Raw genomic sequence first — 144,179 nt, forward strand, 5'->3', positions numbered from 1 at the left:
GAGCCAGTCAATCTTTACGCTTTATGTCGAGTCTTGTGTTCTGAGTAGACCGTTTCACAGTGTCAGTTTGGCAGCTACACCAGTGGTAGAAAAAGAGCATGGCTGCCATCTTTTGAAAGTCATCGAATGGATATCCAGACAAGATGGTCACTCACACTTGAGTGAAATGATTGTTTAACCATAGGCTGCGGTTGGCGGGTTGCTTTGCATATCAGATACGTGTGGGTTTTTAAAAAAAAAATATTCAGTCTTACTGGCCAACATATCGCCTTTCTTACCGTCATACGGTGCACTATTTCATGGGGTTCATTGTTAACTTTCATCTGCCTCGTCACTCATCTTTGCGTGTGTGTCTTTTTGTGCATTTTTTGTTCTTGTCTATACCGGATGAGGACACAAGAACTGAAATATCTGTTTGTTTGTTCGCGTTTAGGATTAACGATCTTCACCATGAAATGGAGACTGCAGCGTTGACTTTAGATTTTGTTTGTTTGTTTGTTTGTTTGTTTGCTTAACGCCCAGCCGACCACGAAGGGCCATATCAGGGCGGTGCTGCTTTGACATATAACGTGCGCCACACACAAGACAGAAGTCGCAGCACAGGCTTCATGTCTCACCCAGTCACATTATTCTGACACCGGACCAACCAGTCCTAGCACTAACCCCATAATGCCAGACGCCAGGCGGAGCAGCCGCTAGATAGATTGCCAATTTTAAAGTCTTAGGTATGACCCGGCCGGGGTTCGAACCCACGACCTCCCGATCACGGGGCGGACGCCTTACCACTAGGCCAACCGTGCCGGTCTGACTTTAGATTGCTTTCTTTTGTTTTTCATATTGACATATACACTTGATTATTTTGGACACATCTCATCTTTGCCTTTGCTTCTTTTGTTCCCATACAAAGAAAACGCAGTACATTTTTTTTTCATTTTTACAGGCAATTTTGGGTGCGAATGGTGGCCTTCAACGTGTCGTTCTGAACACTATTACTGACTCCACATTCCGAAGTGTGGGTAAAGCGTATGAAAACTTGTCCTGTACACGCGAAAAACCCCAAGAAGTGACACTGATAGAATGACAATTGGCAGTCACTTTATTTTATAAATTAAAGCACCTTGCTGACCATTAGTTGAATACTGTTACGAATACTGGTCTGTACGAATCGCTTTTTGAAGGCACAGTCGGAGAAAAATAAATATAATTTGGTTTCAGCAAAGTAAATGAAGGAAGACAGTATGGTCTTTGGTTTGACAGTTTACACAATAGTCTTTATTTAGTCACACAAATATGTCGACCAAAAACGGAAATGACGATACCGTTGCTCATTGTACGAGTAGCTATTTTATAGCAGAAGCCGTTAATCTTCAACTTAAACTGGTTTCTTTGCAGAATTTCAATATTCAACAATAGCTGACAACATTTCAAAGTCTGCTGAGACAAGCAGTGTTAAGAAAACAACTGACCGGAACTGACCATCGCACGTTTCATGCGTGTCTCATTCACAATAGTTCTCACATCAAGTTTTGAGCTTGGCAGCATAAGGCTAGTTCATGTACACATTTATTCACTCCGGGAGAGGAAAATCTTAACAACTCTCTCTCTCTCTCTCTCTCTCTCTCTCTCTCTCTCTCTCTCTCTCTCTCTCTCTCTCTACCGCCCCCCCCCCCTCTCTCTCTCTCTCTCTCTCGTTCCTCAATAAAACTCTGTCCTACTATCATCATGACCGCGAAGAGAGGCCGATCCCAACCGCCGAGGCGACAGGTACAAACCATCAAGCGGAAAAAGCCAGTTTTGTCCCCTGACAAGAGCCAAAGAGCCAAACGACGAATAAATTCACCTAGCCATTGTATCGATCCCCGCCAAAGCGAGGAAGCGAGCGCTCGGGGAGTAATAGCCCAAGAAACGGCAAACGGATGTGCAAGAAGAGAGCAAGGGGGAGCATCAACCACTATTGTTGCAGGGGAGGTAACTGGAGCAGGGCCTTGGGCATTTGATAGCAGGGGTAGGCAACGTTATGAGAGATCGCCGAGCCAATCGCCGCCCACTGTTGTCGAGAGTTGTCATGTCGCTTGGCTGGAATGGAATCAAGTGGGCATCTGTATGTCTTGCTCGTTGTCACCTGTCTGAGGGGGCACTGAATTATTAAGGCGAATATACCGTCATCAACCTTGTTGCCTGTCTCTTTGCCAGTCGTTATGATTCTTGTTGCCAATCGTCAAGATGGTTGTTGCCTGTATTTTGGCAAAGCTGTCGCGATTATTTTTGCCTTTTGCTGAGGCTGGTGTTGTCTCTGACGTCAAGATAGTTGTTCCGAGTAGTCAGATACGGTAACTGCGTATGACTTCGTCAATCGTCGTGATTGCTTGCGGCTTGTCTCTCCGCTAGTCGTCTTGTACATCTCTCCGCTAGCTAGTCATTATCATTGTTGTTGCCTGTCTCTCTGTAAAGTCGTTATCAATGTTGTTGCAGGTCTTTCTGTTAGTCATTCTCATTGTCTCTCAGTTAGTCGTTGTACGTGAAGTTGTCTGAATCTTTGGGAGACATCTTGATGTTGCTGTCTGACTCTTTGGTTGTCATCCAAAATTGTTGCTGACCGTCTGTTTGGTAGTCATGCTCATTGTTTTTGCCCGTCTCTTTGGTTGTAATCCTGATTGTTGCTGGCTGTATATCCGCCAGTCTTTCTCATTGTGTGAGCCTCTTTCCTTGTCAGTAAACTTGGTTATTGCTGCTTGTATCTTTGCTTGTCATTCTTATCATTGTTGACTGTCTCCTTTGCAGTCATCTTGATTGCTCTTGTCTATCTCTCTTCCAGTCAACCTGATTGGCATGACTACCTCTCTTCCAGTCATCCTGATTGTTCTTGACTATCTCTCTTCCAGTCATCCTAATTGTTCTTGACTATCTCTCTTCCAGTCATCCTAATTGTTCTTGACTATCTCTCTTCCAGTCAACCTGATTGTTCTTGACTATCTCTCTTCCAGTCAACCTGATTGTTCTTGACTATCTCTCTTCTAGTCAACCTGATTGTTCTTGACTATCTCTCTACCAGTCAACCTGATTGTTCTTTACTATCTCTCTACCAGTCAACCTGATTGTTTTTGTCTATCTCTCTTCCAGTCAACCTGATTGTTCTTGGCTATGTCTCTTCTTGTCAACCTGATTGTTCTTAACTATCTCTCTACCAGTCAACCTGATTGTTCCTAACTATCTCTCTAACAGTCAACCTGATTGTTCTTGACTATCTCTCTACCAGTCAACCTGATTGTTCCTGACTATCTCTCTACCTGTCAACCTGATTGTTCTTTGCCATCTCTGTTTCAGTCAACCTGATTGTTCCTGACTATCTCTCTACCAGTCATCCTGATTGTTCCTGACTATCTTTCTACCAGTCATCCTGATTGTTCTTGACTATCTCTCTACCAGTCATCCTGATTGTTCTTTGCTATCTCTCTTCCCGTCAATCTGATTGTTCTTGACTATCTCTCTACCTGTCAACATGATTGTTCCTGACTATCTCTCTACCTGTCAACCTGATTCATCCTATCTCTCTTCCAGTCAACCTGATTGTTCTTGTCTATCTCTCTTCCAGTCAACCTGATTGTTCTTGTCTATCTCTCTTCCAGTCAACCGTATTGTTCTTGTCTATCTCTCTTCCAGTCAACCTTATTGTTCTTGTCTATCTCTCTTCTAGTCAACCTGATTGTTCTTGTCTATCTCTCTTCCAGTCAACCTGATTGTTCTTGTCTATCTCTCTTCCAGTCAACCTGATTGTTCTTGTCTATCTCTCTTCCAGTCAACCTGATTGTTCTTGTCTATCTCTCTTCTAGTCAACCTGATTGTTCTTGTCTATCTCTCTTCCAGTCAACCTGATTGTTCTTGTCTATCTCTCTTCCAGTCAACCTGATTGTTCTTGTCTATCTCTCTTCTAGTCAACCTGATTGTTCTTGTCTATCTCTCTTCTAGTCAACCTGACTGTTTTTCTCTTCACCCAACCTGACTGTTTTTACCTCGGTATTTTTTCTCGTCTTTTGTACACGTTTAGCTGATATTTCTTGCCCACCATTCGCCAGAGAGACCTTAACGGTCCTACCAGTAACCCTGATCTTCACACAAGCTCTGTCAGAGCACGGCTGTTCCTAGCTTGTGTTTTAGTGTGTTAAAAATAGCCTAGCAGAGAGAATAGTTTGGCTACCAACAGCTGCAGCCAGTGCATAGCAATGAAAGAGCTACTAGCAGGGTTCGTACAGGTCGTAGAAAACCTAGAAAGTCATGGAATTTGATTTTTAATTTTCCAGGCCTGGAAAGTCGTGGAATTTCAATTCAAGTCATGGAAAGTCATGGAATTTAACAAAAATAAGAAAGAAATAAAAAATTAACCTTCAGCACGCCAGCGGTGATTTTCGTTGCCCAGCCATCTCCCCCCCCCCCCCCCCCCCCCTTGCCAGCCAGCAGCGATTTGCGTCGCCAGCACAAGGCTAGTTCGTATGACCAACTTCTCGTTCGTATTTGCATACGAGAATAACGGTATTTTTAACGGCACTTGAGCCAAAGCGAGGCTCACTTCCTTCCGTTATCTCGTCGTGTCGTCTGCGCTGCATTTGAGTCGGTTTCGTCGAAGTTTTCTGCTTTTGTGTTTGCATCGATGAAGTACTTTAGTGCTTCGACAAGCAAGATGGAGGATGATGAGTTTGAAACTTTCTTTCGAGTTGTTTCTTGACAACAAAAAGTATGCTGAATTGGAACGAATTACCGAGGAAGATCTTCGCAATGAACTGTGTATCGCGGTGAAAAAAATGACAGTTCAAGTCACAGTGACGGTTACGAAACGGAATTTACGAAAGTGCAGATGGATACAAACAGTGGCTGGTCCAGTTTAGTGAAATGACAGGACCAGCAAACATTACCGATAATCTGACTGCGTTGCAAATGCCGGCTTGGCTTGCTTGTCGAAGAGACACTGCGTAGAAACTGACTCAAATTCAGTGCAAAGCAAGCCAGTGTCAAAACTGGCGGTGACAAGACGTAAAAAGTTTGCGTGTTCGGAAATGGCGACCTGTGGATCTAGTCATGGAAAATGTTATTGAGGCTCATGGAAAGTCATGGAAAAGTCATGGAATTTTGTTTCTAAAAACCAGTGGGGAACCTGTACTAGCTGCTGTGTTATCTCTGCCGTGGGGAAAGGGTGGGTGCTAAAAATAGCCTGCAGCTAAAGTAGCAGAAAGGAAGCCCTGTGAACAGCCGTGAGAGCCGAATCGGTGTCAAGCTTACAGAAAAAAGGAGACTGACTGGCTGTCTTGTATTCCGTTCGCTGTCAGGTGGTTCCTCACATCACAGTTCACGGCCAGTTTATTTACCGCAGGTGTGGGGTAAATAGGTGGGGTGGGTGGGGGGGGGGTCCAGACAAAGGACACCTGTACCAACGTGCCTACCTCTGTCCCTAATCAATCTCAATGGACCATATTCCCGTCGCGGGGGGCGGGGGGGGGGGCAGTAGCTCAGTTGGTAGAGCACTGGACTTGTGATCGGAAGGTCGCAGGTTCGAATTCTGGCCGGGACGGACACGGGTCAATTTTATGTGCAGACCCAGAGACGGAAGCCATGTCCCACCCCCGTGTCACCACAATGGCACGTAAAAGATCTTGGTCATTCTGCCATAAGTGCAGATGGTTGATACCACCTAAACACGCATACACTTGTGTATCTCGTCAAAAGCCGTGAGGGCGTAAAACTCGAATCATATAACCCATATCTTGTCATTAAGAGGCGAAATATTTAGCCTGTAGGACATAAAGCATTCTCTCTTTCCTATTCCCGTCGCAAACCAGGATATTAACTGTCCAACTCTCGCCCAACCAAATCTTCAAATGCAAAGCCGAAGGACTCGCTTTTAAAACAACCTCACCGAGGCTCTAACAAAACCAAAAATTATCTTCCTTTAAATTTCTGAGAGAAGTTTGCCCACGCAAGCAATATATTTGCTTCGAAGAACGAAAGGCGAGAATGTCTGCAGATTACATGAAACTTGATCCTCATAGGAAACAAATTTGAACCGTTGAGTCTGTTCTTGATACCTTGAAAATTAGCTGACTAGCCTTAGACGTTTGCACTCTCTCTCTCTTTTTTCTCTCTCTCACTCTCTCTCTCTCTCTCTCTCTCTCTCTCTCTCTCTCTCGCTCGCTCGCTCCCTCCCTCCCCCTCCCTCCCTCTCTCTTTCTCCTTCCTCTCTCTCTCTCTTTCTCTCTCTCTCTCTCTCTCTCTCTCTCTCTCTCTCTCTCTTTCTCTCTCTCTCTCTCTCTTTCTCTCTGTTTTTGTTGTTGCATGGGCTTATTCTATTTCATCAAATCACTATCAGTTTCGCTGATTAGTTGTAAATTGGGTGGTTGTTTTTTTATCAAAATGTCTTTCCCTAGATTGGACGAGGGCTAGATACAAAACAAACAAAGATATAATGAAAGTGGTAACCCTCTTATCTTATCTTAACTTACCTTACCTAACCTTAAAACACCTTATCTTAACTTATCTTATTTTATCTTATATTAACTAATCTTACCTTACCTTACCTTTACCTTAAGCTTACCTCACCTTATCTTATCGTATCTTAACTTATCATACCTAATCTTCTTCTTCTTCGTCGTTCGCTCAGACATACCTAATCTATCTTACCTTAACTTACCCTAACTTACCTTATCTTACCTTATCTTACATTATCTTATCTTATACCCCACCTCTTTCAAAAGAGACAGGCTCTGGGCCTTTTGATGTGACTCTGCTCTACTAAAACTCGCCCGCTTTGTGCAACAGCAAATAATGGACGCTGTTTCCGGTCCCACAGGCATGCGCAGTGCGAGAAAACACACAAAAGGCCTTTAGTGTTCTCGCTCTTGTTGGTTTGCGTGATATCACGCCAGCTAAAATGCTGATGTTAACTATGACGGCTTACTAGTGCCAAAACCTGGGGTTACCCATTATCACGTGATAATTACTAATTAACGCTGTCAGTTACTGTTTTCACCTGTTAGTTACTCATTTTCACGGGAAAATTACTAATTTTTAGTTTTGGCACTAGCAATCCGTCAGGAAGTGAGCCAAAACTAAAAATTAGTAATTAACAGATGAAAGTTAGTAATTATTCCGGGAAAAGTAGTAATTTTCCCGGGAAAATTAGTAATAAACACGTGAAAATGGTATTTATCAAGGGAAAATTAGTAATTGATAATTACAATTATGAGGTTTTGGCACTAGTAAGCCGTCATAGTTAACAGCATGCTGTATTGTACGCGGGATGGTCAGCAATCAACTCTCTTCTTTGAAAAGCACTTCGATAGAAACTCAGCCACAGACTATCTTCTCTCTGTCTCTGACTCTGTCTCTGTCTCTCTCTTTGTCTCTCTCTCTCTCTCTCTCTCTCTCTCTCTCTCTCGCTCCCTCTGTCTCTGTCTGTTTTTGTCTCTGTCTCTCTCTCTCTTTATCTCTTTCTCTCTCTCTCTCTCTCTCTCTCTCTCTCTCTCCGTATCTCTTTCTCTGTCGCTCTTTCTCTGTCTCTCTCTCCTTATCTCTTTCTCTGTCGCTCCCTGTCTCTGTCTCTCCTTATCTTTTTGTGTGTCGCTCTCTGTCTCTCTCTCTCTCCTTATCTCTTTCTCTGTCGCTCTCTCTCTCTCTCTCTCTCTGTCTCTCTCCTTATCTCTTTCTCTGTCTCTCTGTCTCTCGCTCTCTCTGTCTCCGTCTCTCTCCCTCTCTCTCTAGTCTCTCTCTCTCTCTCTTTATCTCTCTCTCATATCTATGTTTTGTTTATATAGTTTCAGCAGGGACATTGTAAGACAAAGCGTTAGCCTTAATCCTCCATTCTTGAGCCATACAAAAATCCATCAATCCCCCCCCTCCTCCCCCTCCCCTCTCACTCTTTCTCTCTGCGTCTCTCTGACCCCTACCCCTCAACCAACCCCATACCGAACGGGATTCTGGATTTTTTTTCTTGAAGTTTTGCTTGCGTTGAAAGAAAAAAAAATAATAATCATGGTTTCTTATTTTTAACAACAACAAAAATAGGCAGAGGAAACTTTGTTGGAGTAAGTGTTTGATATACTCTTATCAAGAACAGGTTGAACAGCGGGACTTTAAATGCCATGGCGACCACTTCCACAGAATGAGAGAGAGAGAGAGAGAGAGAGAAAGAGATAAAGACAGAGACAGAGAGAGACAGAGAGACACAGAGAGAGAGAGAGAGAGAGAGAGAGAGAGAGAGAGAGAGAGAGAGAGAGAGTGACAGAAAGACAGATAGGCAGATAGACGGGCAGATAGACAGGCATACAGACAGAGAGGCGAACGGACAGACAGATAGGCAGACAGACTGGTAGATTGGGAGACAGGGACAGACAGACAGACAGAAACAGACAGACAGACAGACAGACAGACAGACACAGCTGGGTCGACACTATATGCCAGCATGCGAGTACATGACAGCACAAACAAATACAGCCACAGTCGAGTAACGGAAGTGGTTGAATCCGGGGAGGAGACGAAGTCGTTCATTCTGGGAGTGAGAGTTCGAGGTGTGTACCGTGTCACGTGACAGTAATGGCTTCCTGTCATCCGCCGTTCCTCCTGGGACAGGCCATGGTGCACAAAGCCTGTAAGAGTGCAGGGGAATGTACTCTGCTGTGGCAACTTTTCTCCAATAAACCTGTGTTTAATGAATGGATGGGGACTGGCACTGACATCAATTTTCTGTTTTTAGAGACATTGAGAAAGAATTCAATTCAATTTAATTGACTTTATTTTATTTTGTAATAAACATAAACAGATCCCATCAAAACGTCCTTCGTGAATTTTGAAGGAAATTCAAATTGAAATGTTAGTGGTGCTCTTCGTTTGTTTCTTGTTCCTGAACAAAATAAAGACAACATGCTTATAACAAAAAGAGTGCAGCAAGACAATCAACCGGGGTGTGGTTTGTATCTTAGCCGGTTTACTTCTTCTTCTTCTTCAGCGTTCCAGAATTGTCTGGTTACGTGTGAGCTCGTTTGCCCATTTGGGTTCCCCACACTATACTCTGAGAGCATAGTCAGCTTCACTCCGCTTTCGTTGAGTAGGCATGCTGGGTATTTTCGTGTTTCCATAACCCACTGAACTCTGACATGGATTACAGGATCTTTTCCGTGCGCATCAGTTTGGTCTTGTGCTTGCGTGTACACACGAAGGGGGTTAAGTCACTAGCAGGTCTGCACATAAGTTGACCTGGGAGATCGGAAAAATCTCCACTCTTAACCCACCAGGCGGCAGCGACCGGGATTCGGACTCACGACCTCCCGATTAGGAGGCCGACGTCTTACCACCACGCCACTGCGCCCGTCTAGCCGGTTTAAAAAGAGAGAGAGAGAGGGGGAGGGACGTTGTGTGTGTGTGTGTGTGTGTGTGTGTGTGTGTGTGTGTGTGTGTGTGTGTGTGTGTGTGTGTGTGTGTGTCTGTCTGTCTGTCTGTCTGTCTGTCTGTGTCTGTCTGTCTGTCTGTCTGTGTGTGTGTGTGTTCTAAAAAATCGAGAGATCATCACCACATGCGATATGATGTTTCATTTTTGGCAAAAAAAACGGTACTTCAACAGCTTTATCAATATGTTTGTAAATCGTTTAATTCTCTGTGTCAGCTAAGAATGCGTTACAAAAAAAAACCCAGTACAAAATCGAGAATTCCTCGCAACACTTGTTACAGCGCAGACATAGCGTTTCCGGAGTACTGCTGCCACATAAATATGCTATATTTCTAAATCAAGGTATACTTGGAGGAATTCTCTCTCTCTCTCTCTCTCTCTCTCTCTCTCTCTCTCTCTCTCTCTCTCTCTCTCTCTCTCTCTGTCAGTCTGTCTCTGTCTCTCTCTCTGTCAGTCTCTCTCTGTCAGTCTCTCTCTCTCTCTGTCAGTTTCTCTCTCTATGTCGCTCTCTCTCTCTGTGTCAGTTTCTCTCTCTATGTCGCTCTCTCTTTCTCTCTCTCTCTCTAAGCTCTCCTTCTCCCTGTCTCTCTAGTACTCTCTCTAGCTTTCTCTCTTTCTCTCTCCTCCCCCCCCCCCTCCGTCTCTCTCTCACCCGCACAGTCTATTTATATTTATCTCTTTCTATCCCTCTCTCTCTCTATCCCTCTTTCTCTGTCTCTCACTCTCCCTCCCTCTCTCTTTTTATTTCTATCTCTCTCTCTCGGTCTCTGTCTCTCGGTCTCTGTCTCTCTCTCTCTCTCTCTCTCGCTTTCTCTGTGTCTCTCTCTGACTCTCTCTTTCTGTGTCTCTGTCTCTTTCTCCCAATGTCTCTCTCTCTCTCTCTCTCTCTCTCTCTCTCTCTCTCTCTCTCTCTCTCTCTCTCTCTCTCTCATTAATTGCGAGCAAAGTGTGGAGGTCAAAGTCGCGGAGAGGACGTGATGGGATCTGTTTATGTTCCTTGACTTACGATGCTTATTTCCCAACGGTTTCTGCAAGTCTTTAAACTTTCATGAGCCATGCATGCCACGCACGTGGAAAACCCCGGCAGCGGCGCGGGCCTTCCCCTCTGTCTCTCTGTCTCTCTCTGTGTCTGTCTCTCTCTGTCTCTGTCTCTTGCTCTCTTTTCCTCTCTCTCTTTAACTCTCTCGCTCTCTCCTTATTTTTATACACACGCAAGCAAGCACGCACGCACGCACGCACACGCACACACAGGCACGCACGCACACACACACACACATACACACACACACACGTACACACGCACGGTACACACACACACACACACGCGAGAGAGAGAGAGAGAGAGAGAGAGAGAGAGAGAGAGAGAGAGAGAGAGAGAGAAAGAGAGAGAGAGATAGATAACAGGTTGAATCGCCCGAGCCCTGAGAAGCAATGTTGGGGACCAGACTAAATAACACATTTCGAAAAATTAAGTTTAGCTATTTTAGAAAAGGGACAAGAATTTGTCAACGAGCCCTCGTATATTCCAGGCAATCAGAACAAAAAGGCGCAAGTTATTGAACTTGATTTATTTTATTAAGTCTATCATGAAAGATTTTTGATATTTTTTTTCACGTCTTTTATGAAAAAAGCAACAACAAAAACCACAAAAAACGTCCTGTTAACACATTAATTGTGATTATAATTATTTAATTAGTTATTAATCCAGTTAGACCTATTTCTAGTTTTTAATACAAAGTGTTGTGTCTCATTATTACATTTCTTTGTTGTTGTTGTTTTTTTCAAATTCATGTACCCTAGGGTGTTTTTGAAAAAAGTATTGCCTTGCCTTGCCTTGTTCTGTCCAAGAGATGGCGGTATTGTATGGTTTGTCAGGACAAGGAAAAACATTCACCAAAGAAAAAGATAAAAAGGTGTGTTTTTTTCTCGAAAATGTCAACGAGCGCGTACAATATGGTGCTCAGACGAAATCCTTACCGAAGACAATTTTCTGCTTCAACAAAAGTAAGCTAAAAACATTGTGAAAAGTCTTTGTTCGGCGTTATATTTGTCTGGTTAATTAGGCGTGGAAATGACCTTGATCGAGCGCAGTGCTGAGATTAGGATACTGTAGAGTGCAGCCTAGCATCAATACCTGAAAATAGAAACAAATTTAGAACTAGAAAAAAATAAAACCATCGTAGAAGTTAGAAATAAGAAAAACAACAATACTAAACAAAAATAAAACTACAAAGCAAAACAGAAAAATAGAAATTACCAATTCTGATTAGGTTGAAAGCAGGAACTCAGACGAAATGGCACATCACAACATACACCCACACACAAAATAGGGAAAGAACTAAGCCAGACGTTTGTCTTTGTTTTGCTGTCTCCTCATTTGCAAACTGAGACTGCAGAATCCAAAGAGCAGTAATTAAGGTCAATATCGACACTACTTTAAGGCCTGTTTATCGTGCTCCCCAAGAGGGGTAAAAATCCAGAAGGAAAAAAATTATAAAGAAAAGAAGAGCATTGCAAAGAAGAAAAAGAAAGCATTGAACCGTGATGGATTGATTGTGATGGTCAAACGTGTAAATTAAACTTGTAGTGAAATCTGTTCATTGAATGTGAGTCAACGGCTTTCGATAGTAGTTTGCGTGGGAGGAGGGGGGGGGGGCAGCCAAAAACCTTCTCAGGACATCGTACATACACTGCAGTAAGTTACAGGTAAATGTGTGCGATTCCGTGACCTGGCACACTAAACGACAACGCTGCTAAGCACCCTTCATCTCCTCCTCCTCCTCCCCACCCCCAATGACAAACTTGTATCGCATCATCTTTGAGCTGCAAATCTATTCTTGGTGCTCGCGTGCAACTCTAAGACATCCCACTGAACGACTGAGCTGCCCTTGTGGTGCTACCTAACCTAACCCCTCCACCACCACCAGTCTCCTTCCAATCCCGTCCCCCTTCCACGGCCCTGCCCCCCCCCCCCCCCCCATCCTCTCTCTCCCTTCTAATTCCCCCATCTTAGTGGTGTCCATGGAATGAAGGTCGTGACGACACATAATGTCCACGAGACGTGCACGTCCTGTCTCGCCCTGTCCCCCCTACATCCCGCAGTGTTTCCTGCTTTCCGCTAGGATCTCTTCTCCACACATGCCTTCTGCACTTTTCTTTCTGTCTCTTATTTCCCAGGACTATTACCCTTTTTTTCTCCCTTCCTTCCCTTCTCCCCATTTTCTGTCTCATTTCGTACTTTTCTTCCTTCCCTTTATTTCCTCCTCTACTTCTTCTTCTTCTTCCTCTTCTGCGTTCGATATTCATGGCCGTCATATCCTCAGGTAGGTATGTATGCATGTGTGTTGGTGTGTCGGTGTGTCATGTGTGCAAGAAAAAAGGGTATGGTAGGTGTACATATATTACTTTAGATATTTTTATCATGGGTTTTATGAATTTTCTTCTCTTATTCTTTTATAATTATTAATTAATGACCTATTTGTGCTGATGACCAATTTAATTTCCTTTGTTGGATCAATAAAATGTTATGAGTTATGAGTTATGAGGTCGGTGGCTGCCATGAAGTCCGCAGTCTTCTGCAGGTCGGCAGCGGGTTCCCAGAGCTTGGTGCCCAGGCTGTTGTCTTCTGGCCAGTAGTGCTGGCGTGCTGTCTCCAGATGTGGGCAGTTCTGTAGAATGTGCTCAGGGGTTTGCTCCTCTGAGCCGCACTCACATTGGGCTGTGTCACGGAGTCCCAGTCTCTTCAGGTGTTTTTCAGCCCACAGTGACCAGTGCGCAGACGAAGAATGGTGGTCTGGGTCCTTCTGTCCAGCATGTTGATTTGGTCTTCCTGTGGGCTGTGGTTGTTTCCTCCTCAAAACCCTACCCCCGTCCACCGTTAACTCTCCGTTTTCCGTCTCATTTCGCACTTTTCTCTTATTAGGCCAAACAAAAATATATGTTGGTTTAGGGTAACGTGACCAAAAAAGATAGGGTCGGTAGGTCGGCTTTCTTTTTTAAAATGTTATTTCATTAATAAAAAAAAATTTGGTCGATTTTAAAGGAGGTTACTTTCCTTAGTCTCGGTATGGTTCGCAAAATGTGCCAAAAGTTTTTGGGTTTTTTAGAAATGAAAAAAAAAAAGTTTTAGGGTCGGCGGGAAAAAATAGGGTGGGTCGGGTTACCCTAAATCAACATTTTTTTTTTATTTTGCCTTACATTCTGTATGTTCATTTGTTTTCTTACTTTAATTTTCTCATCCTCTTTTGTTGTCTCTGTACACTTCACCGAAGCCAAGCACAACATTGTTCAGCGTTTTATCAAACAAACAAAAACAGAGGCGATAAAACGAACCCCACTCAAAATCCACTGAAGAATACACATGTATAATTATGCACCTTTCACAATCTTCCATAACACAATGTACATTTTATTTTCTAATGATCTACACCCAGACGTATACATTTCTGCACAGCTTCTGCTAGCGGCTTCTTGGTTTCGTTCACATTTTTGTGTGGATTAATTTCTTACAAATTAAGCTAGTGGCTTCTTGATTTTTTGCAATGTTTTGTTTTGCTATAGCGGCTTCTCAATTTCTTAATGATTTCTTTTTCTCAAATGAATTAATGTCTCTAAAAGCTAGCGGCTTGTTGATTTCTCTTGGGATTTTTGTTTATGAATTCCTTTTTTAAAAGCTAGCGGCTTCTTCATTCCTCTGCGATTATTTTAAGCAGCAGCAGTAGTAATTGCAGCAACAGCAGCAGCCATCCTGAACTCAGGTCAAAATGAGTTCAGCTCATTCTCTCCCTGACCGGACGCTACAGTCCTACGCGAATCTATCAAAACAAAAATACAGAGTTATCTCCCATATGGTTTTCGCGAGCACTGATCTCAATTTGAGATCAGTGTTCGCGAGACGAAAATGATTGCAGATTGGCCGACTTCGACAGTGATCTCCGTTCTGTTCTTCGCAGTTATGATAAAGACATCGTTAGGTCAAAACAAGTCGAAATTTTGGGACTGCTGCCGGAAGGAGACCGTAATATATGGTTTCATCACTGTCAACTGGTTACAGAAAAAATCGTCTGCTCCAGTTAGCGCCGAAACCAAACGGTTGATTATCACGTGACACTTTTGCCATATTTAGAGTTGTTTGCACAGTAAATACAGCCGCGCAAAATAGCTCGCTTGAAACTGTCTTACATATCAACTCCTTTGTAATTTAAAAATTACAAAACACCATGAAAAATCATTATCGACGATCGCGAATCTGCTTATATCAATAATACATTACAAAAAGCTCTAAATATGTTAAAAAAAATCGGTTTCCTTGCCAAACAAGGAAACTCAAGGCATCCTGTCAGGGAGAGAATGAGCTGAACTCATTTTGACCTGAGTTCAGGATGCAGCAGCAGCGTCAAGCAGCAGCAGCGCCAAGCAGCAGCAGGAATAGTAGTAGTAGAAGCAGCAGCAGCAGCAGCAGCAGCAGTAGCAGCAACAACAGCAGCAGTAATAGTAGTAGTAGTAGTAGTACACACAGTACTAGAAGCAGTCTAAATAGTACGTTGTACTGACAGCAGCAAAAGAAGTAGTCACAGTCCAGGGGCTCACATCCATGAGAGGTGGCATAGGACAAATGTCCTGGACAATGCAAAAGTGATAGGACATTAATATTTTGTCCTGAACAAAAATAAAACAATAGGACTTTTTGTTCGCAACAAAACGTAAATTTTAATTAAACTTGACTAGTTTCTTGTCACAAAGGTAACAGAACAAATAAAATAATGTTTTGGGCAAAAAGGTAACGGAACAAATCAAAGTAATAAAAACGTGTTGTTCTGTCTCTGAGCTAATGACGACAATTCACTGTGATTGTTCCTTTCTCTTGCTGAGGAGCATGCGCTTTTTGGTTGATGCCCACATTTCCACAACCGGGAAAAAAACCGCGAAAGGAGGCAACTGTCAACCGGCTTTAAGCATTCAGAGTTGCGACCCTTGGAAGCTCTTCTCTATAGAAAGCACATACAGTCTCCCCAAGTTTCGTCTGCTTGGAGAGACACATCGCTTCGCAAAACATCGATACAATAGCAAATCAAACCACTGTAAATTTCTTTCTTTCTTTATTTGGTGTTTAACGGGGGTTTAATCTCAACGAGCGCGTACAATATGGTGCTCAGACGAAATCCTTACCGAAGACAATTTTCTGCTTCAACAAAAGTAAGCTAAAAACACTGTGAAAAGTCTTTGTTCGGCGTTATATTTGTCTGGTTAATTAGGCGTGGAAATGACCTTGATCGAGTGCAGTGCTGAGATTAGGATACTGAAGAGTGCAGCCTAGCATCAATACCTAAAAATAGAAACAAATTTAGAACTAGAAAAAAATAAAACCATCGTAAAAGTTAGAAATGAGAAAAACAACAATACTAAACAAAAATAAAACTACAAAGCAAAACAGAAAAATAGAAATTACCAATTCTGATTGGGTTGAAAGCAGGAACTCAGACGAAATGGCACATCACAACATACACCCACACACAAAATTGGGAAAGAACTAAGCCAGACGTTTGTCTTTGTTTTGCTGTCTCCTCATTTGCAAACTGAGACTGTAGAATCCAAAGAGCAGTAATTAAGGTCAATATCGACACTACTTTAAGGCCTGTTTATCGTGCTCCCCAAGAGGGGTAAAAATCCAGAAGGAAGAAAATTATAAAGAAAAGAAGAGCATTGCAAAGAAGAAAAAGAAAGCATTGAACCGTGATGGATTGATTGTGATGGTCAAACGTGTAAATTAAACTTGTAGTGAAATCTGTTCATTGAATGTGAGTCAACGGCTTTCGATAGTAGTTTGCGTGGGAGGAGGGGGGGGGGGCAGCCAAAAACCTTCTCAGGACATCGTACATACACTGCAGTAAGTTACAGGTAAATGTGTGCGATTCCGTGACCTGGCACACTAAACGACAACGGTGCTAAGCACCCTTCATCTCCTCCTCCTCCTCCCCACCCCCAATGACAAACTTGTATCGCATCATCTTTGAGCTGCAAATCTATTCTTGGTGCTCGCGTGCAACTCTAAGACATCCCACTGAACGACTGAGCTGCCTTTGTGGTGCTACCTAACCTAACCCCTCCACCACCACCAGTCTCCTTCCAATCCCGTCCCCCTTCCACGGCCCTGCCCCCCCCCCCCCCCCCCATCCTCTCTCTCCCTTCTAATTCCCCCATCTTAGTGGTGTCCATGGAATGAAGGTCGTGACGACACATAATGTCCACGAGACGTGCACGTCCTGTCTCGCCCTGTCCCCCCTACATCCCGCAGTGTTTCCTGCTTTCCGCTAGGATCTCTTCTCCACACATGCCTTCTGCACTTTTCTTTCTGTCTCTTATTTCCCAGGACTATTACCCTTTTTTTCTCCCTTCCTTCCCTTCTCCCCATTTTCTGTCTCATTTCGTACTTTTCTTCCTTCCCTTTATTTCCTCCTCTACTTCTTCTTCTTCTTCTTCTTCTTCTGCGTTCGATATTCATGGCCGTCATATCCTCAAGTAGGTATGTATGCATGTGTGTTGGTGTGTCGGTGTGTCATGTGTGCAAGAAAAAAGGGTATGGTAGGTGTACATATATTACTTTAGATATTTTTATCATGGGTTTTATGAATTTTCTTCTCTTATTCTTTTATAATTATTAATTAATGACCTATTTGTGCTGATGACCAATTTAATTTCCTTTGTTGGATCAATAAAATGTTATGAGTTATGAGTTATGAGGTCGGTGGCTGCCGGCATGAAGTCCGCAGTCTTCTGCAGGTCGGCAGCGGGTTCCCAGAGCTTGGTGCCCAGGCTGTTGTCTTCTGGCCAGTAGTGCTGGCGTGCTGTCTACAGGTGTGGGCAGGTCTGTAAAATGTGCTCAGGGGTTTGCTCCTCTGAGCCGCACTCACATTGGGCTGTGTCACGGAGTCCCAGTCTCTTCAGGTGTTTTTCAGCCCACAGTGACCAGTGCGCAGACGAAGAATGGTGGTCTGGGTCCTTCTGTCCAGCATGTTGATTTGGTCTTCCTGTGGGCTGTGGTTGTTTCCTCCTCAAAACTCTACCCCCGTCCACCGTTAACTCTCCGTTTTCCATCTCATTTCGCACTTTTCTCTTATTAGGCCAAACTAAAATATATGTTGGTTTAGGGTAACGTGACCAAAAAAGATAGGGTCGGTAGGTCGGCTTTTTACATATTTTTGTTTATAATTAAAAAATATTTTAGTCGATTTTTAAGGAGGTTACTTCCCTTAGTCTCGGTATGGTTCGCAAAATGTGCCAAAAGTTTTTGGGTTTTTTAGAAATGAAAAAAAAAAGTTTTAGGGTCGGCGGGAAAAAATAGGGTGGGTCGGGTTACCCTAAATCAACATATTTTTTTTATTTTGCCTTACATTCTGTATGTTCATTTGGTTTTTTACTCTAATTTTCTCATCCTCTTTTGTTGTCTCTGTACACTTCACCGAAGCCAAGCACAACATTGTTCAGCGTTTTATCAAACAAACAAAAACAGAGGCGATAAAACGAACCCCACTCAAAATCCACTGAAGAATACACATGTATAATTATGCACCTTTCACAATCTTCCATAACACAATGTACATTTTATTTTCTAATGATCTACACCCAGACGTATACATTTCTGCACAGCTTCTGCTAGCGGCTTCTTGGTTTCGTTCACATTTTTGTGTGGATTAATTTCTTACAAATTAAGCTAGTGGCTTCTTGATTTTTTGCAATGTTTTGTTTTGCTATAGCGGCTTCTCAATTTCTTAATGATTTCTTTTTCTCAAATGAATTAATGTCTCTAAAAGCTAGCGGCTTGTTGATTTCTCTTGGGATTTTTGTTTATGAATTCCTTTTTTAAAAGCTAGCGGCTTCTTCATTCCTCTGCGATTATTTTAAGCAGCAGCAGTAGTAATTGCAGCAACAGCAGCAGCCATCCTGAACTCAGGTCAAAATGAGTTCAGCTCATTCTCTCCCTGACCGGACGCTACAGTCCTACGCGAATCTATCAAAAATACAGAGCTATCTCCCATATGGTTTTCGCGAGCACTGATCTCAATTTGAGATCAGTGTTCGCGAGACGAAAATGATTGCAGATTGGCCGACTTCGACAGTGATCTCCGTTCTGTTCTTCGCAGTTATGATAAAGACATCGTTAGGTCAAAACAAGTCGAAATTTTGGGACTGCTGCCGGAAGGAGACCGTAATATATGGTTTCATCACTGTCAACTGGTTACAGAAAAAATCGTCTGCTCCAGTTAGCGCCGAAACCAAACGGTTGATTATCACGTGACACTTTTGCCATATTTAGAGTTGTTTGCACAGTAAATACAGCCGCGCAAAATAGCTCGCTTGGAACTGTCTTACATATCAACTCCTTTGTAATTTAAAAATTACAAAACACCATGAAAAATCATTATCGACGATCGCGAATCTGCTTATATCAATAATACATTACAAAAAGCTCTAAATATGTTAAAAAAAATCGGTTTCCTTGCCAAACAAGGAAACTCAAGGCATCCTGTCAGGGAGAGAATGAGCTGAACTCATTTTGACCTGAGTTCAGGATGCAGCAGCAGCGTCAAGCAGCAGCAGCGCCAAGCAGCAGCAGGAATAGTAGTAGTAGAAGCAGCAGCAGCAGCAGCAGTAGCAGTAACAACAGCAGAAGTAATAGTAGTAGTAATAGTAGTAGTAGTAGAAGTAGTACACACAGTACTAGAAGCAGTCTAAATAGTACGTTGTACTGACAGCAGCAAAAGAAGTAGTCACAGTCCAGGGGCTCACATCCATGAGAGGTGGCATAGGACAAATGTCCTGGACAATGCAAAAGTGATAGGACATTAATATTTTGTCCTGAACAAAAATAAAACAATAGGACTTTTTGTTCGCAACAAAACGTAAATTTTAATTAAACTTGACTAGTTTCTTGTCACAAAGGTAACAGAACAAATAAAATAATGTTTTGGGCAAAAAGGTAACGGAACAAATCAAAGTAATAAAAACGTGTTGTTCTGTCTCTGAGCTAATGACGACAATTCACTGTGATTGTTTCTTTCTCTTGCTGAGGAGCATGCGCTTTTTGGTTGATGCCCACATTTCCACAACCGGGAAAAAAACCGCGAAAGGAGGCAACTGTCAACCGGCTTGGAGCATTCAGAGTTCCGACCCTTGGAAGCTCTTCTCTATAAAACGCACATAAAGTCTCCCCAAGTTTCGTGTGCTTGGCGAGACACATCGCTTCGCAAAACATCGATAAAATAGCAAATCAAACCACTGTAAATTTCTTTCTTTCTTTATTTGGTGTTTAACGTCGTTTTCAACCACGAAGGTTATATCGCGACGAGGAAAGGGGGGAAATGGGATAGAGCCACTTGTTAATTGTTTCTTGTTCACAAAAACACTAATCAAAAAATTGCTCCAGGGGCTTGCAACGTAGTACAATATATGACCTTACTGGGATAATGCAAGTTTCCAGTACAAAGGACTTAACATTTCTTACATACTGCTTGACTAAAATCTTTACAAACGTTGACTATATTCTATACAAGAAACACTTAACAAGGGTAAAAGGAGAAACAGAATCCGTTAGTCGCCTCTTCCGACATGCTGGGAAGCATCGGGTAAATTCTTCCCCCTAACCCGCGGGGGGACCCACTGTAAATTGGAAAGTACTAACAATGTCCGGATCAAATGAAAGCAGAATCGAACAATGACCACTTTGTGACAAAAACAATAGGACATAAATTATGTCCTCTTGCATGAAAAAATGTATAGGACATTTGGAACAAATATCCGTGTATGTCACACGCATTCATTCTTTGCCACTACTAAAGCAAACGTGTGCAAGAATGTATGTTACACGCTTTGATGCCGAAATCAATTATTTTGATCTTGCATTTATTTCTGAAAATGTTTACCTTCACATACATTCAGTCACTACCTTAAACACGAACGTAGAAAAATGGGTATTAAAGTGTTGTTACATTTCGTTGTGCGTTCTGAATAGTGTGCCAACAGGCCTTGGTCAGTCAACCACGTTTTATCTGTGTAGTTCGATCGTGTTTGACGGAAAAAGAATAACACCAACCCCGTTCTCCTGTATATAACTGAAAGCCACATCTTCTTCTTCATTCAATTTCTGTTTTCAAAAGCTTCGTCAACTTTCCACTTACACGACAAGCTCCCTTTACCAAGCTTCAATTAAGAACCCTGAATACGAAAGGTCAAAACAAAACCATAGGTACTACTTTCACTATCGTCGTCTGCAACGAAAACCGAAAATGGCGAAACGCTTTGCTACGTACACAGAGGACGAAATTTCAAAGAATAGATCGAACCTTACACCTGTGACTAGGAAAAGTTGCATAGACATACATCCGATGCTCAGGACCAACAGATAGGCGACGCTTTGGCCATTGAGGCTTCGTCTTCAGCTCTAACACGCACGCAGACAGTCAGGCAGGTCTAATCTGCACCAGCGGTGTTGGAAGGTTTTGATTTAGAAACACTCGAATGTTACTTCGACGAGATAAACGAACCAAAAGTCAAAAGTGTGCCCCAAATTCGGAAAATATTCTTTCAAAACGGCACTGTAAAAACCATCTACATCACTGTGAGAGCAAACACAACCAGTTCCCCTGTGGAACATTTCGGGTGGACTTTCCCACGACCTTACCTATAAAAATCCTCCGTGTTCGTTCGCGCTTTGCATTCAATCTGTGTTAGTGCGCGTGTGTGTTTGTGTGTTTAGCTTTCGTTGGTATGTGCTGTTTGGTTCAAAATAAGTTTATCTTTTTTCATTGAAAGATTCAGAAACGTTGGTTGATACTTTGTTGAATGCATTCAACCAGAAAAGACACGAAACGCATTGAATCTATTTTCTGCGCGCATGCGTGTGTGGGGTATGTGTAAAAGGGCAATTGTGTTTTTCAGTCTTGTTTTGTGCCTGTTATTTCGTCCCCCAAAACTCATTTCTATCTTTCTATGCCTATGCTGTGAGACATAATCGCTATTACGAGTTAGTCGTGTGACAGGGAGTTTTCTTGCACACTCGACTGCTGCTGTCTCACTTCGGCTACGCCGTCGTGAGACATCTACAGTCTCGTGTGCAAGAAAACTCTCTGTCACACGACTAACTCGTAACTGATAGCGGGTAATGTCCGATGTCCGACGTGGATGTGAGCCCCTGGTAGTCGTAGTAGTAGTAGTAGTAGTAGTAGTATAAGTAGTACACACAGTAGTAGCAGCAGTCTGAATGGTTGTAGTGACATCAGCAGAAGCAGCACCATAAACATCGGGCCTGTATTTGTGTCCATTAAGTCATACGCCCTGAAACTTCACTCAATCAGTCAACATCCGAGGGGCTTGTGGCTACAACTTCCATTGGCGTATTGCAAGCGTATAAGGCCAACAAACAAAAAAAGTCTGTTTACGGTATCCCGACCGACCCTATTTTTTCGCGCGACCCTAGATTTTTTTTTTTTTTTTGGCATTTGGGAGGGGGGGGGGGGGGGGAAGAGAAAAAAAGTCTGTTTTTTGGCAAAATAACTTAAAAATATGGGGTTTTTTAGAAGAAAAAAAATCCCGACCTACCGACCCTATTTTTTTGGCCTATGTTACCGCAGACAGACTTTTTTGGGGGGGCCTAAGCATGTTTTTGTTTTTTTGTCGCAATAAACAGTCGGGCGTCAATGACAAGTTGCTTCTTGCTTTACTTTCTCTTGTATTTGTTACAACACTAATTTTCACGGAAGGTAATCCTCTTAGAAAAAAGTACACGTGCATTAAGAGACAACAAATGACAGAGACTGGATAATCTGTCATTTCCGGTCTCTTTGACGTATGTCCAGCTTCCGGTCGCGAAAGGCGGAGATTTAGCTCGACATTCCCTATTCCGATCGAATCATTATGAATGATGAACTTTTTCTTCCATAACAAAATAATGATAAAAAGGCGAGGGAAGGGATGGAAAAACAAAGATATGTATCTCGCTGTGAGCCGGGTGGCTCCGTGGATATGACAAGCCAGTGTTTTTGAAAGGACTTCATCCTCCAAAAGAAGAGCAATAAATGGTCAAACCAGTCTTGTAATTTCACATTTGAATTGAAACAATGGTGCAACAACTTTTAAGGAACTGTATGTTTGAAACCTACTACATGTATCTGTCGTTAAACATGATAATACCTAACTGAGATTCCAAGCGTTAGAGAGAGGTGGGAAAATGCAGTGTTCGACTCCTTGCAAGAAAGTCAATGAAACTTGGTTAATTTCTAAATGGATAGACGACTGAAGCGTGGAGGAATGTCCAAGGGGATCTGCATGTGCAGGGAAACGTGAGAAGCTCTGTCCTTTTAAACTGAGCACAAAAAGTAAAGGATATTTTTTCTGTGGTATGATGTTAAACAGCAGTTTTTTGGTCAAAAACATATGTGAATTTAAAGATCTGCCTTTCTTCTAATCAAAAATATGTTTCTTGGATTTTAGCAATATTTGGGTATGATATCACAGGTCCTTGACCACGCCTACCCTAACAAAAATGGCGTTTTTTGACGGCATGATTCACTTTCAACCGTCGAAACGGTGACTTAAACTGAACGATATTTTACATTTTTTACTTTAGAAAGTTAATTTGGATTTATCCTTAACTTTTTGTGCTCAGTGTACATTGTGCCAAGTGCAATGTGTTACACTCAACATCAGTTGAGGCGGATTGCAGATTGAGTTACCAATTAATCAACGAGGGCAGAATGTTCAAGCCGACCAATTGTACTGAACTTAAATTTAGTGTTAACAGCATCCCCTTGTTATGCAGGGGAGCTGCAGATGACACAATGTCACAAAGGCCTGGAGCGATTGCAAGGTCACTAACCAAACCCGACAAACAGACACACATCAAGATAAGCACAATGCCATTTTTGGTCTACCTGCCGCGTTCTGTCACCATAGTTACATCACGTGCAGCGTGCTCCCTCCCTCTCTCTCTCTCCCGCTCAGTTCACACACACACACTTTCTCTCTCTCTCACCCTACTCTCTCTCTCTCACTCTTTCCCTCCCTCCCCTCTCACTCTCTCTCTACACCCCCCCCCCTCCTTCTCTCTCTCTCTCGCTCAAACTCTCTCGTGCTCAATAACCCCTGGGGCTCTAGCTCCACCCCTCGTCTCTCTCTCTCTCTCTCTCTCTCTCTCTCTCTCTCTCTCTCACACACACACACACTCATACACACACACACACATACACACACACACACACACACACAGTTTTACATACAATCTGTCTTTCCCGCTCACTTCATACTCTCTCCCTCTGTCTCTCTTGGTCTTTGTCTCTGTCTCTCTCTCGTTCAATCCCCCTCTCGCTCTCTCTCTCTCTCTGTCTCTCTCTCTTTCAATCCCTCTCTTTCAATCCCCTCTCTCTCTCTCTCTCTCTCCGGGAATCGTTTTCCTGTGCAGTCGCTCTCTGCTTCCAGCCCATACCGTCGTTACACCGAAGTGACAAGCAACCCCGAAATGTTCTGATGCCGAACGATAGGAGTCGGGCTTATATGCTAGAGCCAGGATGCTCTTTTGTGCTATTTACGTAGTGGTGTTTGTTTTGTTACGCAGTTTGGTGATGTTTCTTAAAACTTATTTTTGTTAGCTAGTTGGTTGGTTTGTCAGGGGATGTCTGTGTGTGTGTGTGTGTGTGTGTGTGTGTGTGTGTGTGTGTGTGTGTGTGTGTGTGTGTGTGTGTGTGTGTGTGTGTGTGTGTGTGTGTGTGTGTGTGTGTGTGTTTCTTTCTTTATTTGGTGTTTAACGTCGTTTTCAACCACGAAGGTTATATCGCGACGGGGGAAGGGGGAAGATGGGATAGAGCCACCTGTCAATTGTTTCTTGTTCACAAAAGCACTAATCAAAAACTCGCTTCAGGGGCTTGCAACGCAGCACAACATACTACCCCACTGGGAGAATGAAAGCCTCCAGTACAAAGGACCCAACACTCCCTACATACTGCTTGACTAAAATCTTTAAAAAAAATTACTATATTCTATACAAGAAACACTTAACAAGGGTAAAAGGAGAAACAGAATCCGTTAGTCGCCTCTTACGACATGCTGGGTAGCATCGGGTAAATTCTTTCTCGTCTCAACCAATATGGGACTCCCCCTAACCCGCGGGGGGTATGTGTGTGTGTGTGTTAGTGTGTGTGTGTGTTAGTGTGTGTTAGTGTGTTAGTGTGTGTGTGTGTGTGTGTGTGTGTGTGTGTGTGCACAGGTGCATGCATGCGTCTGTCTGTCTGTCTTTCTGTCTTTGTAAACGTCTTTGTCGGTTTCTTTCTTTCATTTGTATCTATCTTTTTTACCCAACAAAAAAAACCGGCAGGTACAAATGTGTGTACAAAAAAATAATAATAAGGCAAGAAAGATCTTGCTTTCGTTCGTGTGTGTGCAGTGCGCTTATAACTGCCAACAAATCAATACGAGGCAGTAAAAACAACGGGGAGATTCGGGAAGCAATTTGACCTACTCACGCGCCGTACGTGCAGTAAGTGTTGGATGACGTCAGCGCCATACTGCTTTGTGCACCCGATTACGGGCGTCACGAATGTCGACCGACCTACCCAAGAAGCAGCGGTGGTGGCGCAGATTGGTCGATCAGCAATCAGCAAAACAAATAACGGTACATACGCACGGGTATATCAATGCTTGGTGTTGTAAAATCAACAAAGTGACAGGCAGTTATTTGGGTCGCACAGCTGTGAGGAGGGGAAATTGCAAAATCGAAAGCGAGCCTAGGCTGAGTTGCACGAAGCAAAACTGGCGGGTGCCACCCAAACGCAGCCCGTGGGGTCGGATTGGTTGAAATTGAGATTTACGAAGCAAAACTGAGTGCCACCCAAATTGGTGGTGCGCAGCCTTTGGGTCGGATTGGTTGAAGTTGAGATTTGTTGTGATTTCAAGCAAACAGACCCCGCGGTTTGTTTCAAACCAGCTGGGTGGCACCCAGTTTTGCTTCCTGCACCTCATTCCTGGCACCTTAGCATGTAACAGTAGAAGGCCTGTGACACGGGGTATTCTTCAGACAAAACACGACTATAAATCTGTCGAGCCCGTGTCCTTAAAACGTGACAAAGTTATCTTGTTTCTGGTTGTACAGTGCAAGTGTTGTATAACCACCTGTTTGAATCATTACCTACTGCAAGCACACGCAGGTTTCTTCTGTTCCAAAAGTGCAACCTACATGTTTTGAATTAAAAGTGTATGATATCGGTTTCCACGTAAGTAAATACAAATACAAAACGAATGAAATAGAAATTCAAATCCAAAAACATGCAGACTGTTACTGTACGAAGTAAGCTTACTTTCTTTCTTTATTTCAGTATTTGGTGTTTAACGTCGTTTTCAACCACGAAGGTTATATCGCGACGGGGAAAGGGGGGAGATGGGATAGAGCCACTTGTCAATTGTTTCTTGTTCACAAAAGCACTAATCAAAAATTTTCTCCAGGGGCTTGCAACGTAGTACAATATATTACCTTACTGGGAGAATGCAAGTTTCCAGTACAAAGGACTTAACATAGCCTATGTGAGCGGAGCCCCTTACATCTGGGGTGTTGGTTTTCTTATTGACTGTCGCTTTACGCGACAAAAAAAATGGACAATGGAGAAAACCTCGCTACTAAGCCTGAGGAAAATCGATGGGGCGGGATTTACACCGGTTGCAGTTCCAGACATTCCTCACGATTAAAAGCAAAGTAATGGTCTCGTCTTCATAGTCCACAGAGGCGGTAATCGCCAGGACGGGAGCAACATTAAACAGCAAATCGTGCCGTGTAAAGTCTACCCCCTTCCTCCGCTGCTTGTCCGGAAAGCAGGCAATCAATACTAGGTAAATATACTGACCCGCCCCGGCAAATTCACTCGCCTTGACAGTGTTTTGTTCTGTCGAGAAGAAAAGACGCGAAATCTGTTTGTTTTAAAGGGACTATTTCAAAATATAATTTTTTTCCGTCGAGAAGAAAAGACGCCAAATCCGTTTGTTTGGGGTATACTTTTAAAGGGGCGGTTTCAAATTATAATTGTGTTCTGTCGAGAAGAAACGACGCGAAATCCGTTTGTTTGGGGTATACTTTTCAAGGGGCTGTTTCAAATTATAATTTTTATCCTTCAAGAAAAGACGCGAAATCTGTTTGTTTGGGGTATACTTTTCAAGGGGCTGTTTCAAATTATAATTTTTATCCTTCAAGAAAAGACGCGAAATCTGTTTGTTTGGAGTATACTTTCAAAGGGGCTGTTTCAAATTATAAGCTTACTTCCTGCATTCATATTGTTTACACGCATTAAAGAGAGAACAGGTGCGAAGTCAAGGATTCTTGCAGTAGCAATCAACTGTCATTTGTTTAAGATTAATCCAAAAACAGAAAGACTGCCAACGTTACAAAATTCAGAATCAACAAACAAGAATGGTAGGTAATTGGAACGTTTATTATTGACAAAACCAAACCTTACATTTACTAGTACGTCGACCCAAAGGTCTTTGAAGCAGACCGACAGACAGACACTTATGAAACAGATAATGAACTTATCTCAAGATCGTGTGGCTACAAGATTGAGGACTGGGTGGCCGAGTGGTAACGCACTTGCGCTCGGAAGCGAGAGGTTGCGAGTTCGACCCTGGGTCAGGGCGTTAGCAATTTTCTCCCCCCTTTCCTAACCTAGGTGGTGGGTTCAAGTGCTAGTCTTTCGGATGAGACGAAAAACCGAGGTCCCTTCGTGTACACTACATTGGGGTGTGCACGTAAAAGATCCCACGATTGACAAAAGGGTCTTTCCTGGCAAAATTGTATAGGCATAGATAAAAAATGTCCACCAAAATACCCGTGTGACTTGGAATAATAGGCCGTGAAAAGTAGGATATGCGCCGAAATGGCTGCGATCTGCTGGCCGATGTGAATGCGTGATGTATTGTGTAAAAAAATTCCATCTCACACGGCATAAATAAAATCCCTGCGCCTTGAATATGTGCGCGATACAAATTGCATAAAATAAAAATAAAAAATAAAAAAATAAATCCCTGCGCTTAGAACTGTACCCACGGAATACGCGCGATATAAGCCTCATATTGATTGATTGATTGATACTCGCTTGCAAAAGTTGTTCATGAAAATAATTTGAAGTGAAACAGTGACTATTTTGTATTTCAGGTAGTCTGGCAAGTCAAGTCAAAAGAAGCTCATTTTTGGAGAGAAAAAAATAGTTAATGTGTTGAAAAAAGGACAAACACACGCACATTCTCTTAAAAAGTCAGCGGGGATGATAGGGCCGGGGGGGGGGGGGGGGGGGGGGGGCAGGGGGAAGAGGGACGGGGGAGGTGTCACCACAACATAATTATACTTAAAAAAAAAACGTTAAGTAAATGAATACAAAAAATAACAAAGACATAAAAAAGGGAACGAAATAAAACAAAAAAGGGCAAGAGGGAGGTTTGGGGAGCTAGATTGTATGGAGGAGCAAATGGAAAATAAGAAAAGGAGGAAAAGCAGACAAAAAGAGGCAACAGAATGACGAAGGTGGAAGTGGGTAATGTACGATTCACATACAGAGCTGATGTTAAAAAGGTCAGAGTAAAAAAACCTCCTCATCAACAACAATATATCATGCATCAGACAATTCTTTACAATTGAGCGTTGCTGCATTAATTTGCATTTCCTTCCGTGGGAACTAACCCCTAATAAACTACGCGAGTTCAAAAAGCCCGTCCAAGCGTCCTTCAGTCTTTTTACATTTAGTCAAGTTTTGACTAAATGTTTTAACATAGAGGGGGAATCGAGACGAGGGTCGTGGTGTATGTGTGTGTGTGTGTGCCTGTCTGTCTGTGCGTGTGTGTGTGTAGAGCGATTCAGACCAAACTACTGAACCGATCTTTATGAAATTTGACATGTGAGTTCCTTGGAATGATATCTCCGGCTGTTTTTTTCATTTTTTCGATAAATACTTTTGATGACGTCATATCCGGTTTTTTGTAAAAGTTGAGGCGGCACTGTCACACCCTCATTTTTCAATCAAATTGATTGAAATTTTGGCCAAGCAATCTTCGACGAAGGCCGGACTTCGGTATTAAATTTCAGCTTGGTGGCTTACAAATTAATTAATGACTTTGGTCATTAAAAATCTGAAAATTGTAAAAAAAAAAATGTATATATAAAACGATCCAAATTTACGTTCATCTTATTCTACATAATTTCCTGATTCCAAAAACATATAAATATGTTATATTTGGATTAAAAACAAGCTCTGAAAATTAAAAATATAAAAATTATGATCAAAATTAAATTTCCCAAATCGATTTAACATATAGATATGATATGTTTGGATTAAAAACACGCTCACAAAGTTAAAACGAAGAGAGGTACAGAAAAGCGTGCTATGCAGCACAGCGAAACCACTACCGCGCTGAACAGGCTCGTCAGTTTCACTCCGTTTTGCACAAGCGGCGGACTACGGTCATTGTGAAAAAAATGCAGTGCGTTCAGTTTCATTCTGTGAGTTCCACAGCTTGACTAAATGTAGTAATTTTGCCTTACGCGACTTGTTATTTCATTCAATTCTTTAATTCTTTTTATTTTCATTTTCAGTCTTATTCTTATGGAGGAAAATCCCCAAGGACAATAATGACCGGTTAAAGCCCTCAAATAGACGAATTCCAAAAATAACTCGAGTTTCGTTATGTGTTGTGAAAGAGTGAGTACCCTTGCTTTTTCTCGGACAAACTTACGACACGTGGTTCCTGTACGCGTGTATGAGACACACACCCTCGCTAGTGACTGGCTGGCCTGTGATGTCACGTGGGAACGTTTCCACAAAGTACTCTCTTTCACAACCAATACAATCCTGACAAGAGTTATTTCCGAAAATCGACTATTCAAGCGAATATTTTACTTCGCTTGACCCTCCCGTAATGGCTACTGTAAGAGGGACCCGGACTCGGCTGATACCACAAATTGAAATTAAAGTTGAAACACTTAAGTATAGTGTGCATAAAAGTATCATAATAGCTGTAGAATTTTAATCAACACTGACGTAATCATTTGTAATGGGGTGGGGAAGGGGAGGGGCAAAATGTTCTCTCTCACTTTTTCTCTTGGTCCTTGTTAAGTAAAGTTCAGTTCGGTTCAGCTCTCTCTCTCTCTCTCTCTCTCTCTCTCTCTCTCTCTCTCTCTCTCTCTCTCTCTCTCTCTCTCTCTCTCTCTCTCTCTCTCTCTCTCTCTCTCTCTCCAGGCATGGGAATTGAAAATTGTAAAAAAGGCGGAAAATTTATAACTGAAGATGCGAAGCGTCAAGTCGACGGCGCAAAGCGCCTAGCCTTACTAGGGGGGTCCGGGGGCATGCCCCCCCGGAAATTTTTTTTCTCCAAAGAACCCAGATGGTGCAATCTGGTGTCATCTGAGCTCCAAGTTTGCCATTAAATCGAAAATTTCAAAACTAAATTTTCATTTAATTAATATACTTACTCAACTCACATAAATGGCATTAACTTCAGTTCATTGCTAAGATATTGAAGTAGTACTCGACCCTGGTAAGGGGGGAAGTAACTCCCTAAGAAAAACAATCCGTAGTCAAGGACGGGAGTCACCTCCCCTACCGGTAACCCGCACATGCGCGGTCCTGCTACCGGCCGTCATTCCCCCACGGAAACACACACCTGTAACACATATAATGTTAGCGGGGATGGATGGGAGGGTATAAACGATGTGAGTTGAGTAAGTATATTAATTAAATGAAAATTTAGTTTTGAAATTTTCGATTCAATCACATATTCTTACCTCAACTCACATAAATGGCAGATTGCACATAAAGGCGGTGGGATACTCACATTAATCTCTTGGAAGTATCTGGCCTGCGGCAACCATAGCTGGGAGGCAGTTGGTACCGTCCGGATGAGTGCTGGCAATGCCCCGGAGGTAGTAGCTGAGGAAGACATCATGAGTCGTCCAGTATGCAGCTTTGAGGACGTCTGACATCCTTCCAGACTTGAGGACAGCTAAGGAAGTTGCCCACGCTCAAGCCTCGTGCGTACGAGGTGATCGAGGAGGAAGGACTGACTGCCCCCCCCCCCTTTTGTGTCTGCCACCACTGATAAGCATGCCTTATAAGTGTGGAAGACCATCTGGAAAGCGTGGTTTTTGCAAAGTCTTTATTTCGGGCTGAAATGATCGAAATAAACAACAACTTCGGAGCTGATGCTCGAAACGGAGCGGTGCGCGACAAGTAAGCCTTAAGCGCGCGTACCGGGCAGTTAGAAAAATCCGGATCGCCGGGGGCTAAAAATGTCCCGGAGAGGCCGAATGGAAATGATCGGTGAAAGTGGACCAGGTTTTTGATTCTTGGCGAGAAAATCGGGACGGACACGCAGTGAAACCGAGCCGTCTCTTCCGAAAGTGATATCCCGGTCTAGGCCTGAGAGGCCGTGGATCTCACTGCCCCTCCGCGCGGAAGCGAGCAGTATGAGCATGAGAGTTTTGCGCGTAAGGTCAGAGAGACTAGCGTCTTGTAAAGGTTCAAAAGCACTAGAACGGAGAAATTCGAGTACTAGAAGAACGTCCCAAGCCGGGACAGAAGTTCTCTCCGTTGCAGAACTGAGGGCCGCGCCCTTTAGCACACTCGCGATAACTCCCCCGAGGGAGATGGAGCGTCCAAGTTGCTTAAAAGTAACAGAGATGGCTGAGCGGCGAGCGCGCAAAGCGGACGCGGCGCGTCCCCGAGCGGAGAGCCATGCCAGATGGTTTGCGACCTGCATTGATCGCAGGGCGACCGGGACAACATTGTTAGCCGCAAACCATCGAGTCCAAGCCAGCCAGTGTGACTAGTAGACAGAGGAGGTGGCCTGTGAGCCTTCTGGCCTAAGTCCAAAAGCGAAAACGGAGGCGCCTGAGCACCCCAGTGATCTCCGAACCCTCTCCAGGCGTGAGGATCCAGGCCCTCGGGGCGATGTACAGAGTCCCCGTTCTGGGCTGGAAAAGCTCCCCTCGCCGGCGGCCGAGCGGGATTGGCGGGCCGCTGGTGAGCCGCATGGGGTCCGGGAACTAATGCTGACTGGGCCAGCGCGGTGCCACGAGAAGGAGATGAAGCCGCTCCAAGTCGGCTTTAGGCTGAACCCTTCCGATGAGTGGAGTGGGAGGGAAGGCGTAAGCCTCTAGCCCTGCCCAGCTGATCGTCATCGCGTCGATCTGCCAAGCTTCCGGGCCCGGAAACAGACACAACGATCGGGAGGCGACGTGAAAATCTCGTGGCGAAAAGGACGACCATCGGACGCTCTACCTGCGCCCAAAGAAGGAGGAGCGCCTGATGGGTGATGGTCCACTCCGTGTGGAGGATCTGGAAGGAACGGCTGATGACGTCGGCAAGGACGTTCAGGCAGCCAGGCAGATAGCGAGCCGCGATCAGGATCTAAGAAAGAGTCTCGCATGCTCGGCTGGACCACAGCCGAGATCGGGACCCGCCCTGTTTGTTGGAATAAGCAGAGACCGCCGTGTTGTCGTAAAGAAACAACAAATGGGTGCCCTGGAAAGCGGAGAGATAGTGATGAAACAGAAGCCAAGGAGTGTTCATCCACTGAGGCGTGGTCTGCTGCAACCAGACCTCGAAACGGAACTGAGACGTCCCAGCCGTGTGACGTCGGATTCCAGACTGAACTGAGCGCCGCCTGAAAAGGGCGCGCCTGCAGTTTGTATAAACGACGTTGAGTGGGACGGACTGCCCACTCCCGTGAATCGAACACCATGCCTTGGTGCAACACCCCGGGGACAACCAAAATTCTGCCGTAAAGTCCCAAGAAGGGGTGGCCGAGAAACTCCTCTATAGCCTGCTTCCGCAGAAAGAGAAGGATTTCGCCTGTAAAGTCTCCTGAGCGTCTGGGCTGACCGGAAACCGGAAGTTGGCCGGCGCCCTGGATGAAGGGGCTTTGCCTTCCTGCCAAGGAAGGCGGAACCCCGATCGAATCACCCCCATGCTCCATAGGCTGCTTGTCCGAGACAGCCAAGCTGGCAGGACCCGGAAGAGGCCGCCTGCTACCAAAAGGGTAGAGGCTGGGGGGGGGTGACTGGATCGGGGGTGGCTCATTGGGGGTTGGGCTTGCGCCCAGACCCCCGCTTCCCGAAGGAAGGTTTACGCTGGTAAGGACGGGACCGTGACCCACCCCTACCTGCGCGAGACGACTGCTGCCCAGAAGAGCTGTCTGGCGCTGACGCAGAACTCCGTGGTTTGTTGCTGTGCTGCTTAAGAGCGAGTTCCGTCAGTTGCACCACATGTTGGTCACGAGTTTCCTCAGTTTGCTGCCGAAGGGCATCCAAAGAGCGTGACCCCAGCAACGCACCCTCTGAAAAGGGAGAGACTCTCAAAGAGTCTATGGTGGCCTTATCCGTTAGGCGAGAGCCGTTAAGAAAAGCCTCGCGCCTCCAGAACACCACCTGAGAGTAGAGCCGAGCAGCAAGCGTCATCTGACTGTCAGTGACCTTCGCAAGCGCCGCCAGGAGCATGGCAGCATCAGCCTCAATAGCATCGTCACGAAACCTAAAAGGCTCGATGGACGAAGCGATGGCTCTCGTGAGAGACCGGATGAGCGTTTCCGCTAAAGAGGTCAGTTCAAGGGAAGAACGCCCGCTTTCCTCCAGCCCGAGTAGACTCTGTTCCGTACAAACGGAAGTCCTATCTCGGCTATAACCATCCTGCCGCAAGCGAGCCAGTTCCGGAGTCACCGGAAGTGGAGCTGTGGGCAGCGAAAAAGAGGAGAGAAGAGAATGTGGCCTGCTAGGCAGCCGCGATCTTCTTGAGTTGGCTGGGAGGCCGCCGCCTGCCTGAGCCGAGGTTAACCAAGGCTGGGCAGAAGGGGGGGCTTCCCCATGAGCAGCCAAAAGAGGGTAGGGTGTGTTAGCGTCCGCCAACACCTGAGCCATCACAAACGGGACGGAAGGAGATTCCGTGAAACGGAACTTCGCCCTCGTGTCCCCCGCGCCCGCAAAGTCTGCCAAAGCAGAAGGAGGGGGTGCGACAACAGTAGAGTCGGCGGAGACACCCTCAGGGAAGTACCGTGAGGTTATCTCCGCAGCCAACTCCAGAGTAGGGCCCAGCTTATTGGGAATCCGTAAGGGGGTAACGGATTCGGAACGATCCTCATCCCCTTCCTGTTCCTCTCCAAAACCTTCCTGATCTCCATCAGAAGGAGGGTCCGGTAAACCGGAAACCCACCCGTCCACGGAAGCGGAAGTGGCTAGAGTCGGTTGAACAATAGACGGAAGCGCCGCAAACTGTCCACCAACAGCACCGCCGACAACCGGAACCGCCGCGGCGGAACCGGAAGTCGGGGCCGGAAGTCGATGCGTAACCAGGGACGGGATAGCAGGGACACTGCCACCGGAACCACTAGCCCGCTGTCCTCCACCGGAAGTGCCTGCCACAGCACAACCGGAAGTCGAGGACGACAATCCGCGGGCAGGCCCGACCGGAAGCCCCGAGGGGCAACCAGAGGAGCCTACCCCCTGCGAACTCCAACCAGGAACGGCGGCAGCCGAACCAAGAGCTACAGGTCGATGACCGCCGACAGAATCTTGTAGGCCAGAACTGGGCAAACAAGACGCTGCTGCCTGCCCCCCAGAGGCCGGGACAGCCGAAACTGATCCCAGGGGGGCAGGCTGGCGCGCTACGCCGCTCCCTAGCGCACCCGCCACGTGATGGACGGTGTACTGCCGGGGAGGAGCCGTCTGCGAACCCGGCGACGCAAGAGCGTAACCCGGGCCCGCAGGCAAGTGTGAGCCCCCAAAAAGATGGGGACTCCCACAAACGCCGCCCAACGCCGAAGCGCTGGAACCGGGCGGCGCTAAGGCCGCGAACCCCCCTGAAAAGGCAGGGGAATCCGCAACCAAACCAGAAAAATCCGGCCCGAGATCAGCCGACGTGATCGTCGCGGACGGCCGCAGCCGAGAAAGAGAAGCCACCCCCCCCACGCCAGGCGGGAGGGGAGCGACAGGCCTTTCAGCCGAATGTAAGGCAACTAGGTCATGTTTCAGAGTGGCAAACATAGCCAGAATTTCTTCCCGCGACACGGACTCGCTAGACCGTGGCGTCTGCGAGCGCGAGAGAGGAGGAGAAGAACGTTCCCGCGTAGGGAAAACCGGTGACGGTGACGTAGAGTCGAGCGACACCCGTTCTGTCTTCTTAGTCACCGGGTCCGTAACCAGAATTAAAGAAGTAGGCTGTGAAGAAGCCACAGAGGCACGCGTCTTTGATTTAGACTTAGACTTGTCTTTATCCTTCTCTTTTCCCGGTGAAGAGAGTAGGGAAACAAGTTTGCCCTTGCTTTTTGAGTTTTTGTCCGCCATTTGCAATATCGAACACGCGCACGTGGAGATGAATTACAACAGCGAAAATACTCAAACGAACGAAAAAACTCGAACGAACGCAGCGAAGAGATAGTGAAACGATCTTACCTAAAGATAGCAACGCAAAGACCAGGGTCAAATGGCCTTCCACGAAAGGCCAAGGCAAAAATATGCCGGAGTACAACAACACGTCTGTGCAGTAGTGTTGAAGTGGGTGGAATGACGGCCGGTAGCAGGACCGCGCATGTGCGGGTTACCGGTAGGGGAGGTGACTCCCGTCCTTGACTACGGATTGTTTTTCTTAGGGAGTTACTTCCCCCCTTACCAGGGTCGAGTACTACTTCAATATCTTAGCAATGAACTGAAGTTAATGCCATTTATGTGAGTTGAGGTAAGAATATGTGATTGAATTCTGTTTTTAGAATCAGAGTTTTTAGTACCAAAATGTACCAAATTTTGCTTGTTTGTTTGTTTGTTTGTTTATTTGTTGCTTAACGTCCAGCCGACTACGCAGAGCCATATCAGGACGAACTTACATGTATTATATATGGTTTAAATTTGTAAAAAAATTTATCTGTTGAGACAAACAGGAAAATGTAACTTGTAACACAATCTGTGCAATCTGGTTTACTTTCAAACATAATAGTTCAATAACTGAGGCGGGCGGTAGCAGTGCGTGAACAAAGTACGGAAAGTTTTCGCGGGCTTTTGCGCAAAGGCCAAAGTAACCGGTGCTTTTTTTGTGTGCCTCCCCCCTTTATTTTTTCGGCGGACACTTTTGCTTTTTTGGCGGAACAAAAAAAAAATTGGGCGGACAATTCCCATGCCTGTCTCTCTCTCTCTCTCTCTCAGACCCACGGATTTGCCAAGATCGGTTTTACATGTCGGGCGCCGGAACCGGCCAAAAACACTGAAACGCCGGTATCTAAATACGATCAAAAGTGTGACAGTCAGACAGAAAAACGGACGCACGAACCGACAAACAGAGGCCTTATAACAAATATGGATCCCGAAACTGCCGTGAAATTGAGCTGCACAGCGTAACAGTGACCCTGACCTGGCTGTGATGCGTACGAAATGTTCACCAGCCAAACAGATCAATGCAATCAATTGTAGCAGTCGTCCTCTGGAGCGAGCTAGATCGAGCGATGCCCATGTCTGCTTGCGTCATCTACCTGGGACGGATGACACACGTACATGCTTATAATTATATACATGTATACCGTGACAATCACAGCCTGCTGCAACGGTTCCGCCCGGTGTTGTTGTTTACTGGTAGAGTATGTCATTTCTAAGTCCCGTCAATAGTTGGTCATAGAATCTGGAATCGTGCAGCAATTAAGTGATCGGCACGTACTGCATGATTGTAGCCTACTTTCAGTGAGTGTCAAGGGTGAACCTTTCGAATACCGTGTGACCTTAGCACGGTTATTTGGGTTTATCGTAGTCTTGGTGTTTTTTTCCCCATTTTCTTTTCTCAAACTTGTTGTTGCTTGTTTCTTCTCTCAAACCCAAATCCAGCCCATTGTGTTGTTGTTGTTGTTGTTGTTGTTGATGTATGTTGTTGTTGTTGTGGTTAGGACAGGTTTTGGTAATACCCCGAGGAAATGTGCCAATACTGTGAAGTAAACCAAAAGAAAACCCAGTAGCTATGTGCCCTCTACACATCGCTCCCAGCCCCGCTACGCGCACTAAAGCCCCTCACAACTCCCATTGGACAAGTAACCTCCGGAAATGTACCCCCCTCCCCCCCCCCCCCCACCATGTGTGTGCGTGTGTTTGTGTATATATGTGTGTGTGTGTGTGTGTGTGTGTGTGTGTGTGTGTGTGTGATTGTGATTAAGTGTGTGTGTGCGCGTGTTACAGTAGATGTTGGCAGGTACCCTATCAAAATACTGCTACATTGAAGGACATGTGGATAATATAAAGTCGCTTCTCAAAGTTTTGATTTTCTGTAAGTTTAGATGATGCTACAAGATAGTTACCACCGTGATAGAGAGTGTGTGTATTTGCATGTGTGCATGCATTCGTCTATGTCTGGCTGTCTATGAAGATATGTGGTTGTTGTTGTGGTTTTTACACCCCCGGTATAGGGGTGTGTATAGGTTTCGGTCGATGTGTTTGTTTGTGTGTTTGTTTGTGTGTTTGTGTGTTTGTGTTCGCATATAGATCTCAAGAATGAACGGACCGATCGTCACCAAACTTGGTGAACAGGTTCTATACATTCCTGAGACGGTCCTTACAAAAATTGGGACCAGTCAAACACACGGTTAGGGAGTTATTGGTGGATTAAGATTCTACAAGGACTTATAGAGAAACATTATAATGGTCAAAGGGAAATAACCTTCTCAGTTGGTGGCAGTGAGAATGGGTGCAGTGAGAATGGTTATTTCCCTTTGACCAACGGGGGTGTTTTTCCTACCTCGAAGGAATTTCTTGTTAGTTATGTTTTTGTTTTGTTTTGTGTGTTTTCTGGAAGACGGTCGCAGGAGGTAGAACAACACACACACCCCCACACACACCCACACACATATTTTTCAGCATAAATACATGAAATCTTTAATAATGAAAATGATACTGCAGCAAAGTAAAACAATCACTGACATAACGTTTGTCAGTCTTATCACATACAAATCAATGGGTCCACAGCCATATGCTTTGCATTCAAAAGCATTTCAGTAAACAGGTACTATAGGTCTGCACAGAGTGTAACTGAAATATAAAATGTTTGTTTTTGCAAACCTGCCGATTTATTTTTCATATGATAATTCCAATGAAAAAAGTCATAATTCTACATTTATAAAATAACGAAATTTTGTATAAAATAACCATCGTCAAATAGAAATTCACCTAAGAAACAATCTTGTTAACTTGTTGTTTAAATCTGTTTCCGCTGCTTGTATTTTTCAGGTGGCACCATGAGAAAACTGCATAAGTTTTAAAATTTGCTTTTAAATGATTGGAAAAAAATTGAGTTTTCTACACATTTCTTTTTCCATTTTTCTGACTTCATTACATCCCCCACCTTCTCTTTTCTGTTGTGCCTTCTGATTAAATCAACACTTCCTCCTTGCATTTCCAATTAGATATCTATTGCGAGCACTTGCTGTGTGTGGTCGGGTTTAAATATTATTAGCAAAACTGTTAACAGAGGTGATTTTTAGGATAAAGTCAACCTCCAGCATGCATAGCTGACAAAAATAGTCACAGTGATTACACAGTGAGAATATAATCCAACACAATACATGTGACAATTGAAATTGTACATTCATGACAATACATAAAATACAATATAACATTTTCATTGCACTTGAATGTATGCTAAGCATTAAAAACAGCATCATTCGCCCAACACTTATTTCTCTTTCTCTCTTCATCTTCGAAGGGGAGGGGAAGGGTACGGGATGGATTACAGAGTTTTAAATACTTAGTGTATGGCAACACACACATCAACTGGAATGTATGCTCACAGGAGCGTATGAGCAGTTACTGACACAATTACTGACACAAGGGAAATAAGCAGACTAATTGATTATTGAAGAAAATGGGAGATCATTTTACATTTGTACATGTATATGTTACAGTTCATCTGTGAAACCAGGGAATACGTGTATTAACTAAACTATTTTAGGTAATACATGAATTAACTGTTTTTTTCCGTCAGTTAATTCATGTATTACCTAGTTAATACACGTATTCCCTGGTTTCACAGATTAACTGTAACATATACATAAACATACATACAAATCTTCGGGTGTTTTAAATCTTGAGTAGTTTCCATACAATTACATTTCTCAGATAAAATAAGTTGGTGTAAATGTTTCTTCATGATCAAACGCCTCCTTCCAAAAATTCATATGTACACATGCACCGTAGCATAAACTAGAAAACTTGGCCGTTTATAACCTTCAGTAATTTGAATACAATGGTCTCTTCAGATTAGTCAGTATAAGTCAAAAAGGATTGTTCTTCTTCTTCTTTCAACACATTGAGCTGGCTGTCTTCCATTGTAATAAATTCTTGAGTACATGTACATACAACTGAACGACTAGCTGTATGAATGTTTCGTTTTATAGAAATAATGATCTAACAAGACAGCATAAAACTGCAGTTCTGTTTATATTTTAGTATGTACCATATCACAGATTCTGTTGGCTCTGGTTTTTGCAAACTGCAGTTGATATTTTAAAGCTGAACCCTATTTAGCTGCTTTAAAAAAAAAAGGGCCCACAATGAGAACGGAGGATGGTCTCAAGGATCATTAACCATATTACTAAAAACAAAAAACAAAGCAAAAAAGCAACCACAAGCACTATTTTACCCTCTAGTCTTTTTAGAGCAAATCCTGCGTGTACTTCAGTTCATTTTAACCTTTGCCGGATGCCGCTTTTGACTACACACTCCCGACGATGCGGGTTTGTCTGAACCCATACATTTGAAAGAGGGTTTTTACCGTTTATTCCTCTAACGACGATGCGGGTTTGTCTGAACCCATACATTTGAAAGAGGGTTTTTACCGTTTATTTCTCTAACGACGGGGTGGGTTCAGGGAAACCCACAGCGCTACTTCAGTGGTTGCATCGAGTTTCTCCCTTCACCGACCTCTTGCAGGGGAGGGAAAGGGGGAGGGAGAGGGGGAGGGAGAGGGGGAGGGAGAGACTGAGAGACTAAGAAAGAAAGAGAGAGAGAGAGACTAAGAAAGAGAGAGACTAAGAAAGAGAGAGAGAGACTAAGAAAGAGAGAGAGGGAGAGAGACTAAGAAAGAGAGAGAAAGAGTCTAAGAAAGAGAGTGAGAAACTAAGAAAGAGAGAGAGAGAGACTAAGAAAGAGAGAGAGGGAGACTAAGAAAGAGAGAGAGAGAGAGAGACTAAGAAAGAGAGAGAGAGAGAGACTAAGAAAGAGAGAGAGACTAAGAAAGAGAGAGAGACTAAGAAAGAGAGAGAGACTAAGAAAGAGAGAGAGAGACTAAGAAAGAGAGAGACTAAGAAAGAGAGAGAGAGAGACTAAGAAAGAGAGAGAGAGAGAGAGATACTAAGAAAGAGAGAGAGACTAAGAAAGATAGAGAGAGAGAGACAAATAAAGAGAGAGAGAGAGACAAATAAAAAAAGAGAGAGAGACTAAGAAAGAGAGAGAGAGAGAGAGACTAAGAAAGAGAGAGACTAAGAAAGAGAGAGAGAGACTAAGAAAGAGAGAGAGAAACTAAGAAAGAGAGAGAGAGACTAAGAAAGAGAGAGAGGGAGACTAAGAAAGAGAGAGAGACTAAGAAAGAGAGAGAGAGAGAGACAAAGAAAGAGAGAGAGACTAAGAAAGAGAGAGAGACTAAGAAAGAGAGAGAGAGAGAGACTAAGAAAGAGAGAGAGAGAGACTAAGAGAGAGAAAGAGAGACTAAGAAAGAGAGAGACTAAGAGAGAGAGAGAGACTAAGACAGAGAGAGACTAAGAAAGAGAGAGAAACTAAGAAAGAGAGAGAGAGAGACTAAGAAAGAGAGAGAGAGACTAAGAAAGAGAGAGAGACTAAGAAAGAGAGAGAGAGACTAAGAAAGAGAGAGAGAGAGAGACTAAGAAAGAGAGAGAGAGAGACTAAGAAAGAGAGAGAGAGAGACTAAGAAAGAGAGAGACTAAGAAAGAGAGAGAGAGAGACTAAGAAAGAGCTAGAGAGAGAGAGAGAGACTAAGAAAGAGAGAGAGAGACTAAGAAAGAGAGAGAGAGACTAAGAAAGAGAGAGAGACTAAGAAAGAGAGAGAGAGAGAGACTAAGAAAGAGAGAGAAAGAGAGACTAAGAAAGAGAGAGAGACAAAGAGAGAGACTAAAAAAGAGAGAGAGACTAAGAAAGAGAGAGAGAGAGAGACTAAGAAAGAGAGAGAGAGACTAAGAAAGAGAGAGAGAGACTAAGAAAGAGAGAGAGCGAGAGACTAAGAAAGAGAGAGAGAGACTAAGAGAGAGAGAGAGAGACTAAGAGAGAGAGAGAGAGACTAAGAAAGAGAGAGAGAGAGAGACTAAGAAAGAGAGACAGAGAGAGAGACTAAGAGACAGAGAGAGAGACTAAGAGAGAGAGACAGAGAAAGAGAGACAGAGAGAGAGACAGACAGAGAGAGAGACAGACAGAGAGAGAGACAGACAGAGAGAGAGACAGACAGAGAGAGACAGAGACAGACAGAGAGATACGGACAGACAAACAGAGAGACAGACACTGTTCCGCCGCTTTGGTAATTATGGGTGTAGCAGAACCCGCGCCGTCGGCAGAGGGATAGTTACAATCACTACTACTCTTTAAAAGTATGGGTATGTGTGAACCCGCGCCATCGGTAGTGTTTATGTAAATTATCATAATCAATTAATTCTGATGTTTTGTCATGTACACACTAAAAATTTGCAGACAGAGAGCAAATTAGGTGTGTGAGAGATACTTAAAATTTCAAAACGATACCTTTAATGGTTCCAGAGTTACAATGATTTTAGTGTGTCTCTGGGTACAGGTGAACCCAGGAAGCACGGCAAAGGTTAAGAGGATACCACCAAAAGCAAACAATTCACTTCATGTACAAATAGCATCATTCTTCACAAAATCAGTAACATTTCAGACAAATGTGCCTTTTGTGCCTTTTGATTTTAATCACATCTATCTTTTGTACTACTGCAGCGACTTATACCATCGCGCGAATACAATGTCCATCTTGAGTACACACACTTGCACGCACGCACACCGCACGCATGCACGCACACACACACACAAACACACACACTGACTGCAGTTGTTGTAGTTTTCTATACTCTCTCTCTCAATTTCTCTTGTTCCTTTGTGTTGTAGCTCGCTCTCTCTCTCTCTCTCTCTCTCTCTCTCTCTGGATTCTCTCTCTCTCTGGATTCTCTCCCTCTCTCTGGATTCTCTCCCTCTCTCTCGTTGCTCTCTCTCTGTGCTCTCTCTCTCTCTCTCTTGGGGTCTCTCTCTCTCTCTCACTCTCTCTCTGTGCTCTCTTTCTAGGTGCTCTCCCCCCCCCCTCTTTCTCTCTCCCCCCCCCCCCCCTCTCTCTCTCTCTCCCCCTCTTTCTCTCTCCCCCCTCTCTCTCGCTCCCCTACACCTTTTAAAACAACTGAACACGATGCACATAATCAGACTAGATGTCTTCAATACTCTGCCCAAGGAAGCAGAAAGTTAATTGTGTTTACTCATCGCCTCTCACCCATTCCTCTTGTAGCCATGGACACTTCTTGCAAGAACCTGACGAGACAAGTAAAATATAATTTTAAGCTATAAATAATGGAAGACATTTTTTTTTGCAGAAAAACCAAACAATCATCACCTATAAAAAAAAAAATTCAGCAATAAAATTCAGATAAAGAACAGAGAATGCAATGCTTTTGTTACCACTTTTTTTAATTTTTTTTTAAGGGATTTTAAATCTTGAGAAAAAAAACAACAAAATTTGTTGAAAATTTTATAAAATAAAGGATAACAGTTGTTTGTTTATTCAATGCTTCAAATTCTCTCAGGTGTCGGGATACTGGTACCACATAACTCGATCTCGCTTACTGCTGTTCCTTCTTCTTCTTCTTCTTCTGCGTTCGTGGGCTGAAACTCCCACGTACACTCGTGTTTTTTGCACAAGTGGAATTTTACGTGTATGACCGTTTTTTACCCCGCCATTTAGGCAGCCATACGCCGTTTTCGGAGGAAGCATGCTGGGTATTTTCGTGTTTCTATAACCCACCGAACTCTGACATGGATTACAGGATCTTTTTCGTGCGCACTTGGTCTTGTGCTTGCGTGTACACACGCAGGTGTTCGGACACCGAGGAGAGTCTGCACACAAAGTTGACTCTGAGAAATAAATCTCTCGCCGAACGTGGGGACGAACTCACGCTGACAGCGGCCAACTGGATACAAATCCAGCGCGCTACCGACTGAGCTACATCCCCGCCCACTGCTGTTCCATCTTTATCTCTAGATCTGACCATCATCTGTGCTCACTTCCCTTTATTACATGCACTTAGATCTTGAAAAGCCACTTTAAAATGACCTCAGCAAACAACTTGTTGGTCACTCACAAATCATAAAAGGAGAGGAAAAGGCAAACCCTTGTCTCTGGTCCAAATAAATTATGTAATGAATACATATCAAAGGTTCTTCAACTGACAGGGCACGGGTGGTCCGGTCCTTCACTACCCAATATAAAGTTTCTTTCACACATTTTGTTATGTTTTTTGCTTCAGGGTTCAAATTTGCTGGGAATGTTTTTATAATGCTTGCTTCAGTTTGCTTCCATATCTGCGCAGTTTACCCCCTCCCAGCACTGCAGTAGGTTTAGATATCCAAACAACTTCGCAAATAAATGGAACTGCAATGGAAAGACATGACCTTGTTGCAGTCAGAAAAAGGTAAGGTAAGGTATCATAAAAGTCCTGTGGGGTTAACCTCATGGACATTTGGGTTGCTTTCTCCTTGGGAAAAAAAGCAAACTGCCATACAGCGCTACCAATTTTTTTCCCCTGCATGCATGTTCCGGAACTTTCACTGTGAACTTGGGATCTTTACCGTGCGGGTGTTCAAATACCAAGGAGAGTCTGCACAAGATTGATTCTGGGAAATAAATCCCTTGCCAAAACCCAGGATTAAAACCCTCGCCGACAGTGACAAACTGATTTCAAAGCCATCGCCGCTACCAATTGAACTATCTTCCAGTCACCATGTGTCGCTTAAGCTATCACTATAAAGTACAGCAGAACCTCCCTTTTAAACCTCCCAAAATTAAAGAACATCAGGTCTTTTGAAGTAGTCTTAAAACACAGAGATTATGAACAGACAAATTTGAAAAGGAAACACAATAAAAACAATTCAGGTTTTACTGTACTCACGTCTTTGAGTTGTGCACGGTGGTCCCGCCCAGGACAATCCTGACCCCTGGTGTTGAACGATTCAGCAGATGCACAGCCAGCGCTTCTTCGTACGTGCATCCTCCGATCATGAACACAATCACGTCCTGAGGTCTGCAAATGAAGTCATGTTCTTTTGAACGTCACGACGAAAGTCAAATATGAGAAAAAAAATCAGACTTTTAATTAGAATTTTCAGATTTTGAATGACCAAACTCATTCATTAAGTTTTAAGCTTCAATTCTAAAATGCAATCCCATTGTCCAGGCTTCATCGAAGATTGCATGACCAAAAATTTGAATGAAAAAGGATGTCACCACAGTGCGGCCTTAAGTTTTGCAAAAAGCCTGATATGACGTCATCAAAAACATTCATCGAAAAAAAAGAAAACATCTTGCGGAAATATCATCTGGGAGAACTTTGATGCAAAGTTTCATAAAGATCCGTCTGGTAGTATTTAATCATTTTATTAACTGTAATTTGAACAATAAGGCAAAACAGTAAAAGAAACTAGAGGAGAGTGTTTTACCTGTCTTTGAGCTGTGAGGTCCCCAGGTAAGGGTAGGCCGCTTCCTTAAGCTTGCCTTTGATGAGCTGGTCCAGGGTGGTGATCAGAAGCGGTTTGTGCTGGGTGTACACATTCTCCACTCCCTGCACAGCACAGCGTGTTAACGTTAACTTGCTTTACTTTCCACATCAGCTCAGTTTGGCAAAACAAATCTTGTCTTAGTTGTGTTACAACTGAGCTGACTATTTCTTTAACTTAAACTCAAATGTAAATGTGAAAACTGGGTACTGTCCCCAACTCTACCACAAAAATATGGTCAGTAATTAATTACTCTGATATACACAAACTGTCTTATGCAATAACACACACACCCAATTTTCAAAACTGTACCACCACCAATGGATACAACACTTATTCCCTAATCGTCAACAGACCTATCGATACTCAGCACTTCCTTGTATGTTACTCACTACATTGTACCACTGTGTAGCTAATATTACTGTAAGAATCAATCAAACACACACACACACACACACACTGAATAATGCGACACACACACACACACACACATTACACACACACACACTGAATAATGCTACACACACACACAGAAACACACACACACACACACACAACACCACACACACACACGACACACACATACATAACACACACACACATAATACACACACACACAACACACAACACACACACACACGAGGCTCACTCTCATACTATGCTGTCCACACAGGGACTGCAGACAGCCAACAAGCACGCATGCATTAACACACACCTTGAGTCCTTTGAGCAGGCGCTTGGTGATAGCAACGGGGTCCTGGTTACCAAACAAATCACTGCCCCGCCCCCTGCGACCACCATAGTCCAGAATGGATTCAACCATCTGTCAACAAAAACAGATAAATGCACTTCTTACAAAAAGAATTAGTGAACCAAGTTTTGGAAACAAAATGTAAAGCTACAATGCCATAAAAGTGATGGGTTCTCCTGTGGATTATCTCACATATATTTTAGGTCTTCAGCAGTGGATTCCACTGTAGTACAAAAACAGAATAGTGTACCCTGTCTGAGAATATTTTTTTTTTAAATAAAACTTCAATGTGAAGATTTTGCATCATATGTGGGAGACCCTGTGCTTCTAGAGTTGGTCTCCACTCGCATATGCGGACGCATTTTAAAGGCTGAACTGTTTGCCACTCGTCCGTCGTACCAACGGGAGACTCCATCACCATCATCATCATCATCACTTTCACATGGGCACACAATGAGTTTTCAACTTAATCAGATTTTCTTACAGACTTGTTTGCAAGTCTTGAGTACTGTGAGACTTCGAGGGGGGAGGGAAGAGCTGTAACAAAGTCAAGCTACAGTCTTGAAGCTATTCCTATGATTGTACTAACCCCTCTGAATTCCTCGGCCACGCCGCGACGTCTGAGAGCCTCCTTCAGTCCAGACAGGTCGTTGTTGCTGTGGCTCTCGTAGCGCAGTGCGTACAGCATCACCAGACGCAGCATGTCCACCTGCCGCACTTTTTCGTTGGCCACCAAAGCGCGAATTTTCTGTCAAAGCAAACATTCACTCTCGTAAATTACAGTCAAGTAAAGCAATTAAGACTTTCACAATGATGTCTGAACTCTTTGTCTGTCTATGTCTCTACACTGTAAATTCTAACAAGTCTCTATTGTTATGAAGTGCTTTGAGCGCATTGTCCTCTTTAGACTGCTCCATCAGGTCAAGCCCCATCAGGATCCCTTCCAGTTTGCATACAAGCAGAACAGATGCACAGATGACGCCACACTCACACTCTTACACAACGCATACACACTTAGAAAAACCTGGCTCTTTTGTACGCATTCTTTTCATAGACTTCTCTTCTGCCTTCAACACTATCCAACCCTGCCTCATGGCCCAGAAACTTCTCCGCTACAGCGTGACTCCAAGGCTTATCCTGTGGATTATCAACTTTCTCGTTAACAGAACCCAGTCAGTCCGCTTTCAGACAGCTCTCTCTTCCCTTAGGTCCACCTCCATAGGCTCTCCACAGGGTACAGTTATCTCCCCTGTGTTGTTCACACTCTACACTAACGACTGCAGTGGCACTGACTACACCCTTCTTATCAAATATTCAGATGATACAGCGCTAGAAGATCTCTCCAATAGTGACGCAACTTACTTTGCAGAAGTAGAACGTTTCAACGCCTGGTGTAAAGACAACTTTTTAGACCTAAATGTGACAAAGACCAAAGAACTTCTGATAGACTTTAGAAGAAACCCTGCCCCTGTCCCTGACCTGATGATTGATGGTGTGACTGTTGAGCGTGTGACTGAATATAAGTATCTTGGCACAGTTATCGATGATAAGCTGTCCTTCAATGCAAACACCACCCTCATACACAAAAAATGTCAGTCACGCATCTACTGCCTTCAGAAACTTAGGAAGTTGAATGTGAACCCTTCTATCCTTCAAACTTTCTACCGCTCTTTCATCGAGTCTGTCATCACTTTTGGTTTTGTGTCCTGGTATGGAGGTCTGAGTGTGAAGAACAGGAATGTCTTAGTGCGAATGGTGAATGTCAGTAGCAAGGTGATTGGCAGGCAGCAAGCAAGTGTGGAGTCCCTGTATGAAAAGCGTGTGGTGAGAAAGAGTAGGCGGATAGCTTCAGATAGGTCCCATGTCCTTGCCCACCTCTATGAACTCCTTCCCTCTGGCCGTAGACTTCGCACGCACAAAGCTAGGACACTCAGGCTGCAAAACAGCTTCATCCCCAAATCCATCACCCTTGGCAACATGTAAACACATCCACATACCCGACTCAGCCCCTCTTCTGCCAGTGCAATCAGTAGTAATGTACATGTATGTATTGGTTTTATGTACGTCCGCATTTTTTTCTGTGATATATTGTATGCTATGATTTTTTGCAATGATGTTTAGCCATAGTCCGTTATACGCGTAGGTGTGCGAGAATATGTAAGCGCAGTGTTTTAAAGATGTCCATGTGGGAATGTGTAAGTGGGCGTAGTCGAATGTCCATGTGGGAATGTGTAAGTGGAGCATATAAGAATGCCCATGTGTGAATGTGTAAGTGGAGCGTATAAGAATGTGTAAGTGGAGCGTGGTCGAATGTCCATGTGTGAATGGGTAAGCTGAGCGTATAAGAATGTCCATGTGTGCGATGTGTAAGTGAGACATGGATGTGTTCATGACTGAATGCGTAAGCACAATGCAAGGAATGGCCAGAAAGGTATGTGGGAGGTGTGTTTATAACCTGCCCTGTTATATAGTGCTATATGTCCTATGTAAAAACAATGTCCTGTTTGTATTATTGTTATGTACCACGCCTGAATTTCTCTATGAGATAATAAAGTATTCTTATTCTTATTCTTATTCTCTTTCTGTAGATAACAGTTGAGTCCAAGCACCTGAACCTCACATTGATGTCAACTTTCTGTCCATGTATCTTAATGATTCTCTGTATCGTCAAACAATCATCCGGCAAAATATCAAAACTTCCAAATTACACATCACTTCAGATCAGAAGTAGCAAAAGAATTTACAAATCATCATGCAGGGATGCTGCTAGGATTCATTTTCCTCAGCAAATTTGCCAAAATGGCAATTTCCGGAATAACCTATCCCCCACTATGACAAAAGTGCTGCAGATCTGCCAAAATGATAGCAAAGTTTTTGTCACAACAACAGCGCTTTGCAGACGGTTGATGCCAAACAATGCCCCTGTCATGACTAACCTGGAGTAAAGCAGAGTGGTCTCCCGAGCAGGCAATCTCCTGCTCCGTCTCCGATACTTCCAGCAAGGTGTGTGCACCCACTAATCGTGAGAGCTCCCCTACCACCGTCACATGCTTCGCCACAGCCCCCGACATCTTCTTGAACTGGGGGTAGTTCTCCACAAATGACTGTCAAAACAAAATGAAACGCTTGCTAGCATCAAGCAAAATTACTGCATGGCAACACAAAAAATTATGCCTGGAAGTTATAGCGGCCTGCATATTTAAAAAGAGAGTAGTCTGCGCACATACCCCATTGTGTATACAGTTGAACCATCCCTTTTAAGACCTCCACAAATCTGAAAAAATCAGGCCTTAAAATGGAGGGATTCTTACAAAATGGAGGTAAATTTACAGAGGTAATGAATAGATAATCTGACAAATCAAGATCTTAATAAGGAGGACATCTTAAATCTTTAAAAAGGAGGGGAGGGGGGGAGGAGGGTTCCACTGTGTAGCTAATTTAGGCTTCAAAAATGACTGATTGAGCTTCAGGTTCAGATTCATAAAAGAAAATTGATGCAAAACTATTCATTTATTGGGGCATTACAAAATTCTATCGCTTGAATACTAAAAGCTGAAATTTCTTTAAAACTAAAATGCCCACTGACGGAAATTCAAAACAGAAATGAAAGGCTGGTTTTTTGGCTCACGAAGTGTAGCCTATGCGATCGTAACTTTGTCTGTCTGTGCGTGCGTGCGTATGTGCGTATGTGCGTATGTGCGTGCGTGCGTGTGTATGTCTGTGGTAGAAACTTTAACATTTCGTCATTTGAAGACGTCACATTATGGCGTAAGAGGGTTAGACGTCACGCGAAGGAATGTCTCGGTCATTGTTATTTTGAGCGGGCCGAGACTATTTGGCAGTCGTGTCTGTAAGTAGGCTACATGCAGACAGACAGATCTAGATCTAGTGTCTCTCTTTCTTGCACAGTGTCACCAATGCTTACTGTGTGTGTGTGTATATGTGTGACGGAGTGATTGAGTTTGTGTTACTGTTTGTCGATTTCTTACGTGAGCCTTGAAGGCTTCGCCTCTTGTTTTAATACATGTACTCATAACAAAAGACTTCATTCTGGCTTTACCTTCATGTCTTGGATGGATTCCACTTTGGCCTGACTCTTGGATTTTTTCTGGAACTCTTCCATAAGCTCCTTGATGTTGGAACCAATCTCTCCAAAGTTCATGTACATGTTCTGCAACAACATCATTTCTTTCCACCATCATAAGAATAGATGAGAGCAACTAAAAGAAACAGCACAACATATACTCAGACATTGCAGGTCAAAACATGTACAAGGTGAGCATGATTAAACAGGCGCATCATTTTACATTTACAAGGAGATATTAACAGAAAGGACTGTCAAACCTAAGACAAGACAAGACAAGACAAGTAAGGTATGATATGATATGGTGAAGTAAGGTAAGGTGAAGGTAAGGTAAGGTGAGGTAAGGTAGAGTAAGGTAAGATAAGGTAAGGCAAGGTAGTTTCATATAGCCCTCTGAGGTTTACCCCATTGGAAGTCAGGTTGCTTTCTCCCTTGGGCGCTACCCATGCAAAACATGTAGAACTTACATGAGATAAGCAGTGGTGACCGACTATCAAAGTTTAACCTCCTCTTAGACCAGTTAGCCTATCTTGGGACAGGTATTAACCATACGCTGACGATATGGTATAAGAAGCCCATTGCAAATGTTTTCTTCGACACGCCAGCATTAGGCTTGTCTCATCAAAGTATGAAGATACGATCATGAAGATGAGAGACGGGAGATGATACATGCGTGTCTTCGTGTTTTCTAAGCCCTGAGACTTTTGATGTGATCTTGGGATCTTCATCGTGCACATGGGAGTATTCAGACAGCGAAGAGAGTCTGCAAAAAGTTGACTGAGAAACAAAACAAAACTCTCACCGAACCCAGAATCAAACCCAAGCTGATAGCGATGGTTATAAAGCCAGCATGCTATCAAATGAGCTACGTCCTTGCTCCAAAACATTGGTGGTGGTGGTAGGACTTACATTGGCATAGAATTCATCGTGCTCTGCAGACAGCACAACCTCCTGCAGGTCTTTGGTTATGCCCTGCACGTTGGCCAGACTGATGCGATTGTTGTTGATGCCCAGCAGCTCGTGCACCATAGCCTGGTATGTCCACTGTCACAACAAATAATAGCTGCCATAAAGCACATCATCATAGAAACTGTCATTAATAAACAAAATGGTTATTACCACAAAAACAACCCTTTCTCTCAGTTTTATTTTATTTTGTATTATTCATATATTTTTTTTTTATTTAAAAAGTATTTCAAAAAGAAAGGGCATGCAACTGAGGTAAAAAAAATTACAAATAAATATAAATAAAAAAAGGTCAGTCACGAGACCTGCATGTTTTTACTACCGTATGGATGACCGGACAGAAAACAATGTTTCAGATCAAAATAAAATACGTCAGTGACTGAAGACAGGTCTGAGAACAACACTGAGTAGTCTGATTAGCTGACAAGTTTTTTTCTGGTATTTTAGTGATTTCAAGAGGCAAAATACCTAAAATTAGCAGTTAATGGAATCTCTACATGCAGACCCACCTGGTTGAGTAGTGGAGTGACGGCATCATCTCGTCTGTCCAGAATCATCAGCACAGGGGCCACGTCTGTCTTACGGAACTCAAACAGCGCTGCCTCCTTGTTGATTACTTGCTGAAAATGAATTCAAGTAACATACAAACAAAAACCTGATGCTTAGGTGCTGTACAGTAGAACCTCTGTTTTAACTCATTGTCTCCCAGGTACGGATATATTCGTACCCACTCATATAGCTCTATCTGACCAGGTACGGATATATCCGCTCAGACTGTTAGCTTCAGTCACTTCCTGTAACATCGATCTAACGCCTGCATTCCAGTGTGTTGATACACAGCTACTACAAAGTTACTACAATTCTGAGTGAGCTGCTGCAGCACAGCTGGTCTCAGCTAAAAAAAAACTTGGTTAACATAGATGGGGTAGAAAGTGTTAAGATCCTCCATATTACGACTCTTCCCTCCCTCTACTATTAGACCTCATTTTATAAGACATTGTCTTCATAATGTCTGCAATTAAATTTACGTCCATCTTGGGCCCCCTCTCTGTTCATACAGTGGAATCCCCTTTGAAGATGTCAACAATATGCAAAAATCAGGTCCTAAAAGGGAGGGAGCATTTCTTCTTCTTTTTCTTCGTTCATGGGCTTAGACTCCCACGTTCACTCATGTTTTAAGCATGAGTGGATTTTTACGTGTATGACCGTTTTTACCCCGCCATTCAGGCAGCATACGCCGATTTCGGGGGAGGCATGCTGGGTATTTTCGTGTTTCTATAACCCACCGAACTCTGACATGGATTACAGGATCTTTTCCGTGCGCATTTGGTCTTGTGCTTGTGTGTACACACGAAGGGGGTTAAGTCACTAGCAGGTCTGCACATAAGTTGACCTGGGAGATCGGAAAAATCTCCACTCTTAACCCACCAGACGGCAGCGACCGGGATTCGAACTCACGACCTCCCGATTAGGAGGCCGACGTCTTACCACCACGCCACTGCGCCCGTCATGGAGGGAGTATTAAAATGGAGGTTAATTAGGAGATGTTATGAACAGAATGTCCTGAAAATGAAGTCTTAAAAGGGAGGAAGTCTAAAAATGGGTTTTTTAAATGGGGCTTCCATTGTACCTAACTTTCTCAGACTTTTAGAGGTCTTAAAACAGAGCAACTACTGTATCTATGACAGCAGGGCGGGGATGTAGCTCAGTCGGTAGCGCGCTGGATTTGTATCCAGTTGGTCGCTGTCAGCGTGAGTTCGTCCCCACGTTCGGCGAGAGATTTATTTCTCAGAGTCAACTTTGTGTGCAGACTCTCCTCGGTGTACGAACACCCCCCGTGTGTACACGCAAGCACAAGACCAAGTGCGCACGAAAAAGATCCTGTAATCCATGTCAGAGTTCGGTGGGTTATAGAAACACGAAAATACCCTGCATGCTTCCTCCGAAAACGGCGTATGGCTGCCTAAATGGAGGGGTAAAAAACGGTCATACACGTTAAATTCCACTCGTGCAAAAAAAACCACGAGTGTACGTGAGAGTTTCAGCCCACGAACGAAGAAGAAGAAGAAGTATCTATGACATGGAAAAGTCCTTTCCTTCCTGAACATCAAAGTCGCATGAATGCAAAAGGCCTGGATAACGTCTTGAACACAATATGAAATGTATTTCATACAAACCACCCTCTGCTCATCACCTCTGAAAATAACTAATTGATGTACGACAACGACTGTGTCATTGTAAAAATAAAAAATAAAAAGTCTTCTGAATTCTGCTCATCTATAACTGCATGATCACTATTAAATTTGAAAGCTGTAAGTTTCAGTGACAAAATGCAATAGATACCATCTGCCTACTTAATTCATTCCAGACAGCTTCCAGGATCACTTGGGTTGTGATACCATCACTCGGTTGGCTACATTTTCACAGCTTGCTAGTTACCTTGCCAAGTTTGCAATGAGTACATGCACACGTAAAGATGCAGTGTGGCTTTCAGTTGCACCACTACTCTTGACTTTTATTTCATAGCCAGCTTCATGCCAGAGGTGCCCAAGGCCGACAACAATTAATGTATGAAATGGTCCCTCCCTTCCTCCCTTCAATTTCTCCTCCCACTCACAGTGACAGTACATGTACCACCAAGTTACTTACCCTGACACTCTCTGCCAGCTTGCGCGCCATCTCGGAAGAGTTCTGGTATCGGATCATGGGACACTTTTTGAGGGAGAGAAGCACAGACGTCAAGCCTTGCACTGTACGGGACAGGTGGGCAGGCACCCAGTTAAGGCTCTGCAAAGAAGACACAGTATCGGTCAATCATATAATAATCACAAAGTAAAAGAACCAAACCTAATGTCTGCTGTTTACAAGTTTCTTCGGTTTAATTCTTGATTCATGCTGTACAAAAATCATACACAATGAAGACATGCACTTAACGTTCCTCTTTAAGACTAATTGTCCATGTTCTTTGTGGATTCCTGATAGAGGGCTGGATGGCCGAGTGGTAACGCACTTGCGCTCGGAAGCGAGAGGTTGCGAGTTCGACCCTGGGTCAGGGCGTTAGCAATTTTCTCCCCCCTTTCCTAACCTAGGTGGTGGGTTCAAGTGCTAGTCTTTCAGATGAGACGAAAAACCGAGGTCCCTTCGTGTACACTACATTGGGGTGTGCACGTTAAAGATCCCACGATTGACAAAAGGGTCTTTCCTGGCAAAATTGTATAGGCATAGATAAAAATGTCCACCAAAATACCCGTGTGACTTGGAATAATAGGCCGTGAAAAGTAGGATATGCGCCGAAATGGCTGCGATCTGCTGGCCGATGTGAATGCGTGATGTATTGTGTAAAAAAATTCCATCTCACACGGCATAAATAAATCCCTGCGCCTTGAATATGTGCGTGATATAAATTGCATAAAAAAAATGTACAAAAAAAACAACAACCTGCGCTTAGAACTGTACCCACGGAATACGCGCGATATAAGCCTCATATTGATTGATTGATTGATAGAGTACTCAGCTTTGACTACACTTTTCTGTACTGCGCTTACAGGCACACTCCTTCCCGTGCGAACTGTTTGGCTCTCCATCTCACATCTGGCCAGTCTTTTACATTGCATAAGGCCATCTCTTCAATTGTGACATATCAAAAATGAGCAGCCTGGGGGCTCTCTGTGCACAGTGGCGGTCTTTATTGAATTGACTCTGTAAAAGCAGTTGATGGCTTTTCAAGAAATTGATGCATTAAAAAAAAGTCCAGTTCACTACAGCAAGCAGTCAGGGTCTTAATTTCATGTATGTGTCCTAGCAGAGGCCAGGGTGGTCTTATCCCATGTCAAAGCCTGGCCAGATCTAAAATGGTGGGCCAAACTGTTTCCACGAGAAGAAGCGTGCCTTTAAATTTATCTGCCAGCTCAACGTCACACTCTGAGCTAAGCAAACAGGAACTCTTTCTGGATCCATTCAAGACAGAATATATACCTTATTGCAGACTAGCATTTTACAGAAAACGATAGGAAGGTCCGAATGTAGAGGAAAGAAAATTTTTTTTTTTAACCTTTATTTTTTTTGCCAAGCACATCATTGTGGGGCTTTTGTATCATCATTCATCCATCAACATTTATAATAAATATGTAAATGGCAAGTATACAAGACATATATATATATATATACAACATTAGGACATAACAGACAGACGGACATATAACATACAAAATGTAGTTTTGTGCATGTTACAGATTTACAGCTACTATGCACAACTTTATACTATGTTAAATAAATATGTCACAGATCAAAACAAGAGTAAACTGAAATGCGTTGAATTTTGTTAATTTCACTTCCAACAGATCCTGTCATTTTTGGACGAAGACTGACCTGACTGCAGCCCACGATGTTGAGAGAGAAGAGGTGCGGGTTGACGGCGATGTAATCTCCATAAAACTCCTGCACCTCCCTCACCACCTCCTGGTCATCCGCCTCCGCCAGTATCTTAACATCCTGCTTGCTGATCACGTTGCTGAAATCTGCTCACACACACACACACACAGTAACACACACAGAAACACACACATGTATTGATGCAAATCTGACAAATATTTATCCTTCACCGAATCACCTTTTAGACTACACAGTCCTGATGATGTGGGTCGTGTACGGTCCATACTTTTAAAGGATTCAACGAAAAACGTCCGAAAATGGGATAAACATAGAAAATTCCTTCTTTAATTCCATATGGGTTGCCCACGACCCACGTACATCATCCGGACTGCCCAGTTCAAATTACATCATTGTTTGTTTATTTGTTTACAAAGATAATCCTTCAAAATACCGGTGGCATCACGCCAGTAGCGATTGTAGCGGCGAGAGGGGGGTCCGTTAAGTTTACAGCCATCACATGTTTTTGGCAGGTCAAAACTGGGTTTCATGAATGGCATTTAGGGCGACTCACAGCTCAAACAGTGCCAGCATGCGGTCAAGTGCCGCGAATAGTAATAAGCTCACATTGAATACTCCTCCAGGTCTACATTCACTGGCTGTGTCAGAAGCTGTTTCCATTCTGTTAGTCACATAAATGTCAATCCCATTCCACAAATTAAGAAAAACACAAGAACACCTGTTCACTCCCTTTTATGTGACTCAACTACTACCTAGCTATTTTTTGTGAGTGACAATCTGTCCCAGATAAATTCCGAACATAGACAGCTTTGTGACAAGCCAAAACTTCTGATTTTTGACTCCTTAGGGGTCCAATAAACTACTAAATCTAGATATATCTGAAGTGCAACAGTAGCTCCAAATCTTCACGCTGGAAAATGTGAACCGTTTGAACGTCCAAAACTCAGTACAATCAGCTTTGTTTCAAATAACCCTGAACAAAAAACAAGTCGCGTAAGGCGAAAATACAATATTTAGTCAAGTAGCTGTCGAACTCACAGAATGAAACTGAACGCAATGCCATTTTTCAGCAAGACCGTATACTCGTAGCATCGTCAGTCCACCGCTCATGGCAAAGGCAGTGAAATTGACAAGAAGAGCGGGGTAGTAGTTGCGCTAAGAAGGATAGCACGCTTTTCTGTACCTCTCTTTGTTTTAACTTTCTGAGCGTGTTTTTAATCCAAACATATCATATCTATATGTTTTTGGAATCAGGAACCGACAAGGAATAAGATGAAAGTGTTTTTAAATTGATTTGGACAATTTAATTTTGATAATAATTTTTATATATTTAATTTTCAGAGCTTGTTTTTAATCCGAATATAACATATTTATATGTTTTTGGAATCAGCAAATGATGGAGAATAAGATAAACGTAAATTTGGATCGTTTTATAAATTTTTATTTTTTTTACAATTTTCAGATTTTTAATGACCAAAGTCATTAATTAATTTTTAAGCCACCAAGCTGAAATGCAATACCGAAGTCCAGGCTTCGTCGAAGATTACTTGACCAAAATTTCAACCAATTTGGTTGAAAAATGAGGGCATGACAGTGCCGCCTCAACTTTCACGAAAAGCCGGATATGACGTCATCAAAGACATTTATCAAAAAAATGAAAAAAACGTTCGGGGATTTCATACCCAGGAACTCTCATGTCAAATTTCATAAAGATCGGTCCAGTAGTTTAGTCTGAATCGCTCTACACACACACACACACACACACACGCACACACGCACACACGCACATACACCACGACCCTCGTTTCGATTCCCCCTCGATGTTAAAATATTTAGTCAAAACTTGACTAAATATAAAAAGACACATACACATGTGTATAACTATAAATACTGTACTTACATATAAAGTAAAGTCCATATTTAGGATATCTGAGCTCTTGGGCTAACAGCTCAACATTTTCTTTTGTGGGCCGAAGAAATGCTATGCAGTTCAGATGTTTCATGGTTTCACGCCCAGATGAGTCGATGCGCTCAAACAGATAGACTTCCTTCTGTAAAATCTCTGACTGAGCATACACCATACTCACAATGCTAGTCTGAAACAGAAAATGAGAGTACTGAAAATCCTTGAATGATTTGTAATATATATATATCAAAGGTTAATTGTACGGTCTAGTCTTGCACTGAGTCTGCCGTAAAACCAGTCTGCTGCAACCCAATCTGCCGCGGCCCATTACAATCGTTTTACATGTGTGTGTGGGTGTGTGTGTTTGTGTGTGTGTGTTTGTGTGTGTGTGTGTGTGTATGTTCATGTTCATGTGTGTGTTCGTGTGTGTGTGTTGATGTCATTGTTGTGTTCAAATGTTTCTTCAAGCACATTTGTTAGGCAGAAGAACCTGTCTTCTGAGCCTTCCAGGACACGTTATAGTGGTACACACCACAAGTTTGTTCGCTGTACAGGCATTCTTTAAAAAGCAAATGAACACTGACTTATAAAAGTTGCACTGTCAGCTGTTCCATGCTCTCGTCGCGATATAACCTTTGTGGTTGAAAACGACGTTAAACACCAAATAAAGAAAGAAAGAAATGTTCCATGCTGCTTGTCACTGTTGCTTGAAATAGAAGTGAGGGAAGTTTCCCAATCAGCCCTCAATAGTGCTAACAACCTGAATCATCTCGGACTTTACTTTTCATTCACCTATATTGACCAGAGAAAAGTATTAAAATCATAATACAGTAAAACCTCCCACTAACGACCTTGAAAATGTCCACAGACGGGCAGACATAACACACACAGACACACACACACACACACACATTCGCACGCGCGCACGCAGGTCTCATAGGTAAAACTGGCTGATTGACCCCGGGTAAGAAGGTCAGTGTCTGTAACCTGGGACAGGAAGGTTTCCTCTCAGACATCAAAGGAGACCGTCCCATAGGTAAACCTTGCTCATTGGCAAGTATGAGTCATTCACCCGAGGTCTCAGTTGGTGAGATGTTGTTCTAACTGCCCCTACCCAACCCCTCCCATCCCCTCTCCCTACTTCGAGGACAGTCCTTCAATTGTGACAGCAATAGGGCAAACAAAAAAAATAGGTGTGGTTACGGTAACATAGCCAAAAAAAATAGGGTAGGTAGGTAGGCAATCACTTTTTTTTTTTTTACTTTTTTTTCTAATGTGTACAAATTAAACCTACTTGACAGGGAAATAAGTGTGCGACACGGGCGCTTTCGCTTTCATTGCGTTTTTTGCACTCGGTTTTTTGTTTTTTTGTTTTGACAAATGTAATAAAAAGTTATAGGATCGGCCCCTAAAAATAGGGTAGGTCGGGTTACTGTAACCACACCTATTTTTTTTTTAGGCCTAGGTGAGAAGATGACAGCTGTAGGCCACTGGACTTGCATGCACTACTGACTACAGACTTCCACCCCTGACTCTTGATGCGTGACTAATGGTGTGCGTGTTCCGCGTATGCTGCGTAATTACGACCTTTGACACTCACTGGTTAAAAGGTCAAAGTCGTTATTGACCCTAAGTTGGTAGGTCGGTCGTCGGAAAAAGGAGGGCGTCGTTCTTGGGAGGTTAGTTACAGTGTGAAAAGCATCCGTGCCGAGAAAATCGGTCGGCAAAAGGAGGGGGTTGTTCTTGGGAGAGGTCGTTACGGGAGGTTCCACTGTACTACTTTTTTTTAAACTTAACATGCGAAAGTTTGTAGGTTTGCTCAAAGGCATCGCTGAATCTTGTCTAGCATGTAAAAAGAAAAATCACACGTAAATGCACGAAAGCACATGCACGCGCGCACACACACACAAATGTATACACACAAAAATCATAACTTAATATTTTGGAAACTGTGGCAGACTGGTATGTGGCAGATTGGGTTGTGGAAGATTGGGTTGCGGCAGACTAGCTGGGTTGTGGCAGACTGGGATGACCGAAGATATAAATATGGCAAAAGCTATACACTCAAGAGTGTATACAGAATCAATAGGTCTGTATACACTCCGACAATGAAAAGCTCTGTTACAACTCTAAGCCAATGAAATGCCCCCTTACAAGTCGTTAGGAAGTAGCTAATGAAAAATTAGTCTGAGGTATACTATTGACTTCCGCCATGCTCTTTTTCGGACTGAATACAGGACACTCACATGGTATACAACCATTTCTAGGTCGATACACACTCAAGGTGTGTTCCAAACTCAGACAATAAACTGCCGTGAAGCATCAGTTTTGTGTGTGTGTTTGTTTTTGTCTGTTTGTCCCTGGAGTACTTTGATACCATGAATCGAAAGTGAAGCGTTCCTTCGCAAAATGGCATTGAATGACGCTCCGAGTGTTGATGCGATTCAGTGTCTGGTCTTTTATGTACACCCCACGAATGTAATCTACGTTACAGCAAAGGCATTGCAGCATCAGATTGTTTTCGCTTTTTTGTACTTCCAATCAACAGCTCTGCAATCGTATCGCAAAGTGGTGTTGAATAGCAAACTCGCTTCACGACCGGAAGTTAACGCCGGAGTGTAAACAGGGGGCAGGATCTTGTATACACTCCTAGTGCGTATAAATATAAAGCTTAGGTCAATTTCATTGCCCAATGCCTACACCTTGAAAGATAATGCACTGTAGGGTTTCACTTTCACTCGCTCTTGTCTCTTGCGCAATCCAAAGTGTACTTTGGTTATATTAGTCAAAATATATTCCTACAGCAGACACTACAGTGCTGATATTGTTAATTATTCCCAGAAATGGAGGATGCCTTTTTATGTCAAACTCAAAGTGATCGAGCTAGCACTAGCAGTATAGATATATTTCATACCGTACAATGTTGTTGTTATGTCTTGTTGTTGCTTTTTAGGCGTGACGGGTTGGGGGGGGGGGGGGGCGTTGTTGTATTTTCATCCACAGTAAAGAAACCAAACCTACTGAACTTTTAACAGATTCACACTATTCCATTCTGCCATACTGCAACTGTAAAAGAGTAAGTGAAACGATTGACGTTAGCAGCAGTACCGAAAGCAAAAGCAAATGCGTAAATCATATTTGACAGTTACCGTTTCTTTATCCATAAGAAGAACTTTCATCCCACCGCCACATCCTTCGATCATTTTACTGACGTACTGCTTGACTGCTAAAATTACATTCATTTTGACAAATTTTCTGATGGGTCTTCTGCAACCGGAAGTTGGCGATACTACCGGATTTCTCAGAAAAAAAACCGAAACACCGAAAACCTCCAAAAAAGACAAAACCTTCCCAAAACCTCATCCGAATTAGAAGAAAAAAATCTTCCTTAGATCGTATTTTGTTAAAGCCATATGTACTCGATGACTATACACGCTAATTGCTTTACCAACAGCTGGAGACATGCTAAATTAAGTTCCCTGCAAAATATTGTGGTCTAGGACCCCTTCAATGTTGAGATATGTTAATTTTCATTTTGATCTGGATCGTCCTATTTATAGATTTGCCAACAGAGGTAGCGTTGACGCAAGGGAAATAACTCCGCGTCTTTGTTTACATCCAAAGTTTTTGAGACTCTAAAACAAGCTGTAATGCATGTATATGGTCCGCGCATGGTGACATATCGTCATTACATGGTCTTATGGTGCGTTTGACATCGATTATGGGCAAACTACACTTTGTAAACACGGGAGCGCGTACATATGCCTTTAACATTTTTGCTTTAAATCAGAATTTAAATCTGTAACTTTCACCGTTCATGGCTTTATTTTAGTGTTTGTGTGTGTCTGTATTGTGCGGCTTTATTGTCCCATAGTGACTTCATCAGTGGCCGCACACACATACATATCTATATATATACATATATATACGACTTGTGTCTGTCTGTGTGTGTGTGTGTGTGTGTGTGTGTGTGTGTGTGTGTGTGTGTGTGTGTGTGTGTGTGTCCGCGATGCACGCCCAAGGTTCTCGATGGATCTGTTTCAAATTTGGTGGGCATATTCAGGTAGACCCCGCGGACACAACCTGCTCGATGAGATATTTCAACACGTGCTCTCAGCGCGCCCCGCTGAACCGATTTTGGTTTTTCTCTGGATCCATTCCCAGTAACTCTTCCTTATCTTCTCCAGTGTTTTCAGCGTTTATCTCCCTTCCTTCGTGTGGCGTCAATCCATATTCCCGTTACTACGTTACTATTTTTAGAATGTCACTGCACTGTCCAGAACCGGCTTTCATTGCACCCGTAAGTTGTCCTTACTGTAAAAGTGAAAAGGTCGAATCAATTTATAGCCACGCGAAAAATACACTGTCATCTATCTCTATATATTTATAGATATACATATACATCTATATATACGGCTTCTCTGTGTGTGTGTGTGTGTGTGTGTGTTTGTGTGTGGGCAACACCTTTGGATTGTAGAGTTCTGTTTGTGATGTGGTCTGGCGGCTTTGGTGTGTCTGTATGTTCAGGCCTTCCTTCCAGAAGCCAAAACTGTGGACTTCGCCTTCAAAGGTGATCATTTTGTGGTGTTTCTGCACTCGGTTACATTTGGCGTCGTCGACAGCGATGGGACTCGACATGAAATGTTCAGGCCACTGAATCATTTTCGTGCTGTTCCCATTCCACCTGGGAGGGACCTAAGCTTGGCGGGTCCATGGTTCGGAACTTTGGGGACAAAGTTTATTCAAAGGGGGTCGAGTGTGACAGGGAGACTACCGTCGCCCTTCACAGCAGACTCTGCAGAGTTGTTCGCCTTACAAGTTGTGGGCTTTCCTTGCATGTACCCGTAAGTTGTCCTCACTGTAAAAGTGCAAAGGTCGAATCTATTTATCGAAAAATCCACTGTCATCTATCTCTATATATTTATATATATAGATAGATATATACGGCTTCTGTGTGTGTGTGTGTGTGTGTGTGTGTGTGTGTGTGTGTGTGTGTGTGTGTGTGTGTGTGTGTGTGTGTGTGTGTGTGTGTGTAGTGTAGGCAACACCTGTGGATTGTAGAGTTCTGTTTGTGATGGGGTCTGGCGGCTTTTGTCTGTCTGTATGTTCTGGCATTTGAAAAGCCATAACAGATAATATAGGGCTTAGAAATAAGCTCTAAAATTCTCAATCCCTTTTGACAGGACTTCGCCTTCAAAGGTGATTGTGGTGAACCGCCACGCTGTCTGTCTCTGTCTCGCGATTCACCCCGGCGAAGCTGAGCCTATTCCTCTAGTATCTATATATATATATATATATATATATATATATATGTATATGTATCTATATATATACGACTTGTGTCTCTGTGTGTGTGTGTGTGTGTGTGTGTGTGTGTGTGTGTGTGTGTGTCCGCAATGCACGGCCAAAGTTCTCGGTGGATCTTTTTCAAATTTGGAGACCGTATTCAGCTACACCCCGGACACAACCTCATCGGTGAGATATTTCAACACGGGCTCTCAGCGCGCAGCGCTGAACCAATTTTGGTTTTTCTCTGGATCCATTCCCAGTAACTCTTCCTTATCTTCTCCAGTGTTTTCAGCCGCGTTTATCTCCCTTCTTCCGTGCGGTGCGCCGGCAAAGCCGGCGTACACCCGGCAGCCGGGTATTCGGCTCGACTCGACTTCTTCCCGGCGCAGCCGTACCCGGCGAAGCGGGTATTCATCTAGTATAAATATATATTCCATATATTTTTTCTTCTTCTTCTTGTCGATCACTCAGATGGAAACGCCGGTTCTCCGCGCAAATGTTGCCGTGCGCTGTTGGTCGTCCAGACTGCCATAGCCCCGGCTATAGCTTCCCTTGCACCGTGGTCGCCGCCTCCGCCGGCCGGGCCCAGATCTGGCTCCTCAGTGAGGCCATCGTGTAGTGGGCAAGTCTGCAGCAGGTGTTCCGCCGGTTGTCATGCTGCCTGTTTGACAAGGGCACTGGTCTCACTGGCAAAAAAAAAAAAAAATATATATATATATATATATATAATAACGATCTGTTCTTTGCCGTAACTGGAGACTGCCTACGTGTGTGCGGTAACACTTCGCAATTCCACGCGGCGAAAAACGTGCTGACCTAAATCACAGAAGCAGGCAGAGGAACACAGTCTCTATGCCTTCCTCCTTTCAATGTTTTGTACTGCTCTTGTTCAGCCAGTCCTCCGTTTCTTAGACGCTAGATTTGGCGAGTGTGGCGAGGAACTAGTATCGTTTCTTACACACACACACACACACGACACACACACACACACACACACACACACACACACACACACACACACACACACACACACACACACACACACACACAACTATTTATAAACAAGTCGCGTAAGGCGAAAATACAACACACAAACACACACACACACACACACACACACACACACACACACACACACACACACACACATATTACACCACGACCCTCGTCTCGATTCCCCCCTCTATGTTAAAACATTTAGTCAAAACTTGACTAAATGTAAAAAGGAGAAAAGATCGAGCGCCAGTGTAGATAAATGAGGTATACTCTTCCATGCAGATTGTTTTGTTTGTTGTTACTTTCATTATTATTTCTTCTTAAATGTGCCAGTCAAGAATACCCCGTGTGCAATGTTTCAACACTCATGGCTGGTCCAAATGGTATTCGCCTTTCTACACAGGCACCACTGACTGTATAGTCAGTAATACTGCCGTTTCAAATACTTTGCAACACATTTAGCCCAAACAAAGCATGTGTCCGTACCCCTTCTTTTATTAAAACACAGCTTCGGCCCTTGTTGATTTTAACGAGTCAACCAATTTTCTTGTGCAACAATTTAAACTGGCTTCGCGTGCGTTAATTCACTGGCATAGTTAATACACTTACAAGCCGTACATGTTCATTGGCTTTACTGTTGAGTTAAGGTACAAACACAATGTCAAAGAAGTTTTATGAGAGAAATTTACAAAAATTGTGTCTGTGCATAGTTTTGGTTTCGTAAACTCCGGGCCGTTCTGCCCACAGGCCTCTTTTGATTGGATTATTCTAACCCCCTAGCTGTTAATGTTTTCAGTTATAAAACATACCTTGGCATAATGTCAACTCTTTTTGGATTTTCATAATGTTCATCTGATAAAATATATCCATCTACACTAATCGTCATAAAAAACTAAACACATACATTTAGCTGTAGAACTGACTTTGTGATGCGGCCAGTTATAGTAAAACCAGGTATTTTGCCAGAAAGGTAATTTTTTCCCCTACCGTTTGAAACAAAGAGTTTCATTTATCATCAAGTAGTGCTTATGCAGTGTACCGGAGACCTAGTGGGACACCCCCCAAAATCAAATTCGCAAAAGCAAATTTGCAAACACTAAAATACACCAAAAAATTAAAAAGTAAGCAAGAGTGACCCTGTTTTTGATCTCAAATTGAAGAACAACTCTTTTTCTACCCACACAAATTGATTTGGTTCATTGTTTGTGCCCAGCAGTGTTGTTTTGCCATTTTGAGAAAGACTGGTGTCAGCCTCGTCAGAACTGAGCCGTAAAAGGCTTGATTTCGCGTAATTTTGTGTGTGCTATGTGGGTAAAAACCCCGTATAGTTTGGGAATAGCTTGTTGTATTGCTTTTAAATTTGACATGAATAGTGTTAATACAATTGCAAAAGAGTGTGTAAAATATCATGGCGTCACGTTTTGATGAGGTTTTTTTTTGGACGACCTAGAACTTTCAAAGCAGAAAAGTTTGATTTTTTTTTATTTTTTTTAATTTTTTTTCTTTATTTATTTATATAGCGCCTTATCCGAAGTTCAAAGCGCTTTATGCCGTGTGAGATGGAATTTTTTACACAATATATCACGCATTCACATCGACCAGCAAACCTCAAGCCTGTTAGGCGAATGTTCACCTTTCGCGGCCTTTATTCCAAGTCACACGGGTATTTGATGGACATTTTTATCTATGCCTATACAATTTTGCCAGGAAAGACCCTTTTGTCAATCGTGGGATCTTTAACGTGCACACCCCAATATAGTGTACACGAAGGGACCTCGGTTTTTCGTCTCATCCGAAAGACTAGCACTTGAACCCACCATCTAGGTTAGGAAAGGGGGGAGAAAATAGCGGCCCGACCCAGGGTCGAACACGCAACCTCTCGATTCCGAGCGCAAGTGCGTTACCACTCGGCCACCCAGTCCATGATTAAACTGTAATAACTCTTTTCAGTAAAGTTGCAAAAATTCTGCATTTTGCACACTTCAACACAAATGAATATTACAATTAGGGATCAATTTTGGTACAAAAGCAACAACGCGCTTGGGTGGTATGGAAATGTGAACGCGAAACAATTACGAAAAACAGGTCTTCCAACATCAAAACCCAGCCGTCCAGCGCAGGAGACTGAACCACAGAACTTATATTATAAGTTCTGTGGACTGAACTGGCACGTTTTTTATCGCTGTGAGTGACGTGCCAGTTCGGTCTGCTGCGCTAGACTTGGTTTCGCTCAAGTGAGGTATTCTAGTCTAACTCAAGGTAAAATCTTATATCAGAAAACTGTTCACATTTCAAAATAACAACAACAAACAAGTCGCGTAAGGCGAAAATACAACATTTAGTCAAGTAGCTGTCGAACTCACAGAATGAAACTGAACGCAATGCAACGCAGCAAGACCGTATACTCGTAGCATCGTCAGTCCACCGCTCACGGCATAGGCAGTGAAATTGACAAGAAGAGCGGGGTAGTAGTTGCGCTAAGAAGGATAGCACGCTTTTCTGTACCTCTCTTCGTTTTAACTTTCTGAGCGTGTTTTTAATCCAAACATATCATATCTATATGTTTTTGGAATCAGGAACCGACAAGGAATAAGATGAAAGTGTTTTTAAATTGATTTCGAAAATTTAATTTTGATAATAATTTTTATATATTTAATTTTCAGAGCTTGTTTTTGATCCAAATATAACATATTTATATGTTTTTGGAATCAGCAAATGATGGAGAATAAGACGAACGTAAATTTGGATAGTTTTATAAAAAAATTATTATTTTTTACAATTTTCAGATTTTTAATGACCAAAGTCATTAATTAAATTTTAAGCCACCAAGCTGAAATGCAATACCGAAGTCCGGGCTTCGTCGAACATTACTTGACCAAAATTTCAACCAATTTGGTTAAAAAATGAGGGCGTGACAGTGCCGCCTCAACTTTCACGAAAAGCCGGATATGACGTCATCAAAGACATTTATCAAAAAAATGAAAAAAACGTATGGGGATATCATACCCAGGAACTCTCATGTCAAATTTCATAAAGATCGGTCCAGTAGTTTGGTCTGAATCGCTCTACACGCACGCACGCACACACACACACACACACACACACACACACATACACCACGACCCTCGTCTCGATTCCCCCCTCTATGTTAAAACATTTAGTAATAACTTGACTAAATGTAAAAAGCATGCAACACAAGATTCATGATTTACACAAAAATGTTCACAGCTATAGCTGGCTGCCTGGTTTGGTCAGCAAAACCAGTCCAACAGGTAAATACCTAAAAAATACTTTATTGCCATAGGCATAGGGCTTAAAACTATAAAAACTACATACAAGAGTAATCTAACTTGTTTCCCTGACTATTACAACAACACTGAGTGAGTAAGTGTGTGTGTGTGTGTGTGTGTGTGTGTGTGTGTGTGTGTGTGTGTGTGTGTGTGCCGTGTGTGTGTGTGTGTGTGTTAAACAAGCAAACCATTAGTCTACAATAATAACATTACATTTAACATACACAATAATTACAAAAGACAAATAATCACTCTGTCACAGGAGGACAGGATGGAAGGAATAAAATTCAATTTTAAAGATCAGTGGTCCATAATACCATGGGAGGTAACTTAAACTTTCTCTGGTAAGATTTGTTACATCCCTTAGATGATTAAAATAGGGGTCAAGGTCGAAGTGAAAACGAGACAAGCTTGTTTTGGTTGGGAAATAAAGTACCATTCGCTGCACTGTCTTTTTCCTCAAATAAAGAGAATTCTTTTGATCGAGATCACGACAGCTAAGCGAAGGTAAGCTGACTACCGTTTTAACGCTGTTGTTAACAAATGTATCTTTATTAATTTCCGGTGTAAACCTCAGAATGCCAAAGAAACAATGACATATTTGTGATTTGATGGGATTGGGGTCGCGTTGCTCGAATGACGAATCTTGTGAAATAATCCACAACTTGCACAAGGTTGGGACATTTCTGTTGTTTACTGTCCACAGTTTTAATACGAACTTATATTTAGATTGTGACCCCTTGTAAAGCTGTCATGGATTCAATTTTGCTGCCGAAGAAAGTGCTAGTAATCCTGGCGTGCAACATCCGTTTTCTTCTTCTTCTTCTTCTTCTTCCCGTGGGGGACCGGATCCAATTTCTTGGATGTTGAAGGTCCCGCATTCTTTCGCACGCAGTCCCTCTCGTTTGAATGATGCGATATTTGAAGTCTTACACGTAAAATAAAATCATTTGTCATCATTTTCACGAGTTTTCATTCACAAACACCTGGGAAATAAATCTCATGTTTCCCATGCAATAACTCGAGGTGGTGAATGGGTTTGAGCTTTCAGGTGAAACGTGGATTGTCAAAGTAAAAGCCAATCAGGCTGATTGTTTGATGTGTGGAACCATCGCGGCTTTGGATTTTCGTTTCCGAGGACAACGATTGTAAGTATTCACTCTCAAAGACCCAATCAATGTTGATAATTACCGCGGCGACTCATGGTCAATTTGCAACTTATCTCTGTAATCGCAAAATCCACAACGAAAAGTCATAAACACTTAAAAGTAAAGAAATATGCTCAACACTTACTGAAATCACAGGTATGATCGCAGCTCTGTACATTTTCAGACTGGAAGAAAAGCGTCAACAAGCTACGTGTGACGTCACATACAAGTTTGATGTGTTATCTCGTGCTACTGTGACGATGCTTTGTGGCCCGGAGTTGGATTCTAAAAATTCGTCTCCCTGTGGGTTTTTGTGCATTTTGTTGCACAACCAAAATGATGACAAAAACGATGTTTGGTGGCTTGTTGTCAGACCAGCATTTTGTTGTTGGTCCTCGGGGAGCATATCGCCTTTTGTCTCATATTTATCAACCGCGGCCTTCGGCCTTGGTCGATAAAGATGAAACAAAAGACGATACGGTCCCCTTGGACCAACAAAAAAGCTGGTCTGTCAACAAGCCACCAAACATCTTATAATGGACGTGATGTGCAAATCTTCAAACAAAGACATATATACCGTGATAATCAATTACACTTACAGAGTGGCTCTTTCAGTCTTTGTCGGCTGAGGAGCCACAACAACTGAAGGTTGTTAAACTTAAAGTACCACACACACAAAATGCATTGTCATTTTATTCCAAGTCACTTACTGATTGAGCACATTAGCAAACCAACCAGTGTGTGAAATCACTTAGTGACAGTGTGACAGGGTGAGCAATCACCAATTATAGAGTAAAGCTGTTGTCATTGTCCAGTCTAGTGTTTGTAGTTCATCTTTCTGATCGATTTGTGTTTTGCGTCATTTCATTATTCTTTAAACTAAAAGGACTGGTGTGCACCAGCCGTGTCCAGCTGCAAACAGTCTCCCTTTGAGTGAAGCAATTTTCTTAATCCCTTTGAACTTGAAGTGGACAGGCCACCTGTGTCTGAGGCAGGCAACCCTGTCTGCAGGGGTAATATGCAATCTGACAGCCGACTGCCTTTGACAAACAGACCACTCAAAAATGTTAGGACAGATGCCAGAGCTTTTGAACCGGCCCCCCCAAATCTCAACTGGAACATAAAATCTTTGATGAGATTATTATGCATCATGGCTCTAAACTCCCTTTAGTTTAGACAGGCAAGGAAACATGGACGGGTAGTGTTCTTTGGGGGCTGTTTTCTTTGTTGAGGAAACTTGGAGATACATGACATTTTGTGTCATCGCCGTGTAAGATTACATTTACAGTATGCATATATATGTCATTGTAAATATTATGAGACATTGCCAGGAGCTTGGATTTTTAGCAATTTTACAGCTCATTTTACATTTTTCTGTTGCTGTGCAGATGAGCAAAGAGTGGGTCGGATGTGTGGTGTCTGTTCACTGTGGGAGCTCGCTGGGTCACTTCCAGGGGCAGGTGATAAACATCAACGAACATGAGCAGACAGTCACACTTAATAAACCATACCAAAATGGTAAAAAGTGTCAGGTGGATAAAGTCATTATTCAGTAAGTGGTGAAAAGTGTGTGTTGTGAGCTAATTAGCATGATTGTGTGCATGAATTTTCTCAAATGTATGGGCTAAAAAACATTGAATTTAAAATCATAAAGCTACGGTATGTGATGTTATAAAATAGGATAATTAGCTAAACCAAGTGATTAGTTAGTAGTTTGAATCGTACTGATTAGCTAATGTATCAAGATACCACCTTACCAGTAAAATTTAGCTTTGTCTTGTGAAGAAGTTTATTATTAAATACGTATTGTGTTTTGACTATGATTTGAATACTTTTCAGTGTACTGGAACTAATGGAAGAAGCTGTCTGTTAAGGTTATGCCTTTTTGCATTGCTATCACTCAGTCAGCCCGATGATGAATTCAATATGTCTTTTCACTCTCTTCATTCGTTCAGGGCACAGGACATTGCGGATCTTCAGATCATCCGGAGTCGCGAAGAGGCTGATGACATTGTCAATCTTCAGACAGTTCCCATGGTTCTCTCCGAAGAAACCAAGAAGGCTGTGTTACCCAAATGTCCGTCACCAGTGAAGATTGTGCATGCAGCCTCCATACCAACGGTGGTGGTGGGAAATGGAAATAATGTTGGCGTTGGTAAGCACTTCACTGGTAACTTCACCAGTCGCGTTAGCCCTGCGAAGTTCCGCGCGGACAATGGCAGCGGCAGAAACAGCAAGCAGGGACGGAGTTCCCCGCCGGGGGAACGCAACAACACACAATCACCAGAGAAAGAGTTTAGGTCACGCAAAAATTCAGGTGCCTTATCATTTATTTTGTTCTGCTTTATTCACAATTGAAGATCTGTCATCTTCTGTTTCGAAACCTTTAGTGGAAGGATGAGAGTTGAGATGTTTGACTCATTTGTTTGTAATGCTGCAGTTGTTGTTGACCCTTTGAATTCCCGCCTAGTTGGTGGTAATTTGTTATGTAAGTGATAGGACTGATGATATCGGAACACATTGATTAGTCTTCGCCCCTGAGTGTTCCTAGAGATACAGATTTGAAATTGAGCCGAGAGCTACAGAGTTTGTTTTGGGTGTTGAATAGAGGACAACACGCACGAGGAAGGTCTTACTCTTAAAATTAGTGTTTGAGCGTTCTATTTTTCAAATCCAAATGCTGTGTTTGGTAGTCTTTTCAGACGTTGATATTCTCCAACGGACAGTGTGTTTGTTTATGTAATTAATGCAAAGCATTTTAGCCCTGTGTTGCATGGAATGTGCATGTGTTTGCTAGAGTATAGGTTTGACTTCCTCAATCCAACGGTTTTAAGCTGCTTTGACGATTAGGGTATCTATGAAAACTAAATAAAGTATGACGACGAATGGAAGTCTGGACTCCTGACACAGGAGAGCTGGGCGAAGCAAACCGCTTGCTAATTAAAATTCATTGGATTATTTGGCATAGTTTTGGAGCAATTTTGAGCAAACCATAGCAGGTGTTTCTAAAATATACACTGACAGTACAGCAAATGTCCCTTTGACATTTTAAGGTCCAAATCGTCAGAGAACTTTCCAAAATGGCCCCTTATGTATAACTTTAACTCCTCACAGCAAATTATTGATTGCTAACAGTGTTTTCATGCAAATTAATTTTTCCATCATATGTCTGTTTTTTTGTTTTGCACTGCTTTCATGCTGTTTAAGTTAATCGGCATAACTTGCAGACAGCAGCAAAAGAGGTGAGGTTCGACCAAGAAAGGTGACAACGCCAAAGAAGATTGAGGGGCGACGGAACAACAACCAGTGCCATGCGGCTTTCAGTCTCCCCACCGAATGCATCAAAGGGGAGGGGGAGTTTGACTTTGAGAAATCCAACCTCATGTTCGACAAGCAGGCCGAGTTTGAGAAGATTGAGAACGGCTTCAATGACGAGCGACCGATGGAGAAAAAGCCCAGCAAGTACCGTCACGATGAAAACGTTCTGCCCTCGCAACCAACTGACATGCGACAGATCCGAGTGCCAGGGGGATGCAGTGTGGAGTATAACACAGGTCGGTCTCAGGTTGGGGCACAGTGGAACCCCCCTTTTAAGACCTCCACAAACTGAGAAAATCAGGTCTTAAAAAGGGGGGAGTCTTAAAATGGGGTTACATTTACAGAGGTTATGAACAGACAATCTGAGAAAACAGGGTCTTAAAAGGGAGGGAGTCCTATTTTTTATTTTTTTTAATTTTTTTTTTTTAATCTCTTCTTTTACCTTCTCTTCTTTTCCACTCTCATCTCAAGGGGGAGGGAGTCTTAAAAGGGGTGTTCCTCTGGACTGGGAAGGAGGGTGAAGACGGGGATAGTGAATTGCTTGGTTCGAGGTTTGAAAAAATGGGACTGTCTTTGTTTTTCTGGCTTGTCTATCGTGAAACTTACCGTAATTGGCTAAATGTTGTTTGAACTTTTAACAGAATTTACAATTTATTGTAGACAAGTGCATTCAGCAGTATTATGTGATCACAGAGTTACTTTTGGTTGTTTGCTTGTGGTTTTTTTTCTTCACTTAACTGTCATCTTAATTAGCACCGTGTAGGATGTTTGCTTTGTTTGGATGATTTTTCTTCACTAAACTGTCATCTTTAAAACTGTAATAGCACAGCGAAGGTGGGGTGTTTCTGAAAGATCAGTTAATTTGTGGAAATAATAGAGATGATATTGCTCATGTCGTACGAGAGTGACCAAGTCTTTTTTGTTTTCAGACACAGGGTTGGTGGTTCCTAGCATTAGTCAAGACCTTCGCAGTCGAGTGATGGAATCAGCGGAGCAGTTTGGGTTCACCACTGAGCGACTGATTGAGCAGTTTGGGCGCTCAGCAGCGGAGATGGCCATGCAGCTCTTGGGAGGAAACTGCAGGTAAGCCTTTCTGTCAGTCTAGCAGTTGAAAGCGGTGCGAGGAATAAGTGAGATGTGTATGCACACACACAAAAACAGCTGCTGTCGCCTCGGGTCTCGAAGACCACCAAAGTGTTTGTGAATGGCAATCTTAAAACAATCAGCGTTGACAAAGAATAATAATAATAATTGTCAGTAAGTACTGGTGTCACATGACTGATGTGAACCAGTTGATTGGCTAATGGCGATGCGCTAAAACTGTTAGCGCACTCTTGGAGTGCGCTAACTTTTCCACAGAGCGTATTCTTCCGCCCTTTGCCTAAGCGAGACTGTGCTCTCATCCTCAGAATTAATTAATGACATGTAGCTTATATTCTCCACAAAACCAAATGACCATAAATTCCCTGCTTCTCAATTAAAGCAGAAGTGGTTTTTTTTCTGACAGATTGCATGTGCCTGTGCCACAGTGCCACTGATCTAAAAATAGAAGCCGCTGTGTTCCATCTCATTTTCGCCGACTTGCATAGATTCTTCTCATATGCCGTACGTGTTAGTGGCATGTAGCTTATCATCCACATTACCAAATGATGAGTTAGTATACAATTCCCAGCGGCTAACAGAAAACACAGCATTTGGAAGACTGACTCGATCGACTCTGTCATACGTAGCAGACTACACTGAAATACGACTGCATCAGTTCAGTAAATGAATGGTTTCCGAATTATTATTTCAAGGCAACAACAATCGGAATCGAAAACGTGTAGGGTTCAGAATGTTCTTACCATATATAAGACTTATTACCAGCCTGCCTCATGCGTGCAGACTGCAGTGGTTCGATTGCCCTAGCCTAGCAGACGACATAAACCCCGCTCAGCAAGTTAACATGTTGGGCAAATGTGAACAAAAAACCGCTGGGGATATAATACGTGTAGGGTTCAGAGCATTCTTACCGTTCATATTTAGTATCAGACTCCCTGATGAGTGAAGATACAACACGAGAAATATGCCACATTTATTTTGAAAATGTGCTAACCGTCGAGTCCTTCGGGGGGTAGTCAATTCAAGGGGAGTCGCTCCGCACAGCCAATCCGTCTAAGCTCGACTGGAGGTTTTGAATCGCAAATAACGAAGAGCACAGTCCTTTCTCCGAGTTCAAATGAGGTCTCTCTGAAAGATCATCACTGTTCAGCTTAAACGCTACACTGGAATTTACCAACAGAAATTAAAATGCGTGTGACGAAAGCACGACACACTTGAGACACCCCACACAAAAGTAGATCTAACACGACCTGACCACACAGTTATGCCTATTCAAATGCACAAGCAAAATGTGCGTTTGGAATCTTCTTTTTTCTATGGCGGTACTGACAATATCGTTATTGAAACAATCCCAGTGCACCAAGTGATTTATAGAGCAAATCTCGAAAATAATTATTGAACTTGGCGCTATGCGCTTCGTTCAATAATGAATTTTCTCGATTTGCTCTATAAATCCCTTAGTGCACTGGGATGTCTCAATAACTTAAATAATAATGATGATAAGGGTAGTTATAGGGCGCAAATCCTAAAATAGTAGAAGAGCGGTAGTCCTTATTTAATCTTTCTAGTTTGTCGTGTTATTGTGGTGAAGTAGTCATCCTGAAATTGAACAGTCTTGGTCGGCATTTTCATATTGAAAATAGGAAGAGTTTTTGCCAGAATAAAATGCTTTGCTTAAAATCACTTGTTGCACACATGTTCACCCACTCTAGAAGTAGAGGAGTTTTAACCCGATAAAAAAAATTCATTTTAAATAATTGCTATGCATTTTTCAGCCTCTCTTGCAATAGAGGAGTTTTAGTCAGAGTGAAATGCTTCATGTTAAATCACTTGCTGTCCATCTTACTACCCTCTCCAGAAATAGAGGTGTTAAAGCCAAAGTGGAATGTTTCATTGCTGCACACTTCTTCACCCTCTGTAGAAGTTCAGCTAGAAGTACAGGAGTTTTAGCCTCTCTAGATAACGAGTTTTAGCCAGAGGAAAAATGTTCATTTTAAAACATTTTCTGCACAGCTTTTCACCCTCTCTAGAACTAGAGGAGATTTTGCCGCTCAAATTCATGCTCATTGTTCTTAACTCCTGCTTTTCAGGTGGGTTCCAACTAACGATCATCAGCGGCCGACAGTTGTGGTTTTGTGTGGTCCTCACCTGCAGGGGGCGCTGGGAGTCAACTGTGCACGACACCTGGCAAACCACGGGGCCAAGGTGGTGGTTTTTTCCCCGTCTTTCATGCGCATGAACCCTGCGCTGGAAATCGAACTCAAGCTGCTGGAGTTAACCACTGCCACCCGCACAACAGCCACCAAAGGTTTGTAGCACGGTCTCCTCTTCAATGTGAATCTGAGATCCCACTGCGGGTATTGGACGTTGGTCCGTCACAGAAACCGATTTTGGCTACACCGGGTGTGCACAGCGCTGTTATGAAAAAAACAACTTTTTGTACACTATATTGTTCTTACACTGCTTTGTGGGGCTTTTACAGAGCAGGTCTGATGCGTTAATCCTCTTGTGTCAGTTTTCCAAGATTTTCTTTGTCGTTTGGAAGAAACCATTACAAAAAGTCTGGTCTATTTTGAATATTGAAACTTCAGCCGAGATCCGCACTCTGATATATATATATATGATCAAAGGAGGGTGTTTTGTTGTTCTGGTATGATAATCTGTTTTCATGGGGCTATTTTGTAAGAACTCTCCCATGCCCACCTACTTATGATCAAGGCGTATGATTAATAGGATGGCCATAAAAGTGGTGATGAAAAAGAAGAAAGTATTGAGTCCTGTATAATTACATCACTATGAACATTAAACTATGACAGGTTTAACATTTTCATTTTGAACTCACTGAATGGAATTCTTGAATAGTTATAAAAGACCTTGATTCAAGCAAGGTTAAAAGTGAATATAGTAAATGTTATGGTTACCATATGAAGTGTGGGATAATAGATACAGATGTTGCAAAATATGATATGAACTGTTGAAGTGCAAACAGAGTTTATATTATGGTTACAGTATGAAGTGTTGGAACTTGGATAATAGATTCAGATGTTGCAAAATCAACATGTACGTTTATAAACAAACAGGCATGTATACACTTTGAATTCATCCCCAGCAAAATGTAAGTGTCTTTCGAAATCTCCCAAGAATGATAAAGGTTGCTGATCTATTGTTTCTGACTTTGCAGATCTTCCCAAGGGGGCGGTAGACTTGGTGGTGAACGCACTAGACAATCACGAACACATTCACCTTCGAGGACAGTCGTGGTTCCAGGGTGCAGTGGTGTGGGCTCAGGGACAGCGTGCACGTTGCTTGGCGCTCGACCCCCCTCAGCAGGGCGCCGCCATGAATGCCACCTGGTCGCTGGGTCTGGTTCTCCCCCTTGCCCTCCCTGCATCGTGCGGCCAGCAATATTTGTGTGACGTTGGATTCCCTAGCGGCATTTTCTCCAGGCAGGGCATCGAGTACAGCTCTCCCTTCTCGCACAAGTTCTTTGTGGTGTTAGACCCTACTGCTGCTGCTTAGCACGGAGAGCTGGCTTTTGTAGAGTGCATCTGTTTGTACAAAGTCTGGTGAGATTTGTGTGGTGTAAGACGTCAGCTCCGTAGGGGCTGGATGAGGAGAACAGTCCTTAATGCTGACACACTTTTTGTCTCCCTCCTGAGTGAAGGTGTTACTGTTAGTGGCATGGGAACTAATTCCTAGTCACTTTATGGACAGTTCCTTGCGACTAAACACCTGCAAACAGTTGGACTTTTCAACATGGCAATGAGGAGGGGATGGCATTGGGGAGGGTACGGAGCAGTTTGCAAAATATTTCGATTTTCAGACGTGATTGCCAGTCTCATTTGAGATTCTTCACTGCTTGTGGGGTTGTTGTGAGAGGTGGTGGGAATGTGTTCAGTCATTGAATCGTGCAGCTATAAACTACCACATCTCCAGAGTTTGCCGTGTATTTGAAGGTGACCGATGTCAACACAAAGTGACAAAAATTGCACTTTGTGTGAGGACATTTAATCATGTAAAGAAGCGTTTAGTAATCCAATCTACTGGCATTGTTGAGTGTGAGCTTTGATACTGCAACAGATACACACTAGACACACTGTACTTTGACGGTTGGTGCTAGTGCTGACAGTATGTGTGAGGATGGTGGATGAGTGATCGATCAAAAGCTTTATTTTATCCCATGTCTGCTGAAAGTTTTATCGGCTTTTGCTGCTTCATGTCAAGTACGTTGGTCTGGGATGCGATGATGCTGTAAATTTGAATGAAAGTGTGTGAATTTGGAGTTTGAAGTGAGGCTGAATTTGAGAGTAAGTGCATGTGTGCATTTGTGAGGTTTAGGTGGATGTTAAAATGCTTTGGCTCAGAATTAACTTATTTAGATGTTTTGGGATTTTACTTTAAATGTAACCAGTTTGATAAATGCTACAGGTTGTCCTGTTGCTGGTATAGAATGAGGTAAACCAAAAAGTTTTAATTTGTTGCAACAGAATTTTTCATCATCATTTATTATGCGTTTTATTTGTTATAAAAAAGAAAAGGGAGGACTTTTGTTTAACGCTTATAAGTGCACAATTCACAATGCCATTCACAATTGCACAATATCATTTAATACGTCCAGGGAATCTGTGTTTTTAGCAGTGATTATATTTAAGGATTAGGTCTACAATATAACATTTGGTATTTGAAAAATAGTAAGAACATACAGCTTCCTAAAATTATTTGTTTAATTGAATAAAATGTTTAAATCATTGCTAAAAATGCTGTGTCACTTTGCTGAACGTACACAGTTTAAGGCTTGAAAACTTGTGAACTGGTAAGAGTTAAAAAGTTAATACACTATTTAATCAAGGGAAAGGGAGAAGCAGTTCTTACTTTCACTTACAAATTCTGCAGTATTTTCTTTTTCTGACTTGAAATCTGCTGTTTAAACTTTAATTATGAACAGGTCACAGCTAGTGTTTTACATTAAGAAAGAGTGTGTGTGTGATGTGCTGTGAGACGGATGATTTTCTGAGAGAGGGTTTGAGTGAGAAAGAGTGAGAGAAAGACAGCTGATTCATGACTTCCATGGGGGTGAAAGGAAGAGAGATTTTTTTAAATGTTTTAACTGACTTTTAACTCCTATTGCCCTGGAAATGGAATTAATTACAAAATGTTGTACATTTATGTGTGGTTTTTTTTTAAGCTGAGGGGGACTCAGCATTGAGAGAAAGAAAGAGAGTTGAACTGATTGCTGACTTCTATTTTGTGCTGGAGTTTGAAACAAATCTGCGTTGGAAAGGAAAGGGACTTCAGGGAATATTGATGATGAGCTAGCTGATGAAAGTTTGCTGTCGCTGAATCAGTTCTCTGAGCGATTTCATTTACCATTGATTTAGCGAGAAACAGAGATAGAGAGACTTGAATGCATGTGAGCGAGTTACAGATGGGGCATATATTATTTGCCTGACAAATGCGTTTCATTGTATAGCTGAAAACAATGTGTCTATATTGTATGATATTGTTTGTGTGTAGTCACTCTGATTTTGATGACTCTCCTTCCTTGTGAAATACTTTGTGGTTATAGCCATCTTTTAAATGAGAATCAAAAATGTCTCCTTTTGGTATACATGGCTTGTTTGTGTGAATGGTCATTGCTTTTGTTCAGCCATTGAAATTCTTGGGTGAGTTATGTGAAATGCCAAGTTGCTTGTACAGTCGACTTCCACTATATCGCGGTCTTTGGGGTCCAAAGATTTGAGATCGCGATATATCCAATTCGCGATACTTTTGGTGAAGGGGGTGTCCGCGGCACACAAGAACCCCCCCAACAAAAAAAAACTTTATTTATTTTGTAGTCGGTGTTATGTCTTGGTTTTAACATGTGAACAAGAATTTAAAATGGATGAATAATGTCTGAGTTTTTTTTGGTGTTGTATGAGAAAGACAACAACAGCCACTCACCTCTGCTGTTGCAAACACACTCACTCTTACCCTCTGCAATTGACAACCCCAGTCCAAAAACAAGGGCAAAATATAGTACAGCATATTTGCCAGTGTAATGTGAAGGAGGAGGGTCTGCCAGAAGGTTAGTTCGCTGTCCACTCTACAGTCTCTGCTACACCCCCCCCCCCCCCCCCCCCCCCAAAAAAAAAAATTTTTTTTTTTAAGGTTGGCCCTTTTTTTTTCGGGGTCCAAGAGGTCTTCACGATATAGCCGAATTCGCGGTTTAATGGAACGTGATTTAGTGGAAGTCCCCTGTATTACTCTCTTTTTTTTATTTTATTTTTTAACATTGTAGCCTTGTCATTTTGCAGATGTTGACTTTAATGATTTCAAGTATTATTTGATTGTGTGTGCTGTTTAATTAATAATGAATTTGTAGCTAAAAGGATAACAGGTGTTACTTTACTGGCCCATGCTGATTGTTCTTGGGCCATGTTTTAGCGAGTTTGTGTATGCGCATGTATACTAATGTTTGTATGTGTTTGCAGGCAAATTATGGCAATCATTTTAATTTGTTTTTGTTTTTAAAATCATCATGATAGTCATTTGAACATGCTGTGGAAATATTGATTTTTTTTTCAAAGCACATCCACATACCGTGTTTACTAATACTAATTACTATATATGCTGTTGGCTTGTTCAACCATGAAGAGTTCAAGCCATGGGTTGTCTTTGCTGCATAAGGATAAGATTACGTATAGTCCAATGAGGTTACCCTCATGGACATTCGGGCTGCTTTCTCACTGGGGAAAGCGAGCTGCCATACAGTACAGTGCTCCCCATTTTATTTTATTTTTCCTGCATGCTTGTATCCAAGCCCTGAGACTTTCACTGAACTTTGGTTCTTTATCGTGTACATGCGTACACACAGGGGTGTTCGGACACCGAAGAGAGTCTGCACAGAGTTGACTGGGAAATGAATCCCTCGTCGAACGTGGAGATCAAACTCACGCCGATAGCGACAACTGGTTTTGAAACCAGCGCCGCTACCGACTGAGCTATTTCCCTGCGGAGGTGGCCTGTTTTTTAGTCTTTTTTTATGTTTTGCGCTTTCTTTCCTTGGTTTGGTTTACTGCTAGTTAAATTACATGTAGTTGGTGTCTTCATCGCCTGTTGTATATTTAAATGTATTTCTGTCCTTCTCTCAATTGCCAGTATGTACTCACTGTCTCTGCTAGAAACTCTATAGGTGAGAAAGGCAGTTTGAAAATCAAAGGTGGACTTTTAGAATAAGTTGTTGCTTTCTCCTTCCCTTCTCTTTCTCTGTGTTCTCTCTGTGTGTGGGTGGGTGTCTTTTTTCATGCATGCAATGTACATATATCCTTATTTTGAGTGTGTGAATATGATTCATGTATGTGTTTGAATTGATGAGTATGACATGACAGCCACTGCCACTTGCGTGCAATTTTCTGTTGTTGTTTTCCCTGAAAGATTATAAAACATAATCAAGCTTTACTTGCTAGGTTGGATAAGTGCAGCAAAGTAAGGTTTTTTTTGTTGGGGGGGAAATGTTTTGTGCTGCCAGAAATGACACACCATACATTGATTGATCTACTTATAGAATGTTTACCAAATCTTTGGGAGTCTTTATTACAAAATCCTGAAGCTGTTGAGAAGCGTAAATTAGCATCTTGTTGAGTTTGTCACACATGCTGCAGCAGAACTTTTACTACCAAAAAGAGATGGAGTCCATGAGATTTTCACTTTTAGTGTAATACATGTACTTACTTCTTATTTTGAATTGTGGTGTGTATGCATAAAGGGAAACTACTTACAGTAGCTTTTGTTCATTACGTAAAAGGGGGGACTTGTACTTCAGTCTTGTGTGGCAGTAGTTGTGCAGAACAAACGTTGAATTTCATAGTGGTGAAGGTACTGGTAAATATGTTTGTGTGTACGTCTTTGTATGTATGTTAGCGAGTACATGTATGTGCATGTACCTTTCTTGTCTTTGCTGCAATGTTTTATGAGTACAGGGGACTTCCACTAAATCGCGGTCCACTAAATCGCGAATTCGGCTATATCGCTCTTGGACCCCGAAAACAACAGGACCAACCTTAAAACAAATAATTTTTAAAAAAATAAAAAAGGGGGGGGGGGATGTGTCTGCCGTTCCAGTTTTGCTTTGTAAAGAAGCACATTTTCTCTTGTGGACTTGTACAGCATGCCTCAAACTTCACACCCCATCGCACATCAGTCAAACATGACACCCCTTAGGCAACATGGTTAGTGGTTGACCATCGTTTATTGTCTGCTGTGCAGTCAAGCATGCCGATTTACGACTTGTGTCCATTTAATTGCTCTGGCCAGGTGTTTTTTCAGCTACAAACTGACACCTAGGCACCAGTAACTGCTTATTGAGAACAAGAATAGTACAGTTGAATGAGGCGCCAAGACAGAGAGAGAGAGAGGGGGGGGGGGGAACAACTGGTGCATATCAACTCCAACTAGAACTAACAGAAAACAGACAGACGTGTACCAGGTTACACTATACCCCGGCCTCTCATACAACACCAAGAAAAACTCGGACAGTATTCATCTAATTCAAATACTTGTTCACATGTTAAAACCAAGACATTAGACATTCTAAAATAAAAATAAAAATTTTTTTTGTGGCTGCGGACCCCCCCTCACCCTCACCCTCACCCAATGTTTCGCGAATCAGATATATCGCGATCTCAAATCTTTGGACCCCAAAGACCGCGATATAGTGGAAGTCTACTGAACTTCAGAGACAATTTATTTGGTAACAAGAGATAGCCGTTGTTTAATTTTTTTGCTGTGTATGTTTGTGTGAAAGAGAGAGAGAGACAGAGAGGAATGGGAGGGAAAGATGTAATGAAGCAAGCTGACACGAAATAGGAGTGGGACTGGGAGTTGCAATGTAATGGTTTTTTTTTATCAAGAATGTACTCAGTTAAATGTATGCTTTGTATGCTTGTTGATTTGTGCTAGTTTATTCTATAATGAATTTGTAAAGCGCCTGGAGCCAATTGATGGGACTCGCTCTATAGAAAAGTTATTTATTATTATTATTATTATTACTCACATGTCACATCAAAGTCCAATGGGGAGAGCGTTTGAATGATTTGTTTTCTGTGTTATCTCCCCTGGTCCATTTAAGCTTTGAAATGCGAATTTGACTTCAGAAGTGTGCTGACATAATTGGGTTTGTTACAGTGTACGTCTGAATTTTCATGTTCGTTGAGTGTTGAATGAGCTTATTGGTGTTTGTTTATTTGTTTCAAAAAATGTATTCATCTGGCATTGCTATTAAGATTTGAGTCCTGTTATAGATTGATTTCTATGAGCATGGCAGAGACTTTTATTTCTTACTTAATAAACCAAACCCCTCTCTCTCTCTCTCTCTCTCTCTTGAGAAGCTGGCTTTTCATTTCCATGCTTTTTCCTGCTTTTTATGTGGGGGATGGGTTTTGATGTGATGTATCATTGCGGTGGAGTTTGGTTTTGCTGCTGCAGATGAGACTTTCTTCTGAAATCATGCATCTGACCGAGTATGGTTTGGTGTAGTACTTGGATCAGAGTTCAATTTTAATATGCCGGTGATGCTTCATGATTTGCTTTTGTCCTTTACTCTTTCTCTTTGCATTTGTTTGCTTGGTTGTTTGTTTGTTTGTCTGTCTGTTAATTCACTTGTTGCGTGATTGTCTCTTGGAATGATTGTTTTCCTAAGTGTGGAAGGATTGTTTATTGGAAGTTTGTAATTGTTTATAAGACAAAGATTGAAGATATTAATCCACAGTTTAGCTCTGACATTAAACACAAATAATATTCCTTTAGTTTTCTTTCTGTTTCAATTCACACCGTCCCATTCCCCCCATCTCCAAGCCCCTGTCACATGCTCAAATACAACCTGTTACACCAGAAACTAAGGAATGGCACAGCCTGTTTTGACATTGGCAGCAGTGATGATGAGACTTTCTTGCTATATACCGTAGCACATGTTGAACTTCCCTTGGTTCGGCGATGAATGCAGCATCTTGTTTTGTAGTTTTGATTTCTGGGAATGTATTCGTTATGTGTTTTGTGGTTCTTGATATTGTTGAATGCACTGATGGGTTTGGTTTAAACATGAAATCTGTTACATAACCTATAAGTGTGATTAGTAACAGGCAGTTACTTAGAATGGAATGTGTTGGATTATGACGATGTTCTGAACAGATGAAATATTTCTGAAGTTGAAATTTGTCACTCATTTTTTCAGACTATTTCAGGTTTAAATAGTTTTGCATTGATTGTAAGAACAACAGAATGCCTCATGGTTGCAACATCTGTTTGTTTACTAAATGAGTCTGATGTTATCCCCCTTTTTCATGTAAGAGATTTGGGCGCTGCTGTTCTTGCTACACTACACGATGATTAGAGTGAACCTAAAATGTCATTATCTATTTTTAATCATTTTAAGCTTTGAATGTTTTGGGACTAGGTTGTGTGCTATGTGAATGAAGTTTTTTTTCTTTTCTTTAGTATTGTCTCCTCCTATTCATAAGCTTCTTTGTTGGAGTGACTGTGATAAACATTTGGTCGTTTTCACAATGTTTGAATTAAGGGGGTGCTCATTCATACCTGTAACAGTAATTTCCATAACTGTGTTTTTAAGCCATTTTGTTTCCAAGAGTATTTTATGGACCTCACTGTGCTATTCTTAAACAGTTGCAGACGTGTACTTACAGAAATGACATGTTACTGTTAGACCTTGCTTGGTGTTGGTCTTATCAGTTTCTTGTTTAACCTTCATGGTTGAAAACGACGTTAAACACCAAATAAAGAAAGAAAGTTTCTTGTTAACCATGATTATGTGTCACTCTTGGCTTTGGCTTTAAGCGTGTATTCTGTTGAATTTGTTATGATGACTGTATCCTATACTGAGTGGTCTTTTTAAAATGCACAATTATTATTGATAGGCATCGTTAAAAACCTGTTCTTAATGATGTGTACATGAGAAGAGTGTACATTGTTTGCTGCAGATGTGACGGTTGTCTTTGCATTTTGAAGATGTCCATGTCTCTTGATAAACTTTTCACGGGTGTTGTTTGAATAACTACAACTACAGATGGATTTGTTTGGGCTTGGTACTGCCATTTAGGCGTTACATGTAACGTGTTAGTAACTGCAGTGCAGATGGTTCATAGAAATGAGTTTGAACGATTGTTTGAATAACTACAACTACAGATGGATTTGTCTGGGCTTGGTACTGCCATTGAGGCATTACATGTAGGGTGTGAGTAACTGCAGTGCGGATGGTCCATAGAAATGAGTTTGAACGATGCATGCAACAATGACACCTATCAGTAAAGCCAGGTTGCGTAAGGTGTGCTATGATTGCAACGTTGATACTGTTCGAGAATGAAATTTGAAGTCATGTCTCTCAGTTTTTATTAAAAAATGGATTAGCTTGTTTTTAAACTGTTGAGATATTTTTAGCTCTAAATTCTTATCTTCTTTTATGTGCGTGTTCGGGTATTCCTCAGGGCTAAGGTACAGGTGATTTGTATTTAGGAATTGACTTGCGTGTGTATGGTTTTGCTTGTTAGTTGTTTGTTCAATTTTTTATCAGTATTGGTTTTCTGTTGGTCTGAATGTGCAGATATATATGTGTGTGATTATCTGTGTCTGTGAGTCTTTTGTTTGTAATGTGTTTGTCAAAAGAAGGTTGAAAGAGAAGTTTGTATGTCTTTGCACTAGCATTATGAACGTTAGTGCCTGTGATTATATGCTTATTGTAACCATTCGTCTATATGTAGGGTATCTAAAAAGACACAAGACGTCTCTCAAAACAAATTTTGTTGTAAGTTGTTTATGTTAAAAGTGTGTCTGAAGGTTACACGTTTTGAAAGAAAATAAGTAAATTTAAACATTATGAAATATACTGAACACATGTTGCATGCTGACTTTGACAGCAAACTTGTCCCATCTTGAGCAAAACGTACAGTTTAGATTATAAGGTTATAAGTAGCAGAGTTTGTTGTCTTGTTAGGACTTGTTTCATGGGATCTTAATGTTTTAGTTAGGCACAAAAAAAAAAATGGTGTGGTTACGGTAACATAGCCCAAAAAAATAGGGTAGGAAGGTAGGCAATCACTTTTTTTTTTCTTAACTTTTTTTTCTAATGTGTACAAATTAAACCTACTTGACAGGAAAATAAGTGTGCGACTCGGGCGATTTCGCTTTCATTGCGTTTTTTGTTTGTTTGTTTTTTTGTTGTTGTTGACAAATATAATAAAAAGTTATAGGGTCGGCCCCTAAAAATAGGGTAGGTCGGGTTACCGTAACCACACCTATTTTTTTTTAGGCCTTACACATATTCAGGCATGGGAATTGTCCGCCGACATTTTTTTTGCTCCGCTGAAAAAGCAAAAGTGTCCGCCGAACAAAATTGGTTCTAAAAACTCTTTCTTTCTAAAAAAAACCTGAATTTAATGGCAAACTTGGAGCTCAGATGACACCTAATTGCACCATTTGGGTTCTTTTGAGAGAAAAATTCGAGAAACTGTATGTATGTTGTATGTGACAGGGGCTTGGAGATGGGGGGAATACCCCCCGCGGGTTAGGGGGAGTCCCATATTGGTTGGGACGAGAAAGAATTTACCCGATGCTACCCAGCATGTCGTAAGAGGCGACTAACGGTTCTGTTTCTCCTTTTACCCTTGTTTAGTGTTTCTTGTATAGAATATAGTCAATGTTTGTAAAGATTTTAGTCAAGCAGTATGTAAGAAATGTTAAGTCCTTTGTACTGGAAACTTGCATTCTCCCAGTAAGGTCATATATTATACTACGTTGCAAGCCCCTGGAGCAATTTTTTGATTAGTGCTTTTGTGAACAAGAAACAATTAACAAGTGGCTCTATCCCATCTCCCCCCTTTCCCCTATCCCATCTCCCCCCTTTCCCCGTCGCGATATAACCTTGAATGGTTGAAAACGACGTTAAACACCAAATAAAGAAAGAAAGAAAGAATGGGGGGAATGGGACTGTGTAATATTTGTTCTAGGACCCCCCTAGAAAGGCTAGCCACTTCGCGTCATCAGCTTGGCGCTTCGCGGAGTCAACTTGACACGTACTTAACATTTTTCAGCCTTTTTTTTTAATTCCCATACCTGATATTACCGGAACCCTATTGAAGTACAAGAAAAGTTGTGCAGGGAAGAGTTTGCCTGTCAGTGCATCTGTCTGTCTATGTATTTGTCTGTGTTCATGTCTGCATAACTGTTTGGTCTTCCATAATGATTTTATTGATTGTGCAAGTATGTCAGACTTGCAGGTGAGATAGAGAAAAACTTGAATTAAGACACACTGTTTTGTCATTATTAGGCAGTGTTTTGAAGACAGCGTAATATTGAATTTATGTCAGCCCTAGACAATATGGTTGTTGGTGGTTGTTTCAACAGGCAGTGGCTCCTCGGAGCTGACATTCCAAGACATTGATTAGAAAACAAACTTTCCTTCTGCCACAAGGAACATGTCACTGAATTACAGAATGTTTTGACATATTCAGGTGGAGGAATTAATCGAATTAGACATTGATGTCACACATAAGTTTGCCTGTACCTGTCTGCAAGTTTGGCACAATGTTTTACAATTGTATTCTAACATCAGTAAATATTTTATTTCACAATGGTGAAGTGCTCAGGAGCGCATCTTGAGATTAATTACATGTAGGAGGAGAAGGTTTTGTGGAAAGGTTCCTTATGTTATTGAATTCATTCCACAACTTGATGAAGAATTATGTCTTTCTTGTTGCTGATGGAATATTTTCTTCTTGATGATTGAGTTGAGAAGATGGAACAGCTCCAAGAAGAGAATAATTTCTTAATTATATGATGAAGACCACAGAAAATGACAACTTTGATTCTAGCTGGCAGGTCTGGAAATCAATTTGTACATGCATGTACATTGTACATGAATCGGGCGCGTGATGCAAAAGTTTGCATTTTGTCAAAATACCAGATAAAAGTCCAGCTAGCTGGCTGGACCGGCAAACGATCTTTTAACACATGAGTCAGATGAGAGTTTTTATCTTTCCTGGCTGAAATGGAAGCCAACGACTAAAGAAAGAGCTTTGCTTTGAAGCGTTGTCCATGTGACCAAGGGCTTCTACCCCTTTACGGTAGTCATTCTTCAGAGAGTCAAGCCAAGAAAGAGGTTCTCTGCCTTTGGCTCATACTTCATTAAAATACATGTAGCAGTTGTTGAAACTGAAAAAAGCCAAGACCAAGCTTTTATTCTTCACAAAATAAAGTCAAGAAAGGGCTTGACTGCTCTGAGCTCATCGTAGCTTTTGTCCATTTGACCATATCCGATTGCCATCATTCTTGACAGAAAAGAACTTTATTATGCAAATTTAATTAGATCTTTTGATTGAGAAAATGAATCATCCAACCTTGTCTGATGTGAACAGTGTTTCCCCTGTATCTGCAGTTTCCTGGGTTTATCATATCCAATAGGTGCTAATACTGTACTAAATTCCAGTGTGGTCTGTCTAACTCCACATGGGGGCAATTTCAAGTTAATAAAGAGAGCAGTAATGACAGAATTGGTTAGGTTACTCTCTGTGACCTGAGTAATGGGGTAGTTTCTTTTTTGTGCCTGCTTTTTCAGCAGAACATAGTCATCAAGCCCGACTAGAATTGGTAATGGTGGTTGGATTGATGTGCGCACACATGCACTCACATCTGCTTGCTGGCACACCCACGCACACCCCCCGCGGGTTAGGGGGAGTCCCATATTGGTTGGGACGAGAAAGAATTTACCCGATGCTAACCAGCATGTCGTAAGAGGCGACTAACAGGTTCTGTTTCTCCTTTTACCCTTGTTAAGTGTTTCTTGTATAAAATATAGTCAATGTTTGTAAAGATTTTAGTCAAGCAGTATGTAAGAAATGTTACGTCCTTTGTACTGGAAACTTGCATTCTCCCAGTAAGGTCATATATTGTACTACGTTGCAAGCCCCTGGAGCAATTTTTTGATTAGTGCTTTTGTGAACAAGAAACAATTAACAAGTGGCTCTATCCCATCTCCCCCCTTTCCCCTATCCCATCTCCCCCCTTCCCCCGTCGCGATATAACCTTGAATGGTTGAAAACGACGTTAAACACCAAATAAAGAAAGAAAGACACCCACGCACACTTGTGTACACACACACACACTTGTGTACACACACATGTACACTCTCAAATACACACTCACACACATTTGCATGCAGGCACACCCACGCACACTTGTGTACACACACCTACACATGCACATGTAGGTACACACACACACATGTATACACACACACACTACAGGGAGTAGCAATCCACATTTGTACTCCTCTAGGAGCTGAAGCTGAATGTACAAACGCCAACTTTCTGTGCTTGTTCTTGTGTCCTGCTTGAGTTTTATGGAATAGTGTTCTTGTAAAAGACGCCTATTTATTTCATGTAGATGCTGTATTAATGGTAAAGTACTAGCTTGCTGGTTATCAGAGCTGATGCTTTTGACGCTTTTAACAACTTTAAATTTTATTTCAGGTTATCAGTTTTTACTTTAAAAGAAAACAAGTCGCGTAAGGCGAAATGACTACATTTAGTCAAGCTGTGGAACTCACAGAATGAAACTGAACGTAGTCCGCCGCTAGTGCAAAAGGCAGTGAAAGTGAGGAGCCTGTTTGGTGCGGTAGCGGTTGTGCTGTGCTTCATAGCACGCTTTACTGTACCTCTCTTCGTTTTAACTTTCTGAGCGTGTTTTTAATCCAAACATATCATATCTATATGTTTTTGGAATCAGGAACCGACAAGGAATAAGATGAAAGTGTTTTTAAGTTGATTTCAAAAATTTAATTTTGATCATAATTTTTATATTTTTAATTTTCAGAGCTTGTTTTTAATCCAAATATAACATATTTATATGTTTTTGGAATCAGAATATGATGAAGAATAAAATAAAAGTAATTTTGGATCGTTTTATAAAAAAATAATTTTAATTACAATTTTCAGATTTTTAATGACCAAATTTGATTGAAAAATGAGGGTGTGACAGTGCCGCCTCAACTTTTACAAAAAGCCGGATATGACGTCATCAAAAGTATTTATCGAAAAAAAGAAAAAAACATCCGGGGATATCATTCCCAGGAACTCTCATGTCAAATTTCATAAAGATCGGTCCAGTAGTTTGGTCTGAATCGCTCTACACACACGCACAGACAGACACACACACACACACACACACATACACACACATACACCACGACCCTCGTCTCGATTCCCCCTCTATGTTAAAACATTTAGTCAAAACTTGACTAAATGTAAAAAGGAAGTTATTCCTTGACCTGCTTTTCTCGCATTTGTTTTTGATCCTCTTGCAGTGGTATTTAAAATCAATAACCAACTGTTTATTTGTGTGTTTTGGTGTCTTGCCATAAAATCACTAGCTTGCTTCTGCAGCTGAAAAGACTGGCGTTTTGTAGGTGTATCATGTATCATATGTTCTGTCAGTGTATCATATGTTCTCTCAGAGAACATGATCGTGTTTTTGATCGTGTCTGTTTTTGTTCTGATCTTATGATGTGAATGTATTTACTTTCATTTAGGGGGTGTACATTTTTCGTTAGTGTACATCTTGTGCGATTTTTTTTCAATTTTTTTTTCAGTGTTGCTATCAGATAGTTTTATTGCAAGTTGTTTTATTTGACAGACAAGTTAATTGTCACTCTGTATATTTTCCTTCTTTGTACTGTAATGAAGTGACATGCATTTGCAACAGATTCTGATGTGCTTTCGTTAAACTGGATGTTTCACTGGTTTTGTTTGGTTTGCACTAGGTAACTCATGACATGTATACAAATGATTTTTTCACAGCCTTTAGAATTGAAGAAATTTCATAGAGAATGTATTATGGGCAGCATCAAGCTATCCCCCTCCCCTAGTGTTCTGAATGTTTGATCAAGAAAAGTACACATTTTTCCATAATTTTTGTTATTTTATAGAACAGTACAAGATTTGTCTTGGCTGTACACAATGGAGGACAAGTGTATGTTCCTGTGATGTACGTAACATTGAAATCACACACCAAAAGAACAACCTTCTATCATATCAGACTCTTTATTTGCTAATGGGAGAACACCACTAGGCAATGACAGACGTCTTGGGTAGAACCTTGTTTGTTGTGTTAGGTTCAGTTGATGTAGCCTAGTTGATATTGCATTCTGCAGATAACTGTTGACCTGTTTCTGATAGTAGTCTGACCTGAAAAGAGGGATAGTAATAACATTTTGGGACAAGTGATTTGCTATGTGAATATGACTTCAAAAACCATCACAGAAAAAAAGTAGGGAAAAAACAACGATTTCTGGGTCACACGATTATTTTTTGAAACTGGTGATTTTATTAACCTTTTTGGTTACACCTTCAGCATTGTGAGTGCTACTGAAATGGAAAAAACCCAGATTGTAAACGATTTGCTTCCTTGTCAGATGTGACAGTGGTGTTTGAAGATTGTGTATCAGGTATCTGTCAAGGTAAACAAGGAAAACTTGCCAGTTTTAATGTCTGATGGGGCCTTGACCTTGAAAGAATACAGGTGCTGCTTGATCTTGATGATAGCTAATTGCTCTACTTGGGGTATCTTGATAGCTTAAAAATTCTCAAACTGAAGGCCTTTTAAGATTTTAGTCTGTATCAAGGGACATTTTTGCACTACCTGAATTGGAAGTGGACATCTCAAATGAAGTTGTTGTTTTTAATTATCAGTTGCATATGCAACAATTCAAAAGGGCATTAGAATCAGAACCAAAGACAAAAATGAGACGTTATAAGAGAGCTTGAAACACATTTATGCCTCTCTTTTTATATTTAGTCAAGTTTTGACTAAATATTTTAACATCGAGGGGGAATCGAAACGAGGGTCGTGGTGTATGTGCGTGTGTGCGTGCGTGTGTGCGTGCGTGCGTGTGTGCGTGTGTGTGTGTGTGTAGAGCGATTCAGACTAAACTACTGGACCGATCTTTATGAAATTTGACATGAGAGTTCCTGGGTATGAAATCCCCGAACGTTTTTTTTTCATTTTTTGGATAAATGTCTTTGATGACGTCCCGCAGTGGGGCACTGCGGTTATGAAATTAAAGGTCCCTCCTGTTTTTGGAACCGCAGGAGCTTTCTAGTTTGCTGTTAGGTAGATTTTTGGTTCCTCTTTCCTGTCATGCTCTCTTTTTCTTCGTGAATTCTTTTCTTTTTTCTGCCTTCTTGCTCATTCACCTGTATTTTTTCCAAAAATCTCTTCTCTTGCCGCTTGTCTCGCGATTCATGTATAGTTTAATCTGTTAGTGTTCTGATGTAAGTCCAGCAGTAGATAGGTTAAGCCTATTTTAACATACTGGAAACTGGTAATCTTCCAGTAGGTATTAATTTAGTTTTACTAAAGCCTGCTGGGACACAAGTAATGGGTTAGTGCATTTGTAAACAGGAATCGCTTGACAAGTGGCCCCCTTCATCCCCCCCTTCCTCGTCCTGATATGGCTCTGCGTAGTCGGCTGGACGTTAAGCAACAAATAAACAAACAAACAAACAAACTTTGATGACGTCATATCCGGCTTTTCGTGAAAGTTGAGGCGGCACTGTCACGCCCTCATTTTTCAACCAAATTGGTTGAAATTTTGGTCAAGTACTCTTCGACGAAGCCCGGGGTTCGGTATTGCATTTCAGCTTGGTGGCTTAAAAATTAATTAATGACTTTGGTCATTAAAAATCTGAAAATTGTAAAAAAAAATAAAAATTTATAAAACGATCCAAATTTACGTTTATCTTATTCTCCATCATTTGCTGATTCCAAAAACATATAAATATGTTATATTCGGATTAAAAACAAGCTCTGAAAATTAAATATATAAAAATTATTATCAAAATTTTTTTTTCGAAATCAATTTAAAAACACTTTCATCTTATTCCTTGTCGGTTCCTGATTCCAAAAATATATAGATATGATATGTTTGGATTAAAAACACGCTCAGAAAGTTAAAACAAAGAGAGGTACAGAAAAGCGTGCTATCCTTCTTAGCGCAACTACTACCCCGCTCTTCTTGTCAATTTCACTGCCTATGCCGTGAGCGGTGGACTGACGATGCTACGAGTATACGGTCTTGCTGCGTTGCATTGCGTTCAGTTTCATTCTGTGAGTTCGACAGCTACTTGACTAAATGTTGTATTTTCGCCTTACGCGACTTGTTTCTTTTCTTTTAAGATATTCTATAGTTTTACTATATCTAATCCACGGTATTGTTAGTACTTTCTCATGTTTTTTTTTCTCTTTCTTTTTTTCATCAGCATCTGTCCACAGAGTTGTTTCATTATTCCTAGCAGAAATTGGTTATTTCTAGGTTTATCACACACCAGCTGATGAATGCTTTTTGTCTTGGAATTTTGTCAAAGGAGATATCATGGACTTTAAACACTTTCGTTAATTAACTTGGCATGGTTGACTTTCTTGGGTTTTTTTTCTCTCCAGATGTTTACAGGATTTTACTTATACATGTATGAGCATTCCTGGCATATCTTCAGCCAAGAGCTGTGCTGTATTGCTTTTGTTTTATATTTTATATGAACATTTTTAAAATGAACTGCAGTCTAACATGGAATTCGGGGACACATTTCTGTTAAAACAAATTTCATAAGAAATCTGGAATGGATAAATCAGCCCTTGTCTAATGCTTTTTTTTTTCTTTACATTTTTGTAACATGCTGTCCTAATTACAGTGACACTAATTCACCAGTAGCTCATCTGAGTTTTTAAATTAAGAGGCCATATTTTAATGGCGACATGGTCCCCTGATGTAAAGAGATCACAATGAGATTTGTAGTTGACAGTTTCTGTTTTCTTTCCAAAAAAGTCTTGCAGAATGGTCTTAATTTTGGTGTAGTGTTTATTAATTCAGTGGTTTTTTGTTTGTTTTGTGGAGGCTTATTTCAAGGAATGTTTTTTATGGCCTAAAATGTCGATCTCTTCTTGTCGGAAGTATTAGTCATTAATATTAATCTCTTAAGGCCACGGTAAAGATTATTTATACCAGGCAGCACTTTTTAACTCATAAAGGGCCAGTCATGTTATATTCTTTATATGCCTTTATGAAATAGCATTATTCTTTTTATGGAATCAAGAAGGGAAACAGATGCTTTTTTTTATGTTAAGTAGTTTTTTTTATTTGTGAACAAAGGACAAAAATAAAGATTCAGAAGATTCAAATGTACTTTTCGTATTGTGATTGCCACCCTTCTCTCTCTCTCTCTCTCTCTCTCTCTCTCTCTCTCTCTCTCTCTCTCTCTCTCTCTCTCTCTCTCTCTCTCTCTCTCTCTCTCTCTCTCTCTCTCTCTCTCTCTCTCTCTCTCTCTCTCTCTCTCTCTCTCTCTCTCTCTCTCTCTCTCTCTCTCTCTCTCTCTCTCTCTCTCTCTCTCTCTCTCTCTCTCTCTCTCTCTCTCTCTCTCTCTCTCTCTCTCTCTCTCTCTCTCTCTCTCTCTCTCTCTCTCTCTCTCTCTCTCTCTCTCTCTCTCTCTCTCTCTCTCTCTCTCTCTCTCTCTCTCTCTCTCTCTCTCTCTCTCTCTCTCTCTCTCTCTCTCTCTCTCTCTCTCTCTCTCTCTCTCTCTCTCTCTCTTCCCCAACTGCATACACGCAGACACAGACAGTAACTATGTACTGACCGACAGAAAACACACCAAAGTGCGGTGACATTTCTAATTCTTTCATCCGTGTCACCCTTGCTACTTGCGGCTTCTCTTTAGAAGTCGGTATGGCATTCAGCAGTTTCTTCCCAATGTTAAACTACATATACCACGCATTTCCATCACTTCCTCAGCTAGCTTTTACACGAGTACACACTCGTATTTTCCTCACTGACTTGAACCAAAATACTCTTATTTTTAAGCTAGCAATTACACGAGTATGCACTTGCATTAGTTTCACCTTACGGGACACGACTGGCTTTAAACCAAAATACACTTATTTGTTAGCTTCGAGCGTTTTATAAAAAGCGACTGCGTCAGTGAATGTGTTATATGACAGTCAGCCTTTTCAGAGTCAATCAATAGGCGGGCAGCCGCGAAGGCAGAAAACGACTCAAGTGAATCGTTGCGTCACAGAAAAAATAATGCCATGTCACTGTTCAGTCTGACACCACAGCACACGCAGGGTTGTTGTACACGCGCGCTGGTGCGCAGTTTCTTTCATTCAAGTGCAAGACTAGAATTAAAGTCCGTGTTGAGTTCCACGATGCGTGCTATTCAGGATGTAGAACGGAACAGTGTGGAAACTGTCGGTGACTGACAGAAGTGAAAAACCTGTGAGAGCTTTAGTGCAAGAGTGAAATCACATCATCTTCAGCCTCCGCCTTTACTGATGGAGATTTTGTTTTCATCAGTGCAGTAGATGTGGTTTTTGTGAACAAGTTTTCAATGAAATTGTGTTTGCAGAACTTTGGTCTGGGACGATCGAATCAAACCGAATGTGCAACTCTTCTCAGTGTGTGTGCCAGTGTGTGTGTGTGTGTCTGCTCCAGGTGCTGTATTCGGGCCCTACTTTTCCTTTCAAGGTATCTTTCTCACACTTTTTCGAATGAAAACGTATACTTGCACTGCTTGTGTCTTTCGGTTCCACCACCCAGCCAGCTCAGTGCATGATTCACTGAGAAGCCGGCCTGTATAGTGATTCTCATGTACATGCTTACCAGTGCGGTCTGAAAAATCGATAATCTGGCAGCTTCGGCAACTTAACGATGCCCGGACCGGCCAGTGGTTTTCTAATCAAGTTAAACCTCAATGCGCTGAGTTGCAGCAACATCATGACAAGGACAAAAAGTTACCGAACATCAAAGTGCTCTCTCTCTCTCTCTGTCTCTGTCTCTCTGTGTCTCTCTCTCTCTCTCTCTCTCTCTCTCTCTCTCTCTCTCACACACACACACTCTCCCTCTCTCGCTCTCTCTTTCAGAGTGTCTGTCTCTCCGCCGTCTCTCTCGATAGATCTCTCTGGCTTGGCTCTTTATCTCTCTCTGTCTCTCAGTCTTTGTCTCTCTCTCTCTGTCTCTCTCTCTCTCTCTCTCACTCTGCTTGCCTCTTTAGTCTCTCTCTGTCTCTCATTCTCTCACTTCTCTCTCTCTCTGTCTCTCTCTTTCTCTGTCTCTCTCTCTCTCTCTCTCTCTGTCTCTCTCTTTCTCTGTCTCTCTGTCTCTCTGTCTCTCTGTCTCTCTCTCTCTCTCACTCTGCTTGCGTCTTTATCTGTCTCTCTCTCGTTCAGGGTTTATGTCTGTCTCCCTCTGCCTCTCAGTCTCTCCCTCTATGTGTCTCAATTCCTCTCTCTCTCTCTCTCTCTCTCTCTCTCTCTCTCTCTCTCTCTCTCTCTCTCTCTCTCTCTCTCTTTCCCAGTGTGTGTGGGGAGAGGGGGTGGGGGAGGGGGGGGGGGGGGGGGGGGTGGTACTACAACAATCATGTACTTTACCCGAATATGCTCTTTACTTTCAATGGGCTTACTTTTTCAACTGCCGGGTTCAAGCACAACAGTGGAAGACTCTTGTACAGAAATACTGTACTTCACAATATTCTCTTGTGTGTGTGCTTGTACTGAACAGGAAGAAAAGAATACACTACATTCGATCACCTTGTTGTCCTTGAGTAGACCTGCCTCGTCACGATAAGTTCTTTACAAAAAAAATGTGTTGGTCGCGGCAAGCTAATTTGTGTGACAGACCGAAATACCGGCCACCGTTCAATGCCTCAAAGGTCCTCATTGATTTTATTCCTGCGACTGGGATTGCTGGTTTCAGACTATATAGGAGCTATCAGTAAGTAGACCGATTATGCCCTTTCTCAGTGTGGCGCCAGAATAACACGGAGGTGCGCCGCTGTGTGTGAGTCAAAGGGGAATATTCTCAGAATTCTTGTTCCGTATGCCAAGAGTTGCTTAACTATGCAGAACCAAATAGCAAAACAAGTGCATGCACGGACGCACATGCACGGACACGCACGCAACACACATACACACTGCACACGCATACACACACAGACACACACACACACACAGACACTGACACGCACACACACTTAAACACACACACACGCACGCACGCACACACACACACACACACACACACACACACACACACACATACTACTGATACACACCGCACACGCACACACACACACAGTCAGTTTTTCCTCGATAAGCCCGGCAGTAGAGAAATTGATCAACCAGGTAGGCCATACACATCAGTCAGTTTTCCAGAGCTGCAGCTGCAAAATTAGAACCACAGACAGCAACCGTAATGTTGCTTTACACTCATGAGCTCGCTTGTTTCTGTATTTCTTTATTTTCACCTCTAATTTGGTGTGTGTGTGTGTGGTTTTTTTTATGCGGTTTTCCCGCAGCACTCTTCTGGTAACTGAATTGCATGTATGAGTAGAGCTATCTATCGTACAGTTATGTGTTTGCTTTCTGAATGTCGTGCAGAAATGTGCATTATACCTTGCACACATTTTTCTCCAGACGAGCATGGTGCCGGTGAGGTGGGTCGGCCTAGGATAGTCAAACCTGCATCAACTAAGCCAGAAACGACACAAGTCATTATTACCCAGGACGGTTAGCTTCATGTTATTCTTCTGCGTTCACGGGCTGTGCAACTCCCACGTACAGTCGTGTTGCACGAATAGGTTTTTTGTTACATGTATGAACGTTGTTGTTTTACTCTCCGCCATTAGGCAGCCATACTCCGTTTTCAGGGGATGCGTGCTGGGCGTTTTTGTGTTTTTATAACCCACTAAACACTGACGTGGGTTACAGGATCTGCATTGCTCTTGGTGGCGAAAAGACACATAGTTTTTCGGTCAGTTATCAGTATCCCTTTGACCCATCCGGGGCGCGGCCGGCTAGGATTCGAACCGCGAACCGCCTTCCAGGCGGAAGGTCGACGTCCACTAGGCCATTGCGCCCGTCGTTAGCGTTTCAAGTTATTGGCATGCCGGCCACTGTGCACCGCACAGCAGAAAAAAACGCCAGCACCCCATCCTTTCTGCGATGAGTGAATACATTGCTTAGTTTCAGGGGGCTCGGTTATGTAACTAGAGCACTTCATCCTCGTCGGTGTGTGGTCAATAGCTGGGTAATATCCCACAGTATCTCGCGCTCATTTGTCTGCAAATGCTCTAACGTTGTTACTGGGAATGCAGGATCGATACATTCACTTGTCAAATTGCTGCACCGCGGCCCCATGGGCACACAGACGGGGATAAAACATAGCGAGAAAATTGATGTATAATGTGTTTTAAAGTGGGTGAACGTTGTGTTAGATAGGAGGCGTCGCTGAACCGAATCTTTTGTGTCTCAGAAAGAGAAAGTCGACCCGAGCTGCGCTGCTTCACTCCCTGGACTAAACGTATGCACGTGATATTGACAAGTTGAAATCAGTGCCAAGACAGAAACTGACATAATTGCAACTGAACAGACAACGCTGAGAAATCTGCTTGAAACTGAACTGATTTTAACCCGGTGATGCTACGCCGGGAAGGATGAATGGATTAACTGCTAGATTACTGGATTGTCAGTGCTGCACTACAGGAGCTGAAGTGAAGGTCAAATCGTGACAGCGGGCGGGTAGCAGTGGACTTCTCGATCTGTTCTCATCATGTCTTCACGGCGCCGAAGACGTCGCTCCAGCAATACCAGCAGCACGAGCAGCCCGGGGGACTTGGCGTCTCTTCAACGCCAGGTAAGTTGACAGGAGTCTTTCATTACAAGGACACAAGCACGCGATACGCGGCCGGTGATAGAGTTTGCGTCAATCATATAGTGTGTGTGTGTGTGTGTGTGTGTGTCGGTGTGTGTGTGTGTGTGTCGGTGTGTGTGTGTGTGTGTGTGTGTCGGTGTGTGTGTGTGGTGTGTTTGTGGGTGGTGTGTATGAGTGTGTGTGTGTCAGTGTGTGTGATCAGTGTAAATTAAATGTGTGTGTGTGTGTGTGTGTGTGAAATCGTAACAGTTAAGAACAATTATCCTTTATTGGCTTTGGGGGAGTGTTGACAACGGGTGCTGTGTGTCTCTGGCTTTACTGAGTGAACCTTGATTTAAGGGAAGAGGGAGACACGGGACCGTGTTTATAGGTATTCTTGCATTACAAGGCAAAGAAACATGGTAGTAAGACTAAATCTCAGTGACCGTGACTGGCATAATCAGTTGCCACCCAAATAATTTTCGATAACATTACAGGTTTTCTGAACCTGTAGGAAAACTTTGACCACAGACATCCCCCCCCCCCCCCCCCCCCGTCCCTCCCGTCCCTCCCGTCCCTCCCCCCGCTCGGACAAGATTGTAAACTTGTCAAGAAGAGTCAAGATTTGAAGTAACAATTTAAGTGTGAAAAGATAGTGTTTTTTTAGAACCTTCTTCCTTTTACTGACTGTGATAGACCAAAATTTAAACAATTTCAAACACGGAGAACTGAGAAAGGAAATAAAACTAAATTAGTCCCAAAATGCCAAATAGGATCAAGGGATGTAAAAAATATTAAAAAAAAGTGAACAAACCCCAAAACCAACCAACCTTGACTACAGACACGCGACTTTGGTTTTAGGTAACCTTGAGTGTAGGGATGTGAAAGAGAGAGGGGGTAAAGGTGGGGATGATGAGAACCTGACCAATGACACTGGTTCAAGTTTAGGCACCCATTATAACCTGGGGGTAAAAATCTAAGCATAAGTACTTGACAGTGGTTTTAGGTACACTTGATGATAGGGCAGACTTGGAAGTAAGGATCGACAAAAGGTCACAATTTTAGGCAGACAATTAGGCAGTGGAATAAAGAATGGGATTGGACAGAGAAAGTATGAAGAGCCTGAATGCGAAGACTGGCACGGAGACTGAGTCTATCTCAAGATTTTGCCTAAGAATGATCCTAACAGGTGCTTGTTGTTCCAAGTATATACAGCCTTGGAACAACAGACCTTATATAATTCAGTAGTGCACGCGCGTCGCCGCTAGACAAAATCAGTAACCTGTAATTTTGGTTCATCGTGACATTCATAACTTCGCCGGAGTTATCGTCAGGTCTGAAATTTCAGAAGAGAGACGTGAAGATCAACATACCCAAGGCCTTAAAGTAACTCACAGCAATGGATTACATCGTGTCCTCGGGGAACAATAACGCTAAATCGCTGTCTCTGAAAAGCTCAGAGTACATAATTTATACTATGATTAATGTACAGGTAACAGAGTTCAATAAACCTCGCCCGTTGCAAGTTCACAACATACATATTTTATAAGGAAACGGCGATGCAACTGATGCTGACATTACTGAAATAGTTAATTTTGTTTTCTTCTATCAGCTCAATTCGTTATATTTATGTTTTAAATGAAGTGGTGTATATCAATATACGACCTACAGCGCACAGCAACATTTGCGCGGAGAACCGGCGTTTCCATCTGAGTGATCGACAAGAAGAAGAAGAAGAATATATATCTAATTGTCTTTTTTTCTTGTCATTCATTTAAAAAAAATTGCCCTTAGGGTTTTTGAAATAAAGTTTGCCTTGCCATAGTGTATTACATTTGTGCAGTGGTGGCCTGCCGGTGATGTAATGACACCCTTGTGAACAGTTAACATTTCCCATATTAGCCCGTGTGTGTGTGTGTGTGTGTGTGTGTGTGTCGGCGTATGTCAATATCTGCGAACAGTTTTAGAAGTAGGCAAAAGAGACAGCAGTATACAGGGTGCGATTACCTGATAAAAGCTCAGTGGAGGGGGAGTGAAGGACTGAGAGGCGGAATACTATGCTAGGCTAACTTCATATTTTTGTCCCCAGAACTAGCGTCTATTTGGGACATGACGTGGTTATATGCTAGGAACGTGAAACGGAACTATTTTATAGTCTACTCAGTCATGAATAAGTGGCCTGTTATGACAAGTATAGGCTATTTTGGTCAAAATAATAGAATAAGGGACTCCAGTGGGATGTGTCCACTCTGCCTCAGATAGGCCGCACATCGCGGGTACCACTGTATTAAAACTGTGACGCTCCAATGCACCGCCACTGATGTTTAAGTTTCAAAAAGTCGGTTAGCCTGTTTGGTGCAACAAAACGGAATTTCCATCGTTGTTCTTCAGCAAAGTCACTGTGACCCAAGGCGGCAACCTATTTTTTCGGATGTTGGTTTTTCCGCCGCTTTGCGGCAACATTTCACATTTCAGTGAAGCGGGTCTGCAGTTCTCGTACCGCTGTCTGTTAACACTTTCTACCTCACCTATGTTGACCTTTTTACATTTAGTCAAGTTTTGACTAAATGTTTTAACGTAGAGGCGGAAATCGAGACGAGGGTCGTGGTGTATGTGCGTGCGTGCGTGCGTGTGTGTGTGTGTGTGTCTGTGTGTGTGTGTAGAGCGATTCAGACTAAACTACTGGACCGATCTTTATGAAATTTGACATGAGAGTTCCTGGGTATGAAATCCCCGAACGTTTTTTTCATTTTTTTGATAAATGTCTTTGATGACGTCATATCCGGCTTTTCGTGAAAGTTGAGGCGGCACTGTCACGCCCTCATTTTTCAACCAAAATGGTTGAAATTTTGGTCAAGTAATCTTCGACGAAGCCCGGACTTCGTTATTGCATTTCAGCTTGGCGGCTTAAAAATTAATTGATGACTTTGGTCATTAAAAATCTGAAAATTGTAAAAAAATAAAATAAAAAAAATATAAAACGATCCAAATTTACGTTCATCTTATTCTCCATCATTTTCTGATTCCAAAAACATATAAATATGTTATATTTGGATTAAAAACAAGCTCTGGAAATTAAATATATAAAAATTATTATCAACATTAAATTGTCGAAATCAATTTAAAAACACTTTCATCTTATTCCTTGTCGGTTCCTGATTCCAAAAACATATAGATATGATATGTTTGGATTAAAAACACGCTCAGAAAGTTAAAACAAAGAGAGGTACAGAAAAGCGTGCTATCCTTCTTAGCGCAACTACTACCCCGCTCTTCTTGTCAATTTCACTGCCTTTGCCATGAGCGGTGGACTGACGATGCTACGAGTATACGGTCTTGCTGAAAAATGGCATTGCGTTCAGTTTCATTCTGTGAGTTCGACAGCTATACTTGACTAAATGTTGTATTTTCGCCTTACGCGACTTGTTTTTTTTTAGCCGAGACCAGCTGAGACTCAGAATTGTAGTAACTGTGTAGAAACTGTATCAACACGCTGGAATGCAGGCGTTAAATCGACGTTACAGGAAGCGACTGAAGTGACTGTGTGTACGGATATGTCTGTACTAAGTCAGATAGAGCCATATGAGTGGGTACGGATGTATCCTTACCTGGGAGACAATGAGCGTTTAAATCCGGCATTCATCATGTTTTGTTTGGCGTTCGGATTTCAGGTGTTGCCGCTTCGGGTGTGATTTTCAGTAGGCATGTCTACCGGGTGTATGTCAGTCGCACATGGACTGCCCTCCCCGTGTTAGTGTGTGTATATATATATGTGTGTGCGTGTGTATGTGTGTGTGTGTGAGCCTGTGGGCCCGGGGGGGGGGGGGGGGGGGGGGCGACCGGGGGGTCCCGGTTTGTTGGTTGTTGGTTTTTTGTTTACGTCCCTTGCACCTATTTGGTTTTTCGGGACTGACACACACACACACACACACACACATGCACACACACACACACACACACACACACACACACACACACACACATGCACACACACATGCACACGCGCGCGCCGCGCGCAATGTCAGTAAAAGTACATCAGTGTATTACACACTGACACACCTACCCCCTCCATCACAATTCACACTCATAACATTCTTATTGAAGACTCTAGAAATTTGTAAAGATCAATGGAAGATATTCCGCGGCACCGCCCGACCCTCCAGGCTAATAATACCCGGCAGAGTCATTGTGTGCGAAGTGTAGATCATAGTATCAGTGCATGTTTTATCTTCGAAGGTCATATATTATGTCACGTAGAGTGACCGAGATTGAAATACCTTCCATAGCTGTCCGTCTGTCTCAGTGTCAGTCTGTCCAGTTCCCCCTTTTTCTCTGTCGAGCCTTTGTCCATCTCTCTCTCTCTCTCTCTCTCTCTCTCTCTCTCTCTCTCTCTCTCTCTCTCTCTCTCTCTCTCTCTCTCTCTACTCTCTCTCTCTCTCTCTCTCTCTCTCTCTCTCTCTCTCTCTCTCTCTCTCAAATCTAGTTTAGTTTATTCAGGTAGCAGTCTCTGGAACACTCTTCCGACAATCCTGCGGCAAACTACCAGCACAAAGGTTTTTAAGACCAGATATACATCTTATTTCATGAAGTCAAAATAAACATTTCGGTTGTCGCTAGAACGGTTGTTAAAACCAACAACCGGTGCTTTTCAACAATGTAGCCTATTATTATTATTATTATTATTATTATTTATTTTTCCTGATTTTTTCGAATGTTCTTCTTTTCTTTATTTGGTGTTTAACGACGTTTTCAACCACGAAGGTTATATCGCGACGGGGAAAGGGGGGAGATGGGATAGAGCCACTTGTCAATTGTTTCTTGTTCACAAAAGCACTAATCAAAAATTTGCTCCAGGGGCTTGCAACGTAGTACAATATATGACCTTACTGGGAGAATGCAAGTTTCCAGTACAAAGGACTTAACATTTGACATACTGCTTGACTAAAATCTTTACAAAAATTGACTATAAAATTATTCTATACAAGAAACACTTTACAAGGGTAAAAGGAGAAACAGAATCCGTTAGTCGCCTCTTACGACATGCTGGGGAGCATCGGGTAAATTCTTCCCCCTAACCCACTGAGTCAGTTCCAGGTCAGTGGGGTAAAAGGTCCAGGCAAAAGCTAAAGCAAGCAGTGAAAACAATACTGCATAAGAATGTCACGTGTTGCGGCCTATGTAGTAACTGTTGGGCAGAGATGTCTTTTTCACTGAGATTCGATGGAAGACTCGTGAAAAGAAACTGAAAGAGATCTGAGTAAACGTTCCACCAATGATCGGATTGCGTGTTGAAAGATGTGATCACACACACACACACACACACACACACACCGCACACTGCACTGTCACACGCAAACACACACACACCCACACACACACACACACACACACACACACTGACACACACACACTTAAGGTGAACACAGATTTTTTTCTTCATTTTCATTTCATTTTAATTTTTTTATTGTTGTTGCTGTTGTTGTTGTTGTTGTAAGTTTAATGTTACTTACTGACTCGGAAAGGCCAGCATCGGAAGAAAGGAAGGGGGGAACTGAGAAGAAGATGGAAAAAAGAAAGAACGATATAATAACAGTTGGACAAAGAAAAAGAAAAAACCCTGGAATTAAAAGGAACACAAATATATGTATTGTTCTTATGAAAGACGAAAGATTATGGAAACATAACTTATGAGCAAAACCGCAGCGAGAACACTGACGGCTCTTACGATTTTCTAAGTTGTTCCCCCTAACACGTAGTGGGTGTTGGTGAAGTCAATACTGACAAATGTGACACCCCTTTTCAAGAAGGGCTGTAAGAACAGTCCAGGCAACTACCGCCCAGTGAGTTTAACAAGCATCCCATGCAAACTGTTAGAAAAGTTGATAAGAACCAATGTTTTCTCTCATTTGGCAGCCAACGACTTGTTATCAGATTGCCAGCATGGTTTTGTGGCAAAACGATCATGCGTGACAAACTTAATTAGCGTCATTGATGACTGGACAGATAGCTTAGATGATGGAGTACCGGTTGACGCTGTGTACCTTGATTTTGCTAAGGCATTCGATTGTGTTCCGCATGTGCGGTTACTGAAAAAATTAGAAGCATATATGGTATCTATGGACTGGTCGAAAATTGGATCGGTGATTTTCTAAGTGATAGAAAGCAAAGGGTGAAGGTCAATGGGTCTATGTCAGACTGGAAAGACGTGACAATTGGAGTGCCCCAGGGAAGTGTGCTAGGCCCGGTTCTGTTTGTTATATACATTAACGATCTCCCTGAAGTTGTGAGCAGTCTGTGTAGCATGTATGCTGATGATACGAAAGTGTACCGACAAATCAGAACTTGTGAAGATAGCAAAGAGCTCCAGGGGGATTTGGACAGTTTGGTCGACTGGGCAGACAAGTGGCAGATGCGCTTTAATGCAGATAAGTGTAAGACATTACAGTTGGGTAAAAAAAATCAGAAACTTGTGTATAATATGAGAAAACCTGGCAGCGTGGACAGAGTTGATCTCAGTGGAAAGCTCAAGTGCAGAAAAGGACCTTGGGGTCCATGTAGACAGTGAATTGAAATTTTCAAAGCACGTGGAAACACAAGTCAACAAAGCAAATAGAATCCTGGGTCTCATTAGACGGTCTTATGAGCATTTGGGCGCAGAAACGCTAAGACTTCTCTTTGTTGCACTTGTACGGCCTCATCTGGAATTTGCAAATGTGGTGTGGAGTCATCCTCGACTCGAGAAAGATAGAAATCTGATTGAAAGTGTGTTAAGAAGAGCCACGAAGTGTATCCCAGGGTTGAAGACCTTGAGTTACGAAGAGCGTTTGAGAGTCTTGAAAGTTCCAAGCATGTGCTATAGGCGTATCCGGGGAGACATGATTGAAGCATACAAATTCATGCATGGATACTACGATTGCAAGAACCCACTGGAGCTGAATAGCCTGTGTAATACCCGTGGACATCAGTTCAAGCTCAAGAAGAAACAATGCAGAACAGCTCTCCGACAATCTTTCTTCACGAACAGAATCATAGACACATGGAACTCCTTGGACAAGAATGTGGTAGAAGCGCCGACAATGAACAGTTTCAAAAACCGCTTGGACAATGCACTGAAAGACTATATGTATAGCCCAAATGTCAGTATGCCTCTCACTGCAAAGTCCCACCAGCCAAGAAAAAGTTGATAGAATTGGCCACGGTCAAAAGACCGTGTTGGTTACCTAGCTCAAAGTTAGGCTAGGATAGGAACTGATCAAAAGATCAGCCAAAGGCTCAACAGCCTAAGTACTAGTCTGTCAACATATCATATCACATATCATATCAATACTCATCAAGTCCTGGTTATTACCACAACGAGAACATTCTTACGGTTTTATATCCCCCCTCCCCCCCCAAAAAAAAAAGTCCTCACCAAATCTTTAGTTTTTCAATCTCATCGTTCATACTGGTACGGGAACCCCGTTTTATTATTTTCCCCCACCGGGTGTTTATATTTGCCTATGGGGTATTTTTTATCAGCCTGTCTGACCGTCAACTCCTGACGGTGACACACTCGGCTTGCTCGCAGCACAGACTGAAGTTTACTGATTGCATTGTCATGTGTCCGTCTATGATATACAGGATTATTAAGTGATAGACCGTGTAGATGAATTCAAGGCTTTTAATTTTTTTTTTAAATACTTAGAATAGCTATGGGGTTTTCTGAAGCAATCACTGTCAGTTGTGACGACGGATAGTGACTGACGGCGGCTTTCGCCGTTTCGCAATTGACTCAGTGAACGTTATATTTATAGCCACCGGCGAAGGTTCTCTAAGTTGCTGCGCACTTTCTCAATTTGATAATTGAATCGATACATCACGAGGTAGGGGGGCTACACAAAACGAAAACTTGCGGACTTGACTGCGGCAACCGAATAATTACTACTGCACTCCGGCAGTGACGACTGACTGACACGACTGCGTCGGATTACAAAACATATGAAATATCATAGTAATATATCATAGAAAAACGAATGGGTTGCTTATAAAACGGCTGTGGTTTACATCAGTGTTCTGTCTTTCTTTCTCTCTTGATGCCGGGCATCTGCTCTGTTTACACTGATGTACAAACTATGACTGATGTAGGCCTACTTTGTGATGAGGGCGGCAGGGCAAATGTGCGGACCCAACTCCGGAGTAAATATTTCGTACGAAATTCTTACTCCGAGTACACTTTTCGTACGAGAAAAGAACTCCCCAAGGCACGAAAAAATTACTCCCTCCACGAAATTTTTACTCCCCATTTTTTTTACTTCCAGTAAAAATCTCGTACGCAAAAATGGGATGCGAGCGAAGGGATAATGCCAATAAGTGATCTCGCGCACACGAATGTCGCGCTACCCTCCCTCCACCCCTTCCACCACCAAGACTAACAGGGGACAAGGGAGTAAAAATTTCGTACACCTGGCATGGGAAGTTAAATTGCTCGTTGGGGTGAAGTAATTTATGAGTCGTTATTTATTCGTCAGGGGAGTAACATTTTTGTTCGAAATGTTTACTCGGAACTCACCTGTCTTGGGGAGTAATTTTCTTGCGCAATGGGGGAGTGCTTTTTTCGTAAAGGGAGTAACTTTTTCGTACGAAATGTTTACTCCGGAGTAAAAATCTCGTGGGAGTAATTTTCTCGTGTTACACCGGTCAGTGATCAAAATATATGTATATATATAGCGACGTCCTGAGCAGACAAGCACCTGTTGTAACGCAGTTTAATGTAGAAGGAAAAAAATGCCGAAACCATACTTGTTCCTCCCCAAAATATGGATGGAACAATGACCATTAGGGAGAAAAGAGAAGAAACGCTTGCAACATAAACCAAGCCCATTGGTAGCAGACAGCTTTTTATCTCGGATTTCGCAACATCCGGGGCACCTGCTTCTTGCTGTGCTTTCGTCATCAATTGTCGTGTACTGTCTTTTCTGTGTTGACTGTCTTGTTTTCTTCACCGATGTAGGATTGTTTACTAGGTTTATGGCTTCAAATTCGGATATTTTCGGGTTACCAGCCATTGAGGTACGTTTTTAAACTGCATTTTTTCAACAACTTTGTTTAACCTGTGGACTTGTGCTTGGTAAGCTAACCGATCGTCTGCTATGTTTTGCAGAATGATACCACGGGCACCACCCGACTGCTTCGGATCAAAGTCATCGAAGGTGTGAATCTAGCAAAAAAAGACATATTTGGTGCAAGGTGAGCATTTTTTTTAACTTTCTTTCTTTTACGGGTATGCCCAAGAGACGTAAACTATTAAACTGCCTGTGCTACCTATAATGCTTTCATAAGTATGCGATCGTGTACTTCAGTGGTTGCTCAAACGAGGGAGTCACCTGACCCAGATTCAGTGAAATGCTGCCGTGTGTACTGGAAGAGAAACACACTATTTAATGAACTTACTATCCATTCTTGTTTTCAGATCGTAAAATGAACTGAAACGGCACACTTTGGTGCCTACTGTTGTTTTAGGTTAGGATCTGTCTTGTTTACCAGTCCAGTGAAATATCATGCAACTGATATCACATACCATTACCAATGTGTATGTGTTTGGATTGTGTGACAGTCTTAAGCCTCATACCCTTCCCTCCCTTGCACTGTTACGGAACACTTTACACATACCACACTCTGCGTCTCTTTCCTAATGCCGGTATACTATGTAAGATTGCAAAATCAGTATCAATAATACCACAAATGAAGTTTTATCATGTATACTTAGTTATGGCACAATATGTGTTCATTTCTGTACCTAGCAGTATTCAGCTTGTGTTGAATTTGTGTTTCAATAAGAGAGGTATACATTTTGCCCTTTGAACCCATAGTTTTAGTATTTGCTTTTAATTTACAGTGAAGATCACTGAGCTTCTTTTGACTTAAATGATTGTTCCAATTCCAGAAGTCTTCACAAAATGCGGCTGTTAATTTGCACCTTAATTATGACGGTTGTATTATTTTGTTTATACTAGACAGTTGACCACTTCGGCAACACTGCATGTCTTGCTATGATGACAAATATGAATAATGGGCAATTAAGGTAGTTTGTTTTAGACTTTAATGCAATTTTAAACCTAACTGCTTTTCACACCAGTGACGGATTTATAAGCTTTGTTAAGCTCAAGAGGATGTAATTGTAAGCACACAGAAAACAACACTGATATCACATATCAGGAACATCTCTGGTCGTTGACACGAATATGATACCTTAATACTTCTTGTTCTCCAGCCATTGAGACGCTGAGTTTTGGGGATGTCAACTGAGTAGCAATACACTTTACAATACACTTTTGATTACAATTATTTGTGTTAGTCAGAGTCCTCCACAATTAGCCCTTTAGTTTTAGATGTAGGCCTGCTCATTTCAAGCTTGGTGTGGTAAGCGATGATGAATTTGATTTTATAGGTTTCAGGAAGATGTCACTTGTATTCTATTACGTGTATTGTAATAAATTCTGAAAGTTGCTTGATGAAGTAACTGTTATCTGCATCACTTTTAATTGCCAGCCATCTACACCTAATGGCATCCCGTGGTTTGAAATGAAAGTTGACTGTCCAAACATGATTGTGTTGTGAGTTTTCAGTGTGTGTGTTTTGATTTTCAGTGACCCCTATGTGAGGATTTCATTGTACAGAGGAGACAGGGAGGAGGGGCTCATTGACACAAAGCAGACAAAAGTTGTCAAAAAGGTAATTTCCACATGTCACATCACCATTGCATTCTGGACTGTTGGTTGTGTTGTGTGCTGTCTATGTTTATCTGTCTTATTTGTCTGTGTGCATAAAGAGTATGTGCTTGTGTTCATTTGTCACTTTGTGTGTTGTAATATATCTATGTACTAATGTAGTCTTCAATGCAAAGTGCAAGTGTTTTTTCTCTCCTTTCTTTTTTCTCCTTTCCTTTATGAATTACTGTTGATTTGCAAGTTTAGGCTTATAATATGCTTCTTCTAATTCTTCTTCTTTATTAGTTTGTTTTTATTTGACTAGTCTGAGTATGCAGCGACTTACGGTTTGCAAATTGTGGAATATTATATATATCTAATTGGACTAGGTGACTATATAGGTATACCTTATACAAACTGCCAGTTTGTGACATCTCATATATGCATGCACTGTTCATGTTTTTGTAAACTTTGTAGAGCCTTTTATGTGCACTTGTGCTACATCCTGTTATAATGATTTGAATTTGATCTTAGAAATTGGTTAGCTCATAAAAAGCACCATACAAAAATCCTCCCTATGGTTTGTAGAAATAGAATGTTCCTATAGCTATAGGGAGGGCCATGTTGGCTGGAGATCAGAAGTGAAGGCCACACAGATCTGTCAACTATAATGTAGCAATGTAACATGGAAGGAGCTTTCCGTGAGCTCAGTTTTCTTGTTTTTGTAAATTGTAATAATGTATGACAAACATGGAGGCCAGGGTACATCTTTTGATTGCTCATTAGTCTGATAACTTAATGATGTTAAATTTGTCTTTGTCTTTTCTCTGCAGACACTAAATCCAAAATGGAATCAAGAGTTCCTGTTCAGGGTAAGCAGTCAGTATATGGATACAATTACAAATAATCTACTCTTTTTTTTAAACACAGTGTGTGTGTGTGTGTGTGTGTGTGTGTGTGTGTGTGTGTGTGTGTGTTTAAATACTTTACAGCTATGTGCTTTATGAATATGGAAAGAAGGAAGGATGGGCATTTTAGCCAGGTTGATATCAGACAGGAAACAGGGTAGTGATGTGAGGTGTGGACCTGCAGCTTGGATAATGGATGTGAATTAAAATGCTATTCAAATGGCAGACTTTCAACCACATTTACACCATCTGTGGTTGGTTTGAAGTTGCTCAGGAGTCGCTGAACACATGGCAGACGTTTTGCTAACTTGGTCTCAGCGATCACCTCCTGGGCAACTTTAAACCAAACATATAACTTCAAACTTCACATGAGCAGCAATTTTCAACCTACTTTGTTCTAACAAAAATCGTTTCACAAGTTGGCGGAAAGTTGGTTGTAAGTCTGTCATGTGAACAGCACTTTGTCATGTTGTCAAATGATGAAATGGGGATGGAGAGGTGTAGTGTACAATATTCAAAGTTAATATATTAATGGATTGCATGTTTCATTGAGTGCAAAGATAACACATGCAGTGTTGTAGCAAAGTAATTTTATGAACATGCAGTTATTTGTGAGTAATAAAGCATTGCCAGTCTTGTTTGTGTGTGTGTTTCTTGTTTGTTTTAGTCTTAGTATTTTTCATAAAGCTTATAATATATGTGATACTAGAGGAATACCCGGCTTTGCCGGGGTGAATGGCGAGACAGAGACAGACAGCGTGGCGGTTCATCACAATCACCTCTGCAGGCGAAGTCCTGTCAAACGGGATTGAGAATTTTAGAGCTTATTTCTTAGCCCTATATTATCTGTTGTGGCTTCTCAAATGCCAGAACATACAGACAGACAAAAGCCGCTAGACCCCATCACAAACAGAACTCTACAATCCACAGGTTTTTGCCCACACACACACACAAACACACACACAGAGAAGCCGTATATATAAATATGTATATCTATATCTATAAATATATAGAGATAGGTGAGAGTGTATTTTTCGCGTGGCTATAAATTGATTCGACCTTTTCACTTTGACAGTAAGAACAACTTACGGGTGCAAGGGAAGCGTTGTGGACAGCGCAGTGGACAGCGCAGTGACATTCTAAAAATAGTAATAGTAACTTACAACTGAACGGGAAAGCCACACGAAGGAAGGGAGATAAACGCCAAACACTGGAGAAGATAAGGAAGAGTTACTTATAATGGTGAAATGAACACAAAAACCAAAATCAGTTCAGCGCTGCGCGCTGAGAGCACATGTTGAAATATCTCATCGATGATATTGTGTCCGGGGTGTAGCTGAATACGGTGTCCAAATTTGAAAAAGATCCACCGAGAACTTTGGCGTTGTGATGTGGTGTAGCGGCTATGGTGTGTCGGTATGGGGGCCCGGGTAGCTGAGGTGGAACCAAAATAGCTGAGGTGGAACCAAAATCGGTTCAGCGCTGCGCGCTGAGAGCACGTGTGTAAATATCTCATCGATGAGGTTGTGTCCGGGGTCTCTCTGAATAAGCCCACCAAATTTGAAGCAGATCCATCGAGAACTTTGGCCGTGCATGGCGAATACACAAATACACAAACACACAGACACACAGACACACAGACACAAGTCGTATATATATATAGATATAATATGAAATGCATGCATCTTGCAAACACACAAACAACACACAAAAATGATGAAACAAATCCCTGTATGTTCCTGTTCTGTCTTGTTTAAAGGTCAACCCCCGAGATAACGTCTTGTTGCTGGAAGTCTTTGATCTCAACAGAGTGGTAAGTTGAAGAATAAGCGCTAACGTTTAGTTAGAATTCATAAGATTTCTTGATACTTTTGAGAAACACAGCTCCCCACAACAACAAAAACACACACACAAAACAAGAACACCTGAAGACCCACCATAAAGGTTTTTTTGTTTTATTTCTCACTTAAAAAGGAAAACCCCTCAGAGAAAGATACATAGCCTCTTTTCAAAATTACTTCAAGTATGTAATTTGTTGCTGGCGTGTAGTCGGCATGCTAACTAAGAAAGTTGCAAAATTTCAAGGGTGTATGACAAATAGTTTCAGAGATATGGACGTTCAAAGTTTCCATTATTTGGCGTTATTTGCTGTTTTGCGTTGTTGGTCAGTTTTGCGTCGACGCAGCGCTTGCAATTTTTGTTGTAGAAATGCAAAATTTTCTGGATACACCAACATACACATAGTGTATACCTCAATTTTTTTCTAAGCTGTATCTTTGCAATGTGGTGAAATAATATGCCCCAAAAATCGCAAAAATCACAATGGTCAAAAAATGAAATTTTGACTTTTTTGAAAATATTTAGTTTTAATGTTACAAAACGTTGGCGGGGCTTATTTATAACAAACAAAATATGTATTAGCTTTATAATGTAGTAAAATCACAGAAAAGCGAAACAAATGCTGAAGTAACTCAACATTGTTAAAATATGAAAATAACGTGAAGACAAAATACGTTTACCGAGTACTAATTGTATATCTTCATACCAGAAATACCTAGGACTTTCACTAAGAAATCATATATTGTATATTCAAAAACAGGCTTGAATTAAAATTAAAATTAAATCAACAAAAAAATGGTTGCACCGACGCGCATGTGGGTCTGAATATTTCCACCACCATTAAAACGTTTCATAACCTGTATCATTTTAAGACCCAACTTCGTGGAAAAAATCAAAAGCATCTTTGAAATTAAATAGCTGTTTTATAAATTGAAAGTTACATTAAGACATTGAGTTATAACATTGCGATGTCAGGTGCTATATACAAAGTCAAAGACAACAACATTCACATGCTCATATTTATGTAGAATTTACAGTCTAGAATTAATACTCAGCAGGGCTCCCCACGGACACTCGTCCTAGATGGTCCCGGGACCCCCACTTTTATTGTTCTGAGGGTCAATAATGGACCCCGGGCGGGGATGTAGCTCAGTCGGTAGCGCGCTGGATTTGTATCCAGTTGGCCGCTGTCAGCGTGAGTTCGTCCCCACGTTCGGCGAGAGATTTATTTCTCAGAGTCAACTTTGTGTGCAGACTCTCCTCGGTGTCCGAACACCCCCCGTGTGTACACGCAAGCACAGGACCAAGTGCGCACGAAAAAGATCCTGTAATCCATGTCAGAGTTTGGTGGGTTATAGAAACACGAAAATACCCAGCATGCTTCCTCCGAAAGCGGCGTATGGCTGCCTAAATGGCGGGGTAAAAACGGTCATACACGTAAAAGCCGTGGGAGTTTCAGCCCATGAACAAACAAACAAACAAACAAATAATGGACCCCCTACGTGGAGTTTTAGAGAGTCGAAAAAGAGCCCATGGTCCCGAAACTACCTGTGGTCACATAAAGCATTGTTATCGCAAACATTGTGATCAAAGGGTCTTTTTTCATCAGAATATTCGAAGAGTACACTTCAACCTAACCTTGTTAAATGGAACACACACAGCATTTTGCATGTCGTTCCGGTGTAACACGAGAAAATTACTCCCACGAGATTTTTACTCCGGAGTAAACATTTCGTACGAAAAAGTTACTCCCTTTACGAAAAAAGCACTCTCCCATTGCACGAGAAAATTACTCCCCAAGACTGGTGAGTTCTGAGTAAACATTTCGTACAAAAATGTTACTTCCCTGATGAATAAATAACGAATAAATTACTTCACCCCAACACGAGCAATTTAACTTCCCATACCAGGTGTACCGCCCTGATATGGCCCTTCGTGGTTGGCTGGGCGTTAAACAACAAACAAAAACAAAACAAAATTGATTTTGAAGAAATGGCGAGTTGGAAATGCCGATTTTTTCGCTAAAAACGCGACTGTTTCCATGTCGTAAAGAAGGAGTGGACCTACCTACTGTAAGACTTTTTTTTTTTTTTTGCTTGGACTTTCAACCGTGGTCAGTTTCTCTTTACTTTAGCTTAATCATTTACAGTGTATCCTACATTATTAGGAATTTAAAAAAAAATTGCTAGCTTCAACAAAGAGGCATAAGAATTTGATTGTCAATATTAAGAAAATTACGTCAACAGATAATTCATTTAAATTTGTAGATTATTGCTCTTAATTCTGCAGCAGCTTTAGCTGTGTTAGGCAGGATTTGTAAACATCAACCCTCACAGAAAAGACATTTGTAATTTTTTATACTGCAATGACCACTGCTTTTTATGGTAGACGCGAGATGACTTCCTTGGGCTGGTGGAGATCCCCCTTCACTTCATGGGGATTGGGGTGGAGGCTACTGGCAGGGACATACCCTGCAAAAACTGGGTGCTGCGACCTCGCACGTGAGCATATAGATCTTCCTTTTAAAACTTCAAGGCAGAATTAGAATTTTGTCCATGTATTTGGACGCTCACCTTTTCCTTTTTCTTTTTTGTCAGTGTCAGTCTGTGTGTCTGGAAAGGACAAGTTTTCTTGTATATGAGTACAACATTGGTTTGGAAAAAAAATATACATGTAGTTTTACTTGGGCATTGATTATATGGAGAGAAATGATTGATAAGTTACTCGCGTCCCAAGTGTGCTCTTTGATTAAGACACTGGGACTGTAGTCTGGTTTATAGAAAGTATTCACTGTTTATCATCATCTTCGTAATTTTCTTAATATCATCAACAATCTGTTTCAGAACCAAGTCTCGTGTGCGTGGTCACCTGACCCTGTACATGGCATACCTGCCGTCAGAAAACAGCCCTGATGCAGCGGAAGACACAGCGTCAGGACAGACAGCTAATGAGGTAGGTGTATTTCAGTTCACAAACAGCTACTACAGGTGGGCACATCATGGCACACACTAAGATTTCTACCTCAGCACATACAGATTTTCGGTGAAAAGAGAAAACAAAACCTGACTTGTGTAAACTTGTATTGACAAAAGGGAACAGCTAGGACATTTCCAATTGTCCTGCCTTCCATCATTCAGATAATTTTGTGTGTGTAACTTAAGTTTGAGTTCCAGCTCCCATATATATGCAGATCCCTGAAACACCCGCTATACACTTCTACTGGCTTCCTGTGAGGTTTGAGCGTTTATGATTTCGGAAAACTAGCAGAACAGTTACTTCGCTACAATTTTTGAAATGTTTGAAATAGACGGAGTTACTTTTCAAGCCACAGTTGGGAAAGGTATTGTTGCATAGTACAGTGGGACCCACTTTCAAGGACCCCCCCCCCCCCCTCCATTTTAAGACTCCCTCCTTTTTGAGGCCTTGTTTTCTTAGACTTTCTGATCATAACCTCTGTAAAATTACCCCCATTTTAAGACTCCCTCCTTTTTGAAGACCCAATTTTCTCAGATTTTTGGAGATCTTAAAAAGGGGGGGGGGGGGGGTTTGCACTGTATTGTCATGGAAAGTTGTGTGAGATGTGGTGTGCTCTGTGTCAGCAGCCGGGCTGGGAGTTGCTGGACATGGATTCAGCATTGAACGAGGCGGGGGCCTCAGGACCTATCAACGAGGAAAACTCGGAGGCAGCGCCCTCCTCAGACAATCCAGAGCCCTTGCCGACTGGCTGGGAGGAGCGAATAGACCAGCACGGCAGAACGTATTACGTCAACCACAACAGTCGCACCACCCAGTGGGCCAGGCCTACCGCGTAAGGATACAGGGTTTTTGTTCTGTTTCGGTGTTTTTTGTTTGGCTGTGGCTGATAGCAGTATCATTTTTAAGCTTCCATTATATCCTGCTTTCTTTGTTATGAAATTAATGTAGGAAAATATGGTTTGGATGGATGTGTTTCAATTGCTAAATCTGCAGAAAAATGTGTTGACCATACTTAATTTTAGGTATGGCCAGACACAATAATGTTTAGTCAGGTTAAGATCAAAGTGATGATCTGTGTGCATTGTTGTTTTTGCTGTGATGTGCTGTTTACATACCTGTCAACCTGTACGGTTTTCCCGTATTGTGTACGGGATTTATCAAAATTTAGGTGTGTACGGCTTACACAGCCTAGCAGTACGGGCAAACCAAATTGTACCGGAAATTCATGTCAATGCTGTGATCTCGACAACAATTACCTTACAAGATGCAAGTGACGATTAACACACATACTCAGGCATGTCAAAGAGACACAGACAGGAGTAAGTGTAGTGCACGTTGTAGTGATTGTAGTGTTCGACTGCTTGAATATGTAGGTCAGTGAAGTCTCTAAAATAGCCCACTTCCATGGCTTCATGCAGTGACCTTCCCGGTTTCAGATATCTGCATGATCTCCGACAAGTTTTATTTTGAGTTAGATACATGGAGTCCTTTTGAAAATTAGAATGTGGAACAAACTTACTAGTTACTTGTTTCTCTTTTAATTCAATCTATGATTCAACCATCAGTTGAGAATTTAACTCCAGAAATGATGAATTGAAAAGCAGTACAGCAGTCCCTCTCATGAACGGACACCCTTGGGCCATAGCAAAACTGTCCGTACATTGCAGGTGTCCGGTCACGGGAGGGGTGCCCACAGCACCCCCTCCCCCATACACTCACACAGAGACACACAAACAACAGGATTGAGTCTATGCTAATCACTTCTTGTGGCTACTAAACAATAAACTCCTAATACTTCTTTAAACGTTCTGTAAAAGTGATTTGTATGAAAAGTGTTGAAAAGAAGAGATAAAATAAATCCTCAAGGCAGTGAACACACTCACCATGCACTGACATACGAAAGCAGCCACACAAACACAGCACAGAGGAGCCTGTGCAGATGCTTTGCAAGAATAAGCTTGAAACCCAGTTTGAATAAATAGCAGCAGATAGAGCTGCATGTCATAATCATGTAATTTATTTTCATCTTGTCTGGCTTTATTGACTGCATGCCGATCATGTGGCATGGCAGTGACTTTTCACTCTTCAGTCGGAAATACACTGTACATAACACAGCTCCCATTCTCCCTCACTAACTGATGCTTGGAAATTGTGTGGAAGAGTACACCTCTCTATTTCTCTCCAATGCTCTTCCTGCTGACATGCAGTGACACCGGACACCCCACAGAGTTTAGCCAGCTAACCCTCCACCCCCCCCCCCCCCCCCCGCCTCCCTCTCTCTCTCACTCCCTCCAGCCATGTACTGTTGGGCTGTGGCCAGAGAGGTCAGCTCTAACTGTTCACTCAGAGCAAAACCAGTTGACTGTGTCGTAACTTTTGACACAGCAAGACAACTGAAGGGTTCACAGATTAGGCAACCGACTCACTGGTCAAGGCTGAGGGGAAACAAGAGTATCTTGTCAATGAAAGAGGTTACACACAGACACACGATGCTGAGAACTGTGGCCGGTTTTTCACTCTCTTTCGCTCAGGACCTTCATCGACTGTGGTTTCTGTTGTTTACGTCCAACAGACAAGAATAAAGAGCACAGTGCAGTTTCATGTTGGCATCTTCGCATGTACTCCACTCCTGACCAAAACTACCCCCCCCCCCCCCTCCTGATGGGTACAGGTGCACTCAAGTTACCAGTGACTGTCGTCACGCCATTGCGGCTGTGATCTTTGCACCAAGAGCCGGACTGCTCTGTTATCGATTTTGTTGTGGTGAAAATTTGACGATGGTCTGTCCGTACATTGGAGGTATGACCTGCTGTTGGGACCGAAAATGAGTGTCCGTGTCCACGTTTTGCAGGTGTCCGTTTAAGGGGGGGCAAATATAGAAGGAAAACACTCGGTGCCGAGCAAATGTGTCCGTACATGTCAGGTGTCCGCTCACGCCGGGGGCCGTACATTGCAGGGACTGCTGTATGAGAGATTATGCAAATGAGTACTAAAAATAGACCTGACAGTGCCTATGCTATTTTCCAAACCTCCTTCCTTTTTACCAGAGTGAGCCGTTTTGAAATTAAGTTACCAATTGGAATGTACTGAAAACTGTTTTCTCAATTAAATTGAAGTTTTGAGTCAATAATTATTGATAATTTACATCAGGACAAGGGAGGCAACTGTGTTATTTTTGGTTTTTATTAATTTGTCAGAAATTTTTCAAACATGGTTATTTTTCATCCTGTGGATGAAACTTGTTTAAAATCAAGTTCATTCATGAGAGCAATTCTGGGGGGTGGTAAACAGGCCTGAAGCTGGTTTTTGTATTTCAAAAAAAAAAAGTTGGTGTGCAAGGGATTGTTACCTTGAATACATCTAGTCATATAAATACAGGTTGGCCTTGGAGGGGGTTGACAGGTCTGTATTTACGTTTCAAAAAGGGCCAACTATGACTAGCAGCCAAGTATGCTTGCACATATATATTCAAGTTAGTAGATTTGCTGACTATTGTGCAACGTTTTCACATACATCTGAATTTTTTGTGAATGTTAATGTTATCCAATTGCCTTTCAGGTCAAGAACTTTACCAACGGACTGGGAAGAAAGAACCGATGCAAACGGACGCTCTTATTATGTTAATCACAGGACACGCGTGTCACAGTGGGACTTTCCCTCTGGGTATGTGTCTCATTTGTCCCACTTTGATTTTCTATCTTTTCCATTGTTTCGTCCTTTTTTCACTGTTATCAAGACATAAGACGTAGCACTACTTTGTGGCAATCTCAGATCAGTTGCATGGACAGCTGTATCTTGATTGAGAATTCTGGCACACACACACACCCATTCACCGCTGGACATGCAAACCTAATGCACATGCTTACAAGCATGCACACGCACGCACGCAATGACTCGTATGCGGTTGTACACTCACTCCCACATCACACACATTCAGTGAGTACCCATGCACATGCATGCAGCTATGCCCACACAGCCACAAAACAGCTTGACAAAGTTCACAACAGTGGAACCCCCCATTTAAGACCCCCCAATTTAAGACTCCCTTCCTTTTAAGACCCTGTTTTCTCAGACTTTATGTTCATAACCTCTGTAAATAAATTTACCCCTATTTTAAGACTCCCTCCTTTTTAAAACCTGATTTCTCTTGTTGACAGCTCTCCAGATCAGCAGACCGAGCAGGACCTGCAGCGGCAGCGCAGCGTGGAGGTGGCACAGCTCTACCGCCAGCGACGACACATCAGCCAGGAAGACACCCTTAGCCGGGAAGACACAGCCAGCATCAACTCCAGTGCCTCTGAGTCAGACCTCTCGCAACCACCACAACCACCGGAGGACAGGCGGGTCAGTGCTGCCACTCCCTCTTTATTTCACCCTCTCTTTCCTGCATAATTTCTGGATAGCTAGGGCGGATGCTCCCTCTTTATTTCACCCTCTCTTTTCTGCATGGTTTCTGGATAGCTAGGGCGGATGCTCCCTCTTTATTTCACCCTCTCTTTCCTGCATAATTTCTAGATAGTTAGGGCGGATGCTCCCTCTTTATTTCACCCTCTCTTTCCTGCATAATTTCTAGATAGCTAGGGCGGATGCTCCCTCTTTATTTCACCCTCTCTTTCCTGCATGGTTTCTGGATAGCTAGGGCGGATGCTCCCTCTTTATTTCACCCTCTCTTTCCTGCATGGTTTCTGGATAGCTAGGGCGGATGCTCCCTCTTTATTTCACCCTCTCTTTCCTGCATAATTTCTAGATAGTTAGGGCAGATGCTCCCTCTTTATTTCACCCTCTCTGTCCTGCATGGTTTCTGGATAGCTAGGGCGGATGCTCCCTCTTTATTTCACCCTCTCTTTCCTGCATAATTTCTGGATAGCTAGGGCGGATGCTCCCTCTTTATTTCACCCTCTCTTTCCTGCATGGTTTCTGGATAGCTAGGGCGGATGCTCCCTCTTTATTTCACCCTCTCTTTTCTGCATAATTTCTGGATAGCTAGGGCGGATGCTCCCTCTTTATTTCACCCTCTCTTTTCTGCATAATTTCTGGATAGCTAGGGCGGATGCTCCCTCTTTATTTCACCCTCTCTTTTCTGCATAATTTCTGGATAGCTAGTGTGGATGATTAATTCTCTCTCCTGCTCTTCCTTTCTCTAACTTATTTGTTCTGTATCCTTTTTTGGGATGGGTCTTTTTTTTTATTTTTAATTTTTAGGTCTTTTATGACTTCTTACAGGCTGTGGCTCTCTGGTTATTTTCCCTTCTGTTATGAATTTCTGAATAACCAGCATCATTTTTTAGTTGTCTCTCCTGCTCTGTCTTTCTCTAACTTATTTGTTTTGTCTCTTGTTTTGGATGGCTCTTTTTGTCTTGTTTAGGGTGTGAGTTATTTTTAGGTCATTCGTGGCAACAGCTGTCCTCCGTTTTTCTGCTTTCAGTCGGTCTCTTAATTTTAACCTTCTCTATTTCTGTTTACCTTATTCACATGCTTGCCCTCTGTAACCAACCGCACCCAGCCACCCAATTCTCCTTCTCTATTTTGTATAAGATTTTCAGGCAAATAATGGATGCCCTAACCTTTGCAATGTGCATCTTACCTTGCAGAAGGCACAAACACATGCTCAGCTAATTGTCAACTTTTTGTGAAAGACAGGAGAACTTCAGTTGAAAGAGAAAAGAAATTAACTTCCAGATGACTTAATCAAGACCAAAGTAAAAGAATGTGCTTTGATTCAAGATAATTGCTGAAGTTTGAAATTATTCATAGTTATAGTTTCTTTACTGCATACTGGATATTGTGAGGAATCTTTTAATTGTTTTAGCAAAACTGCATTTGTTCTCACAAAGAGGAAGAAAAGAGTAAATTTGCTGAATGTTACGGTACTTCTGACCCATCACACTTTCCTTTCAGTGACCTGACCCTTCTAAGATCTACTGTATATGTTTTTCTTTTTTATAGTAATCTTTCAAGTAATTTTTGTATCTGCTGTTGACAGTATATTGTGCCAGTTCTGCCTTGCATCCTGCTTGTCTATAGCAGTTTTTTTTTTTATGGTAACTTCATTTGAAGGATATCATACGTAGATCACTGGGAAAAACAACTGTTATTTTTCAACTAATTTTATCTCGGTGTTGGTATTGTGTCTTCTTGTAGGTTATCATACATAGAATAACGTTAGTAAACCATTCTCATTCAGAGACTTGTGGACGTTAGCTTCATTAGTAAACCATGTCTTACAACTTGTGGTGAAGGGGAGCATACAGTGCAGTGGTGCCTGCTATGAAAGGCCCCTCGGATCAGAAGACGTCTCCCAAAAATGCTAATAAAGTTGGTTTTTTTAAACTCTTTTTTATTATGATAAGGCCAAAGAAATTGGGGTTGGAACGTTGGTACCTGTTTTTTATTTTAAATTTTTTGTGTGTGGATTTATTGGCAGTAACTTGTGCGAGCGGGCGGGGATGTAGCTCAGTCGGTAGCGCGCTGGATTTGTATCCAGTTGGCCGCTGTCAGCGTGAGTTCGTCCCCACGTTCGGCGAGAGATTTATTTCTCAGAGTCAACTTTGTGTGCAGACTCTCCTCGGTGTCCGAACACCCCCGTGTGTACACGCAAGCACAAGACCAAGTGCGCACGAAAAAGATCCTGTAATCCATGTCAGAGTTCGGTGGGTTATAGAAACACGAACATACCCAGCATGCTTCCTCAGAAAGCGGCGTATGGCTGCCTAAATGGCGGGGTAAAAACGGTCATACGCGTAAAAGCCGTGGGAGTTTCAGCCCATGAACGAACAAACAAACTTGTGCGAGCTGTGTCTCCTGGATGTTACAGGGGAGTAGCTTTCCATGTAATTTGGTTTGAAAGGTTTGTCACAAAAAAGTTCTAGGGATGGGAGAAAAATAGGTCGCACACTTGCAACATAGGGAGAGTCTTTACTGATGTTAAGGGTGTCCTTTCATCACAGGTACCACTCTACTTCAATCTATTTTCAACCAAAAATGTGGCTTTCCCATTGTGTGTGTGTGGCTTTCTGTAGTGTCTGCCTAACTGTTCCCTTGTCCTCTGTCCCTCGCAGCAATTGCACCGGCGCAGTGCACCTGTTCAGGTGAGTTGTACTCTTTTTGGTTTCTTCCCCTTGTCTGGTTCTGTGGTGATAGTGTTCTGAAATCTTTCAATCCTAGCTCTAGTTTTAAGGAACGCCCTCCCTCCTCAATTTTACCCCAGGGACCCTACTCTCAGAATTGTTTTGTTGTAACATATGTTCATTTACCTCCATTGTTATAAATCCATCCCTCAAAAGAATTGATTTTCTCAGGTTCTTGGCAGCATTAAAAGGGCAGAGGGGGGGGGGGGGGGTCCACTGTACTGCATTACATTATTCTATATGATTTTGTATTGTGTGTGCAGCAAGAGACGACAGAAGAGGAGGAGGAGCCTCTACCAGCAGGCTGGGCCATGGGTCACGCCCCCAATGGACGACCCTTCTTCATTGACCACAATGACCACAGAACCACATGGGTAGGTGTCGTGCACATTTTTTTCTGTTTCCTTGAGTTATAGCAGGTTTTTTTAATCCGAGTAATTTTGCAATCTGCTCTAAGAAACAAAGGGATGTATTTTGAGTTTTTTTAATCTATCATATTTTACAAATTAATTTGAATTTGGGTAATTTTGTAATTGCTCATTTATCTTTGACTGGCTTTGTAGGCCTTTTTCAGTCTTTTCTGCTTTCTTTTCAAGTTTGTGAATATGATCTTGGTTTCCAGGCATAGGAATTGTTCGCCGAAAGGCATATTTCTGTCGAATTTTTTGTTGTTCCGCCGAAAAAGCAGAAGTGTCTGCCGAAAAAAAAATGGGGGAGGCAAAAATGGTTCTAAAAACTGAATTTAATGGCAAACTTGGAGCTAAGATGACACTAAATTGCCCCATTTGGGTTCTTTGGAGAAACAAAATTCCGGGGGGGGGGGGCATGTCCCCAGACCCCGCTAGTAAGACTAGGCGCTTCGCGCCGTTGACTTTGTTAATGCTTCCAAATTTTCAGCCTTTTTTTACAATTATCAATTCCCATGCCTGGTTTCAATGACATTGCATCCCAAAGAGTTTGGCTTGAATAACTATGACACAGACGTTTCTACGAATCATTGGGATGTTGACGTTTTTTCTTGTGTTTACCCAAATAAAGTCTTGTGTTTCATGCCTCAAAGAGAGCTCAGCAATCGATTAAAGCGAGCAGCAAATTAGATGTGGAGGTGGTGTATTATTACTCCTGTATTTTGTGGAAAGGATGATCCAAGAAAACCTAGAGAGAGATCAGGATCAACACGAAGCCACAACTCCCCCACCCCTCTCTTCCGCTCCAATTCCACCGATGACCTGCTCAACAGTCTAGGACCTCTGCCGGTCAGTATTCACTTGCTTTATTGGTTCTCTCTCTGTCTGAAATGTATCTCTTCTCTGTCTGATAAATGTTTTTAGACTGTATGTCTTCTCTGTCTTATCTCTCTGTTTAAAATGTATGTGTTCTCTTACTTACACATTTTTCAAAAGTGTATCGGTTGTAGCTGTGTTTCATAAATCTTTCTAGACTTTATGGGTTGTCTGGGTTTTTTTCTATTAAAAATGAATCTGTTCTCAGTCTTATTAATCTTTGTTTTTAATTGTATTGTCACCTGTCTTATGAATCTTTCTAAAAATGTATGTGATCTCTTGTGTTGTAAATCTCTCTGGACTTCTATGTGTTCTCTGTCTTTTAAATCTTTCTAAAATATATGTGTTCTATGTCTTGTAAATCTTTTAAGACGTACATGTAACCTGTTCTCTGTCTTATACATTTTACATAACTGTTCTCCATGAATTTCTTTACATATTGCCCTGGTCTATTCCCTGTCATTAAACAGTTCCGTACTGAACCTTTCCGTTCTTATGTGTTTATAACCTTTCTTAATGATCAGATTACAGCTAGACTCGTTCAAACAAGCATACCTGTTTTGCATGCTAAATGATCATGTTTTCTTTACTGATCATTGATTGTACATTGTATTTTTGTTTTTATTCTGTCTCTAGCCTGGCTGGGAGGAACGCACACACGCAGACGGCCGTGTTTTCTACATTGATCACAGTAAGATTTTATTTATTTTTTCTATGCTTGTGGATTGCAACCTGGAGTGGTAATTTAAACATTTCATGTGGACAACAAGACAGAGGAACTGGGTTTTTTATTTTTTTATTGAAGTATAGGTGAGGAGAGAAGGGACTTTTGTTGTTGTTGCAGTTTTCTCATTATTTTGTTTATAACCTCTTTGAAATTATCCCTATTTTAAGACTCCCTTCGTTTAAAGACCTGATTATCTCAGACTTCTGGAGGTCTTACAATAGGGGTTCCACTGAACTATTTTACAATACCTGCTATTCAGACTTGGTCGTGTCACAGACGTTTTCTTCCACACGAGATTACGTTGATTGTCTAACGAAGCCGTCAGGCTGAGTTAGACATCAGCTAATCGAGTGTGGAAGAAAACTCTGTCACACGACCAAGTCGGAATAGCATTTATGTCTCACAGCTTCAACAGAGGAGAGAACAAACACGTGTTGCGTACTCAAGCTTGACAAACCTAAACACAGGAGCAGCCATTGTGGAGAGATCTACTTTTTGACGGAAGTGAACGAACAACTATGAATGACGTCTCGGTATATGTGAATGACGTCATAGTTATCGTCACAGTCTGTATCTTTTGAAGCATCGCATTCTTCATGGCGTCTTTCTGTGTCTGCATCCGCAAAATGTTTGTTCTTTTCTGGGCCTTTGTCATCTATGTTCAGAACTCTGCCCTTCTAGTTTCAGACTAACAGGCCTCCTGAGCGAGCCGCTTTCCAAGGGCAGCTAAATTCGCGTATGGAAACAGTTCTGTCGTCTGGGATGCCATTCTCAGTATTCTCAGCGTTGAAGAATTTGTAAAGAGAAGAAACGATAACAGCAGGAGAAATAAAAGTAGTGTGTGCATTTTGGGGCTTTTGGAGGGACGATTTTGAGTTTGAATCCGTTCTTGCACATACTCCAAAGCGTGTAACATACAATCTTGCACACATTTGCTTTAGTAGCGGCAAAGAAGGAAAGCGTGTGACATAACTGTATAGTGTGTGTCTGTGTGTGTGTACTGAAACTGAGAAATTATATCCTAATCTTTTGGAACTTACTTTTTTTTTTCAACAGACACAAGAGGTACACAATGGGAAGATCCAAGGTTACAGAAGCTTGGTGGTCCTGTAAGTACTGATTCCCTTTTTCTCTGTTTGCATGTTCATCTGTTTTGTATATTTCTATCTTGAGGACATTTTGTCTTACTCTGTAAAATGGTTATTCATGTTATTGTTTTTCTTGTTTTGTTTTCTTTTTGTCTTTTCTGTATCGTACTTAAAAGTGACCTTGCAAACATGAGCAGTTATAGAAATAAGTTTATGATCTGACGATATCATTATTGAGTCACTTGAGAAAAAGTGACTCTATGTAATCGGTCAGTGTTAGTCTGTCCGGCCGGCCGTCCAGCCGGCCGGCCGTCCGTAGACACCACCTTAACGTTGGACTTTTCTCGGAAACTATCAAAGCGATCGGGCTCATATTTTGTTTAGTCGTGACCTCCAATGACCTCTACACTTTAACGATGGTTTCGTTGACCTTTGACCTTTTTCAAGGTCACAGGTCAGCGTCAAAGGAAAAATTAGACATTTTATATCTTTGACAAAGTTCATCGGATGTGATTGAAACTTTGTAGGATTATTCTTTACATCAAAGTATTTACATCTGTAGCCTTTTACGAACGTTATCAGAAAAACAAGGGAGATAACTAGCCTTTTCTGTTCGGCAACACACAACTTAACGTTGGTCTTTTCTCGGAAACTATAAAAGTGACCGGGCTCAAATTTTATGTGAACGTGACTCATTGTGTTGTGAATAGCAATTTCTTCCTGTCCATCTGATGCCTCATATAATATTCAGAACTGCGAAAGTGACTCGATCGAGCGTTTGCTCTTCTTGTTTATTTTTTTATTTGTCTCGCTGTCTGGTCTAACAGTATAGACGTGAGATCGACAAGAAGAAGAAGAAGAAATAAGTTTATCCTTTTATTTTAGAGGTCTTCTTTGGTTGTAACATTCTTTGCTGTGGAGAGACGTGAGATGACAAGAGCCTGTAGCTTTTGACAAAGGGAATACATGTGTGTCTGACAGCACTTATGTCTCTTTTCAGGCTGTACCATATTCCAGAGACTACAAGAGGAAATATGAATACTTCAGATCCAAGCTTCGAAAGCCGGTAAGCCTTGGAGTAAATCTTATTCTATGTACTTTTTGCATTGAATCTACTGTGGGGGTAGTTTGCTGACAAGCATTTTTAAACAGGCAACTTTCAAGAAAAAAGAGAGAGGCAAGCCGGTGGATGGGCACCTGTCAATAATGCAGACATGGACATTACATAAACAAACCAAATATGCCTGTTTTGGCTTTATGATTTACCAACTGGGGGTGCTTTGAAAACATTTTCAATTTTAAATTGGAGGACGGCTGCAATTTTCATTCTGCATTTTGAGGTTACGGTCAGATATCTGCAGCCCATGCTAACATACTGCATATCTTTTTATTTTTATTTCACAAAATTAATATTGGTATAATATTAATAGTAAAACAGATTGATCTTACTGAGCACTTTAAATGCTGAAAAAAACGTACAAAATGTTGGCTTTGGGGTAACAATTGAGACATGTGTTGATTGTGCGCAGAGCAACTTGCCCAACAAGATCGACATCAAGGTGACCAGGAGGAATGTCATGGAGGACTCCTTCAGGGTGATCACCACCATCAAAAACACAGACTATCTCAAAACCAGGTCAGATTTCTAGCTTTCATGCAGAGTCTATGGCTCTATGTGCATTGATTTGGGATTGTGTGTGCATGTGCCTTTAGTTATGTGTTTAGGTAACATAGCCCAAAAGAATAGGGTAGGAAGGTAGGCAATCATTTTTTTTTAAAGCTTTTTTTTCTAATGTATACAAATTAAACCTACTTGACAGGGAAATAAGTGTGCGACTATGGATATTCTTTTGAACAATTTTGAACTTACCTTTTAAAAAAAGGGCCTTATTTCCCTTGCGTCGTCTGCATGACGACTCGAGCGCTTTTGCTTTCATTGCGTTTTCTGCACTCGTTTTCTTGTTTTCATTTTTTTGTTTTTTTGTATGACATTAATGTAATAAAAAGTTATAGGGTCGGCCTCTAAAAATAGGGTAGGTCGGGTTACCGTAACCACACCTATTTTTTTTTTAGGCCTTACCTAGATATGTTGGTTAGGCGTGTGTGTGTGTGTGTGTGTGTGTGGTGCCTTGATTTATGACATTTGTGAATGTATCATTTTTGGAATATACGAATAGAAATTTGAGTTTACTATTACCTAGTTGTAGCTGGGATCAAACTTGTTTCTTTTGTTTGTATAACAGGAGTTATTCTCCCCGGCTCATACAGGGTTAAAAGAATAATCAAACTTGAAACCAGAATGCTGTCCTGGTATGTACATGTTGCTGTATTTTAATGATGGCTTTCTAATATTTACAGGTTATGGATTGAGTTTGACGGTGAAGTGGGCCTGGATTATGGAGGAGTGGCACGTGAATGGTTCTACCTCCTGTCCAAAGAAATGTTCAACCCATACTACGGCCTGTTTGAGTATTCAGCAGTGTGAGTAGTGGTTGCTGTGCTTTTGAGCTTGCACCCTTAAATAAATAAATGAATAAATAAATGAAATATTTAATTCAAAACATGAAAAGATTAAAAAAAAAAAAAAAAAGAAGAAAGAAACATTTTTTAATTTTTTTTATACATAATTGTTTCTCTCTGCTGTAAGATCTAGCTTTATAGAAAAATGCGATTGTGAATGCCTTCTAATTTTCTTGTTTCAATTGAGGTTTGTACATTATTTTTCAGCCTGAGCAAGAAGGGACTAAAACACGCCCCTGCTTCAGACAGCTGTCTAAATTGTGTGAAGGATACAGTTCTTGTTCACAAGTCTTCGGTCACTAACTCATACTTTCTTGATCTGACTCATTGGTGTGACCTATAGCTGGTCGACTGATACATATTTTCATAAAAGGTTTAACAGTGACCCATTGTCCTCTGAACTCGGGAACAACAATGATAATAAGGTTAAGGATGGATAAGAATAAGGATAAGATTTCATATAGTCCTGTGATGTTACCCTCATGGAAATTTGGGCTTCTTTCTCACTGGGGAAAGCGAGTTGCCATACAGTACGGCGCCACCCATTTTTTTCTTTTTCCTGCATGCCTGTATTCATGTTTCCAAGCCCTGAGACTATATAATAATATACTGAAAGTTGCCATCAAAATACTAAATGAAGCCTATTTTCTTGACACCACAGGGACAACTACACACTACAGATCAACAACTTGTCGGGCATCCTGAACGAGGACCATCTGACGTACTTTGAGTTCATCGGCCGTGTGGCTGGCATGGCCATCTTCCATGGAAAACTCCTTGATGGTATGTTCAGTGCATTTTATGCTTTGCAACGGCAGTGCTTGTACATGAATGGATGGCGCACTTCTGGTTGTTGTTACAGGGGAACCCCTCTTTTAAGATCTTTAATAATCTGAGAAAATCTTGTCTTCAAAAGGAGGGATTCTTAAAATGGGGGGTAAATTTACGGAGGTTATGAACAAAAATTAACAGAAAACATGGTCTTAACTCATTGTCTCCCAGGTACGGATATATCGATCCGTACCCACTCATATGGCTTTATCTGACCAGGTACGGATATATCCGCTCAGACTGTTAGCTTCAGTCGCTTCCTGTAACATCGATCTAACGCCTGCATTCAGGCGTGTTGATACACAGTTACTACAATTCTCAGTGACCTGCTGCAGCACTGCTGGTCTCAGCTAAAAAAAAAAACTTGGTCAACATAGGTTTTAAAAGGGAGGGAGTCTTAAGGGGATGTGCGGGGGTGATTTTTGAGCTTTTGGGCAGATTTGGGCATTTAGACATTTTGACTGTTTGGAAAACTGTGGTCATTTTTCTTTCAATTTCTGCCGTTGATGTTGCATATACATGGTTTTTTTGTGTAATAAAAATAAATTCAATAAACCAACCCTCGCCTGATTGCGTTCATTTGTCCTGAACTTGCCTTATTATTGCCGATTTTCAACACCTTGATCAGCAAATTTGAGCAGACGACAGGGCGAACACTGCATGACGTTGCATGCTACATAGCCTCCCCTGTTTGCATGTGACCGTTGTTTCGTTATTTTCCGGACTACTTCGGCTCTAACGGAACATTGTCAATGTAGTTCAATCTACGCCAACTTCCTTATACGGAGAGTATGACGTACGATGCGATCTTGATTCGTTCAACCGGGGTCACGTGGTACAACAATGGCGCTTGTTTACAAGCAGTGAAAGTACACGCTCCTGTGCAAAAATGGTTCGCACCAAGCCATCAACAACCAGAGGAGCCCCAAAATCTACGAAAAAGAGGACAGATCAAGTGAAGAGTCAATGGAAGGCGAAGAAATCAGCGCAATCAGCTTCTGTGCTGACTGACGTGACAGAATTTGTGCCGGTTTTGGGGTCGTCTGCTAGTGCTACATTTTCCGCGTCGATTCCTTCAACTGAAAACATTCTCGGCACGAAGACAAGAAGTGAGTTCAAAAAAGAATCGTATGAGAGGTTTGTTTCCGGTGGAGTTGACACTAAGTCATCTGCTGCTACTGAAACCCTGGTAAAAACCCAGAGGGGTGTTGTAGACTTTGCCGAAGTAGACAGTATGGTTGCAAGTTTGTGCTGTCCACAGTGCAAAAACAAGTGCTTGTCTCTTTGCACAGACTCCAGACCAACAAGTGGCTTGGCAGTATTTGCCCAGGTGAACTGTTCTTCGTGCGAAGAGCCTGTGTATGAACAGTATCTGGCGACAAAATTTAAATCCAAGACAAAAGTGTTCGACATGAACAGACAGGCAGTGTATTCCTCGCTTGCTTGGGGACTGGGAGCCACCACATTCAGAAATTTCTGTGAAAACATGGATTTAGCTGGACTTCACCACAAGACCTTTCATACTCATGCCAGCCAACTATTCACACAACTAGAGGGATTCCGGAAGCATGTGTTCAGTGAGACTGTTGCATATGTTCGAGAAGTTCATGCAAGATACTGTGGCACTACTCTTGGTGTCGATGACACCCTGAACATTATTGTGAGCTATGATGGCACCTGGCTTACTCGTGGACACTCTTCGCACATTGGAGTTGGGTGTGCTGTGGACTTACTTACTGGACTCTGTGTTGATGCCCATGTCATGTGTACCTACTGCCAGGTGTGCGAGTCTACGGGGCAGAAGCTGTTTCAGGAAAAACCAGAGGAGTATGCGGCCTGGCTCGTGGACCACTTGGACAAGTGTGAGGTGAACTATAAAGGTAAATTATATTTGTTTGCACAGAAATATTTGAATAGAGTTTATTTCAAATTTAAGCAACTTACTCAAATATAGCAAATTACAAGTAAATGTAATAGTGATGAGTGGATATTATTTTCCATGCATTCCAGTGAAACTGAAAACCAAAACTAAAGGCATGGATGATGGATTACAAAAAAGCGTCATAAAGACAGATCATCAATTTATGATAATAATAATGAAAGTTGTAACACATGCATATATAAATCCAATTTTTAAGAATAGTTCAGGGCATGGGGGAGTGGATGTGTGTGATGAAAATAATAAGAAAACACACACAGATAGAGAGAGAGAGAGAGAGAGAGAGAGAGAGAGAGAGAGAGAGAGAGAGCTGTATACAGCATGAAGTGAGATTCACAAGTCTTCAGAATCAACGGGCTTAGAACAGAGGGAGCTAGTAGTGGTCAGGGGGTGGCAAATAGTTTACACATACATACATGTATACATGTGTGGCCACATACATACATGTACCGTATGTATGTGTGGCACAATACAAGTGTATTTAAAAATGTTCAAATAGTATCAATTGATGAATATTATGCTTAACGTTTACAATCTAACATGTTCAGTGCCACAATATAACATGTTCTCACCACTATTAATAGGTAACATGCGCCTTGAGTCGCCTTGTGGGGTGAGATACGTGCGCGATATAAATCCTCGTAAATAAATAAAAGTAAATAAATAAATAAATAAAAAAATACCTGCTGCTAGAAATTTAATATACAGTAATTTGGTAATTTCATGTTTATTTCAATTCTTTTCTGTATTAATTATAGTTGAAGTATTAGCTGTACAATGACTGTGAATAACACATGCGTGCACACACACACACACACACACTTAAAAAATACTCTGTTTGCAAATTACATTTCTTATTTTGTTCTTGTTTGCAGGCTCATCAGGGATGATGGAGGTGGAAGCAGCCCGTGTCATCTGGCGTCGATCGGTGAACACCAACAAGCTTCGCTACACAACACTTCTGTCGGACGGTGACTCCAAGACTTTTACAGAGCTCAACGACATCAAGCCCTATGGTGAGGATATTCACATTGACAAGGAAGAGTGTGTGAACCATGTGAGTAAACGACTTGGTACAGCTCTTCGCAACATGGTGACAGACTGCCGAAAGCGAGGGGTGACTCTTGGTGGACGTGGAAGGGGTCAGCTGACAGGCAATGCCATACGCAAGCTACAGATTTACTACAACCGGGCAATTCGTAGCAACAAGGATGTGTGTAGCATGAAAAAAGCAATCATGGCATCACTGTACCATTGTTTTTCCACTGACGAAAATCCACAACATGAACTTTGTCCTGCTGGAGAGAGCTCGTGGTGTTTCTTTCAGGAAGCGCTGGCGAAGCACCAAGTTCCAGGTCCACACAAACACCTCATCCACACACCCCTCAATGAGGAGAAGTTAGCTGCACACCTGTTGCCCATTTATGAGAGACTTTCTGAAGAACACCTACTCAGCAGATGTGTTTCTGGCAAGACACAAAATGCCAATGAGTGTCTCCACAGCCTCATTTGGTCAAGATGTGCTAAGGACCACTTTGCTTCCCGCAGTCGTGTTGAGTTTGCAGTCTTGACTGCTATTAGAGAGTTCAACTTTGGACCTGCTGCTGCTGCCGACTCTGCCCAGTTCTTCGGATTCCAGACTGGACATCACATGAAGAGGCTTGGAGCAGCCAGGATGCACAAGAGGGTGCGGAACAGTCTGAAGGCTGTGAGAGACAAGCAAAGTAAAAGGAGAGACAAAGTGCGGGCAGCCAAGTCAAAGAGACTGGAAGAACTTGTTCAGCTGGAAGGTGGCCCTGCATATGCAGCAGGCATGTTCTAAGTTTTGACTATGTAAATGTTTTAACATAGACGGGGAATCGAGACGAGGGTCATGACTCATGGTGTGTTTGTGTATAAAGTGATTCCGAGGAAACTACTGGACCAATCTTGATAAAACTTAACATGAGAGTTCCTGAGTGCGATATCCCCAGATGTCTTTTTTCCATTTTTTGGAAAGATGTCTTTGATGACGTCATATCCGGATTTTTTTAGGCAGTTGAGGCAGCGCTCTAACACCCTAATTTTTCAACCAAATTGATTGCAATTTTGGTAAAGCAATCTTCGACGAAGTCCGGACTATGGTATTGCATTTCAGCTCAAAATTTTAAAAATAAAGTAATGAGTTTGCTTGTTAAGTTTGTCATTAAAATCTAATTTTTAGTAACAAAATAAACTTTGACTGCATTGCATTCCTCATTTTTTCCTGAATTCAAAAATATATAGATATGTCATGTTCACTCTAACAATGTGCTCAGAATTACAGAAAATAGGTTTAGTAAGTACTATACGGTCTCATGCTTTGCGGAGACGAGCGTGATCCGTCTCGGTATTGTTAGCCGAGACTATCTTAATGTATCTCGTAGTCTTGGCGATGACTGGTTTGTGGTGTTGATATTTAAGTTTCATACTGATTGACTAAATGTTTTTATATTGCTTCACGCGACTTGTCATTGTTATTGTGGTTAACATTATTCTCATATATATTGTGGTTATTGTACGCATATGTGCAATTAATGACTTGGGTACGTTTCGTAATTTGGAGCTAGCTTGTGTGTGTGTGTGTGTGTGTGTGTGTGTGTGTGAATGTGAACGTGAACGAGTGAGCGAGCTTTTTTTGGTGTGCATGCTGTAATTGGGAGTGTGTGTATGCATTGTTTGTAACTCGGGACAAACAATTTTCATAGTGTACTGCACATGTTTGAAATAACTTATGTTTTATGTCTTCCCTAACTTTTAAACTGTGTCTCTAAGGTGTGAAAGACATTCCTCAGTGTGGAATTTGGAGATACATGTATGTATTTTGAGTTTAATTACAACTATCAATGGTTTCAAAACAAATTGTGTGCGTTTTTGCCTTTTCCTCAGTTTGCATGTTTTGACATTTGGGAACGAAATGATTTCAAATCTACTGGTTAGATTTCTGTGAAATTCTGCATACTTGTACTTTTACATACTATCTACAGAGTTACCATTTGAATAATGAATCGGAAAAGAAATGTTGGCTTTACGATTTTTTTAATATTAAATTTTACGCAAAATTTCAACATTATGATAAAAAATTTTTTTTTTAAATAACTGTAATACTCACAGAAAAAATAAATGGTAAATCTGTAGATATGATCTAAATCTATATTTATGCAAAATATTGGACAGAAATCGAGCATTTGGATATGGAAAAAACGGTTCCTAAAATCCAATATGGCTGCTGTTTACTTTTCTGTTTCTATAGCAACGACATACACAATAAACAAACACATTAACATTTTTTAATTCAGAGACCATCAGTATTATAACAAAAGCGACACAAACAGTGCTGATCATCAGATATGGAAAATAGCGATTTGGCCCTCACATGGCCTTAAATTGGGGGGTCTTAAAAGGGGGTTCCACTGTATTTTGTTTGGTTTTTGGTGCACAGAATATTCTTCGTAATAGTGAGGTCATTGAATTGTCCGTATGTTCCGGATTCGGTAAACGCATCAGAAGCATGGTTCCACATCCACTATTATTTCACTATCATTGTATTTTAGTAGTTTCTTGCTCCGCTGTTTTTATCTTTATCCTTTCCTGTTGATTTTAACAACAGAGTATGAATGCAAATGCTGTTTAGAGTTTCTGTTAGAATATATCTTGGGTTTCTGAAGAGCATTAGTGATGTTTTGGTCACCTCCAAGAAACATTTTTATTGAGTTCTTATGCAGTCTGTACTAATAGTACAATGTAGTAGGGTTGTTTAAGCTTTAGAACAGTTAACAGAGTTGTAACTTCCTGACCTTATTTCTTGTCAAGCATATGAAAAATGTGCTTCTTGTGTGTGTGTTCACGCTTCTGTGTGAGCATGGGAAAATAATTAAGTATACACAATTATTGTTTTTTTTATAAAGGCTTGTATTATATTTGTTTGCATTCCTTGACATAAATGAACCAGTTCATTGACAAGTATGTTATTTTGTTTCAGCATTTTTTATCCGCCCATTCTACAAGATGATGTTGAAGAAGCCCATTGTGCTGGGTGACATGGAGTCTGTGGTCTGTGAAAATGATTGCTTTTGTGTTATACTTAGCAAACCGTGCACTATATAATTTGTTTTACCATATGTCATTCATCCATCCCCCAAAGACTCGGTGTAGCTGATCAAGTAACGGGGAAAACTTGTGATCATCACCCAAGGCATGTGTGAATACTGTACCAGGTATTTTGTTAACCGGAAATTTTTCTGTAAAAATCTTTGAATAAAAAAAGTATATCGTATTTTCCGGGTTACAAGGCGCTACAGCGCATAAGGCGCACCCCCTTCTTTTAAAAATAAATTGTAATCCAGTCACCCATTGGGCGCAGGGGGCCGATAGGGCGCACCAAAATGGAAAAAGTATACCGGTAACAAATGGTCGAAGAATGAAAATAAGCCGCACATCAAAGGAAGAATACAGAGTGGAAATATGTGTGCTCTGTGTGTGCGGCCAGATCAAAGGCAGGTCCATTGGGATAGCTGGGTTGCCTTGTTTATAGACACTGACCTTCTTCCCAGGGGTCAATGACCCAGTTTTAGCAATGAGAGGTGGTTCCCCTGTCATATCTCAGAGAGGAAACACTTTCTGCACGGGGGTGAGTGACCGAGTTTAACCTATGGGGCAGTCTCTTTGATGTCTTGAGAGGAAACTTGGCCAGGGTAGTACCTAGTAAAGACTGGTTCTGTAGACTGAACTCTGCCAGTTGTAGTGTTTTTTTGTCCAAGCAAGTTTCGTTTGTTTCTATTTGTGTTTGCTGTGAAGGTATAGCCTTTCACGGTTCTCCTTTGTTTGAAAAGTCAAATGTCAATACAGTAGTACCTGCCATATCCGGTCACCCATTAGTCATTGCAAAGGTGACCGCAAATATCAGGTGGCCGTTCATTACAGGCCCCCTCCTCCTCCAAAAAAAACCCAAAAACACGATCAAGTTTTCATGAAGAAAAGAAAGCGATCATCCACGAGCCGCCGATTCATTGTCTCTGTTAGTTTTGCTTTCGTTTATACATCTTAATTATTTGCGTGTTTAACTCGATCGTCCTGGCTAAGCTATTGTTTCGTATGTTTCTATGTGTGTTGTTTGGATTATTATATATATGTATTTGAGTGTCAGATAAACAAGTGTTTCAAACTCACATCAGCTGTGATCGATCCGGAAGTGACTGCCGTAAATGTACATGTATGCGCATGTCTGTATTTACAGTTTGCGCATGCGTAAGTATTCATGTCGTCTGCTCGTGCTGTGCCGTCTGTGCACACAACACACACACACACCACAGGCGCTCGCCCGCGAAAGTGACAAGTGGCCGTTCCTGTCGAGTAAGAGGGGCACCTTAGGGCAAAAATCAGTGACCGTTGACCGCGTCAGACAGGTTAACGGCCATTAAGAGTCAATTATAGAAGGAAAACTCATTAGTCATGGGAAAGCTGGCCGCTCCGGGCAGGTTCACGCCCACGAAAGGGCCGGAAATGGAAGGGACTACTGTAATGCCTTAAAAACATGCTTTTCGTTTGAAACAGCACTGTACTACAAGGGAGTCCATCAAGCGTTTGCTGGGCTAGTTTTGTACAGTAATGAGGCTGAAGCTGATGACTTGAATGAATGTGTGCAGAGATTTAAAAAAATCAGATAAGGCTAACGTTCGAAAATTCAAGATAAAAACCCCACAAATATCATTATCTCGCCGGCATTTTCAAGTGCAAGCGAGTTTCATCGCTGATTTTGAGATAAGTTCATTATTTGTATCATAAGTGTTTGTCTGTGTGTCTACTTAAACACCAGAGCTGTTTACCCTCCCGGATTGTCCGGAATTATTACGGATTGGGGGTCTAAGTTCCGGTATTACGGAAATTACTAAAAATTCCGGTCGCGAGAACATTTTCCGTGCGCGGAAATTCAAAGTCGAGCAAAATATGGACATACTAGTAAATGTAAGGTTTTGTTTTGTCAATAATTAAATGTTGCAACAACCTACAATTCTTGTTGTTTTATTCTGAATGTGTGCAGGACTCTGAGTACTTCAACTCCATGGTGTGGATCAAGGATAACGATCCTTCGGACCTGGAGCTGCACTTCTCCGTGGAGGAAGACCACTTTGGCGAGGTCCGTCTAGATATTGTCTGCTTCTTGCTTGCATGACAGACGGACGGACAGAGGGATGGACGGACGGACAGGCAGACACACACACACACACACACACACACACACACACACAGAGGTGGCATGCACAAACACATGTGCATATGCACAAACACATGTGCATATACACAATCATGTATATACACAGAGGGACACGTGCACGTAAAGAGCTAATGTACAATCACATTACCTTTATCTGTACATACATATTTTGCTGTGCTTTGATACTTAAATTAAATTACATATTCTTACTCTGAATCACATCTAGCATTGACACAGTCTGAGATGCTAAGGTCTGAAAACGCTTACCCGTCTAACATTTTTAAAGGGAAGCAACCCCATCATCAAAAGAGCTAAGAATAGCCATGGTAATGAGCACATACTCTGGGAGTTACCTCCCATTGGTGTGTACTACATCACTACCTCTATCACAACGTGGCTACAATCATACGACTTTTTCAGCACTGAGGATCAGCGTGTTTTTAATCCAAACATATCATATCTATATGTTTTTGGAATCAGGAACCGACAAGGAATCAGATGAAAGTGTTTTTAAACTGATTTCGAAAATTTAATTTTTATATTTTTTATTTTCAGAGCTTGTTTTTAATCCAAATATAACATATTTATATGTTTTTGGAATCAGAAAATGATGAAGAATAAGATGAACGTAAATTTGGATCGTTTTATACCAAAAATTTTTGTTTACAATTTTCAGATTTTTAATGATCAAAGTCGTTAATTAATTTTTAAGCCACCAAGCTGAAATGCAATACTGAAGTCCGGCCTTCGTCGAAGATTGCTTGGCCAAAATTTCAATCAATTTGATTGAAAAATGAGGGTGTGACAGTGCCGCCTCAACTTTTACAAAAAGCCGGATATGACGTCATCAAAGACATTTATCTCAAAAAAGAAAAAAAACATTCGGGGATATCATTCTCAGGAACTCTCATGTAAAATTTCAGAAAGATCGGTCCAGTAGTTTAGTCTGAATCGCTCTACACACACACACGCACAGACAGACAGACACACACACATACACACACACACATACACCACGACCCTCGTCTCGATTCCCCCTCTATGTTAAAACATTTAGTCAAAACTTGACTAAATATAACAAGTCGCGTAAGGCGAAAATACAACATTTAGTCAAGTAGCTGTCGAACTCACAGAATGAAACTGAACGCAATGCCACACTCGTAGCATCGTCAGTCCACCGCGCACGACAAAGGCAGTGAAATTGACAAGAAGAGCGGGGTAGTACTTGCGCTGAGAAGGATAGCACGCTTTTCTGTACCTCTCTTCGTTTTAACTTTCTGAGCGTGTTTTTAATCCAAACATATCATATCTATATGTTTTTGGAATCAGGAACCGACAAGGAATAAGATGAAGGTGTTTTTAAATTGATTAGGACAATTTAATTTTGATAATAATTTTTATATTTTTAATTTTCAGAGCTTGTTTTTAATCCAAATATAACATATTTATATGTTTTTGGAATCAGACAATGATAAAGAATAAGATGAACGTAAATTTGGATCGTTTTATAAAAAAAATATTTTTTTTACAATTTTCAGATTTTTAATGACCAAAGTCATTAATTAATTTTTAAGCCACCAAGCTGAAATGCAATACCAAACCCCGGCCTTCGTCGAAGATTACTTGACCAAAATTTCAACCAATTTGGTTGAAAAATGAGAGCGTGACAGTGCCGCCTCAACTTTCACGAAAAGCCGGATATGACGTCATCAAAGACATTTATTGAAAAAATGAAAAAAACGTATGGGGATTTCATACCCAGGAACTCTCATGTCAAATTTCATAAAGATCGGTCCAGTAGTTTAGTCTGAATCGCTCTACACACACACACAGACAGACACACACACACACACACACACACGCACATACACCACGACCCTCGTCTCGATTCCCCCCTCTACGTTAAAACATTTAGTCAAAACTTGACTAAATGTAAAAAGGAAAGAGCTTACCAACTAACTAAGCAGAAGGCAAGTAAGAAGGTAATAAAGGATTACCTCACCATTACATCGGCCTTGCCACATTTTATCACTGTCAGCCGTCAATGAAAATGGCGGCCAAACAAAAAGTTACTGAAAAATTTTCAAGTCCAAAAACAGACGAAAAGTCAGCAACTACAACAAAATTCCTGTCAACATAATGACCCAAAAAGAAAAGAGCTCACTATCTAACGAAGCAGAAGGCAAGTAAGACGGGTAAGTGGCCAGTGGGTGTCAAACAAACACCAAACCAAACAGCCACGAGAGCGCCAAAAATCAACAACCTGCTCGTCAGTGCTGAAAAAGTCGTATGATTGTAGCCACGATAGAGGTAGTGACATAGTACACACCAATGGGAGGTAACTCCCAGAGTATGTGCTCATTACCATGGCTATTCTTAGCTCTTTTGGTGATGGGGTTGCTTCCCTTTAAAAATGTTAGACGGGTAAGTGTTTTCAGACCTTAGCATCTCAGACTGTGTCAATGCTATATGTGATTCGGGTAAGTATATTAATCAAATGAAAATTTACTTTTAAAATTTTCGATTTATTCTGTTCTGTTGTACTCAGTTTTGTCACATATCAATTTAATTTTGAGAGGGTACACTTTTAGATTGTTCATCAGTTATGTGCATTTTGTGCACGTAAAAGGTAATGTTTGCAAAGGTTTTTTTTATGTGATTTTTGAATTGTTCAAGCTTTGGTGTCATCCACTCAATTTATTTTCCATTTCTTGATTCAGATAACGGAGTTAGATCTGATTCCAAATGGTCGGGACATTCCAGTCACAGATGAAAACAAACTGAAATACATTGAGTAAGTATATAGCCTGCTTCTTTTTCTGACACAGGTACCAACTATTTAATGCATGACTGAGTCCATGATGATAAACATTGGCTTCAAATCAAAGAATGTAGAAAGACAGAAAAAATTGGTGTTGCTTGTTTTTCAAAAATTCCACAAATGAAGGCCATATAACACACACAAAAACAAGATCACCATTGGTTTTTTAAATTTTTTTCATTACGTAAACGTATGCTGTCCACCAAGAGAAGCGTTTTCAGTGTCAAATCTCTAGTACCATCTCACTCAGTGAGTTTGCAAGAGTATAAATGATCATCATGTCCTGTAGAGAAATGCATGCGTGTGTTGAGTTTTTGTATTCAATTTTGTTTCTATTATTAGTGCTACAAAGAAAGGACTCCTCAATTAGACAATACCATAAAGAACCTTCTAAGCGCCCAGTATTGAGTAAACGCCCACCCTTTTACTTACTTACTTACTTACCACCTCTCCTTTCGATCACTGGAGTCAGGAAAATATTTTCTGCTGATTGGTTTTTCATTATTTGTTAAGTTCTGCACGTGACACAGACCTTTCATCAGAGTGAATGGTGAAAAAATGCCGTGAAAATTATAACGTTTAGTGCCTACACAAACTCACCATGGGCGTATCTGAATAGCAGTGCCTAGAGAGAATGTAAAGCTGGGAGGCTCTTCTGAAGTTGAAAAGGTTGACATTAGAGGTACATTGTATTATCGAGAATGAGGGATCACAAGGTACTTTACAGTACTGCCTCAGACTAGCGTTGATCTTGAAATGTCCTTTCTTCGTGTTTGAAAACATTGAGTCTTCATTTCTTTTCTGTGTAAAAACAAATCTGCACAATTGATCTTGTGTCATTTTAAATATAAATCATCGTAACAGCGCATATGAGTTACAAAGGAAAAGTCATCTGTTTAGATCTCTGCTAGTCTTCGGAGGATAACATTCCTTTCACTGTTTAACATTTTGTTTAAACAAGAAAGGTATGTTGTTCGAATGTTGAATTATTGACAAATCAAAATGTTACGTTCACGGATATATCAACCTTGCGGTCTTTTAAGTGCACAGACAAACACTAATTAGACAAGACTTATCTGACAAAATCTTCAGCTGCTTGCAGGGAAGACACAACTCAAGCGAATGAGGCATTGTGAATTTGTTTTGTCAATAATTAAACGTTCCAACAACATGCCTTTCTTGTTTTTTTATTCTGAATTTTGGAAAGTTGGCAGTCCATTTGTTTTTGGATTTTTATTTTCACTGTTAAAGTTTTAACCTGTGCTTGTGTGTGCTTTCAGTGAAGTGATCAAGTGGCGCTTCGTGTCCAGTGTGGAGGTACAGATGAAAGCCTTCATGAAAGGCGTCAACGCTCTCATACCACAAAACTTGTTGCAGATCTTCGACGAAAACGAACTGGAGGTAACCTCTTTTAAGTCTAGCACTTGTTACAACTTCTCTCAGCAAAGCAAAATGAAAATAATAATAAAGGTTACTTACAGATTGCTTCATTTTTGCTAGAGCTCATGGCAGTTTATGATAATGTTTATTTTTACACAAACAGTGGCAATTACAAACAGTAGTTTTTAAAAAGTTGCTTGGTTCTCCATGAAAGTCACAGTCTCTTTCTTTTGAAGCAGAAGTTCCCCCTTCGGTCATTCAGAAAAATACCGCCTAAGTTTCTTTCTTTTAAGGTTATTTTTTGCTTTGTTATTAGTTAAAAAAAAAAGAAGATTGTGTGATGAACTGTATTCAAAGAAATGATTACTCCTTTTACAGCTGTTGATGTGCGGTTTGCAAGACATTGATGTCAACGACTGGAAGCAGCACACAGCCTACAAAGGAGAGTACAACCCCAACCACCCAGTCATCATTAGTTTCTGGAAGGTAAACAAATCCACCATGTACCTGTTCATTTAAAAACTCTTTGTGGTGTCCAAAGACCTCAGTGTGCGCAATAAAGACCCCAAGTTCACAGTGAAAGTCTCAGGGCTTTGAAAACACAAACATATGCATGCAGGAAAATAAAGAAACAGAGCAGAACAATGGTGACTGTGCGTGAGAGCGAGAAGTAAAAAGACCAAACATAGAGAATACTACATGGCTTGCTGTGTCGTACCAGATTTACACGAGTTTTTTTTAAAAATATTGAACCGCGAGCGAAAGCGAGCTGTTCACTATTTGAAAAAGCAACGAGTGTAAATCTGGTACGACACAGCAAGCCATGTAGTATTCTGTTTATCCTACATACTGTACTTACGTGTATTTTACTGAAAATGTCCTGCATTCGAGGCGGCTAAATTGAAGACGCTTGTTTTGGAACCTCGATCTCTTCTAAAGCCTCGTGCAATCTATTACGTCAAAGCAAAGAAACGTCACTCTGAAAGTGTGGCGTGACGTGTTAGTTCTAAAGATTCATCGAGGGTAATTAGCGAGCGCAATTTTTTTTCTTCTATAATGACGTTTGTCTCGGTGACTTTGGCATCATAAGCAGTGGAAAAACAGGTCCCTGCCAGACTTGCTTGACATGACCTCATTTACATGATATACACACGTGTGATTTGAACGATCATTATCTCACGGGTGTCTCTCTCACGTATGTAGGATAAAATACTGTACTCACTAAGACGAAAGACGAAACGAATAACAAAGCATGACGTTTCGACCACTGGGTCTTCCTCAGGCAAGAAACAGAGAACAAATAATGGGTACAGTATAAACCCCCCCCCCCCCCCAATTTAAGACTTCTTCCCTTTCAAGACCATGCTTTTTTTAAGATTTTCTTTTCATAACTTCTGTAAATTTGCCTCCATTTTAAGACTCCCCTCCTTTTTTAAACATGATTTTCAGAGATTTTGTTTAGGTCTTGGGGGTTCCACTGTAGAGCCATACTTTATGGCATCTTGCTTTTCCCTGGGTGAAAACAAGTGAATTTCCATGAAGGAAACCTCTTAGGACATACTGTCATAAAATTACCTTACAATATCTTTGTTTTCACCTGTTGTTAAGAGTTTGATTCTAAAACCAGACTGGATCTATTTTTTTTTTTTTTGCAACTTTGTTTTCACCCACTGTCATCTTGTTGTTTAGATTTTTTTTACAATATCTTGTTATCCAGATAGGCGCTGCAGAAGAGAACTCAGCCAACTTGTTTGCACATACATATCTCAACCCGATAAGCCCTTGGTGTTTTCTGGCAGTCTGCAAGTTTCTTCTGGTCTTTTTACATTTAGTCAAGTTTTGACTAAATGTTTTAACATAGCGGGGGAATCGAGACGAGGGTCGTGGTGTATATGTGTGTGTGTGTGTGTGTGTGTGTCTGTCTGTCTGTCTGTGCGTGTGTGTGTGTGTGTGTGTAGAGCGATTCAGACTAAACTACTGGACCGATCTTTATGAAATTTGACATGAGAGTTCCTGGGAATGATATCCCCGGACGTTTTTTTTTTTCTTTCGATAAATACCTTTGATGACATCATATCCGGCTTTTTGTAAAAGTTGAGGCGGCACTGTCACACCCTCATTTTTCAATCAAATTGATTGAAATTTTGGCAAAGCAATCTTCGACGAAGGCCGGACTTTGGTATTGCATTCCAGCTTGGTGGCTTAAAAACTAATGAATGAGTTTGGTCATTACAAATCGGAAACTTGTAATTAAAATTGTTTTTTTATTAAACGATCCAAAAATAATTTCATCTTATTCTTCGTCATTGTCTGATTCCAAAAACATATACATATGTTATATTTGGATTACAAACAAGCTCTGAAAATTAAAAATATTAAAATTATGATTAAAATTAATTTTCCAAAATCGATTTAAAACAATTTCATCTTATTCCTTGTCGGTCCCTGATTCCAAAAACATATAGATATGATATGTTTGGATTAAAAACAAACTCAGTAAGCTAAAAAGAATAGACATACAGAAAAGCGTGTTATCCTGCTCAGCGCGACCACTACCGCACTATTCTGCATGGCTTGTCAATGTCACTGCCTTTGCCACGAGCGGTGGACTGACGAAACTACGAGTATGTGGTCTTGGTGAAAAAAGCAGTGCGTTCAGTTTCATTCTGTGAGTTCGACATCTTGACTAAATGTTGTTATTTCGCCTTACGCGACTTGTTTGTTCTTTGTGTTCGGGGTATATGTGTGAAGGGCCAAAAGAGCTCTCTGTCAGGGAGAGCTTTGTAATAATAATGATAATAGTAATCAGTGAACACATGCTGGAACAAAGAGGTAAATGTTCCTTTTTGATTTTCAGGCAGTGTATTCCTTTAACAATGAGATGCGGTCGCGCCTGCTGCAGTTTGTGACGGGTACATCGCGAGTTCCCATGAACGGGTTTGCAGAGTTGTACGGCAGTAACGGGCCTCAGCTCTTCACCATTGAGAAGTGGGGCATCCCTACTCAGCTTCCAAGAGCCCACACCTGGTGAGATGTTTTACCTGTTGTTTGAAATCTGTATACAGACCTGGGAACCCATACAATTTTGCCATATTTTGTAAGCTTGATAGTGTAAAATACGATCAGTACGGTCGGTGGAAAAAAAGTATGACGAGAACAATTCTTAACACTGGGTTTTTTTCTGTCTCTTTGAATTATTAAAATAACTGTATAACTCTGCAATTGATCAATGATTACAGGGTTTTTTCATTACGCATTGAAAGAAGCATTTATTTTAAAGGTATTGGTAAACTTACATTAAAGGGACTACACTTATTTTTCTGAAAATACACTAAATTTGTTTGAGAATACTCCAAATGCAAAACAGGAGTTCCCAGGTCTGTGTATACTCTTTTTCCTCCTGTTTGTACAACTCTTTTGCTTACCTTTTGCTATCTCAGACCAAGCAGACTAGTTGATGCTTCTCCTTGTGCAAAGTTCCATGTGAGAATTCTTAGTGTTTATGTGGCAAGTTCTAATTTTTGCTCTTATGTGAGTGTGTGGTTTTCTCTATGTAAGAGTCTTGGTAAAAAAAAAAAATAGACAGGGAGAGGGGTAGTTTTTTTTTGGGTGGGGGTAATTTGCAAGGATTAGAGTTTAAGGCTGAAACATTTCTTCTAACTTTTGCTTCAAAAATAATTGATACAGAGTTTGTCGGCATATATGTTGTACATGTCAGTATGATCCGGTGTTAAAAGCAGACAGTGACTTGTTTGCTCTTTTGCTTGCAGCTTCAACCGCATGGATCTGCCTCCTTATGAAAGCTACGCCAGTCTACGCAGCAAGCTGGTGACAGCAGTGGAAAACGCACAAGGCTTTGAAGGCGTCGATTAATCTTCATCATCTGACAATCCGTGGAGGGACGTGACTTAATAAAGCAGGATGGCTGTGTATTTCTGAGCATGCATGCGTCGGTGTGTCTGTTGGTGTATGTGCAAGAGCAATGCAGCAGGATTTGTTGTGTCACTGAATACCAGGTGTGAACACTGCGACATCCTCACTGTATCATGTGTATTCTTGTTCACCTTTTGCCGCCTTTCTTTCCTGGTCAGTGTCTATTTGCAAAAGGATTGGTAGAAATGTTTTCGCATTTCTAAACTGTTGCAACAGCATTGCAGGTGTGCTCTCTTGATCTGTGTCCTCTCTATTTGTGTATTCATAAATCAGATTTACATGTAAAAAGCCTACACAGGGAATATACAACTTTTATGTGCGCGAAGGAAAAGTCTGAAGTCGAGGCTTGCCATGCTTACAAAATGTGATGAAGGAGATGACAAATTTCGTTGTGAAAATGTTCAAGTCATGTTGAAGCTCTGTTTGTGTATTTGTGTTCTTGTTTTTGGTCTGTAATGTCATGATTTAACGTTCCTTGCTTTTTTCAGTGTTTGATATCTTGTTTTCTTCATAAGTGAATCGATTTCTTATTAGGCAGTTCAGTTGATCTGTGTAATTATAACTCGTAAGTCGGAGAGAGGGGGAGTGTATGTGTGTGTGAAAGTGAAAGCAAGAGAGAGAGAGAGAGAAAGAGAGAGAGAGAGGAAGAGAGAGAGAGAGAGTCTGCTTGTATATCATCTGTACGTTAGCAGGCACGTCTAACTTCAGGCACAGTTGAACCCCCCTGCCAGTATCAATGGTCCTGAGAATTCTAACATACAAATATCTTTACCTCTTGTTGAAAAGTTAAATTGCAAACTTGGCAGTTTATTATTCCTTGTTTTTGCTTTCAATCTACAAGTTTAAAGTGTGAATTTAGAGAAGAAGAGAGAGACATTTTGTTTTGGTAAAAAGAAAGACTTAAGAGCAAAAGTAAGGCGACACACGGTTACATTGTTATATAATTTTCTGCCGTTTATCTGTTGCAATGTTACATCTTAGCATTTTTTAGACGATTATAAAATTTCTGTTGTGTGTACTTTTATAGTGTGAGAGATTTCACATTCAGTCAAGTTCTTGCAAGAATTCAATAAATTATAAATTAGGCAGTCGATCTGAGAAAATTACAATGCGCTGGTTTGTAAAAGACTACCTCTTGTGTATATAGGCACTTGGGATTATTATTTTCGAAAAGTCGAACTTCTTCTCTCATGTTTATAGCTGGAAAAAAAGAAAAAGAGAAACATTTAGCTTAGAATGTTTGTTTTTTTATTGCAATAGATAAACATTTAAAATACATGAAAATAGTTCCATCAAAATCAGATACTGTGCACGGAAGAAGCAAAATCAGATACATTGTACTTGGATGGAATTAATGCATCTCTTGCATAAACAAACATATCAGCTAATGTGTGCAAGTTGATCAAGTTATTCCTGTAAGATTCTAAGTTGTGCTATTGCCTGACTTTGGAAGCTTCATGCCTTTATATTTGTTTCCTTTCAGTCAATCACGCTGTTGTGATGAACTTGCTAAATTCTCTTCTTTTCTTTAAAAAAAATCTTTTATGAACTTTGTCCACTTATGCAATGATTGTGTGTGTGTGTGTGTGTGTGGAAACTGTGAAATTTGACCATGTCCATTGGTTTGGCATGTTAATTGGCATTATTGATTTATCGCGGCCAAAGGATCTTGTGTTACTTCCTCTAAAACGATTGTTTTG

At 41.6% G+C, this 144,179-nt stretch overlaps 4 protein-coding genes and 1 long non-coding RNA gene across 9 annotated transcripts; 4 read left to right on the top strand and 1 right to left on the bottom strand.

Annotated features, from left to right (window-relative positions):
* Positions 1-11,339: 11,339 nt before the first annotated feature.
* LOC138973813 (vacuolar protein sorting-associated protein 45-like) lies at positions 11,340-59,619 on the bottom strand. 2 transcript variants are annotated; one of them, XM_070346534.1, is made up of 14 exons: positions 59,480-59,619; positions 56,325-56,520; positions 54,404-54,552; positions 52,685-52,822; positions 50,545-50,655; positions 49,979-50,113; positions 49,046-49,156; positions 47,922-48,089; positions 45,575-45,733; positions 44,950-45,057; positions 44,178-44,299; positions 43,631-43,762; positions 41,959-41,996; positions 11,340-11,561 (listed from the first exon to the last, which is right to left on the bottom strand). In XM_070346534.1, the coding sequence occupies exons 1-14, from the start codon at positions 59,570-59,572 to the stop codon at positions 11,527-11,529; spliced, it is 1,695 nt and encodes a 564-aa protein (XP_070202635.1). In that variant the 5' UTR covers positions 59,573-59,619; the 3' UTR covers positions 11,340-11,526. The 2 variants fall into 2 exon arrangements, with proteins under 2 accessions (XP_070202635.1, XP_070202631.1); XM_070346530.1 differs by lacking the exon at positions 11,340-11,561 and adding an exon at positions 15,654-15,752.
* Positions 59,620-66,293: 6,674 nt separating this feature from the next.
* LOC138973738 (enhancer of mRNA-decapping protein 3-like) lies at positions 66,294-77,585 on the top strand. Its single transcript, XM_070346461.1, has 7 exons — positions 66,294-66,412; positions 68,442-68,605; positions 69,009-69,370; positions 70,281-70,607; positions 71,301-71,454; positions 73,563-73,780; positions 74,654-77,585. Exons 2-7 carry the CDS (start codon positions 68,442-68,444, stop codon positions 74,989-74,991), a joined length of 1,563 nt encoding a protein of 520 aa, XP_070202562.1. The 5' UTR covers positions 66,294-66,412; the 3' UTR covers positions 74,992-77,585.
* Positions 77,586-77,628: 43 nt separating this feature from the next.
* On the top strand, positions 77,629-91,689 carry LOC138973751 (uncharacterized). The gene is made up of 2 exons (XR_011458141.1): positions 77,629-86,158; positions 86,678-91,689. It is a non-coding gene; the product is annotated as an uncharacterized lncRNA (long non-coding RNA).
* Positions 91,690-92,592: 903 nt separating this feature from the next.
* LOC138973769 (E3 ubiquitin-protein ligase NEDD4-like) lies at positions 92,593-143,076 on the top strand. 4 transcript variants are annotated; one of them, XM_070346483.1, is made up of 27 exons: positions 92,594-93,028; positions 95,813-96,193; positions 105,330-105,415; positions 106,816-106,900; positions 107,709-107,747; positions 109,543-109,596; positions 112,011-112,123; positions 112,466-112,574; positions 113,222-113,430; positions 116,157-116,261; positions 116,756-116,942; positions 119,657-119,686; positions 119,989-120,099; positions 120,865-120,981; positions 121,645-121,699; positions 122,792-122,844; positions 123,824-123,889; positions 124,353-124,459; positions 125,182-125,304; positions 126,005-126,126; positions 132,114-132,184; positions 134,172-134,267; positions 137,066-137,139; positions 138,447-138,567; positions 138,925-139,032; positions 141,404-141,573; positions 142,317-143,076. In XM_070346483.1, the coding sequence occupies exons 2-27, from the start codon at positions 96,110-96,112 to the stop codon at positions 142,417-142,419; spliced, it is 2,598 nt and encodes an 865-aa protein (XP_070202584.1). In that variant the 5' UTR covers positions 92,594-93,028; positions 95,813-96,109; the 3' UTR covers positions 142,420-143,076. The 4 variants fall into 4 exon arrangements, with proteins under 4 accessions (XP_070202594.1, XP_070202584.1, XP_070202590.1 ...); XM_070346489.1 differs by having other exon boundaries at positions 92,595-93,028; positions 113,225-113,430; XM_070346493.1 differs by lacking the exon at positions 119,657-119,686 and having other exon boundaries at positions 92,593-93,028.
* LOC138973757 (uncharacterized) lies at positions 127,631-131,514 on the top strand. Its single transcript, XM_070346475.1, has 2 exons — positions 127,631-128,054; positions 128,989-131,514. Exons 1-2 carry the CDS (start codon positions 127,661-127,663, stop codon positions 129,933-129,935), a joined length of 1,341 nt encoding a protein of 446 aa, XP_070202576.1. The 5' UTR covers positions 127,631-127,660; the 3' UTR covers positions 129,936-131,514.
* Positions 143,077-144,179: the final 1,103 nt, after the last annotated feature.

This window comes from Littorina saxatilis, linkage group LG1 (assembly GCF_037325665.1).
Source record: "Littorina saxatilis isolate snail1 linkage group LG1, US_GU_Lsax_2.0, whole genome shotgun sequence".
NCBI classification, from domain to species: Eukaryota; Metazoa; Mollusca; class Gastropoda; order Littorinimorpha; family Littorinidae; genus Littorina; species Littorina saxatilis.

What these genes read in the sequence shown, in the direction of transcription:
- LOC138973757 (XM_070346475.1), top strand. Translation starts at nt 127,661, where the DNA reads ATGGATTTAGCTGGACTTCACCACAAGACCTTTCATACTCATGCCAGC. An exon ending in GTGTGAGGTGAACTATAAAG is followed by an intron (nt 128,055 to 128,988) that starts GTAAATTATATT and finishes TCTTGTTTGCAG; the next exon opens with GCTCATCAGGGATGATGGAG.
- LOC138973738 (XM_070346461.1), top strand. Translation starts at nt 68,442, where the DNA reads ATGAGCAAAGAGTGGGTCGGATGTGTGGTGTCTGTTCACTGTGGGAGC. An exon ending in TAGGTCACGCAAAAATTCAG is followed by an intron (nt 69,371 to 70,280) that starts GTGCCTTATCAT and finishes CATAACTTGCAG; the next exon opens with ACAGCAGCAAAAGAGGTGAG. An exon ending in CAGTGTGGAGTATAACACAG is followed by an intron (nt 70,608 to 71,300) that starts GTCGGTCTCAGG and finishes TTTTGTTTTCAG; the next exon opens with ACACAGGGTTGGTGGTTCCT.
- LOC138973813 (XM_070346534.1), bottom strand. Translation starts at nt 59,572, where the DNA reads ATGAATGTAATTTTAGCAGTCAAGCAGTACGTCAGTAAAATGATCGAA. An exon ending in AATCCATCCAAGACATGAAG is followed by an intron (nt 48,090 to 49,045) that starts GTAAAGCCAGAA and finishes TTGTTTTGACAG; the next exon opens with TCATTTGTGGAGAACTACCC. An exon ending in CATGGCTACAAGAGGAATGG is followed by an intron (nt 11,562 to 41,958) that starts GTGAGAGGCGAT and finishes TTCTATTTTCAG; the next exon opens with GTATTGATGCTAGGCTGCAC.
- LOC138973769 (XM_070346483.1), top strand. Translation starts at nt 96,110, where the DNA reads ATGTCTTCACGGCGCCGAAGACGTCGCTCCAGCAATACCAGCAGCACG. An exon ending in ACAGACTATCTCAAAACCAG is followed by an intron (nt 124,460 to 125,181) that starts GTCAGATTTCTA and finishes TAATATTTACAG; the next exon opens with GTTATGGATTGAGTTTGACG. An exon ending in TCATCATTAGTTTCTGGAAG is followed by an intron (nt 139,033 to 141,403) that starts GTAAACAAATCC and finishes TTTGATTTTCAG; the next exon opens with GCAGTGTATTCCTTTAACAA.